This window comes from Colius striatus, chromosome Z, assembly GCF_028858725.1.
Source record: "Colius striatus isolate bColStr4 chromosome Z, bColStr4.1.hap1, whole genome shotgun sequence".
NCBI classification, from domain to species: Eukaryota; Metazoa; Chordata; class Aves; order Coliiformes; family Coliidae; genus Colius; species Colius striatus.
In genome coordinates this window covers 46186077-46307972 of record NC_084790.1, presented here as the reverse complement: position 1 = coordinate 46307972, position 121896 = coordinate 46186077, and the positions used below count along the sequence as shown (strand labels likewise).

The 121896-nt window shown below is 38.6% G+C and overlaps 1 protein-coding gene across 1 annotated transcript; it reads right to left on the bottom strand.

Moving 5' to 3' along the window:
* Positions 1-1518: 1518 nt before the first annotated feature.
* RNF180 (ring finger protein 180) lies at positions 1519-80270 on the bottom strand. The gene is made up of 8 exons (XM_062019175.1): positions 80208-80270; positions 77770-77898; positions 77058-77193; positions 73115-73210; positions 69156-70097; positions 28536-28761; positions 24390-24515; positions 1519-1718 (listed from the first exon to the last, which is right to left on the bottom strand). Exons 3-8 carry the CDS (start codon positions 77157-77159, stop codon positions 1519-1521), a joined length of 1692 nt encoding a protein of 563 aa, XP_061875159.1. The 5' UTR covers positions 77160-77193; positions 77770-77898; positions 80208-80270.
* Positions 80271-121896: the final 41626 nt, after the last annotated feature.

Below are 121896 nucleotides of genomic sequence, written 5' to 3'. Positions count from 1 at the left end.
AATTATTTAGTCCAATTAGTGTAGCTAAGACTTGTAATGTTAAACTCTACACACATATACTCAAAGAGATTATTTTACGCAGCCTGTAAAACCCCTAAATATTAGTAACTGATTTACTGCTGTTTTTCAGATTAAGTGAAAGTTTCTGATCCTGATCATTGTATAGCTTGTAAGAGACTGACCATCCTGGCCCTGCTCCAGTAAAGAAGCACACACACATGCTTAATAAAACCTCCTGAATTCATTCCATTCCATCACAATTGGCAGATGGCACCTTCCACAACACATTTCTCCTTGCTCTCTGTGAGCACAGGGGAGTACACCACCTACTGAAAAACCACAGGTCTCCCACACAAATCCTGATACCAGAGGGACTACATACATATACTCACATACTCTTCTAGATCAAACCACAGTGCACTTTGCAGGGCCATGCTTTGTCTTGTACTTCCTGAAAAGCAAGCTTTTGAACTACCTTCTACCATTCCTCAGCACCTCCCTCCTGCAATAATTTCTAATATTCCTTTTATAATTTAACAGATGCTCTTCTACTTTCACTGTCAAGTACTTTGTAAAGCAGCAAGTATGGAATGATTGCTGAACTAGCTGCAGTTTGGTGCTGTAACTCAGCAATCTATATATAGAATAACTGTAAAGTGCTTTAGAATTGCTTCATATGAAAGGTGCAAATAAATACTGTGTCCTCTTACATGATCTCCCACACAGAGTCATGGTAAGCCCACACTTGAGAGTAAATGGTCCCTTTAGGAATGTGCAGAACCTGGGGCTGTTAGATGGTTCCTTCTGATTGCTATTTGCTGAGAACATAAACTATCAGCACACTGTGTGTGCAGTATCATTTATCTTTTTGGTTAATAGACTCGAAATTTCAGACACTGTATACAACACATCTCCACAGCAGAATATGGACAAGTCTATCAACTCTCAAAATTTTCCAGGATTTGGATTATACCATTGAAACAGTGCTGATGAAAGTCTACATAAAGCATGGTGCAGCAATGCAGTGCTTATAATCTCCTTTTCCCAAAATTATCCGACTATAAATGGGAAGCATCTTTATTGCTTTTACATATCAGGAATTGAAGCACAAATGACTGAGAGAAGTGTGTCAACACAGAGCTGAACCTCAAAACTGATGAATCACATTCTGTTGTACAAAGAACTACTCTAAGAACAAACAATATTTTATATTTCTACAGAATAATTATTTTCTAATGATCTATCGGGAAAATCCTGTTCCCACCAAAATCAAAGCAAAACTCCTACTGAATGAAGCACGACTTGGATTTCACGTTACTTTTTGAACGAAATTCAAGTACTTTATCACACATAGCAGAAGTATCAAACAACCTCACAGCATGCTTGATGTAGCCTGTTACAATTCTGAATGATAAAAATGCAATATCAAACAAACATTTTTCTGTCTTCGTTTTTTCTCCTATTCAAGTTATTATGGTTCGCATGACTGCTGTTTTCCTCACCTTTGTTTACTACAGACTAAAAAGGGAAAAAGAAATAACAAAGAAAACAGAACACAATAAATCCTATTACCCAGTTGACTGAATAAATGTAGATTATCACCATGTCCATATCAAACCGCCATCCACGGCTGTCATCCTCAAAGTCCATGTAGTCCATCCTGTGAGCAGCATGTGGAAAATGCCTCCTTGTTACCGTACCTGAGCGTCTTTGAAAACCTGCCAAAAAACGGACTAGGTGATAAAAATCTATAAAAGCAAATGGTTTGTGTAAAAACAGATCCCTCCTTTCCCCAGTTATTTACAAGACAAATGGAAGCAGGAAATCTCACACCTCACTGCTAAGTTTCCTCACTTTGTTGGACAAGCAGTTCTCTGTGGACTTGATTTTGAAAGATTAAAAAACTAACTCTGTCTTCCATGTCTGGAGAACAGTACATTTATATGAATTTGGAACTCTCTTCTGTATTTAGTAATGCTATCTGCTTATGCTATCTAGACCTACGAATAACTTTCTTCTGGTACCTTCTTTCAACTGAATTTCATCTGGTAATACAGAAGCGAAAGGCTCCATATAATGTAATTAATCTCTCGAGTAATTAATTTCTGGATTCCCTACTACTACTCATCTGAACTCTTCAGTAATTGAGGCACATCCTTATGTGCACACACACAACTGAACAGTGCAAATACATTTGAATTCTATTTTTCAACACTGTTCTAAATGAATCCTGACTGATTCAGTATTCTGTCTCTATATGATACATCCTACGTTAAAGTTGAACTTGTAAATTACTTTTTGTATGCTGGTAATGCCTTAAAAATATACAGGGAGATGCAAACAAAGCCTTTCAAGTGGAATTAAAATTCTGTGACTCCAAGAACGACCTTAGTGTGGTGTCTTGACAAAAGATTCTTCCTCTTTGTTCTTTCCTTGACTACCTAGTAAAAGAGCTACTACCGGAGCACAGTTCATGCATACATCAAGATATGAGGTTAAACTGTCCACGCAGCTGTGTGAGACTGCAAGTTGTAGCACAGGAGAAAGGCTGGGAGCTGCATGGCAAAGCCAGAAGATCTGTCCCATCTAATGAAGTATAAGGAGGGACTGCAGTTGTACTGGTCTGGATTTCCATTGCATTTTCCGGTAACTCTTAATCTTTGTGAAGCATTCCTTTTTTTCTGAAAACAGGTCTTTGCTGAGCTGCCCAGACTCTTCTCCTCCACACTGACATCATGGCTTTTGAAGTCTCAAGGCAGGCAGGAAATGTCACCTTTAGTGTGCACCACTGCACACAAGTGTGCCTCAGTCTGTGTTTCTCTGTTTTAATCTACTACTGTCCAGCTTATTTAAGCCTCCTTGAAGTTACTCAGTCTCCTGTTTATGACTAACGTAAATAATTGTGTATAATTGGTATTCATAAGCCTGTAATTTTCATTTTAACATTCTCAGACCTTATTTGACGGAATTGATCAAACATATTTTTTAAAAGCATCCTAATACAGAACTTTGCTTGAATCTCAATAATTTTTCTTTTCAGTGGTGCATATGGACTGTTTCTTTGTATTTCTTTTTTTTCTGAATTTTTCCCAGAGCTTTTACAGCACAATTGTTTCTCTGCTTTTTTCCAAAGAAAAGGGTTTTCTCTCCTTGAGATTCTTTTAAGGTACTTCATCAAAGATCTTTTGACTCCAAACTACAAAAGTAAAATGGTCCTCCTGTATTTGTTTAATAACTGCTTTATTTAGAAAGTTCACTAGACTACTAAAACACAGGAATTCTTCCTTTGGTGAACCACTTATGGTTAGACATCATGCAGTCATTGCATTTCCTATTTTTCCTTTGTTTTCTTTGTTTAATAATTTTGTCTTAATGACAATTTGGATCAGTTTGTTATTTCCAGATATTAAGTTTCTAGAACTATATACACCAGAATCTCTAACATTATTTATCTTCTTTTGGCAAGTAAACATGAAATCTTCATGCTAGTTAAGAGAGTGATGATGGTTTAGGATGGTTTTCAGTGAATTCAAGTGGGCTAAGATTTGACTTACAGCTAAATACGCTATATTGACTCTAAAAATAATTAAGAATCCCAGAGTTTTAATTTACAGTTTTAGATAATCATATTTTATAAAAGTGCATGAGCTAAACATCTGCATAAAGATGCTGAAGATTTGTTTAAAGTATGGTATGCACCATGCACCTCCTTATGGGTTATGTTATGTCCTTCAGTTTATGCTAATTAAAATAATTTTAATTTTTATCAGTATCTGGTTACTAAAAATAAACCTACTAAATCAGTAGTGAAATCCTGAAAAATGTTAGTCATCTTTAAACGTCTTTTTGCCAAGAAATAATTTACTTGAAAAATTCTCATTTAACAACTTGCCTCAATTTCAAGTCTGTATTTTTTGTTATTGCTTTTATAATACCTTAAAAACTTAATTGTCAAATAGAAACCTGTATGTATGCTGTTATGTTCTACTTTTAAAATTTAACTTGCAAATAGCGTTACATTTTATCACTAACATTGCTATATCGTTCACTTTGCCTTTAACACATGAATTTTCGTGTACATTATCCTCTCTGGAGGGTCTTAGTCAAGACTGCTACCTGTGCTTTCTTTTTATTTATTTCTATACTTAATTTCTATGCAAATACTTAGTTTCTATACAAATAGCTGACTTCGGATCAACAGGGATAATCATTGAATAATGCAAAGATGTCACTACAGTAATTTTGACTTAGTAGTCCTTGCCTTCTAGAGGATTTGGAAAAATACTCTCTTTGATATATATGTCTGTGCAATTCACCTTAAGGAAATCTGCATTAAGTTTATCACAGATTAGAATCTGTAATGTAATGATTCTACATTCAAGAGCAGCACTTTCAGCATAAGAAATTGGCTATTCTCTAATTGCTCTTCCCACAGAAAACCACTGAAAAGCAGTTGATGTTGTATACAATGATATGTTAACAATCAAGAACTGCTTACTATACAACATGTGTAATCTCTGTGCCTTCCCTGAGCATGCATAAAACTATTGAGAACTGACAGCCAGTTATATGGCATAGACTTCAAATGTGTTGCTGAAATAGCATCCTTTTTATCATCTATAAATTGATTAAGCTTCAGATGAAGATGTCAACAGTGTAACTATTGTGTAAACTGAATACTAGGACTTAACAGAGACTAACAATGAACAAGAACTGTTTCTTTCCCCTGAAGTAAATTACCAAATAAACTCATGTACAGGACTGAAATCAAGGGTCAGATTCAGAAACTCTGAATGATCATACACAAAGGTTACTGCAGACTCTATGATACATACTATGACTAGTGCCTTTAGTATAAATTCTGACATGAAAAATATCTTCAGACGTCTGTCTCTACAGCTAGAGTGGAAACAAGCCTTGTCCCTGCATTGGATATCTGGTAGATAAAAACTGAGAGCTGTAGAGTTCCTCAAAAACCCTGCAGCAGGATAGAGTAGGGGTCTGAATTACAAAACAGAAGAGCTGAGGGAGTTTCAAATCACTTCTAATGTATCTGCTCCTTTTAAAAAAAGAAATAATAACCTATTTGAGGAGTACAGTCTCTAAATAATTTCTATATAGATATGTATTTGTTATTTAGCTTTTTTGTATGTGCCTGTGTAGATATGCTCTGAAAAAGAACTTCCAGTCAGATCACATGAAAATGCATGCACAGTGCCAGCAGAATCTGGTAGACTGTTAGCGGTAACTTGTTATTAGATAACAAAAACAATGTTGTGTGCAAATCACACTTTATACCCACCAAGGCATGGAAATCAAAAAAAGATTTTCACCAGAGCATCAGTAGCCACATCTGTTGCATGTATCCCTGTCACAGTTTTTGCAGTCTCCTGTTGAGGTACTAGCAATGCTCCAAAGTAAGACTAGAAACAATTTAAAATATGCTCCTAATTTTATAAATTGCCTGACCTCATTTTGCTATGACTACAGAATATAAGACATGAGATGTAAAATTTTACTCTAAAAATGTGCCCATATGAATAATATGTGTGCTATAATAACCATTTACATTATAAGTGCTCATGCAAAATCGAATTACCTAAGAACACCTGTAATCAGATGTACCACAGTCATTTTGATGCTGACTCTTCTTCCTGATTATGAGCTGAGGTACGTAGATAGAAGTACTGAAAGATTGTAAGAAAAAAGGCAAGTCCAGACTGACATCTTCCCATATATGCGCCTGCAGCAACCAGCATCTTAGAAAGTGGTCTGGAAGCTGTGCCCAACACAATGTGTTAAGATGGCATGGATAGGATTTTATTTCCTTACATGTGTCTGTGTGTACATTTGAACTAGATCACATATTGCCTCCACCAACTGTGCTTTGTGTTCCTCAGAGAAGCAGTCTTAGAACAAACAAATTCACATTTTTTTCTGGTGAAACTAAACCAGAAGAGGAGCTCCAAGAGCTCTCACATGTTCAGCAATGTGTTTCAACCACTGCACATTCAGCCCTTGGGACTAGAAGTTAGCTGCCCCCATTCTCTCAAATGTGGATATCTGGCCCTCACCTCCAATTGTTTTGTCTTATCTGTTATGGCTGATACAAATGCTAATGCAAGAATGTGTCTGAGAGACAGCAACCTTTCCTAAAACCTTTTTATCACATTCATCATTTTACAGACCTCCTGTATCTGTCTCCTGTAATATCCTTTCCAAGCAAAAAAAATTATTAAATTTCTTTGTGCTGAAAAGCTTGCACACTTCAGATCATTCTTTCCACATTATACTTCACCCTGCTTTATCATTCTTTGAGATGATGTAACCTAAAATTGTATGCAAAATTAGGGTTGTGGAATCACCACAAATCTAGATGACATAATGTTTTCCATTTTGTTATGATCCTAATAATTCCTGCTTACCTTTGGACAATGGCTGTGATTTGAATGTTTTCAGAAAAGTAATCACAGTATTACTCAGATCTCTTTTCTTAAGTAGCAATCACTAATTTGCAGCTCATCTTGGTGAATATTACAGATTACATAGCCTCTGTGGGCAACCGCTGCATTGCTTGACTATCCTCACAGTGCAAGTGTTTTTCTTACTTGCAGTTTGAGCCTCTCATATCCATTATCACCCATCCTCCTGCTATGCACCACTGTTAACAGCTGTCTGTACTCTCGATGGCCTTGTAGGTATGGTAAAGCTGCCTGGAGATCTTCCCTAAATCCTACCCTACTCCAGTCTGAGCAAACCAGTTCCTCTGCTTCTCCTCACAGGTCGGGGTCTCCAGGCCCTGAGCATCCTGATGTCCCTCTGCTACACCTTCTGCAATTTACTGATGTCTTTCCTGTATTGGAGGTGGGCAGTTTGGGGATGTGTGGGGAGGCTGATTGGCAAAATTGCAGTATTTCAGATGTGTTTACCGAATAGAGAAGGATAAAAACTTCCCTCATTTACTGTTGTTCATACATCATGCTCCTGTTCATAGAGGTGGACATATTCCTGTGCGATCTGATCTAGGCTGACCTGCTTCTGCAGGGGAGTTGGACTAGATAATCTCTAAAGGTCCCTTCCAACCCTACCGTTCTATGATTCTTTTCTGCCAGGGCGCACACACACAGGAAGCTCATGTGCAGCTTGCTTTTTATCAGGATGCCATGGTTCTGGTTTCCAGAGAGCTACTCCCCAGGCTGTCAGTGCACAATCTGTCTCATTGCCAGGGGGTCTTCTTTCACAGGTTGCACGACTCAGCATTTGTCTTTGTTCAGTTTCACAAGGTTCATTTCAGTGCCTTCTTAGTCTATCAACCTGTTCTGCAATTTGCTGTCCTCTGCAGACCTGATGAGAGTGCATTCTGTAGCCTCCTTGAGGCTGCTGATGATCAAGAGAACCGTTAGCTGTCAAGTTCATATTTACTATCATCACTGAACTGAGTAACTTAGTATCACCAACAAACCTTATCCACTGGGTATGTATCATGTCTCCAAATTACATATGAATGCTGCAGAATTCCAACACCAATCCAATATAGTTTGCTAGGTGCTTTCTAACATCATACTTTCCACCTTGTACCTTTGTTTGGTTTTCTTCTTATGTGCCCTGCTGAAAGGGATTTTATTTGTGGAAGCACCTCCCTTACTGCTTTAGCCCATTTCTCCAGCCTGTCTTTACTCCTCTGAATAGTAGCCCTGACATTCAGTCTACCAACTGTAGTCATCTGCAGACCTGATGACAGCATGGAGTACTGGGACAAAATTTCCCAGTATTCTGTGCTTTTTTTCAGATGTTTCAGCTCCAAACACCAACTGTCTTGGAAGTCAAAATCTTCTGTTTATTTAGACAGCCCTCAAATTCCAAACTCGTCTTGCCTCAGGATGTACACCGGAACATCCAGCTTTCCTAAGGCCAGGCTGGATATGGCTTTGAGCAACGTGGTCTAATGAAAACTGTCCCTGCCCATGGCAGGGGGTTGAAACTAGATGAACTTTAAGGTCACTTCCAACACAAACTATTCTGTGATTCTATCATATACTAAAACTTCTACCATCACTTTTCATGGTCTTTCTCAAGACAATGTCCAATTACTTTTCCAAACCTCTCTTGCTATCCTATTCCTACCTTCCTCTCCCTTTCTCTTTGCTCTTTTTGAATATTTCTCTGCTCTTGCCCTTCTGATTTCACCAATGAACTCTCACTGGTTGCCATCAGATTAAATCCCTATGTGACTAAACTAACATGGTAGCTTAAACATCTCTCCATTCCCTTTCCATCCCCAAAATCCAAGTGTTATTTTCTGCTAGCAGTTGGGCTTTACAAAACCAGGATGTAAAGTGTACTTAAGCTGTACATAATCCTTATCTGAAACTATTCTTATATTGACTATGGCACCTGTTTTATTATCTATAGAACTTCTGCAGGGCTTCTAGTTTAAATGTTGAAATTTGCAAGAGTCCCAGAAAGTAAATTGTGTGTAAGCAGTTACTGGTACATGCATAAAAGGTGACGTCCTGAACTCCCTGTGCGTACAATACAGATTTCTTCTGTACATGAACAAATCAGCAGCATGTAATTTAGTGCGGAATACACAAGAATTGCTTTTCAAGATGTCAAAGAATGTTGTCTGCAAAAGAGTCTAGAAAAGCATTACTGTGATTACTGTGAAGACTTGAAAAAGCCATGCCCTGAAGCCTTTCATAGAATCATAGAATGGTAGAGGTTGAAAGGGACCTTTAGAGATCCTAACCCCCTGTCGAAGCAGGTCCACCTAGATGAGGTTGCATAGGAACAGGTCCAGGTAGGTTTTGAAGATCTCCAAGGAAGTAGACTCTACACCCTCCCTGGGCAGCCTGTGCCAGGGCTCCCTCACCTGAATAGTAAAATAGGTTTTTCTTATGTTTAAATGGAACTTTTTGTGCTCCAGTTTCATCCCATTACCCCTTGTCCTGTTGCCAGATACAACAGAAAAAAGGGATGCCTCAACCTCCTGACATCCACCATCTATATACTTGTAAATATCAATGAGATCCCCTCTCAGTCTCCTCTAGATTAAACAGCCCCAACTCTCAAGCTGGTTGAGATCCTGCTGAATGGTAGCACAGCCTTCTGCTGAATCAGTGAGTCCTCCCAGTTCAGAGAGAGTTGGGCAGAGAGGAATCTCATGAGGTTCAACAACAACAAATGCAGAGTCCTGCATCTGGAAAGGAACAGCAGTACAGCAGCAGTAAAGGCTGGGGGTTGACCTGCTGGGGAGCAGCTCTGCAGAGAGAGGGAGGTTCTTCTCTCCCTCTACTCTGCCTTGGTGAGGCCTCATCTGGAGTCCTGTGTCGAGTTCTGGGCTCCTCAGCTCAAGAGGGACAGGGAACTTCTGGAGAGAGTACAGCACAGGGCCACCAAGATGATCAGGGGACTGGAACATCTTCCTTACAAGGAAAGGCTGTGGGAACTGGGGCTGTTTAGTCTGGAGAAGAGGAGACTGAGGGGGAATCTTATTAATATTTACAAATATCTAAATGGTGAGTGTCAGGAGGCTGGGACATCCCTTTCTTCTATTGTATCTAGCAACAGGACAAGGGGTAATTGTCCGCCTGGACATGTTCCTATGCGACCTGATCTAGGTGGGCCTGCTTCTGCAGGGGGAGTTGGACTAGATGATCTCTAAAGGTCCCTTCCAACCCCAACCATTATGTGATTCTATGATTTGACATAATAAAAGAATGTAATGGTAAAGACAGATCTATGCAGAAATCCCAAAATGTGCTAATGTCACTAAATGACACACATTTCATCTGTTCAAGTGAAAAGCTTATAAAACCTGCAGTCCTACAGAATCAACCATCAGCCAAATAACGCTTCTTGCCAATCAGTATCAACATAACTATTGGCACTTAAATCTAAGAATCGTGTTTACACTCTTAAAACTTTACCAATCCTATATGTATCCATGAAAAGAACGTATACAAATGAAGCAGAAATCACTTAGCAATTCAAATGGGAAAAACCTTCAAATACCAAAAAGTTATTTTAGCAGTTACAAATATTTATTTCACAGCTCTCTAGCCTTCCATCTTATTTTCAAGATTATAAATATGGCTATCTATTTTTTATTTTTCTACAGCGATATGTAACTAAAATAAGACCAAGATTTAAGGTTATACTACATATCAACACAAAAAAAAGCTGTAGTGGAATTCAGCGTTTATTTAATTATTGTAATTAACACCTCTCAGATCTTCAGGACAGAGAAGCAGCAGCTTCTCATTTGAAATTTCCTTCCTCTGTGAAATACTGTGAATTTCATTCAATCAAAGTTACTTTACACTTGACAAAGAGATGGATCTGACAGCTTTACTCTGGATAGGAAATGAAGATGATTTTTTTTTTCCAGTCAACCATAGCTCATTCAACCATAGCTCATTCGATTTCAGTGAGGATTATATTTAATTGAAGTTTTTTGCATGTTCCTATGATCAGTTTGAATTCTAAGACATAAATATAGTGCCCCTGCCACAAATGAACAATGGCATTCTGAATATTAAGTAAATATCTAAATAAAAATGTGTGAAGGCAGTAAATAACCAAAGGAAGGAAGGAAGTAAACAACCAAATAAAGGAAGGAAGTAAATAACCAAATAAAAATGTGTGAACTTCTTGCTGTTTTGTAAACTAATAATTCAGCTTTAACCAATTAAAACATAAACCATAAAGCTAGCTAGTATGTCTTATCAAAGGATCATGTTACTGGAAAGGAAAACAAATGAAAGCTTTAAAAAGTAACGACAAAATTCATAAAGCCACATTAAATGCATGCATACACATTTTATATAGAGTATTTTGCATAAGTAACACTTTTGCTAATTCATTAAATATGAAATCTATCTAGCAATTCTATGAGAACTGTCCAACAACCGCTGTGCCCAGTCGCTCTCATAAATTCCAAGCAAAACTAGAATAACTCGTATTTTCTGTCTTGGGCTGTTCTTTTCCCTGGAAATAAGTGAATCAAGAAGCAAGAGGACTGTGGGAGGACCAAATAAGTTAGAAAACATACTCTGTCAAACATCTGTGATTATTCTATAATTATCAATACTTAAAAATACAAGCTAACCGACTAGTTCAAATGCTGGGACACATACTAAATCATGAGTAATTAATCTCACATTTCCCAGTGCAAAATCATTTGACTGTGGAAGCCATGGCAGAATTTTATTAGTCTGAAAATAGACTTTTCTTTAAGTAACCAAGTTAATTATTTGTTTGCTTTTCCTTTCTTTCCTAAAACCCCAACACATTAAGTACAAATTAGGCAACACATCATATAGCAGCTTTTAAAAATGATTTAAGCAAAGCCTACTTGTCTACTTTAAAACTACTTTATTTCAAAATTCAATTAAGAGTGATGAAATAAAAATAATATACAGATGAAATTGGAATGCATATCCTTGTAATTCGAATGCATATCCAGAGGGGTTGGTTCTGGGGCCAGTCTGTTCAACATCAATGACCTGGACAAGGGGACAAAGTGACCTCAACAAGTTGGTTGATGACTCCAAACTGGGAGGACTGGCTGATTCCCCAGAAGGCTGTGCTGCCATTCAGCGGGATCTCGACCAGCTTGAGAGTTGGGCAGAGAGGAACCTCATGAGGTTCAACAAGGACAAGTGCAGAGTCCTGTATCTGGGAAGGAACAACCCCATGCACCAGTACAGGCTGGGGGTCGAACTGCTGAAGAGCAGCCCTGCAGAGAGAGACCTGGGAGTCCTGGTTGACAATAAACTAACCATGAGCCAGCAATGTGCCCTCGTGGCCAAGAAGGCCAATGGCATCCTGGGATGCATCAAGAAGAGTGTGGCCAGCAGGTCAAATGAGGTTCTTCTCCTCCTCTACTCTGCCCTGGTGAGGCCTCATCTGGAGTCCTGTGTGCAGTTCTGGGCTCCTCAGCTCAAGAGGGACAGAGAACTTCTGGAGAGAGTCCAGCGCAGGGCCACCAAGACGATCAGGGGACTGGAGCACCTTTCATGTGAGAAAAGGCTGTGGGAACTGGGGCTGTTTAGTCTGGAGAAGAGGAGATTGAGGGGGCATTTCATTAATACTTACATATTTTTAAAAGGGGCATGTCAGGAGGATAGGGCAACACTTTTTGTATTGTATGTAGTGATGGGACAATGGGTAACAGAAAGAAGTCGGAACAGAAAAAAATTCCACTTAAGGAAAAACTATTTTACTGTTTAGGTGAGGGAGCCCTGGCACAGGCTGCCCAGGGAGGGTGTGGAGTCTCCTTCTCTGGAGGGTTTCAAGATCCACGTGGATGCATTCCTGTGTGACCTGATCTAGGTGAACCTGCTTCTGCAGGGGAGTTGGACTGGTTGATCTCTAAGGATCACTTCCTAACCCCACCATTCTGTGATTCTGTGATTCTTTAAAGTTTTCTACATGTGTAATGATGACATTACAGTTGTGTCATGGTTTGACATGCCAGCCTTTTCTGGTAAGGGGGAAGGGGCTGTAAAGATGGGTCCTGTAAGTAGCTGCTCGAAATTCTCCACAGCTCTGAGCCAGAGCCACTTCTGGGGCTGAGCCAAATAGACGCCTCCATGATCACTTTTTAAGAAGAAGCCGGAAGAGGGGGCTTCTTCCTCCTTCTTCTTCCTGTTTCTTCCTTCTTCTGTCCCTTCTTCTTCTCCAGCTGGTGGTGGTGCAAGGAGTAGGAAGAGTGGGAGAAACAACCATGCTGACTCCAAGGTCAGTGATGAAAGAGAGGAGGAGGTGTGCTGGAGCAGAGACTCCCCTGCATTCTACAGAGAGAACTGGTGAAGCAGTAATTTGTTTGCATTTCTTTAAAGATCCTGCATCAGCGGTAGAGACTCATTTTGATAATGACCGCATACCAGGGGCAGAGACTCATTTTGCTAAAGCTGGCCCCAGACCAGGGGCAGCAACTCATTCTGCTAAGAACCCTGAGCCAAAGGCAGTGACTCACTTCATTAAAGGTCCCGTGCCAGGGATAGTGACTATAGACACAGGAGGCCATGTCCTGTGGGAGGGACCCAATCACTTCACTACAGACCCGGAGCCAGGGGCAGTGATTTTCTTCATTAAAACTATAGCCAGAGGAGACCATGTCCCAAGGGAGTGACCCAATGTTCACAAAAGCTGTAACTGTGGGGAGGAACCCACAAGAAAGCAGCTCACTAAAATTATGCCCAGAAGAGGCAGTATCCCAAGGGAGTATCTGGAGAAACTACAACTGTGGGGAAGAATCCATGACAGAGATGTTCATTAAGGACTGTGTCCCGTGTGAGGGACTCTGTATCGGCAGAAGCCGCAGCTGCTGGGAACAACCCACACCAGAGAAGTTCATTAAGGATTGTGTCCCGGGGGAGGAACCCTGTATTGGAGCAGTGGAAGAATGCAAGGAGTCATCCTCCTCTGAGAAGAGAAAAGTGGCAGAGCCCATCTGTGAGAGACTGACCACATCCCCCATCCCCCATTCCCTGCCCCCCTGAGCCGTTGAGGGGGGAGGAGGCAGAGATATCAGAAGCAGTGAGCTGGGCCCGGGAAGAAAGGAGGGATGGGGGAGGGAGATCTTAAAGTGCTGGTTGTAATTTTCTCATCATCCTACTCCCTTTTTGCTTTTATTCCATTCTGTTTCTTGTAGAATAAACTTTCCTACTTTCCTCTCTAAGTCGAGTACTGGAGTCTGTTTTGCCCAGAACCATAATTGGCAGCGAGCCCTCCCTGCCTTTGTCTTAATCCACAACAAACTTGGTTATCTTTTCATTCCCATTTTGCTGGGGCCTCTGCCATCCTAACAAGGGTGGGGGTGAGTGGGGGCATCGAGTGAGAGAGTGTCGTGGTGCTTCTGTGCTAGTAGGGCCAAACCATAACTAGCTTTAATTTTCATACATTTGTCTTTAAAAAGAAAATTTATAATCTCTTTTGGTCACATTTGCATATGGATAATCTGTCTTAACATTGAATTTCATTTGTGGACACCTTCCTTGCAATGACAGTCCAGATAATGAAAACTTGGGAATCTCAAACAGCACCCTCAAGTATTTAACTTTCTGTGGCATACGCACTAACAATCTATATTAAAAAAAAAAAAAATAAAATGTATTCAGAATATTTTGACTCTGTAATTTTTTTCTTTCATCTGCTTTTCATTTCTCTTCCACTGGCTCTTCACTAAATCTCTTACTCATTTTACAACCGTCTAGATCTTTATTCACTAACACTCTCTGCTGTTGTTCCAACTTTTTATCACTGAACACTTCTAAAAACCACATTGCAAGTTTAGTTTTCCTTTACATTTGTTATCTGCCCAGCTGATCAAACATTGTATTTCAGCTGTCAGCAACTCCTACTAAATTATCATCAAAAGAGTCATCAGTCTTTTGTATCATATTGTTGTACTGGCATCACTTCCCTCTAGTTTCATTCTTCCTGACAACTCCCCCCTAACTACTTATATTCCTTCAGGCTCCATTTGTTTGGATTGCTACCATACAAAATATGCAGAGGCAAAAGCTATTGATCTGTATAGGTGGGCTTAATATAACAGATCAAGATAACTGAAAAAGTATAATATAGCATTAAAAAGGATCTCATATCAATGCAATTCTCTAATGAGAATGGTACTTGGCATACTGCTCAATTCTCTTTAGAGGTTTATTTCTTGACTTGCATGACTCCTACATTTTGTTTAAAAAGTAATTTAATGCTAAAGATCATTTAACAAAAACTTTACAGTTTTGTTAGATGCTGTTGCCCACAATCCTTTCAGTGCTTAAGGCTTACGCCAATTTTAGTGGATCATTGGAGAACAGTAAACTTTTTCATTGAAAGTAAAGTAATGAATTGGCTCTACTTGTCTTAAGACTGGGTCAGTCTGACAGCAAAGGTTAGAGAGAATATACAATGGGCATGCCAGGGCCTCCCCAGACTACTCTGTAAGACAAGGCTATGTGTATCTACCTTCATATATATTCAAAACAAAACTAAAATTTCACAAAAAAAAAGTTACTTCAAAGTTTATCAAGAAGGAAGCTACTTAAAACTAAAAAAAGTATGTTTACAAACTGTTAAAAAATCATTCCTCTAATCCTTCATTAACTGTATAAAGGTAGTTTTCTCTGACTTTTCCTGATGACATTCCAAAAATCTGTCTTTATCTACTCAGCTAAGTTAATCATCAAAAGTCTCCTGACTTTATGCTGCTCTTTGTTCATCTCTTGCTACTAATCTAATAAAAATGTGATCACTTTTTCATGCTTATTAATGTCATGGTTTCACATGACAGTTGTTTCTGGTAATGGGGAAAGGGCTGTAAAGATGGCTTCTGTAAGAAGTTGCTTGAAACTCTCCTCCGGTCTGAGCCACACTCACTTCTGGGGCTGAGCCAGTTAGATGCCTCCTCAATCTCCTTTTAAGAAGGAGAATAGGAGGGTTCTTCCTGTTTCTTCTGCATCTTCTTTGGGAAGAGAGAGAGAAGCAACCATGTGGACTCCAAGGTCAGTGAGGAAAGAGAGGAGGAAGTGTGGTGGAGCAGAGACTCCCCTGCATTCTGTGGAGAGAACTGGTGAAGCTGAAGTTTGTTTGCACTTCATTAAAGACTCTGCATCAGGGACAGTGACTATGGCTGGAGGAGGCTGTGTCCCATGGGAATGATCCCATATTCACAGAAGCTGTAACTGTGGGGAGGAACACACAACAAAGAAGCTCATTAAAATTATGCCCAGAAGAGCCCATGTCCTGTATCTCCAGGAGTTGCAACTGTGGGGAAGAATCCACGCCAGAGATGTTCATTAAGGACTGTGTCCTGGGAGAGGGACCCTGTATCAGAGCAGGGGAAGAATGCGAGGAGTCCTCATCTGAGAAGAGAGAAGCGTCAGAGCCCATCTGTGAGAGACTGACCACATCCTCCATTCCCTGCCTGCCTGAGCCGTTGAGGGGGGAAGGAGGTAAAGACATCAAGAGCAGGGAGCTGGAAGAAAGGAGGGATGGAGGAGGGCGATGTTAAAGTGCTGGCAGTAATTTTCTCATCATCCTACTCCCTTTTTGCTTTTTGTTCTGTTGTTTCTTGTAGGTAGTAGAATAAACTTTCCTACTTTCCTCTTTAAGTTGAGTACTGGAGTCTCTTTTGCCTGGAACTGTAATTGGCAGCGATCCACAACATCCTTGGTTATCATTTTTCCTCTGATCTTGCTGGGGTCTCTGCCATCCTAACAAGGGTGGGGGTGAATGGGGGGCACTGTCGTGGTGCTTCATTGCTGGCTGGGCAAAATCATGACAATTACTTCCACAAGTCACCTCAAGTGCTTTCATGCTTCCTCTTTTGTCCAGCACACTCAAATTTCAGATTTTATTTTCAATTTTAAGGGTTTCCAAAACTCTGACTTGCCTCAAAAAAGGGTTGCCTATTTGTAATTATGACATGCAAGTAAGATATTCCTTCAGAAATCATAGCAGTTTTCTGCCCAGTAAGTGCTCTAGGATAAACTGAACTCATGTTCATGTCCAAATTTTGAAGCAGTGTGAATCTACCTGTGTCACTGATACAGATACATGAAACAGCTGTCATGAGCATGTTAGGTAGCAGAAATGATGTCTGTATTTGTCCTGCTATCTTCTGTAGTATCTCATTGATTATGATGAAGCCAGCTGTTACTTCTACAATCTATTCTCAGCGAAAAATTCTTTGTTACTCTTATAGTAAATGGGATTTCTATGAAGCCTTGGATCAAAGGGCTGAACATCAGGCAAACTTAACTTTCAAGGTAAGATGTTTTTACTGCAAAGCTGAGATTCTTCAGGGGCTATTTCAGTAGAAACTGCTCTCTTATGCAGTGCATTTCAGTGTTAAGTGGATTAGGGCAATGTTCTGGGGAAATGTCTGACACAACCTTTATGAAACATAACTAATTCACAGCTAAGTGGGAACATAACCAATTTCACTGGAGGTTGCTAGGATTTATCTTTTTGCTACTTTATTTGGCACAACTGGCAAGAATCATTCCCCATTTCCACTGAATGCAAAGAAAGACACTTGCTAATTCCTGCCAGTGATGAAGACATCTGTTCACAAATTGTCATAACCTGAACTAGTCTCAGCAAAATCTTGCACAAAATATAAAAAAATTAAGATCAAGAAATATTTTATGCTCCAAATAATAGCAGCCCATTCACTTCTGCCATGCCTCTCATGATCTTAATCGCCTCTGTTATCCAAATAGACTCTGTGTTGAAAGGTCATGACTTCAAAAACAGTAATTCAAAGTTTACCTATGGTGATTTAACTAGGATTATGGTTTGTTCTCAATTGACTTTAGAGGGCAAATAATAAATATTTCTCTAATCTCACTTGATAAATACATAAAATCCTTTTACAATGCCTAAATTAAATTTGTAACAGAAAACACCATTGTCATAAAATTGTACAATATCTCACAAAAACAAGCATATAAAGAGTAGATTAAACATCTTCCTATCCTGCCATTCTTTCTCTGACAAGATCAAATAATGACAAATTGCTAAATGAGGAGGAAAGACCACAAGAACAGGGCAAGTAACATATCCCCAGTATTCGGTCTCAGCTCCCAAGGCCTTGCAGTTCAACGATCTCAGCAGGCAAATGTGGAGTCTTTTGAGTTCAACACACTTTACTCTTTTTTTCTTACAAGAATCTGCCATTACTTGAACCAGTGCTCTAGGCTAATGATAGTTTTATTTAATGTCTTGTAGTTCTTTTATTATGAAACAGTGAATAATAGCAGCCCATTCACTTCTGCCACGCCTCTCATGATCTTAATTGCCTCTATTATCCTCTCTATTTAGTCATCTTATTTTGGCTGAAGTATGCTTGCCTATTTACAGAGTCCTCATCAGGTCATAATTTAAAACTGTCATTCTTACTTATCTTCTTTGTACCCTTTCAGTTTCCTACATTCTTTTGCAATGAAATGAAAACATTTTTATTATCCTGAATATTTCAGTACTGCAAGCAAATCTTATCACCTCTGTTTCTAGCAACAAATATGTTGGACAGTACAAACTGTACCCTATACCCGTCTGCAACCAGGTTCTAATGTCCCTCCAGTGAGAAAAATGAGTAATTTATTTCCATCTTTTAAATAGTTATTAATAGATGAATGGATTTTCCCTCTTATCTTGAACACAGCTACATTTTTTTCAAGCATCTTCAGAAAACAATCTTCTTGACTTTTGGAATTTGTATGCTGCAGTATGAAAAGCACAATACATTTAACTCTCTTACAAGTTCATTTGAGTCACTCTGGTACAGTTGTGGGGTCGTGGTTGCGTAAGAAGTCTAAAATGTTCTTAGTTTGTCTTACTGGTCGGTATGGACAGTTGGTTCCCTAAGCAGAACTACAGATGCCAATCTAATATCCATTCAGGGACAAGTCAAGAAATATATGGGGAAAGGATACAGTATGCTTTTTGGCATGGTCATTCTATCACAAGTCTTAGTGTTGCATAATTATAGCTATGAATATTCACGGCACTGTAGTTTTACATTAAGAAGGTTGAATGGAAACATGTTATCCTGATGACATCTACAGATTAGCTAGAATTTGATTCCGTTTAATGCACTAATGAAACAGTAAAGTCATCTGAGTAGATATAATTCTGAGATATAATTCTCTCCTACACAGGCTAACTCTGGATGTAGTCTTTACAGCTCAAAAAAGGCTATGAAATATCTTTTCCAATGGGACTGTGGCTCTGAAGAAGTCTCTAATGAGCAGCCTCTGAAAAACAGCTTAAAAGATAAACAAGGCCATGATAATGCTTTTTACTAACACTGTTGGCAAAACAGCAGAGACAGACAGTGGCAGTGCTAACAGAGCTGAAGCTTAAGACATCTTGGTGGCACCTGTGTACCCTAAAGTTCCCCTTCAAGTTTTTTTTCCCTACAGATTTACTTCTGCTAAGTAGATGCTAGTCAGAGCACATCTGTTCCACAAAATCCAAGTGGGATCTTGGAATCCAGAAATCAGTCTTATGTTTCTTACCAATGACCTATCACAGCTGAAAGGACCTAGGAGGCAGGAAAATGTGTTAAGTGTTAAAGTCCAAGTGCTGAAAAATCAGCAAAATGACAAAGTTGCCATCAGTACAGCTGATCTGAGACATACTCAACCAGCAGTGCTTGGATTCTTGTTTTTTTCTGTCTTAGTGTACTATAAGCACAACAGATGCTCAAAGACAACAATTCCCAGTAATGTGTGTCTCTATGAGGCAGAAAATTCACTTATTGTGAAGATTTGTTGACTGTAAATGTATCTTGTGAGAAATACTTACGTGCAAATTAACTTTTTGTGATTCCACAAGCTATACTGAAGAATCTTATTGTTCCTGGCTAAAAAAGGAATGCCTTCTGGTGAAGAAGCATTGCATAGTGTCATAACTGCAGTATTGAGTAGTATCACAAAGGAACAATTAACTTAAAAACTGTTGATAGAAAAAAATGCAGTAAGGAAAGATAAAATAATAGAATCTGGGAAAAATAGGGATTATTCGGAGAGACTTCTTATAGTCCAGCATTACTCTTATTGCTCAAATCAATGCTGCACCTTTTATTTTCAGCAACACCTATCTTGTTTCTCTTCTCCATAAATCACAGTATCAGTAACTTGAAAGCCAGTAACATTTTTTTCTTCTTTTTAAACAGAGAAGTACAAACTTAAAATGTAGTGGAGGTAATTTTATATCTGTAAATTTTTATAACAGTTAACATCCTTCCTTTACTCTCTACCTAACTGAAATCACAACAAGAACCTTGAATCAAGAAACTAGATTTTAAGTGTATACCACAATTTTATAGACAGAAAAATGTATCAACATTTTTCAAATGTATCAACAGGTATTATTAAAAATTTTCACAATGTTTCTTTTCAAAGAAATATGTGGGAAATTGTGCACCATTTATGTGACCTACTGAGGTGATGGGAATTTCCACCAGTGTTAGCAGGCATTGAAAATACTGTATCTTGCAATCCTTGGCTGATGCAAGTATCAATAGTGTTTTATTAAGTCACTAAACAGATGAGATCAGTAAAGAACTAGCACAGATTTCATTGTATGCAACATCAGGGGATTTTTTTTTTCTAAGCCTTTTTAAGCCTTTGAAAAAACAGGTAAAAAGCATTACTTTATTTCTAAATAGGTTTCCCCCCCTTTCAATTTAATCATCATAACTTAAATAAAAACACTAGCATAAAAACAGTTGGAAGGAATTTCCTATTAGCGAAGGAATAGTTGAAACAGCCACCAAAGGCAGTAATTCAAAGGTTTCACAATCATCCTCTCTCATTCTGAACAGCTAGCTATAGACTTATCTCCTGGCATATCTACAGTCTTTCTCTATATACAGGCAGCCAGCAACCTTTTACAGCATTACCATCACTACCTTGACTACTCCATCCTGTATCTCTGGTCTCTTCAATGCATTTCTTTCACAGATTCACATAAAAGTTTTTAAAATAACCCTTTTAGGCCCTCTGCATGAACTGTCTCAGTCTTGTGTTTGGTTTTTTTTTTAATTCTTGCACTTGACTACATCAAAGTCACTGTTAAATTACTGTATTTTCAATTTAATTGAACTTTATTACATCTTCAGCCCACATTTCTGGTTCAAATTAACTTCAGAGACTTACTCTTAATTTGTGAACTTTCTGTGATGAAGCAGTGTTTATAGAATGCAACTCCAATTCAATGGCATGCAAAGGCTACATTAGGATGTTACTAAACTATAAATTACATGATAAGCAGATCCAATTGAGCACATGGTTATTTAACTATCATAGTCAAACTACACTATCTATTTTTAAATCTACTTAAGGAAAACACTATTTGAGATGCCGTTTGTATTATGCAATTACATTTTTAAAAAGTTAACAATGCTCAAAACAGTAACTAATGTATTATCTTTGTTTATCTCATATAAAACATATGACGTTTTGGAGGAATATTTAAAATTAGCTTGTTAACTTTCACACACAGTAAAAATCTGAATAGTAAAACAAGATTGGTTTCCATTCCTGAATAGCACTTCTATTTTATCTTTAAGCTACCTTTGATCAAACAAAGGGTAACATATACAGGTTAATGCCATATGTAATGTTTACGAAACATATACAGGCATTCCATTAATGACTTTGAATCACACAATGGTGTAAAAAAATACAGTACAGTATAAAGACAAACTACTCCGGAGCACTTTTCATTACCCTGAAAACATGGAAGTGCTACAGTTTCTTGCTTTTTGTAGACAAACTCAAAAGTTACAGATATTTGGGTTTGTTTTTTTTCTTTAGTTAGATAATTTTACATTCCTTGTGGAAATTCTCATATGAAAGAATACTCATATATTGAGTGAGTATACTCACATATTGATCTGTTTTGCTCAGTGAATCAGTTAAGGAAAAGCAGAAGGAAAAAGAAATTTATTTTATCTAGCAGTCCTACAATGCTGAGAATGTCTAAATTAGTTAAAGCTGATAAACCTTATATATAGTCTTCTCAACAGTAATTTTTCTCTCCTTGCATCCAAATCTAATTCTGGGATCTGATTTTATCAGGTCTAGCATGTAAAGCGAGTAGTTCACTGTTCAGCTTTTATCCAGAGTATTAAAATAATATTCTGGAAGAGGTTTTGTCATATGGAAACTGGTAATCACATAAAGTCTGAAAAGAGCTGCTACATTTTCAGTGAGCACTGAACCTTTGGATACAATCTGAATGAAAGAGCATTTGCACTTCTAACAGGGCCATAGAATTTTTTCTTTGACCATGCAGAATTATCTTACAAAGAGGTAATTACTCTCACATTCAAACCTGCATGTTTTCATTGCTTTTAGAGCATGGTAATCACACCCTTTGTCACCCATCTCTCTACTCCTGTACCCACTCTGTTCTTCCTATTGTTCATATTTTGCCTCCTGCAATTCTAACATTTTATTAAGCTGTTATTGTTCTAATTCAACAAAAATTATTCTAAGTAGCCTCTTTTCCCCTGCTGTTCTCAGTGAAGGGGTTTGCATTTGTGGAGGTATCTATTATGGTGTTAGAAGCCATTTGCTGACAGTATTCTCAGTCTTCTATGCTTTTGAAGTCCCTGGGAGTTCCCTGAGGCAGGAAATAGAAGCAAGGTTAAGAAAAGTAAACATGGATCTTTAGATGCTGCCAAGCACAATACAGATGTAAGCCCAAAAAAGCAGTCAATGAGGAAAATATTATATACTTGTGTTTGGAACTGACACAAACCCTGCAGTAGCATTTATTCAAATAAGAAGTCAGAAGAGAGAGGCATAGCGGCAATGCTAGACTAAGTAAGACTAAATGTCAGACAGCTACATGGTTTGGGTTTCCTAATAACTAGATCTAACTGTATTCACATTTGGTGTGGGACTTTCGTGCTTTTCTCTGGACACATGTCAATCCAGCATTCTGAATTACCTTTGTGGAATAGCATGCCCAATTTTCAGGTAGCACACACAGTATCAGAGCCGTGAATTATGAATTATGTAACATACATAAAGTAATGCATTATTATAAACCAATAAGCTCAGCACCAGTGTCCCTTCTACATTAACTGCTGTTACAGAAAAAAAAAAATCTTTGTTTTTCTTGCCAACAGCTTCCTCTCTAGTGCCAAAGATGATCTACTAGTCCTCAGACTTTTCAGGTCTGTTCATTTATGACAGCTAAGTGCACTCCTCATTACTTTCAGTATCAAAGTAAGGTCTTGTGTGACACTTTGCCACAGGTTTGTGTGGAACCATTTTTTGCTTGATAACAGGGGGGGGGCTGCAGTGCTGGTCCCAGTAAGCAGTTCTCGAAACATCCCCTGGCTCTGAGGTGGACCCACCTCCAGCTCAGCCAGGCCAATCTGGTGCCTCTGCCATCACTATTTAAGAAGGGAAATCTGAGCTGGAAGACGAGATGGAGGTGACCGTGCAGACCCCATAAGCAAGAGATAGAGAGAGGAAGGAAGAGTGCTGGACTGGAGACTCCTCTGAAAGCCGGGATGAGAATACAAGCTATGCCCCTGCAACCCATGGAGGGTAATGGCAGGACTGAGAGCCACCAGCAACTCCGGGTGAGTGTGCCCGGATGGGTGAGAGACTGTGTGAGGAGATGGCCATGGCACAGGCTGTGCTGGAGAGCCTGCGCGCCGTTGACACACACACAGGAGGTGAGGAGGAGCTGCAGCTCTCAGGATTAATGCACATCAGAGCAGCCCATGCAGGGCTGCCCAGCCTCTGAGGGACTCTGTGCTGGAGGAGCCCATCTGCCTTAAGGAGAAACAAGTGGCAAGAGCCATCAGGAACAGACTGATTGAAACCCCCGTTTCCTGCCCCCCTGAGCCGTTCAGTGGGGGAAGAGATAAAGACACTGGGATTGGGGCTCTGAACCCAGGAAGAGAGGAGGGGTGGGGAGACAGTGGTCTTAAAGGGCTGGCTGTGCTCTTCATCATTGTACCACTCTGTGTTGTTTTCTGTTATGTTTTGAAGTTCATTATGTTTTGGTTGCTGTTGGATTAAATTTATTTATCTTTTCTTCCCCAAGATAAGTAATCTTGTCTGGTTTGCCTGTGACCATAAGTGGCAACTGAGCCCTCCTATATTGTTTGAAAAAGAGTATCTGCTAACAAGGCTCAGCACTACAGAAAGTAACCAAGTAAAAGCACGGAAGGCTGGTGAAGAAAGACTAATAGACTGAAACCAAGCAAACGTGGGTAAACAGTGAGTCTCACATTTCAGTAGTCTAACTTAAATCTTTTTCAGTTACTAACCAGTTAATACCAAGAAAATATTTAAGTGTTGAAGAACCAACAAAAGGATTAAGCTTTCTTCATATAATGAGGAAAAAAAGGTAAAACATCCACAGCCTTTTCTCCATTTTGTATGCAAAAAATTGCAATTGTAAAAACATGTAATACAGAATAATATACATATATTGTATTAGTCCAACTTTTTCATATCATTTCTTTCAGAAAAAAATTATGCTGATTTTTTTTGAGAACTAGAACACTCAGAATTATTAACTGTTTCCCAGAGCAAATTTTTTATTCGGCTATGCAGAGTTTTTTCCAAACACGAAACAGAGCTATCATGATAACATCCACAAAACTAAAGATTTAAGAATAAATAAAAAGAAACACACACAAATAGTATTTTCACAATTTGCAGTTTATCTCTAGATTGCAAGCACTGTGTCTGAGTCGCCCAGAAATATTTAACCCAGCTCTACTTTAATAATCATCCATCTCTGATTTCCTATGGCATGTATTAGCTAGAGACTTATTTGCAAACACTATATGAAAGACTGACTGAAGTTTACAGAAAAATTTAAAAACTCACCTTCAAAAACTCTGAAGGCTGTCTTGCAGCTTGGTAGAGGCCATTTTGCAGAATTTGATTTTTGAAAATTTTCTTTTAATTTCAAATATTCCGTAGGGAAAAAAGACCTGGTAGAGTTGTTCAGTTCTACAATAATTAATGGAAAATAATGTATTAATCAATACTGTAAATACAGCATTAATTTACATATGTCCACACTACAAAATAAAAAGCCATTATCTACTGTGTAATCCTTTTTCTGATTACAACAGAAATTGTTTTAAAATAATATAAGTCCAAGCATTTCCAGACATATCAGGCTGGTTAGATTCTGTTCCTCTGAAAAAAAGCATTTAGGAAAGATAATGTCAAATTCTAGCAAAATGAAGTATATAATAAATCAGGCTATTTAATTTACAAAACTATGATGACCTATATGAATGAAAATGACATATATCAAACTGACTGTGGTATTAACTCTTGGTTCATACTGGCTTTTGTTAAACACCACTCATTATCAGCAACGCAGGGAAAAGTGATGAGTCTGAAAAAACTGTTGGAGAGTTTACATTTTGGATTAACTTGAATTAAGAATAAATGTGTAGAATGGTTAATTACACACCACAGGATTTGACCTAGTTTACTAATATGAAGAAATCTTTAGCCTCTTAGGATGTAATTTGGCCCCCAAATCCCCATTTTGGCCCCTCAAATCACCATGGCTCCAGACAGATACTCATCATAGCAGTCACTACCATAATTCCTTCTGGTCCTTAAAAGATAGTAAAGGCCCTTCACAGATCTTTGAAGAGGCTTATGTATTATTACTTTACGTGGTTCATTGCAATTGTACATACATTTCCAATAATCAATATTTTATTATCAAATATTTTTCTCTGGCAAATGTGAGAATGAGAAGGCTTTTTTGAACGTGCTCCAGAAAAAACAAAAAAATCTGAATGACCTTTGTAGAATCCTTTTCTATATAAAGAAGAAAGGCATCAGCATATTTGAAGTACAAAAAATATGATCATCTTATTCTAAAAATTGTCCTGTATTTCACCACGTCAGAATGTGTGTGGAATGAGATCACACAACACATCGACAGTAAAGAAATCTCCAACCCCTTTCATCTCATTATGTGAGAAGAGTGCTACTGCACCCATAAAGCTTTGTCACTGAAGGGAAAGAGGCCATTTGCTCTCCTAAAAGCAAAAGGAACAAGCCGTGAGTTTCCCACTATGGTTTTTTATTTTTATATACGAGTTTTATATTCTATAGAACATATTTAGATTAAGTATAAGCTAAAAAGTGAACTTTTGAATGTATCCTTAGATTTTTTTTTCTGGGATATCCTTGTAAAATACAATTCAGTTATACAAAAGGAAACCTGCATAAAGTATCCAGAATACAGCAGTGAAGGAATAAAACATTCCAGCTGTAGTAGTAGGGAAATATGTAAAGAATTCTTTGTTGGCTTTATAAACCTACACCACCAGTGACTTCAACATAAGTTTTTAAAAGGCTTAATAAATCTGAGTAAAAAAAAAAAAAATTACTACCTTTTAAATTGGCCTGGCACCATCTGTTTTCCTTAATGTGTTGATTCTACTAACTTCTCTAAGGATATGATATCATCAGCAATATTTCTTGGTTGATTTAAAAGGTGCTTAGTATGTTATGCACTGAAAATTACAAAATATCTTCTATAATATAGATATAATAAAGTAATGTAAGTCTAGCGAACCTACTTTGAATTTTTTCTTTGAATCGTAGAATGGTAGGGGCTGTTTAGTCTAGAAAAGAGGAGATTGAGGGGGGATCTTATTAATATTTATAAATATCTAAATGGTGAGTGTCAGGAGGTTGGGACATCCCTTTCTTCTATGGTATTTAGCAACAGGACAAGAGGTAATGGGATGAAGCTGGAACACAAAAAGTTCCACTTAAACATAAGAAAAAATTATTTTACTGTTCAGGTGAGGGAGCCCTGGCACAGGCTGCCCAGGGAAGGTGTGGAGTCTCCTTCCTTGGAGGACTTCAAGACCCACCTGGACACGTTCCTATGCGACCTGATCTACATGGATCTGCTGCAGGGGGGTTGGACTAGATGATCTCTAAAGGCCCCTTCCAACCCTACCATTCTATGAGTCTATGATATATAGTTATATACTATATAGCAATTTTAAAGAGCTACTGTCAAGGCCATATGGATTTCTCTCATTTGATGTTAATATTAAATACATATTTTATACTATTAGGGCTCTCTATTTACAGTAGACTCTATTTACATATTTATGACACTACAGTTACACTTCAGCCAAACGAACTCTTTTTCTCAAAAAACCTACATACTTTAAAAATATTTTCACTGAATGGGTTGGGTTGGAAGAGACCTCTCAAGGTCAACTAGTCCAACCTACCCTGCTCTAGCAAGGTCAGTCAGCTACAGTAGGTTACCCATGGAGTGTATCAGGTTTGGTTATCTGCAGAAATGGAGACCTCACTGCCCCTCTGGGCAATCTATTTCAGCACCCTTCCAGAAAAGTTTTTGCTGTGTTGAGAAGGAATTTAATGTGTTTCAGTTTGTGCCTACTGCCTCTTGTCATGTTAGTGGATGCCACTGAGAAGTGTCTTGCTCCCTTTTCTTCATTCCTGCCCATCAGGTTTTTATATACATTGTATGTCAGTTACTCAAAGGCTACAAAGAATCCTAGTAATACTTTACTCAAATGACAGTACTTTAAATGTGTTGAAAAATTTGCAAACACTCTCCCTAGAGTGTTTCACTGCAGCAAGTCTGTAAAAAGTTTTTTTAAAAAAATTACATAGCCCTAAAACAACTAAAAGTAATTATTGGTGAAACACACTTCATCTGTATGTCAAATCCAAAGAGCATCAAACATTAAACAAATGAAATGAGAACAGCTTGAAACCTCTATACATCAGCCAGGCACGGTGCTGAGAGTGCTCAGGCTGCACCATTCAATCCATTTTCTCTGCTGCAGTGCTGACACAGACAGTCCCAATCCCTAGCCACCAGCAGCTACCCAGTGAATCATCCTGGGGCAATTAGTTTCTCTAAAAAATGCCACCTTCTCAGCCAAATGAGTTCCTGTTTGGCGTAGTCAGTTCTTTGATCTGGTCTGCCACCAAGTTATACAAAGTTGTGTCTCTGCAGAGGAAGAGTCTGTGCACAATCAGAAACAGAAGCTAGGCAGCTCTGTTATCAATGTGAAATCATACCTTAATCTGCATCCTCAACCTGTTATCATCACTGCACTCTTAAAGAGAACTGCTGTAATATCTCTGCAATATGCAGAAATAAACACTCTTGCATGCTCGAGTCATTTACATTATTCTGTGACCTGTCTATACAGAGTTCTAAGTGCTGTAAAGGCCTAGTTCAGATACAATAGTGCAACTTTATCAATGGTGCTTGAATTTGCTTTTTTTAAGATCCAGACATAAAAACCTGACACATGCTACTACAGGTATCCCATATACAACACTACTCACCCTCTTCTATCTCTGTACTTGTTCTGATGTCAAATTCTCCACCCCTTACCCACCCTATTTTCCTACTGCTAAAAGTCAGGAATGCTAAAGATGAAGGTATAATAGGGTAGGAAGGGAGAACTCAAAAACATGATTAGTTAGGAGGGTTCTATAGTTCTGCCAGCCTTTATGTTCATTTGTAGCTAAATTAATACCAGAAACCCAAGAAAACAGTATTTTTGTGCTAAGTTATTAATTTAAAAAATGCTTTTCTGGTAGGATATTTTCTGAAAGAGCCCATTATGTTTGGAGCCTGTGATTACTTAGCAAGAGGAAACCAAAGAAATGTAAATATCAGAACCTTACTTAAAAAAGCAAAGTGTTTTAAAACATGCATTCAGAGTTGCTTCTTGCCACTGGAGAAAGTCTTTGTGGAATAGTTCTACGAAGAGTCACATGCAAAGAAAAACTCACAGTGAATTAAGATCACTAAATTTTCTGGATGTGGCCTATAGCATACTATTCTTTCCTTCTTTTCTTCTTTTTATGATTATATGTGGTTAGCAGGGTTTTACTATAGTTTTAACTACATATTTATTTAGGCCAGAAATACAGGGAGGAAAGCTACAAATATTCTCACATATAGCAAAAAAACTTTAAATTTTATACCTGTTTGGAAAAAGACTCTGGCAATTGTAGTGCGACACAGTGGACATGGAGTACTGGCTGGATTGTCTTTAGCAAGCATCCTTAGGCAAGGTTCACAAAAGATGTGGTGGCATGGATAGCACATGTAAGGATTGAAATAAACATCCAGGCATACTGCACAGAGATAGCTTTCTTTATCTCTGCTGAGTTCACGCTCATCCTCTGTATGCAGGTTATCATTTACAGTCTGCAAGAATAAAAAGAAAAAGAAAATACCTTTTCACAGCTCAGCTCACGACTATTTTGGGCAAAACGACTAGGCAGGAAGCTGACTTTATGAAATGCTTAAGGAGTTGGTACACACTGCTGAAATTCTTAATACAACTTATTTCTAATGAGATGATGAAATACACTGATAAGACAGGAACGTCACAACAAGCACTCTGTGGGAAAAAAAAACCCAAAAATCATGAGACTGTAGAAGAAGGAAATAACAAAACAAAAAAGGCTGAGTAAAACTGTACTATGATCAGTTTTATTTTAAAAGGAATTTTAACAATTTATTTATAACTTTATTTGTAACCAAAACACTCGGTTGCTTTACCAAGAAAGGCAAAACAAAGCAAAAAGCTCTAAAAAGAACATGTGGGTTGTCCTGCCTTTGAAAGGTAATTTGTGAAGGGCATGTTTCCACAAGAAGAATGACTCACAGTTTGGAGACAGTTTGGCTTTAGTACTATGTCCAAATGTAAGCTCTCATGCAACTCTAAGTGTCAGTAGTGTATGGCTCTTGAAGCCCTTAGCTCAGCACTTATTACTCTAGCTTGATCTTCTCCATACCAGACTTGAGATGGGCCCAGAAAACTTCAATGGGTACTGAAATTTACTGCAGAGGCAACTAGGCAATACTGACAATCATCTATAGAACCTAGTCATAGACAGTAATAATTGGAACTATTCTTGCTCTATGCTGTAGCAGAGTGTTAGAGCAGCACTGTATTATTACTAATCAATAACACTGTTTAACCCAAACTGCCTCTACGTTTACAGCACAGGCAACCTGCACCAGAAGAGAAGGACAAAAGATAGTTTAGAGAGAATTACAGCTAGGTAATTTAGAATGAAGGAAGCCACATAATACTGTTTATTTGACAAAAAGTGGAAAATGATTTGGCACAGAAAGTGAGGAAAGTAGTCTGAGCTTAATACATGACAGAGATGACTTCAGCAGAAATTAGGAAACACTAATATATTGTGAAAATAACAACCTCCTCCAACCCAGATAATGTGGATATGGTATTGCTGGGTTAACAGTTGGACTCGATGATCTTAAAGGTCTTTTTTAAAGTCTGATTCTATTATTATATGTAATGACAAAATCATAATTAATCCTAGAAAATCAAAAGATGAGGTGGGGTGGAGAGGGGAAGCTTTTGCTGGCAGTTTTTGTATGAGCACTGATGGAAAAGGAAACATACAGTTTGTATAGAGGAGCTGCCTGTCTCACTAGCCGCAAGTTAAACATCTTGCATGAGCTACTTATGTAGCTAATTATGAGTGAACTACAAGCAACATGGCTGAGGACTCAAGGGTAATGCTTGGTTCTGAGATATATTTGTAATCACAGTGAGATTCACAGACAGAGGAATCTCAGAGCCAACTGCAGTTAGAAAGAAGAAAACAATTATTCTATTGTGCAAACTAGACTCTGGTTACAAGTAATTTGGTTAGCAGAACAGAGGAAGAGCTGTCTTCTCTACAGCTTTGTGCCCCCTCTCAAATCAACTGTCTAGGCAGCATCATTTAGTACTGCAAAGCTAAAATCAGAGAATGTTCCCTATGCAAGAAGCTAATGCATAATAATTTAAACAGGCATTATTTTTTTGTCTGCAATTAAGAAGTGCCTATATGTTCCATAGAGACAGAGCTTTAGAGTTTGAGCACTTTCAAGCATAAATCAGAAAGCTGTACTTGTAGAATTGCAGTACATGTAAAATTGCAAATGGTCACGTAGACACCAAGGACAGAGATGGGAGTAAAAAGATTGCCAAATATTAACAAGAAAACCTTGAAAGTAGAACTATTACTCCTAAGAAAGAAAATAAATGTAAGAGCCTTCAACAGCTTCCATCTTTGCAAGTCACAGGGTAACTGCTAATACTGACTGTACCACCTGACGTTAAGCCCTGATATTTCATGGGTTGGATGGCAGAAGGATGTTAACAACAGCAACAAAAGGCCTGTAACAGAGGATAAATTTCCAATTGGAAAGCCTATAAAGAATGTTAACTAACAAGCAGTCTAACATAGTTTGACTGGACTAAATAACATGATATTTAATGTAAGATTTAGCTGTAATTATATGAAAGACCTAGAACTAATGGACGTAGATACTAACAAGATTCTCTGTGCATGCCACCAGTAAAAGAAGGTTCAGACTAAAATCTGAGCGTATGGTAGGAACAGTGGTGAAACTAAATAAAACACAAATAATATTTCCCCTAAGATGGCAAACTATGAAAAAATTGCAAAACCCTTCACTTTAAACCGATCAATTTAGAATGCTTTGTAAGGTCAAAATTGTCCACAGTAAAAGGAAATCAATGCCAAGAAAAAAATCTGTTCTATATTTCACAGGATTATCGTGCAAAAATAACTGCCTGAAATAAAACTTAAATACAAAATACATAAAACTGTATTTCATAGAAATATTAAGCCAAAAAAGATTAATGATCAAAGGTGGAATTTTTTCAAAGGCCTTAAAGTAAACATATAATTTTCCATATAATTAACTTTAAGAACAAATAATGAAAGCCTAAAAATACCTGTGTATGCTTTGTCAATGCAAACACAACCCCAAGTTAATTAGTAGTTGACTTACTATTAGTGCATAATAATTATGCCTATAAATTTCCATAAAGGGTGTGGAGTCTCGTTCTCTGGAGGTTTTCAAACCCGCCCGGATGCATTCCTGTGTGACCTGATCTAGGTGGACCTGCTTGAGTATGGGGGTTGGACTAAGTCGGACTAGTTCCTTCCAATCCCTACCATTCTGTGTTTCTGTGAGAAATGAGCTGTATAGTCTCACATGTGGTCTGTGAAGCAGCACAATGCAGTGTAGTATGGAGGACTAGCACTGTGAGATGCTGGCCTGGGTAGTAATGTGCACTGTGAAGCATCTGGGCATTAAATAGCAGAAGATGATGCAGCAAATTTTGCCAAAGTGATTGAGAGTCCCATGGAATGGAGTCTGAGAAAAACTGGTGGATGCATTATTAGTGTGTAACCCACCAATTACATCAAAAAATTCTCTTAAAATGAGAAATGTTACTCATTCTTGTCATAAACCTGTGGAGATCCCATTCCAGACTGCTCTTATAATGTGACAGTGACGACATGTTCCAGTGGAGAATGATAATCTTGTTCAGTAATTCTTTCCTAAAAGATACTGACACATGTGTGGATCAGAATACATCTTCCGTCAGATAGTACATTGACTGGTTAGGAGGGGAAAAGTTTTTTCTGTCTTTGCATGTTTAATGTAAAGGCAAATAAAGCTATAGTCTCTTTGTGGAGGCAACTCCTTCACTGTTCTTCTGGATAAACAGTACTTCTAACAGAACCTCAAAAGGGAAGCAGTGGTGTGTAAGACTCAAGAATCCACATTTTCACCCTTACATACCAGGAAGAAGAGCCGACTTGCTGCATGTTTGCATATATTACATTTGGAAAGCATGCTGTAGGCATTTTCTGCTTCTCAGTAAAGTGTTCCATGCTACTCGTCAGCTGTATATAAAAAAAATCTGAAATGATCTGCATCTGTAAAATAGACTTTAAGCCTTCAGTTATAGTGTAATCTGAATATTCTCCAGGTTTGAAAAAGTTTGAGAGAAACAACATAGATCCTCTTGAGTACAGAAACGGATCAAAAAGAAATAATTACTTCATGATTGCTACTGGAAAAGAAATTTAAAATAATAAAAATTAGTGGATTCTGCCCAATTTTTAACAGAAATGCTGTTTATAGAAGTGCCATATCTATCCATCTATCCCCAAGGGCTTTTGAACTCATTAGCCAACTCTAACCATATCTTGTGCAAGGGTTGTGACCTCAGGTATATCGGCTTCCTGAAAATTTCTTAAAAATTGGTAGCTAGATTGAGTAGAGAGAAGTGAGTGCCATCACTGTGGGAAAGTCTACAGGTCCCTTCTTGCTCTGAACAGAATTTATTTAGCTATTTACTGCAGACTAAATTGTTGACTGTTAATGGAGTTTCAAAAGCAAACTCATAAAACAAATTCAAGTCTGATTTTAAAATGTAGGAAAAACCCTACCAAAAACCTTTACTAGCTAAACTAGTAGAAGTTCTTATAATTCAGGCCACGAGGTCCAGGGTTTGTATGGCTTTGAGCACATGGCCATCTTGTGACATGCCTGACAAACCTAAGCTTGAAACATATAATAGGGCAGAGGTGCCAATGCCCATGGCTTAAATGTTTGTACAAGTAATTTAGTCTGAACTCTCTGTAGTCTAAATTTTTCCCCATACAACATTTCAGAAAAATCCTGACACCCGCCCTTTAAATATTTGTAACAACAAGGACATCCCTCAGTCTTCTATTCTCCAAGCTAATGAAATGCAGCTCCCTCAGCCTTTCATCATAAGGGAGATGCTCCACTCCCTTAATAATCTTTGTGGCCCTGTGCTGAACTCTCCAGCAGCTCCTTGTCTTTCTTGAACTGAGTGGCCCAGAACTGGACACAATATTCCAGATGCGGTCTCACTAGGACAGAGGAGAGGGGGAGGAGAACCTCTTTCTAACTTCTATCAATCTCAGTTTGTTTATATCTTTATGTAATTATGGGTACAATAGTATTACTACAATCTTTTCTTAATCATGAATGATCTCATGGTGAAGAACAAAGCGAAGTTAAATTTCTTATGCAGTTAAATGTTTACAGAATTATTATAGTTGAGAAAACTAAATATCAGATTTGTAATGTTTACTGTATCCAAACATTACACAGACTAGAAACAGAACTAGGTCAGCAACACTATGAATTTATTATACTCCTGCATAAGATAATTATACAACCTATTATTTTAGTATCTGAGCAGTTCACAAGTGCAACTTATCACAACTTGCTTGGTTAGCTGATTTTTTTTTTCTCTAATTTGCATTAAAATTTCTCGTACTTAACTACTGCAACTTTCCGCTATTTCCAACTTACTCAGCTATGATAAACTCATTAGATTCTGCACAGTGCTGTTTGGACTTGACTAGGTGACTGCCTTTGCACAGATCACCAATGAATAGAAGATAGAATAGAAGATCCAAGTCTTCTAGCCACAAATTAAAATACATGGATAATGTACAGAGAGGATGCTAGAGAGTAAAACAGTAAGCTGACAGCGCAGAGATGTTCACAAAGAGCAAATGACGCTTGTTAGTTATGAACCTCGATGTGTAAGCTGGCACTAGTACTATTTTCTTTTGTTCAGCTGCACTAAGACAGTTTGTAGAAAGGATCAAAAGTGCCGACAAAGCTGCTCTTAGTCAACAGTCTTTGTTAATTGCTCTGAGATCTGTACCCTTCTCAATACACATTGTGCTGTGTACTATAAAATATAAGTCTTTTAATATGCTGGCTTGGGAAAGTTAGCTTGAAGATATTGTTGAAGCATAAAGAGATATGAAAAGAAACAATATTTTTGGTTCCAGTTTTCCCAAACACTTTGAATAGCTGGAACTAGTAGCTGAACAATATTTATGCAGGTAACACAGGGCCTCGTTTCAGTGCTTTCATCAGAAATGCTGTGACCAGAAGGGCCAGGGAAGTGATTATGCCCCTGTACTCAGTACTGTGAAGTCACACCTCAAGTACTGTGTTCAGTTTTAGGCCCCTCACTACAAGAAGGACATTAAGCTGTTGGAGCATGTCCAGAGATAGGCAATGAAGCTGGTGAAGGGCTGGGAGAACAGGTCTTATGAGAAGCGTCTGAAGGAGCTGGGGATGTTTAGCCTTGAGAAGGGAAGGCTGAGAGAGACATGATCACTCTTTACAACTACCTGAAAGAAGATTGCAGCAAGGTGGGGTTTATTCTCTTCCCAAAGTAATGAATGACAGGACAAGAGGAAACGACCTCAAGTTGTGCTGGACGAGGTTTAGATTAGACATTAGGAAGAGTTTTTTCACTAGAACTTTTTCACTGAGAGGATTGTTGGACACTGGATCAGGCTGCCCAGGGATGCGGTGGAGTCACCATCCCTGAAGATATTTAAAAGACACATAGATGAGGTGCTGAGGAACATGTTCAGTGGTGGGCTAGGCAGTGTGAGGTTAGTGGTTGGACTTGATGATCTTAACAGTCTTCTCCAACCAAAATGATTCTAAGATTCCTTTGTCTAGTAAGCAAGAAGTGTCCAAAGCCAAGGAATTCTGCATTTCATTTAACCCATGTGATGTTGCCCTTTTCACAAGGGAATTCACACCATCAGCAGAGCAAAGGCCTTCCTAATGGAACATGTAGGGAAATGGAAAACCTGCCAATTATATGGAGACTTGTAAGGCCAAAAAATTCAAATATTGAATGCCAGGATACCTTTCTAACCACAGGGTAAATGTGGATATAGAAAGTGATTGAAAGAATATGTTTGTGCTTGTCCAAAAGGACTGCTTTTAAGGGCTGTCCTGAAGTTCTGCACAGGTTGTTACTGAGATCTGTTCTAGAGTAACATACCCAAGTTTGAACATCTACAATTTAAAATTGACATTGCAAACCAGAGAGAAAACAAGAAGATCATATAAAAAGCCTAAAATACATCCTAGAATGGAATACAAATGAATTCAATCAACCTGATTTTTTAAAATCTACCATAAAAAGAAGTAATAAGATGCCGCATCTTAGAGATCCAACTAATATTTCAAACTGAAAATAAGACATAAAGTAAGAACAATAACAATTTACATGGATTATCAGTGTGATAAGCTTTCTATCACTTTCAGACTACATATGCAGACTGTTTTTTTCAAAACAGCTAATCTCATGACCTGTAAGTTAATGGAGCAGGTGTAAGACACTGAGCGCAAAGCCTATGAGAGGTTATCAATGTACAGCTATTGCAGCCCAGCCGCAGACAGATTTAACTAAGAGCTAGTACTAGTACTGAAATTGTTGGATTAATTCAGAACTCTAAGGAACATAAATCACATCCTCGTACATGGGCACTTCACTGGAGTCTAAGTAGGTTCAGCCTCCATTTCTCTTCTCTGGAGAAGTAATTGTATGAAGAAAAAGACAATCTGACAATATGACTTTCACAGACTTAACACTATCACAAAGAAACAATAAAAACATGACTCACTCAGAATCAATTAGAAGTTTTGCAAGGTATATTTATTTAACCTGATTGCTCAGGGAACCACGACCTTTTCACACACTTTATGAATTACCAAATAATGGACATTATTTAGACCACTTTTTAAACTTCCAATTAGAGATTCATTGAAAATTACAGTATTGTTATAAACTCAATATCCTGTTAATGACAAATATTATTTAATACTACTTAAATTGTTCACATGATTCATTTTAAGTAATAGGATAATTTGAGAACATAACTAGAGTACCTTAAGAAAAATTTAAAAAGATGCCTTAATATATACCAAGATAACCTGTTTGTCTCACTGAAACTCAGCAGATCTTTAATCTTATTTCTGTTAGGAGATAAAGGCTTTTTTTAAAAAAAAAAAAAGTGAAAAACAAAGTTCAGAAAAACACATAAAGGATCTAATATATTTTCTTTTCATTCTTGTAATTCTTGTTCTTGTAATTCTAATTCTTGTTCACAGAATTAGAATAATGGCTATTTTACTGTATTATTGATTCATCCTGATTTTTTACACATCCTCCTCGCTTTTTTTTTTTCCTGAGAATCTTATACATTTCAGTTTCTTTTTATGATGAATTTGAAGTTATTCAAGCATCTTTTGTTATGCAGTTTGGTTAATCTCTGCAGTTCTGTCTATGGAGTAATTGAGCCTTTAAGATTTTGAAATATACACCTAAACTGGCAGCTCTAGACATTATCACCCTCTTGGAAATTTCTCTTTACTTTTTGTTTAAGGAACATCTGGAAACAGAGCTTTTATGAACATCTCTTGAAGTCATGGCAGATACTTCCCTGACTTTTCATAAAGTATTATTCCTGTTAAAATAATTATCAAGATGATTTCAGAGATAGGCCACTCGGATAAATACTACTCAAAGTACATGAACCACAATCATTTTAATACTTTAGTATATAATATATATTATATATATAACTCTTAAATATACTTAACCCTTAAATATATAACTCTTATAACCTTAAATATTTAAATCCTTAATATATAACCCTCAAACTAATACTTAGGAAATATCTTCTACTAGTACTAAACTAGTACTTAAAAAGTATCATGTTACAAGCCTATCCTCATTTTGATTTTGCATTTAATAAAACACAGACACTGTTTATTCAGGTATTTATGAGATTGATATAAGCATTACAGTTAGGTTGGCAAATGAAGCTTCAGGCCAAAAATATGCAGAGCATGTAGGCACAGCTATTAGTGTTTCTATAGCTAACAATTAAGATAATATTAATAATCATCAGTCTTTATTGTAACCAGTATTTCAAACAATGAGGTAAAGAATTGATACGCAAAGACTCACAGAAACTTCCATCAATTTCTGAGAGCCTTGATGCAATGCCCAAAAAACAGATAAAAGGTTGTGTTGGCCCTTCTAGGGTGAATTCCATGCAGAGAAAACATTTTGGTTTTTTACAAACTACTTTTTTTTACAGAGGTTGTAGGCAAAAAGGAGAATAGTGTTCCTCCTTTTGGTATTGCAGATCTCCCTTGCATTTTGGAAACTGAAATGATGTAGAACTGGCAGTAACATATATGCTAACCATACTGCTGAGGTGTACATATGTATTTGGACTGAAAGGTTAAATTATAGTCCTGAAGAAGTAAACAAGCTGCAAGCACAAAGATTGTCTCCTGTTAGTTACATCAAAGCAGTTGCTATCTACATTTGAAGAGTCCTCCTCTCTAGTGCAATGAGTGTATAAATGATCTCTAGTACAACCTAGTAGATGGTAAAAAGACAAGAGACCTGTCAATTCCAATAAATAATGAGCTACAGAATCAATAAAGTGTTTCTGTTGAAATGTTACTTTCACCTGTAAAAACAGCATATATTTTAATTCCAACAAAGAGATTTGCAGCACTGAAATAACAGACAATTGTATGGATTTATTTTTCCATTCTGTTTCTAGGCTTTGTGTGAATGTATATACTGTTACTTTGTTAGGGAAAATAACTCATAACAAAATGTCTGTAAAAGAATATTAGGAACAGTGATGGTATACTTTGGCAGCTTGACATAAATACAGTCATAGAATATCAAACAAACCATCTGAAATTCTTGTCGTTCAGCAAATTATGGTGATGCGTGACACAATCTGAGGTAATAGCAGAACTCTTATTGTCAAAATAGGTCTCTTCCAAAGCACTAGAGAGTAGAAAGTGGAGTAGACAATATGGGCAGAGATGGAGGTCCACTCCTGTTCTAAAACGCTATTCAGCATTTACAGATGGTTTATAATTCAATGTAACTCCACTTCTGGAATATAGCTTTATCAAGAACATCAATTTGTAGATTTTAAGTCTCCTACCAAAGACTCACTGTTACTGGAATTTACCAGCTTCAAGTTACAGTTCTTTCTTCTCATCCAGGAACTACATAGATTTCTCTGCTAAACTGTTACCAAAAGATAAACACAATCAGAGTTACAGAGAGTTTCTGGCTGCTAGATATAGTTACAGAAAAAGTTACTACTGTTTTGGACAGAAGGACAGGTTTGTGAATTCAACTCTTATCAAATGTTTCTTCAACAATGTCTTTAAATGCATTTAATGCATATTCTTTAGTAGTACCATGTAAGGATGACCTTCCTTTCAGATATTAATTGTGGCTACATGATGATTCAAATTTTATTAATACAATAATAACACAGATTTCCAACATGGGCTGGGGCAGAAGTGAGAAAGTTCTTGCCTTTTACTCATCAGACAGGAGACACTTAGGTAAGAACCATCACAACTATCATCCAAAAGAAGTTTTTGACTCAGATAAATTAACTGTGCCTCTATCTGTATTCACCTGGATGCATGTTACGGTTTGGCCAACCCTGACCTTTCAGCTGGGCATCTGTTGAATGTGACATCCTTCTGTCTGGGCTGGCTGCTCACAATGCCTTTTTCCTTAGGCTGAGACATGCCTCCCTCTCACCCTCAAATCAAGATACAAATAGGGCATCATAGCTTTATGAATCTGCAACTATTCTCTGTTTCCACAATCACGGCATGCCTTGTGACATATTATAGTAAAAGAAGGATTCACCTAGTGAGATGAATTATTTTAAAATAAGTTGCCCTAAAATTAAGAACCTAAAACTATATTTAGGCAATTAAATTATTGTCCTAGTTTTCAAAAGTTTCCCTATCTAGACAGAGCAACTGGGTGATGATCTTGCTCAGAACAATCAGGCCACCTATTTAAAGTCTCTTGGCCAAGTTACTTAAACTTGATTTAATTATTAGTTACATAAATAGACTGCATCTCTAAACAGTGTTTAAACTCCAACATTCATTTACACTGAAGGAAAATAAAGACAAGTAAAGGGTTTCAAAGTATATATCTGCTTGGCACAGGGGAAAGTAATGAGATTTCATTATTTTTGCTTAATTTTTATACCTAGTAAAATCAAATCACTACTGAATAATCCTAATTTAATAAAAATTGAGTCTTTGAATTATCTTCTTGTGCAGTTTCAGGACTACTTGAAAAAAATGATGTTTGCTTTTTCCTTAAAATGCAAACAAACAGAACACTCAAATACTGTAAACACATGGGCATACTTAAAAAAAGTCAGGAAAAAATATGTTGTATTTTCCATTACTACAAATTTGTAAGAAGTTCAAATCTGTTTGATGTCCTGCAGAACTAGAATTACCTTTATGGAGATATCCCCTAGGTTGTAGATGACACCTTGAAAAGGAAAAATGATTTAAGGTTAAGACTTTAGGAGTCACCAACAAGAAGTAAGATCTTTTTCTCTGCTTTGATTACACAGTCACTTTGACTTAGTAAAACTTGCAGTTCATAATCCATCTGTAGTAGATATTGCAATGCAAAATTAAAAAAAACCATCAAAATATGAAAGTGTTTAATATGGTTTCATCTAGCAATAGGAAAAAAAAAGTCTCTTTTGTTTCCTCTTTTCATGCAGCCTTTGGAAATTGAAAAATTCCAAATCTGTGCTGTTAAAAAAAACATCTAGATGGGCCTGTAACAAAACACAACACAGTGATTAGCCAATCTCTTCTCAACTCTTACTCTTGATGTTATTTTGTCAGAAAATTTATCAGTAACTTTACCATAAATTATAGCTCTGTGATGGCAGCTGTCAGCAATAAGCACTACATTTTTTCCTTGCTATTTTATTCAGTCATATTCAAAGTCACATAAACTGTGTAAAGGTTTGTTTTCCTCAAATTTAACCATTAGATACCTCAGTCTGAAAATGCTGAACATGGATTGCTCCACAGGGAACAGCTGTCAGTATACCGATACCTAAACAAATCCTCTTTCCAGATATTTGATTTAAGTTGCTGTTATCCAAATCTTTTCTGTCTGATAAACAGAAGAGAAATGACTGGTTTTTAATTTCTTGTTATAATTGAAAAATCTTATATGCACAGATGTCTGTTTTTGTAATAATTAGTAATTTCATAAACCATTTCATAAATACTTCCTTTCATAGGTATTAGAATGTTCAGGCTTTATTTCATGCAAGAATTTTCTCTGTTCTATAAACAGCATATTGCATCCCACTTCATTTTTTTCCACAAGTTCTTTATGAAGATTGTAAGACCACTTTAAATTTTAGAGTGGCAGCATTTCTCATGAGCTTTCCTACAAAAGCCTTGAGGGGTCTGAATAACTATCTCTCATGATTTAAATCTTTTCTCTCCACTATAGTTTAATCCTTCAGATTTTCCTTCTATGAAGTCTCTCACAAAGCTTCTCAAAAATCAAATAGGAAATCCCCCCCCCCCCCCCGCCCAAGAGAAAAACAGGAGTTTAAAGCTTTTCTTTGGAGCAACACAACACTGAAATAGAAAAATCAAGCTGAACATCTGCTGTTTCCTGTTTCTCTGCCTGGATTAAAAAAGCAGGATCCAACTATTAAAGTTAGTGCAAGACACTCACTAACATAAAGACATAAGAATTACTGTGCTGAAGTCTATAAATGACTATAAATTGGATTAGTAGGAAAAATAAAGCAACCCCAAAGTAACTCATAACAGTGTAAAAGAGCATACAGATAAGAAAAATTACAGATTTACCCTTGACCATCACTTCTCAAACACCATTTCCTTTGCAATAACTTATTTAAAACATAAATCTTACAAAGAGTCTAGGTGGTACAGAAATTGAAGCTTTCTGAATTTTAAGCAGCAGACTGATGACAAGATCTTCAGACAAGCCCTGCCAGCTGTCCTCTTCTCTTACAGAAGCCTCTTCACCTGTTAGCAGTGGGCTAGGCATAATATGTAGCACCTCTTTAACTGGCATATATTTGTTATATAGTTTTCTTCATTATACATATGCAACTCTGCTAATTATTATTAGTTTCTATTTATATAGCACATTGCTATGAAACTAGACTTTTGGATTAAAAAAATCAAAGGAACAGCAATGCTTTCTCTCCTACTTGCACTGCTGATGAAATTTTATTAGCAAAGGAAATAAGCACTTGACTGCACTTGCACAGGAATTCAACATTTCTCTTGTCCTTGTGTAACAGGAATATAGCTAAGTAGATGACACAGAAGCAGCACAAAAAGTTTTGCAAAGAATATGCTAGATGAGGAGATAACAAAACCTGTCTTCTGCTCAGCATTTCAGGGTACTCTGATATAGGCAATACTTCAGGGGTAGAATTAGGTTTTTCCTTGCTTTGAATACCTTCGACAACAATCTTCCAAAAGAAGCCTTGCTGCCAGTTATCAAGCTGTTATCTGTTCTTTGTAACATTACAGTTTCACTCTTGACAAGATCCACTGCTACAAGCTGATGTCAACTGAAAATAATTCATCTTCTATGACTCAGAGGGCACAGGACAAGGAACCTCCCTCAATACAGGCTCCAAAGCTGCTCTTTTCAGGGGGGATGTGAGATGCAAAGACAAGGGAAGGGCTACCACAGAGCACTTCTGCTGCAATGCTCAATAGAAAAAAAGACTACTTTTTTGTTGACTTGCTCTAATGAAATTAATCCATATTCTGCTTAACTGTGTAAGTCAGTGGAAACAAATGTTTATTTCTCAGAAAATGTCCCTATCAATCACTTGTGATGCTCCTACCATGGGTGTTCTTTCACTCAAGTGTGTATTGTGTCTTTCTCCTAACACATACATACTGCACACTAACCTGAAATTTATCTTTCCATTATTAGTAAAATGTAAACCAGCAATACATTTCATTAATGGAAGGATCTGTACAGAAACGCTTTTTGTGTTTTCAGTTGCACTTACAAATTATTCTTTTGATAAAATAATGTCTTTATAAGAAGAAAATGTGCTTTTTCTATAGTAGATGGTAACAGGACAAGGGGTAATGGGATGAAGCTGGAACAGAAAAAGTTCCACTTAAACATAAGAAAAAACTATTTCCCTGTTCAGGTGAGGGAGCAGTGGCACAGGCTGCCCAGAGGGGTTGTGGAGTCTCTTTCCTTGGAGGTCTTCAAGACCTGCTTGGACATGTTCCTATGCGACCTGATCTAGGTGAACCTGCTTCTGCAGGGGCGTTGGACTAGATGATCTCTAAAGGTCCCTTCCAACCCCTACCACTCTATGATTCTAAGTCCTATGAATTGATTACACTATCACAGAAGCTTTATTACAGTATTTTAAGCACTTCATCTCCAGAAACTCAAGCTACTCCAACATATTTTTTTACAATTGAGGAATTCCAATATCTTGGTAATTTTATGTGGCACAGACATTTGACCTATGCTCATCTCCAAATAGAGCTCCAACTAACTTTCTTTCTTCCAACTTTGCTTACATGTACAAGTAATTAAAATGATAAAAGTTCCTTACAAAAAGAACAAAAATACTTTGGTAAATGACAGTCAGTAATTCAAGATGACCTAGAAGAAGGTTAGAAAAACCTCAATGGACAAATTTAGTCCTAAAATAGTGACAATTTATCTAGCTAATTAAATGCCATGAAAACCTTCAATAGCTTTTGTTGAAGGTACCATTCAGACTGTTAGGTTAGTTACCTTGAAAGTTCTTTACTAGGATGCTCAGGTGATCCCATTTAACTTACTGACCTCCCTAAGAGTTTCAGAAAACTATGATCAATCAGAACATGCAAGGAACCAAATTTTCTAATTAAGAATAATGAAAGCAACAAATTGGTCAGCACAGCTGTAGTGTCTGAAGCAGCTAAAAAAAAGAGTAAGAAGGAAATACTCAAATATGATTTTAGCACACCAAGAAAATATAGTCACTACAAAATAACAATAAATAGGATTTGAAAACAATGCTCATAATTCTGGCTGCAACATTCAGCATATAGATGCAGAAAATTAAAGCAAATTAGTTTTATATTCAATTAGTCAATTAACCAGTATCTAGAGAATTCTCTAGTCAAACAGAACCAGCAGGCAAAGAAAGACTAAATAAATAAATAAATAAAAAATCTGACTTGGAATAATGGAATAAGCTTCACTCTGCTTTTTTTGTTACTGAATTTATCGGTACCGCCTTAGTGCTTTTTAGGGTCAATCAGAAGAACCATACACAGATGTTAGGACAACCTCTCATAGGAAGAATCCACTTCAAAGCCATTTTACACAGGAACATTTTGATAGTTTGGAAGCAAAGCCAATGTCTATCGGAGTTCTTCTGTAATTGCAAAAGCCTGCTGGGCCCTGTCTTTTAAGACCCAAGAGGTTATAAAGAAAATAAATTAATAGGACAGAACTTATTTTATTGAAAAACTGACATGAAATACAGGATAAGACTACAAGAAACAAACCAATTTAACTCTACCAGATAGCAAGTATAAATTTATAAAGCACAAAGACTTCTGTTACCAATGCATTTTAAAGTCACAGTACTTTTGTGACTTTGGTGAACAACAGGGTGAAACCAATGTTGTATTAAAGTCAACTGGATAGGTCTAAGATCTTGCTCTGTAGCATTAGATAAGAAGACTAAGAAAGCTTGGACTTTACTATAGCAGTATAGCACACATTCATTTAGAATTACTACACAAAAGATATTTATAAATGTACAAGTTGTAGCTACTGATTTTATTACATAGGCAGAGACACAGAGTAAGTCTTTGCAGTTATTTATCTTTCAACAAAAGCAATGTTACCATATTAGCTGTGATCCATAGATGCAGGCAAGATTCTTGTTAAAGGGTTGAAATTTTTCAAAAAGTAGTCTGGGAAAAAATATCTTAATCATCTTCTCAAATCTAAAATAGACCTCAAGCTTTTGAATTTATCTGAGCCCTGGCACATTTTACTGCAAAAGTTTAACTGCTCATGCAGCAAAATCACCATATACATTGATTAAAAGTCTCAAGGTATCTGGATTTAAATAGTGAGTACACTGCCCTATACTTCATGCATTTGACCCAACTTAGGTATATGAAAAATGAATACAAGATATAACTACGGTAGCGAAGACACAGTGCAATTCACCACCAGCAGACAAGGTATCTCACAAATTTCACTGCTGACAGCCTCAAAATCTTTGCAAGACTGACACTAAAAAGGTATGAAATAAAATTAATTATGTAGAAATGTAAACAAAACTGGAACACACAGCTTACAACGTTTTCATGTGAACAACAGTTCAAATGATACACAAGGAACAACAGAACATCAGAACAGGTTACTTCAGACTCACTGCTCTAAACCATGCAAAATGAACTGCAAATTATTTTTGTGGAAAAGCACTGCATTCTAGTTTGATATCAGAATATACATCCCCTTTTTGAAAAATTCAGTAAGTTTCTAACACTTCCCACTAATATTCACATATTGAAGATGGTTTTATTTTTATTTATCTATACTGATATTAAGAAAGGACACTACTTCCTACTTTGCCTCTAGCAAAACAGCGGGGGCAAAGAAAGGAGAAACTATCAAAATCATCTTACTAGACTTCAGCAGATGACAGATCTTGCACAAGAGAATCCCACACAATTCAGGACTGTCAAGCAAGATCTCAGAAACTTTCTGATGTTAGCTAGTAATTTTAATTTCCTCAATGTAGGCAGTATCCTGTGTCCTAATTTAGCAGAACAATGTCCTTTCTAATGAGGAAACAACCGGCGAAGACAAAAGACCCAATACAGTGAAGCACACAAACTGAATCAAAACCATTTAGCTTGATTGTGCTGTGTTGGTTGCCTCCTTAATGTAGGCATGTAGCTGATAAACTGTGATCATTTTTAGATGTATTATTTATGTCAGTTCTTCAGGCAAAAGCAGGGCATATTTGGAACAGCAAAGCTCACTTTTATATTGTTCAAAGACCTGCCTATCTTAAAAAGAACAAAACTTGTTAGGCTATGTACTTTTCATTCGATGGCTTTCCAAACACATTCAATGAGAGGCTAGGCATTTATTTTGGGCCTTAAAGGACACAAGCTAAAGCCCTCAAGCAGAAGATGTGACACAAAATCTTAGTGAAGGGTATGACCAACACAAATACTTAAGAGTGCATATGACAAATTCACATCCTCTAGCACCCAACATTTTGTTCCTAAAAAGAAGCTCTTAGCCCTCATTCTGCAGACAAACCTTCAGAAGTAATACAATTTAACTGGTGGAGACAACCTGAAAGAAGAACTCAGTGATGCGAACTCTGCCCTTCTTAAGCCTGAGTGCATTCTTAGCTCTGAAGTCCATCACTGTCAACTTTAGTCATGTAACCATGGATCATTTAGTGGATACATGGGGTATGAACTGGCAGTGAAACAAACTCAGCTGGAAATGGGAGATGCTGCTGGGAAAAAAGTACAGAGAAAAGCATGAAGGTGTATTTAAAAAAACCTACTGATGACAGAAGCAAGAAAACTTCACGGCAGTCCATATGCAGCTGTACTTTGTATTTGGGGCCAAAACAGTGCCAGTGTGTTGGCTGTTGATGAACAGCCCTTGCATAGTGTCAATGCTTCCTTTCCCCTTTCCACTGCGCGTAGGCTTGAGGCTGAGAGTGGATATAACCCAGAGAGCTTACCCACAGCACAGGATGTCACACTCTGCAATATATTCTCAAGCAGATGAGAAGGAAGGTGAGATGTCTGCCAGTATGACATTTCTCTGTGCAAGCAACCATTATGTGTGCTGAGGCCTCGCTTCTGAGAAAGCGGCTGAACATCTACCTGCTGATAGGAAGCAGTGAATAAATTCCTCTTTTTGCTTTGCTTGTGCACACAGCTTTCACTTTCCCTATTAAACTGTCACTATCTTGATCCATTAGTCTTCTCACTTTCCTTCTATTGCCCACTCACTCTGGGGATGAGAGGAGTGAGATACTGGGTGTTTTACTGCTGGCTGCGGTCTGCTCACCACAGACCAGAAAGTACTGAGCAGATATTACTAAATACGTGCTTATTCTTCCAAAGATTATCTCATCAGCGATAAAGAAGCACATAGATCACTATATAGCTTTCTTTAAAAAAAGAAAAAAGTAAGAAAAAAATCCCAAGTAACCTGTTGCATAATAAAGTATATAACAAAACATTATAAATTTTGCTCTGTATACTATAGTGACACACATAACTTTTTAATAGTTTTTCATTCTACAATCACAGTGCATTCACACTGCCCCTTACATTACCGTCTGTAAACTTTGAGTTTCAACACCTATTTTTTAAATACCAGAAGAGAACGCTTCATATTAAGTGCTTTAAAATATTATTTAAAAAGGTCTTCTAAGAAGACCAACTTATACTAAAATGTAACAAAACCCAGTTAGATCTTACTTCTATAATTTTTGTACAACATGTCATCATAAGCCCTCCCTAAACACTGTTCTTAATTCAGTATCTCATAAGCATAATCATTCACCACTTAAAATGACAAGGAATTGTGAAAGCTATTCTTTTGTACAATATTTGCACAGCTGCAGTGAAAAGCTACGGAATTAAACTGTACTTCTATATTCATGGAAAGGCAGACAAGTGACATACTATATGGAAATTTTTTTAAGTGGTAGGAAGCAGTATCTGTCAACTGAGTATAAATAATACTTTATTATTTCCAAGTATTTATAAAATAATATTTGGAGTAGTTGAAACTTTACATCAATTCAGAATTAGTTTGCTAAACAAAAACAAAGTTCACATTACATCACACTTGACATAGCGTGTGCTTCTATTTCAAAACATGCAAGCTTACTAGGTAAGACTTCATATAGTCAATACAAAATGCCAGCATAATGCCAACAGACAACTTTCACATTAACTTTTCAAAATATTAGACAGTGTGGAAGAAAACTGAAAAATTAAATTAATTTGCAAAATCAAAGTATTACTTTTACTACTAGTTCTGAAAGGGTCACAGCACCTGACACTGTCCCACACAACATCCTTGCCTCTAAAATTGAGAGACTTGTATTTGACAGATGGGCCACCTGTAGATAAGGAACTGGCTGGATGACTGCACTCAAAAGAGTTGCAGTGAACAGCTCAATGTCCAGATGGAAACATGAATGGGGTGATGAATGGGGTCCCTCAGGGTCCATACTGGGACCAGTATTATTCCATGTCTTTGTTGGGGCCATGGACAGTGGGATTGTGTGCACTCTCAGCAAGTTCACCAAACATCAAGCTGTGTGATACATTGACATGCTGGGGAGCAAGGGACACCTTCCAGAGGGACCTTGATAGGTAGAGGTGGGTCCATTTGAACCTCATGAAGTTCAATGAGGTTGAAGCACTCCAAAACAGGGATGTAGGCTGGGTGATGAGTGCTTTGAGAGCAGCCCTGAAGAAAAGGACTTGGGGATTTAAGTTGAGAAGAAGCTCAACATGACCCGTCAATGTGCACTTGCAGCCCAGAAAGCCAACTGTGTTGCAGGCTGCTCCAAAAGCAGTTGTTCTGGTTTAGCAAGGAGCAGCTTTTGGCTTAATAACAGGGGGAGCAGGTTGCAGTGAAGATCTGGTAAAGAGTTTTTGGACTCTCCCCTGGCTCCTGGGTTCACACCCACCTCCGGCCCGGCTGGGCCAATCTGGCGCCTCTGCCAGCACTATTTAGGGGACGGGAATTTGAAGTGCTGGCAGGAGGTGTAAGAGTGATACAAGATGGAGGCGACCACGCGGACCCTTCAGCCAGAGAAGGAGGAAGGAAGGAGAAGCAATAGACCAGAGACTCCTCTGCAAGCCGTGGCGAGAATGCAGCTGTACCCCTGCAACCTATGGAGATCCATGGCAGGACTGAGAGTTACCAGCAACTCCGTGTGAGTGAGCCCGGACGGGTGAGGGACTGTGTGGGGAAACGGCCATGGCCCAGGCCGTGCTGGAGAGCCTGCAGGCCGCAGAGCAGCCCCACACGAGAGGCAGAGAGGAGCTGCAGCCTTTGGGATAAGTGCGCGTCGGAGCAGCCCGTGCAGGGCTGCCGTGTGTGTGAGTTACCCCATGGACTTGCAGGGAGGACTGGTGTGGAGTTCACCCGTCCTGAGGAGGGACAAACGGCAGAAGCTATCAGGAATATACTGACTGAAACCCCCACTCCCTGTGCCCTGGGCCGTTCAGGGGGGAGGAGATAAAAACCCCAGGATCAGGGCTCTGAGCCCGGGAAGAGGGGAGGTGTGGCAAGAAGGTGTTCTTAAAAAGGCTGGTCGGCCTCTTCATTGTTGTACTACTCTGTTGTTTTATTTTGGTTATGTTTTGGGTTTTAAGGTTATGCTTTAGTTGGTGTTGCATTACATTATTTCCTGTTTTCTTCCCCAAACCGAGTAGCCTGGTCTGTTTTGTCCTGATCCTTTAGCGGCAATTAAGCTCTCCCTGCCCTTGGGCAATTCTCAGCCTCTTCGGTACTTGAGGCTAATCGTGGTCTTTTGTTTCCTGATGGGCCTAAACCAGGACAGCAGTGTGGCCAGCAGATGGAGGGAGGGGATTCTGCCCCTCTACTCCACTCTCATGAGACCTCATTTGTAGCGCTGTGTACAGCTCTGGGATCCCCAAAATGAGAATCATACAGAGCTGCTGGAGTGGGTCCAGAGGAGGGACACAAAAATGATCAGAGGGCTGAAGCACCTCTGCTACGAGGACAGGTTTAGACAGTTGGGGTTGCTCAGCCTGGAGAAGGTTCCAGGGAGAGCTTATAGCAGCACTCCAGTACGTAAAGGGAACCTACAGGAAAGCTGGAGAGGGATTTTTTACATGGGCGTGTAGTGACAGGACATAGGGAAATGGTTTTAAGTGCAGAGAGAGTAGATTTACGTTAGATGTGAGGAAGAAATGATGTAGAGCTTTATACTAACATGTGCTAATAAACCTTACACTAACTTATCGCAATAGTATAAAGCTTATTTTTCAGACAGGACAAAATTCACACAAGCTGTAAAAGGTCACGCTTATCTCCTCACACAATACCTCCGGGGTCCTCCAACTTCCTTGAGGGCAGAAACCGGTTCTGCGAGGGGCCAAGCGATATCTGAAGATCAGGGGTGAGAAAGCCTCGGGACTTATCAGCCTTCATCTCCCAAGCCTCAAAGACCATCACCGGCCATCACCGGGAGACGTCACGCAAATGAAAGGAAGAAAAGACCTAATTTACATGTGAAATCAGGGACAGGTTGTGTCTTTGTCTAGGCGGATAATGTCATCGTAAGATTTTGTAACTTTGTAACAAATATAAGTCAAGCAAGTTGCCGAGTCGGGTGCGCACCTTTGTGGTGGAGCACGTTTGTGGTGGAGCGTGTGCCTGGCGCCGAATAAACATACCTTCCTTATAACTCTTCGAGTTATAGAGTTTGATTCCGCAAGTCAGAAATTCTTCACTGTGACAGTGGTGAGGCACAGGAACATGATGCTCAGAGAAGTCGTGGCTGATCCATCCCTGGAAGTGTTCAAGGCCAGGCTGGATGGGACTTGGAGCAACCTGGGCTAGTGGAAGGTGTCCCTGCTTATGACAGGGGATTGGAACTAGATGGTCTTTAAGGTCTCCTCCAACCCAAACTACACTGTGATTCTATTATTCTACAAAATGATACTGTATCTTACATATGTGACAACTACTTAGAAGCACTGCATTCTAAGTAAATGTATCAATTATGCCTGAATTAACTTACAGGTGGAGGAACATACAGAAATCAAGAATAGCTAACAAAAACCCTCCCAAAACTGTGGTATATGGGAAAAGGGAGAATGATACATCTTCCTTTATACAACTTCAGGTTTTGAATCCCATCATTCATAGTCTTAGACATGCAATATCTACCCATACTTTCATGGCATAAAGATCACATTGGTGTGTTGTAGCATATCTGACCTGATAAAGGAGACATCCAAGACCTGATTACACTATCAAAACTGCAAGGGCACCATCTAGGCCTGATACAGAGCTATCATTGATCTGCAGGATGGACATAACTAGTGTGTTTTGAGGGGACTGTGCTCTAAGCAGTGACAAGACCAGAGCCACCAGGGTTCAGGTCAGAGCATGACTCCTTGGCCCTCTTTCACCAATTACAAATGTACCCAGTATGTCTGAGTGCCTGACCTAGATCTGTCCAAAGCAGTGCAGAGTGGAAATATGATCTGCAGTGGCTAAAAGACCTTATAATGATACAAAACAGGACTAAACAACATTCTGAATCACCAAGCCCTGTATTCTAAGATTGTGAATACAAGAAGGTGGTCCACAGACCGCCCTCACCCTAGTCCAGCATCCAAGAACAAGTTTTAGATTTGTATCAAAAGGCAAATGCAAAATCAACAACCTAGCAAACTCAGAGGAAGAAAGTCAATGACAAATATATTGGGAAGAAAATTATGTGCTTGTCCAGAGATCTATACTACCTACCTGCTCTCACCACATCAACTTATATGAAAAATTTATTCCCTGCACCAAATCCAGCTATTAGGTTACTCTTCAGAATGCAAAGATGACCCAGCAACCCAGAACTTGAAAAAAATAATGCAAAACATCCTGCCTAACTTATCTTTAGCTGTGGTAGACTTTCAATGCTTGGTGACTTTCTAAGTGCCTCAAGTGTTCTACAAACAAAAACTCAAATCCAATAGTAAAAAAAATAAATTTTTCCTACCTCTGCCATGGTAAAGATGATACTTTGAAAAGAAAGGATCTCAAACATTGCCTTTGACAAAAGGTTTCTTCACAATATAACTTTGATTTTAACTCTTCACAAAAAGAAAATTTTGTGTTCACAAGAAAAGCACATAATCTGACAGTCTGAATGATATGCTTTTGCAGGTCTGTACTTCAAAAGGACGATCTTCCAGAAGTTTAAAAGGTGTACACACTAGCCTGAAACAGATGCTTGTGTCTCATTTTTCTCCTTACACTCATTTACAGAATAGATACTGCCATTCAGCTCTTCAATTGTACATAATATTACAGGTCAAGATCCTGAACTTTATAATGGAAAAAAAATCCTCAAATATTAATTTCACCAAACGTGTAGCTGTTAACATTACAAATCCCATAGAAGTCCCTTGTAATAAATATAGTTCCTTGTGACTGATCTGGAATTATTTTCCAAATCCAAAGGCTATTGTCACTTTTAAAACAATTTTCTCTTATTTCAGTTACAAATTTAAACATTTTTTACAGGGCATCAAGACATTCTAGCCAAAAATCCAGGAAAAGTTTCCACATAATACAGTAATTACCTCTGTTCTTCCAGGTTGGAGCTTATTTGTTTTAACCTCAATTTTCATTATGAAAAGACAAATCTAAGTTACCAACAGAAACTACATTTATAGACAGCAACTATTAAGTATTAATTCATTTTACTAATGTACTGGTTTTGTATGGTAGTGTTTTGGTAGCACAGGAAGGGCTGTGGGGGAACTCCTGTCAGAAGCTGCCAGAAGCTTTGCTGGTTCCAAGTTGGAACCATGTCCAGGAAAGGCTGAGCCAATGAGCAATGGTGGTACCCCTATGATAATATATTCAAGAAGGGAAAACCTGCAGCAAAGAGTGGATGGGAGAGAAACAACTGATACCCAGGTCAGTGAAGAAGGAGGGGAGGAGGTGTGCCAGAGCAGAGACTCCACCCCTGCACCCCGTGGTGAGGTGGTAGCTGTTTGTCTGCAACACATGGAGAGCAATGGTGCAGCTGAGATCTGCCGGCACCTTGTGAAGGACCTCACACTGGAGCAGGTGGCCAAACTCAAAGAAGGCTATGACTCCATGGGAAGCTGATCAATCCATTCCTGAAGGAAAGTAGCCTGTGGAAAGGACTCACACAGGAGTGGTTTATGAAGAACTGTAGCCATAGGAAGTACTCATGTTGGAGAGGTTCATGGAGGACTGTTGGAGCAGAGGGAGAGTGCAAGGAGTCCTCCTCCCATACGGAAGAAGGAGTGGCAGAAATAAAGTGTGATGAACTGACCACAACGCCCATTCCCCATCTGCCCATGCTGCTGTGGGTGAGAAGGCAAAGAAACCATAAGCAAAGTTGAGCCTGTGAAGAAGGGAGGGATGGGGTAAAGTGTTTTACGATTTGGTTTTATTATCCTACTGTGATTTGACTGGTAACAGATTAAATTGATTTTGTTTTTTCCCAGTTCAAGTTCTGTTGCTTGTGAACATAACTGGTGAGTAACCATCACTGTCCTTGTCTCAACCTACAGGCATTTTGGCATGTTTTCTCCTCCACATCCCATCACGGGAAGGAGTGAGCGAGTAGCCATGTGGTGCTTTGTTGGTGAAAGGGGTTAAACAAAGATACCACTCCTGACAATTATTTTTGCCAATTAGTTAAAGCTTCAAACAAAATTATTTATTCCAAAGCAATTTGTAACAGTTAGCAAATAATTAATCTCTTAAAGCTTGAAATCTATTTCCTGAACTAGAACTTCTGATTTTTATAAAATATTTTCACAGAACTGTCCTTTTGTCAAGTATACATTTTTACTTTCAGGTTATGTTTTGTTTTCAAGCGTACTAATTTATGCATAGTCAACATTAAAAATTCATGTTTTAAAATGCAGATAACAACTCTGTGAAAGCATACATCATCCTCTACAATATAATACACATAAAACTATCGTACCTGTGAAATGAAACTATATTAATAATTACTACTGCTACACAAATACCACAATCAATGCTCAGCTTTTAAGCCAACTGAGAAAAAAGACTTCGTAAGACTCTGATCTTTCAAATCAGAGATGATTTGTGGTTTGCACTAGGCATATACTTACATATATATATATAAGGAAATTCTTGCAATTGGGAAAGATGGTCATATATGAAAAGGAGAATATGACAAATGTTATGCAAAACAAACTATCATTGCTTCTTGAAATTTAACCATTTGTAACACTGGAAATACCTTGTGAAAAACTACTACCTACTGCCTCCTTCCATTCTGATATGGACTAACCTTGCATTCTGCAGAGGCAGTTATTTCTGGGACATCTGTCTGAGTTGTGATTAACTGTCATCAATGAAAAGACAACTGTCTCTCTGCACAAACATTTATATCTAACAGGTCTCATAGGACAGATGCAGAGTCACATGAAAGCTGATCTTAAGCTTTCAGCACCAGTTACATAAATGAGCAGTTTAGCCACTTTCATATGGTGTGAAGGAGTAAATTTAGCACATCAGAGACACTTCTGTGTAATGTTTTTTCAGATACTTCTATACGAAAACCCAAGAGAAAGGAATATACTGTGAAGATACCAGAACTACCCTGGGTAGATTCTGATTGATTCATACTAAAGCTCTCAGATGGTACTGTATCATGCTCTTTGTTGATAGTGCAAATCATAGAATCAACTTTTACATAGTCCTCAGGGCATTCATAGTAATTGTCCCACGATCCTGAAGAAGAAAGCAAAGAAACTCAGAAACGTCTGCAGAATTCTGCTTGGTCCCCAGGATAGGCATTAGATCAGCAGTGGCCAGGCTAGATCCTGAATGACGATTTAACAATCAAAATGCCTTTTCAGCATGGTTTAGGAATCCATTTTACTTGTTTTTTTAAAATAATTTCCATTCCTTGAAATACCCCAAGATTCCTACTCTTCTAGATGAAGTACCTACACTATGCTCAGTATTCTCAAAGAAAAACCTCTGATGGGAAATGTGACATTCTCATTTTGCATCAGATCAGACTTAAATTAGAATACCTAATCTGTTTTATCTCACAACCCATGGTCTGTCAGTACTTCTATTCTCATCATTGCATATCTTTTTTCTCCCATAAGTCTCTAAAAACTTTCTCTCACCGCAGCCTCCCTGAACTGTCTAACCATTAGTTTGCATAGCACCTATTTCAACCACAGTGAGTAAAGAATGCACTATCTACTTTTGTTAACAAAATTCACTCGGTCATGTGCTTTTGGTCATGAAAGGTGTTGAACACTTAATTTCATTTTTCCAGTTTTTACTCTTTACTTCAGCTGATCTTCACCCTTCTAGCTGATGGGGTCTCTTCCATTGAATCATTGCTGAAAGTAAACTGCATGCCCTTGAGGCACGAATTACTGAATTTACCTATTCTGAAAAGCATCTAACACTTCTGAAGCTCTCTGAAAAAAATGAAGATAATAGGACACTATACCTCCTAAAGTTTTAATTGAAAGCACTACGAATCACTTCTACAGAGGAGCTATACACTAAACAAAATGTCGCTTACAAACCAAATGGTTTATCATTAACTTAGCAATATTTAAAACAAGCTGTACAGCGGTTTTACGAGGGACTCTTACAGTTCTTACACTCTTAAGCACTATAACTGTGCATTTAGTGTGACTGTACACTGTACACTAGTATATTTCTACATTTAACTTCATTTATATCCCTACAGAATGTGATATTCTTTATTCCAATTTGTGATTAGCATAAGCAAGCTCCTGTACCTCGAGAAGTAGCATATTTCTGGACTTAAATCTATGACGATGGCTATTGTTCAGATATAGAGCAGTCTTTTCCACAACAATACTACCATAGAAATAATCTGGAAGGCTTTGGAAGGAACGTCTAATACACTGTGATGAATTTAAGCTAAATCAAGTCTTCCTCACGGAAAAAAATGAATCAGGTGCAAGAATTAGCCTTAATATACCAGCAAACCTTTAACTTTCAATTGTGTAATTATACAATTTTCAGTTGTCTAATGATGCCATATATTTGGCCTCATTACAGTTTGGCCAGAGCAACATTGTATTGCAACTCGATAGCACTGAAGTAAGTCTGCTGTATACCTTTTGCCAATTTATCAGTGCACTTATATAGTAGACTGTGTTTCAGAAATCTATTATTCCTGAGAAAAAAAACAACATCTGGAAAAATACTCTCATTGCTTGATAGAATACAAGAATATAGCATCCTACTATGTCATGTAATTGCTGTTAATGAGGCAGTGCAATAACTAAAGCTATGCGAGTATTTCCAGAATACATTCTCTTTTTCAGAGCATGCTCTTTAATTTTCAGAAACTCTGACATGGCATTAAAAATTTTCTACAGAGATAACATGCCACTGACTGAAGCTCTCTAAAACCTATAAGAACTTTTTTTTTTTTTTGCTAAAAAATGATAAAAATATACTAACTTCTGTAATTTCAGGTTAGTTTAAAAAATGATAGTAATTTGTTGCTATGCCCATTTTTTTTAACCCAAGAATATGCTCAGTGCCTTACTCAAAGACATTTGTAAATTAACTAGATGGGTAGGCTACTCTCAGGGCCTAAGTGCTCTGTAAAATGATAGCTGTCACTTTCTTCTCATTATGGAAGTGGAACAGATAGCTGTATCATGGTTTGACATGATAGCCTTTTCTGGTAAGGGGGAAGGGGCTGTAAAGATGGCTCCTGTAAGAAGTTGCTCGCAACTCTCCCCAGCTCTAAGCCAGAGCCACTTCTGGGGCTGAGCCAATTAGGCACCTCCGTGATCACTTTTTAAGAAGAAGCTGGAAGAGGAGGTTTCTTCCTCCATTTTTTTCCTTCTTCTGCCCTCTTCTTTTTCTTCTGGCTGGTGGTGGTGCAAGGAGTAGGAACACTGAGAGAAACAACCATGCGGACTCCAAGGTCAGTGATGAAAGAGAGGAGGAGGTGTGCTGCAGCAGAGACTCCCCTGCATTCTATGGAGAGAACTGGTGAAGCTGAGATTTATTTTCATTTCTCTAAAGACCCCGCATCGGTGGTAGAGACTCATTTTGCTAAAGCTGGCCCCAGTCCAGGGACAGTGACTATGGCCAGAGGCGGCCGTGTCCCATTGGAGGGATCCAATCACTTCACTGCAGACCCCGAGCCAGGGTCAGTGATTTTCTTCTTTAAACCTATGGCTGGAAGAGGCTGTGTCCCAAAGGAGGGACCCTGTATCACTATGGCTGGAGCAGGCCGTGTCCCGAGGAAGGGACCCAATATCCACAGCTGTAACTGTGGGGAGGAACCCTCGACAAAGCAGCTCATTAAACTTACGCCCAGAAGAGGCCTTGTCCCGAGAGAGGGACCCTGTAACTGCAGAAACTGCAGCCATGGTGAAGAATCCATGCCAGAGATATTTACCAAGGAGTGTGTCCTGGGGGAGGAACCCCGTGTTGGAGCAGGGGAAGAATGCCAGGAGTTGTCCTCATCTCAGAAGACAGAAGTGGCAGAGCCCATCTGTGAGAGACTGACCACAGCCCACATTTCCTTCCCTCCTGAGCCACTGAGGGGGGAGGAGGTAGAGATACCGGGAGCAGTGAGCTGGGCCCGGGAAGAAAGGAGGGATGGGGGAGGGACATCTTAAAGTGCTGATTGTCATTTTCTCATCATCCTACTCTCTTTTTGCTTTTATTCCTTTCTGTTTCTTGTAGAATAAACTTTCCTACTTTCCTCTCTAAGTCGAGTACTGGAGTCTGTTTCGCCCAGAACCATAATTGGCAGCGAGCCTTCTGGCCCTTGTCTTAATCCACAACAACCTTGCTTATCTTTTTACTCCCATTTCGCTGGGGCCTCTGCCATTGGAATGAGGGTGGGGGTGAATGGGGGCACGGAGAGGGAGATTGCCGTGGTGCTGCTGTGCTAGCTGGGCCAAACCACAACAAGCTGGAACTGAGGTCTCAGATTTTCCCACTCAGAATGAAACAAACAAACAAACAAATAAATAAGAATCGACGTATGCTTCTTTCCACAATACTGGTCCTTCTCATCTCAGCCCCACCCCTCTCAATATTTTAAGATTTTGGTATCAAATAGGAGAACATCTCCTACTGGAGCTTCTTTTTTCAATAATGTTTCAGATTATGCTGCTGAAAAAGTAATTTTCCTCAAAAAAACATCCTCAGCCCAGTAACTTCTACAGCAGCATAGAAATGTTACAGAGCCACAATACAAACTCCTTGACTATACCAGAAAGCAATGTATCAGTGGACATCCTAGGTTAGAACAATTCATGATTTAAGTATGGATTACCAAATATATTAAATATGTAAGGCTACAAATGCTGCAAAGAAAATACATAAAGCCATCTTAAAAATGTATGAAGATAAAAAGATGGATCTGTTTTTATATTCACATTACAGAGTCAGAGTATCAATATACTGCGATTATGCACTAGCCCTCAATTCCATTCGCAGCAAATCACTTCTGGATAATGTCTCCTACATTTCCACTGAGAATAATTGCATTGTTATAGCCATCATGAGAAACATCCATCAAGTGAAGATGATTTGCTGAAATGAATCGGTAAGACTGCAGATGACCAAAATTCAAACATGGGCACATTTTCTAGCAGGATTGTTAGGATATGAAAATAATTAATAGTTAGCAAAAATAGTAAGTATAAAGCCATGCTTTTGTGTTATAGCTTAGCTGTCTATCAGCTAACATTTTTTTAATGCTGACCATTCAGTTACAACTATACTCTTATGGTAGCTGCAATAATCTACAGCATGAGCAGATGTGGCAGACAAAATAATACAGAACCTTTTGTTTTTCTTGTCTCTCTGAGTCAAGGCACTGTGTAGTCAGGTAACCAGGCAGTTGTGGCCAGAATTGTATGGGGATACCTCTTCATCCAATCTAACATGAAACCACTGCCTATGCTACCTACTCATATTATTATTTAAAAAATTAACTGGATACTGGTGTAATTCAGCACTGCCATGTGGTTCTGCCTATGTTGGTATTTTGAATAAAGAACTGTACAAATTGTCGTGAAAGTCATTCATAAAACGATGTTTCAACAGCAGATCACTGACAGTGAGTCGTCTAACTTCCTTGCTGCTTTTGCTTGGCAACAGCAAAAGATAATTCTTGAAAAGTTTTGGTTCAGTCACAAATCCACTGTGCCAGTCCACCATTTTGACAGGCTGCCATGGCACAGGCAGCAGGCAGGCTAAACAACCGTGCTAGTAGGAAGTTCACGGGATGGCACAAGTTTCTGGACAGTACATGTATCATGTCTTTTGCTCTACCTTGTGTCAAACACCTGGCTTGGTTGGTAAACTTGTCAAAAGGACTATCCTGTAAAGTAGCAGTACTTTGAACTCCCTAGTCCACTACCAGAAGAACATCCCATAGAAGATGCATTTTGTACCAACAGGCTTTGTATCGGGAAAAGTGAGCTACTGGCATTGACAAGAATTCCTTAAAGGATGTTCTTGGAAAAATAATGGAAATGGCCACAATTTGTTTTTTATTGTCTCAACTTACCTCTTTCCTAAAAGTGGAAACATGGTGACAAGTGAATAAAAGACCATCTCCACTCTGTGTTCCACATACTCCCACAAGTTCCTGGCCTCTTTCTCCAACATCTAAAGATAACTGTAAGCAGAGAGACACTACTCTTTGTCTCTATTTTCTACTTCTAAGACTTCACTTGTTTTTATGTAAGAAGTCGTAGCCTCTGGAGAGTATGCTCGACTTCACTACCCTTTCTTCTTTATACTCCAGCTTCAAAACAGAGCACAGTAGAAGCAGAGAAAGTACATTAATTTGCACTCCAGTTTCACTACCTTTTGCTCTTTTTCTTCCGCTTCAACCTGCAGTCCTATCCAACACAGCAGGAGCATGACAAGAGACGGCTGAGGAAAAAAAGTTTTATTTCCTCTACTTTCTTGGGCTAAACTGTCTCAATCTTGGACTCAAGATTCAGAGTTTGATAGTGAACCTCCAGGTAGCTCTATGACAGGTCTCTTGCCTCCCCACACACAAAGGACCCCTTACAAACTAGTATCTGGGGCACAAAGGAGTGCAGAAGGTGAGATGTGAACTACATTTGGGCTGTAGTTTACTAATTGAGGGGCCTTGCTGCAGAGGTTGTAATACCCATGGCACTAAAATTTACCATTTTATATGACAATGATAAATTTTAATGCACATACCATACATCATCTATATGGCTTAGAAAAGACTGACAAACATTACTTACAGCATCTGTTTAAAAGTCTAAGAACTGTTTTCTTCTATGGTGCTCAAAACCCTAATTTCTGCCTTCTTTCCTTGAACAATTGAACTCTACTTGCAATAAAGAATGGCAAAAAGCAAACTACATGCAAAAATACAGTTAAGTCTGTTCCCACAAAACACACAAACACCTATATTTCAAAATGACGAAGACCGACGGAAGACAAGTAGGAAAAAAACCCTTGTCTAATGTGCAAATAAGAAACTAAAGATAAGATGATGAGAGAATGCATCAGACTTAAAAAAACCCAACTGCAGTGGCCAAAAGCCTCTTAATATAGTATGCATGGAAGCACAAAAAGACACAAACTGCTCCCAAAAGCACAGAGAAAAGATTAGACAACTTAGAACAGAGAGATACTCTGAATCTCATCTAAGCAGATCACTGGATTTCTTGAGATTCAAAATCCTGAATAAAAAGAGAAAAATAGTATCTTTGTAGTTGAAGTTGATGAAATAGTGGTATAGATGAAGTGAAACAGATAATTCATTTAATGTGCTGCTAGAGATAAAACTCGGTAAGATCTTCTATTGCTGTTGCTCAAGACAGGTTTTATAGAACTCCAATCTAGAAAACACATGGAGAACAACTGAGACCCCATCTCAGCATCTGGCTGAGCAACCACCTCCTACTGTGGCTCTCCATTAAAAAGTGAGATTATATGTTATTAATAGTGGATCATTTTCATCACATTCTGTCTTCATGTGGAGGGTCATATATTGTACTCTTCAGTATGTTTCTGAAATTCAGTACTGCTCACACTTTTGTATAAAAATAGCTTCAGTGCACTAGTTAATGCTATAGTTATGCTTAATAGGAATTGAGATGCTTCTAGAACAAAAGAAATCCAAGACAGACATCCATACAGTGGCTGATGCCATTCCAAATACAGATATACTCCATAGATTAACAGATTTCAATCCAGAAAGTTTCACCTAGTAGCAATATTAATGTATTACATATATCCTCCTAAAACAGGTTACTTCCAGAAAACAGATTACTCTGCTGTGCTGCAGAGGGAAACAAAACCAACTATAAAACTGGTGTTCCATTTTCCAATTTTGTAGTTCCCTGTAGAAGAGTATTTGATCATCTAGAAATCTATTTCTGCTTAGCGTTTTTCTAATGTCTAAAATAAAAATTCAGAGTGCTAGTATGCCAAAATCAGTATTCCCCCTTACTGTAACATTCTCATTTCAGTCTTGATTTTCCAACAAATTCAAGGAGAATACTACTTAACAGTGCAAACTGTGTTACTATCCAGCCATGAGGGCAAAAGGCCTGCCTCTATCTAATCTTCAAACAGTCTCTTTACATATGTTCTGATACAAGCTTGCCTGTTTTGTACCAAGTCAGACTGAGAACTGGAAAACGCCTGGAAAAATGCAAATAATAAAAACCATGAACAATTGTCCATATGTAATGCTTGACCTTTCTCTTTGGTGTTCCAGAATCCTGCATTTACAATGTGGTCAATAAACAAGTAGTTTTCTAAACCATGGGAAATGTGCCAACGGCTGCTAATAGGAAAGAATACACAATTATTATATATTAATATATATAATAATATAGAAATAATATATACAATATATTACATATAAATTATATATAATATATACTATAACATATAAATAATATATATATTAATTAGTAGTACCAGATTAGGTAAGTCTCTGTGGTCTTAACAAGTTTAATAAATTAAGCATATTTGGCATGCATGAAGCTTAAGGAACATAAGCAAATTAATCTGACTGAAGAACAGCATGTCCTATCTATGCAGCTCCTGAATATTCCAGTGCTGGTAGGTCTGCTACCATCAGGCCTGGTTTGTACAGATTTTAGGTTTATGACTGGTATTTTCTCCTTTTGCAAATTTCATGTACAGCATTTCTCACATTAGAGCACTTAAGAATTCCTGTGTTTACCTACCTTCCTGAAATTTTCTGTCTATGACCAATTATCTGAAGAGAAAACTTAACATACCATAAATTGCATCTGAAATGAACAAAGAAAAACTGGAGAAACTGGCTGCCCATGGCTTGGATGGACCTACTTGGTCCTACTTGGATGAGTGGAAAACTGGATGGACAGCCAGGCCCAGAGAGTCATGGTGAATGGAGTAGTTGGCTTTATTCAACTGGAGAACAGAATGCTCAAAAATAATCTACTTCTTACAGTCCAGGGAGCCCAGTGACTATAACTCCATTTTGTATGGTCACTGTTTAATTTTTTTTTCTTCCCTCACCATGTCTGCAGTCAAGACGTATTTCATGTTTCAATGAACATTCCGTGCTCTGTTTCTTATGAATTTAATAGCTTTCTATGAGTTATTTCTATGTGTTATTTTCAAATGGATTGATTTACATGAAAACTAGTATGACAAGAGTAACAGTGGAGTAAGCACACAGGTGGAGTTTTATTTTTCCCATAAAGTACATTTCATTCCAGCAAAGTATATTTCAGAGTTGCACTGTAATCCTCACTCTCTTCTTTTTGACACATACTAATTTTAATCCACAAATGGAAGCTGAGATATTCTAAATTAGATCTATTTGAATCTTATAAGTTTACATCTAAAACCAGATTTTTCTTATGTTAGTTTCTTTGTTAGCCATTTTTAAATTTTCTACACAGGTTTTACCAAATCATGAATGAAAAGCTTTGCAGTTATGTAAGTAGTAGAGAACCACCTTTCTTGACCAGTTCTTCCTCTCAGTTTTCCTTAGCTAAGATCACATTTTTTATTCAAGCTACCAGATAATTACTTAAAATTTCCTTCAGAATCTCTATTAGTGCACTTAGGCAAAAAGTCTAAATCACAGAACTCAAAATGGCTTTTAAAAGCTTTTGAATAAAACACCAATGAAGAAGATAATGCCATTAAAGGTTGGGAGAAGCATCAAATTATTTAATTCTTTGAGTAAGAGTTCATAATGTCAAACATTTATTTGATTCTACATAATTTTACTAATTATACAAAATTTACAGTAAAAAGAGTGCAAGCTCTCCTGTCTGTAGGAGAATACGAGATAACTAAAATATGAAAATAACATTATATTTTTCGACTCTCTGTGCTACAAAAAGGTTATTATTTGATTAACCTTTTGTCAGACTCTTGGATTTCTTTAAAAAAGGCTATGAGGAGGAAGTCTTAATAATGAAGATTGATATGTTTCTTTCTCACTGATAGCATTTTCAAAAATGAGATTATTACTGAATCATAATGTTTCTTTCCCTTCTCCATGTTTCTTATGTTTATATGTTTTCTTGTTCATACTTCAGCCTCCAGTCTTTAGAAACAACATACTGACTTTCCTAATGCTGAAATGAGAGGTGAAATAATTTTAATTAGAAATTTAATTGCAAATTACTAGTAACTGGAACTGGGAGATTATTAGTATCTTCACAAAAAACAGATATTATCTAGAAAGAAAATACAAAAGAATCACCATACATTCCATCCCTGATGTTTCTAAACTGTATTAAACATAACACATGTTTTTAGCTAAGTCATATATATAGGAAATCTTTCTGTTCTGGTGTGTAATCATTTTAATTTAAGTGTTGACACAGTATATCAGAAAAAATGCTGTACCAAATAAAATCTTGGTAATAGCTAGCTTTGAAAATATATCGTCACAGCCTTTCAGCCATTAGTGTGTTAGACTGCAACACAGGACACTTGTGTTTTATTTAACTTACTGGTATAAGCTTGTACTTTGGATGTGAAAAAGACATTAATACACTAAAAGACTGCAAACCTCTTCAGCTGTAAAAGTATATGCTATCTTTTCTTATAATCAATCCTGTAACCATGGTTGTACCATATAACATCTTTTCATTGACTTTGCAGTACTATATAAAATACTTAATTTCACTAACTTGCTAGTGTAATTTTTCCATTTCCTGCTAGAATCACTGACTGCTTATCAACTTCAGAAACAGTATGCTTATGTGAATTCTATTCTGTTGTATTTTGTGACACCTTTTTGACCCTCACAGTCATTTCTACTTCTCTGTGACTGCCTGTAGTTTTATTTCATATAATTGAAGAACTGTAAAGAAAAAAAAAATCAGATAGCATTATTTTCTCCCAAATGCAGACATAGGGAAAGAAAAGGCTTCAAAATCTCTGATTTTTCACTGCTCTGCATTCTACTTAAATCTCCATGCAAGCAGCGCTTAATTTGCTCAGTTTACATGTATTCAGAGTTTAGTGTGACAAAAATTAACAAGAAATAGAAAACTTACTTAAATTCTTAGTCACTGAATCAGTAATGATTTGTAAAAGTGAAGGACTACAGGCCTGGGGCACAGAATTCTATAAAATTTAAAACAATACATTATTTCCATATGTGAAGTCTCATCTTAAATGCTCATTACTATGTATTTGATGTGGCCCTTCTTGAGAGACACTGTAAATCTCATAAACACGAAAGCACTCTTATATTCTTGTTGACATCATTGCTGAACTTTGATTTTTACGTGCTACAAGTCATTTTATATAACTGCAATTTAGTCTGCTCTTCACTCTGTCTGAGTAACAAGAACACATGCTGAAACTATGGGATGCACTTAACTGCACACCATAACCCACCTCCATGAATGAGTTATTGTCTTTCTTAGCTGATGCACATTAAATCTCATAAATTTTTATGATCTAAGTTTTCTGTGGGCATCTAGAAAACATGAAAGAATAGTTTCTAATACTTACAGTTTATACAAGAAAAAAGCATATGGTATTTCTATAGGTCTAGGCTGTTCAACAGTATTTTCTGGGAATAGTAACCAATATAACTTTGGACACAGCAGCAATGATCCATATGTTATTTATCTAAAAACCCTACTTTTTTTTGGGCCGACAGTCAACAATAAATATTTTGCTCACTTCACTGGGCTTAGTTTCCTTCCTGTGTTGCTTTTATCCAGGAAGACATGATGCCTGAGCTGTTGATCCTTAGGGCTGTAGTGCTGCTAGTACAATGTGACTATTTCAGGTAAAGGAGGCTGCATTTGGAGACTGTATATCTCTCTTCAGAAAAAAGACACATTACCAAGTATGCTGGAAAAGCACAAAAAGGTCAGTGAAAGCCATTTCTCCTTCTTAGCATACTAATCATCAGCAGTGGCCTGACACATGAAGCAGTAGATGATCCCATCTTTCGCAAGATGGGCACTTAATGCACAACAGCTCATGGACTTCTGCTATGCTGAGATTACTCTATAGTATCTGTACATTCTGAAAGTATTTTACAGACAAGCAACTTATTCATATGTATTGCACTTAAATGACAGAATATATTCACAGCACAGCCAGCTATTTTGGCCTCTGGTAAAGCTGTATGATGACAGTGTAACTACACTGTATTCCAGTCTACATATTCCGGCTTCAAGAGGAACTTAAAAAAAATTAGAGTATATACAGATACACTGAGACAATCCCGACACATTGTGTTTAGCCAGTAGCTCCCTAAGTAATTTTCCCATGTTTCCAGCAGATGAGTGGAATGTTAAGTAGTTTACAGTACAATCCAAGACAGAAGGTAAGTACAGTTTCTTCCTGAGAAATCCCTGGCAAATTTGCAAGGCTGTTTATCCCACTGGATAATTTTTAACACCAAATTGTGTTAAAGAGATATCAAACTGTAGAAGAGATTAAGTCAGACAATGCCCTCAAAATCTGTAATTGCAAATAACAGAATAAGAAGACTGCAGCTAAAAGGAAATAAACTCTGAAGAGTTAGTCTTTAAAGGCTTGCAACAGTAGCTCCAGATGCACCTCAGAAACCTGTGGGCTTGCATTCTATTTCCCTCAGATACAATTTCCACAGAAAACACCACTGCAGTTTATCAAAGGTAAGCCATCTATGTGGGCATGAATCCATCATTCTTAATACCTTCCTGTTAATCCAGTCTATAATTAGTGACAAAATTAATATTGTAATTACAAAAATCATCCTGTAGTAACAATAGTTGCAGTCAAAGCAAAAGCAAAGATAGACAAGCTTTGGCTCAGAAACTCCTTGTACCTGAGACTTCTTCCTTACTTAGAACCATATAGGCCTGAAATGCAGTATTGCCACTGCTAGGAGCAGCTACAAGCTTTGAACCAAGCTATAGAGCCCTCAGGGCTGAGACTGACCATGTCTGCTTTGGCTGAACTTCCGTTGCCTTGCTTGCCAATTGGTTTTACTTAGTTTAGCTGTTACAGTACTTTCTCTAAAGAACCAGATGTCTGTGGTTAATTTTTTTTACTTTTGTTACTTTCATATGGTACTACCACTGACTACATGTAGAATGAGATATTTACAAGTCTCATATAATAATGTAGTGCGAAGCTACTCAAGTAGCTTGTAGGGTTAAGAAAAAAAAACCAACCACCTTTAAACATGAACATCACTCCTGTGAAGCACTCCAGATACCAGCAAGATGTAGTAACACCTCCCACTTCCAGACTCCAAGGTCTGCTGCCAGCCTGCAGGCCCCAAAATGCAGTGCATGGAGGTAACTGCAGGAACCAGGAAGGACCAAGTGAGAGGGCGTAACAATCTCAAAGGCAGTATTTTATATATTTTTATATCTCTTTTTTATCTTTAACAATTACATTTGGACTAATAATAACCACATTCTTAAGATTTCAGTTATATGAAGAATAAATTCTTGGCTTTATACACACAAAGTATTTATTTTCTCACAAACAAAATGTAACACTGCAGACTTGCTGCTCAATGGCTCTTCAATCATTAATGCTATGGCACCATCAGTGCAATACTATTATTTAAGAAAGAGTAAATGATAATGTAGTGTTTTGGGGCCACATTTTTGGTAGAGAGATGGCTACAGGGGTGGCTTCTTAAAACAAAGATTTGATAGAAGCTTCTGCTGTAGCTGACAGGGCTAATGTCAGTCCACTCTAAGATGGACCTGTAGCTGACCCTGGCCTGGCCAATTAATAACTGAGGAAACACCTCTGTGAATAGCATATATGAAAAGGAGAAGAAGTTGCTGAGCTGTTGCTACACTGCAGCAGCAACAGGGAGTGAGAATGTGAAAACACCTCCACAGACACCAAGGTCAGTGGAGAAGGAGGGGGAGGAGGGTGCTTAGGTCCTGAAAGAAAGACTGCCCTGTGACCTGAGATGCCATGGTGAGGCAGCTGTGCCTCTGCAGTCCCTGGAGACCACAAGGAACCAGAGTCCCACTCACAGCCTGTAGGGTACCTCACGCTGGAGCGGGTGAATGCCTGAAGGAGGCCGCGACTCTGTGGGAAGCTCACCCTGGAGCAAGTTCCTGGCAGAACCTGGGAGCCCATGAGGAGAGAGGAACACACACCAGAGGTTTGCTGTCAGGACTTGTGATGTGAGGGACTTGGGCTGGAGCAGTCTGTCCCTGAAGGACTGTTCCCCCCATGGATGACCTAAAATGGGGCAGGGTGTGAGGAGCTGCCCCTGTGGGAGGCCCCATGCCAGAGCAGTTTGTGAGCCCACGGGAAGGATCCATGTTGGAAAAGTTCGTGAAGCACTGTGTCCCATAGGAGGGACCCCACAGTGTAGCAGTGGGAAGTGTGATGAGGCCTCCCCCTGAGAAGTAGCAGCAAAGTCCATCTGTAATGAACTGACTGCAACCCTCATCCCCTGCGCCACTGGGGGGGTAAGGAAGGAGAGTCCTGGGAAGAGGGAGAGATGGGAGGAGGTGTTTTTAAGATTTGGTTTTATTTTTCATCTCCCTGTTCTGATTGTTCATTAATAAATCAAACTTTTTTTGACCCAAGTTGAGTCTGTTTTGCCTGTGATGCTAATTGCTGAGTGGTCTCCCTGTCCCCTATCTCAACTCACAAGCTACTCGTTATATTTCTCTCTCCCCTGCCCAGTTTAGGAGGGGGAGCAACAGAACGACTTGGTGGGCACCTGGGCACCTGGCCAGGGCTAAACCCTCAACAGATAAATGTATCAGCATTCTGTCCTCTTTATCTTGTTTTAATTTTAAGTCAACCAGTTAAGTACAGGACTTAAAAACTGTTATTTTCAGAACTTATCCAGAGCAGGAGTGGTTTTGAACACTGAAAGCAGAGTTTCCACCTTCCACAAATGGGAAAGGTTTACATTAATATTTCATTTTCATTTCTCTCATAGTCACTCAAGGAAGTGAATGAGAAAGCTGGTGTAGATACAGAATGAGCTGAATCGAGTCAAGACACTCACTTGCTATAGCATACCTTCACCGTTTGTCAGACATTGCAAGTGACTATTATTTCATATTAAATCCACTACTTTTTGGTACAGATGTCAGGGTATGGGATTAGGACTGCCCCTTTCCTCCTGTGTTTCCTCTTTCCTTACTTTACACAATTTCTCCAAGGCTGCATATTTCCCTAACAAAGCTCACAAGTGAGGCCTTGTAGTTACTGCTTGCCTCCTCCAGCTTTACTCCAGTAACATGATTCCATGTTACTTCCCGCTTTACTCTGGTACCAACATGAGGTAACACTCTTAGCCTTCCAACAGCCAGCTGAGGAATCCAAAAGCAGTCTGAACAAAACTCTTGGTATGAGTTTAAAGAAAGAGGGACTGAAATCCAAGCCCATAAACACACTATGAAACACCTGAAGGATTTACAGTTTAAATACAAACATGACTGTGCAGGAGAAAGAATTATACACCAGTGTACACATGAAAAAAGCACAGATTAAGTGAACTAAGTCATAAGTTAAACCTTTGAAGCACAGTGACTTCACTACAAGACTGAGAATATCAGAATATCAGTATGGACATGAAAACTCACAGCTGCAGGGCAAGACAACATCTAATTGTATGGATAAACAATGCAGTAGCTCATCCACCTGTTTACTCTGATTTTAGATTAACACTGGGAGCATGAAAACACTCACTTCATGGAAACTGATCACTAGTCACCTTCCTAATACAAAATTCCCATGTTTTAAAAAAAGATACAGAAGAACTAGTCATACATCTAGTTATAAAACAAAGTAAAAAGGACAACATTTTTTCCCAGTGGATCAGGGTAATTTCTTAGAAGATACTCCAAGTTTTGAAGCTGGCTACATAGTCTTTCTCTACGTAAAAACATTGTGAAGAGAAATTAAATAAAATTGGAGGAGCCAGAAATGTTTTTTTAATCTGAGATCCTTCAGAAAATTATTACAAGCTTCACACATTAGCAAGTAATTCAAACATATGAAAAGATATACATGAATGGAAACTGGTAACAGAAATATTTAATCTTCTTAGCTACAGTAACATTAACAAGAATAATTAATATTGGCACTTGCTAGACATATTGTTAGAGTATGATAATAACTACTTACCAGAAGTCTAAAATTTGCCCATGAACACAAACACATGCACACTCAAAATGCAAGTATCCTCCTCACAAGCCCTAAAAGCTTTCCCTTGTAGAGCAGAGAGGAAGTGTGGGTCTCTCTGCTGTTAGCAGGCCAGCTCAGTTGTACACTGATAACACAGCCAGGAGCTCAGAGAATTGCTCCTATTTACAATCCAAGGTTTATATAATAAATAATAAAATAATAAAAGTGCATTCTGCCACACCACAATGTTTATGGACACATCTTGGCTTACTGCAAGACAGAAAAAACATTTGACAGATAAAGTTATCGCAACAAACTAAACTTAGAGAAGCAGCCTATGCATTTACAAAGACATTCCACAATCTGAACAGGTCTGTTCTCTTGGACTGCTCTCCAGAAAATCTTTAATAATGAAAAATTGAGATGCATGGTATCTTTACCAGAGACAGCTTAGAAAAGGGTCACCTCATATGAAGGTTCTGCTGCACAAAAAAAGAGTCAGAATAACTTATAAAAACAAGTCAAACTTTACTCCCGAAAAGCAACATAATAAATTTTAAACACCTACCTGTTTCTGCAGCCACCTTTCTTGCCTTTTTTGTTTTCTCCTCAAGCTTTTCAATTTGTTTCTTTCTCTCTTATTCAGTTTCTGGTTGAAGGAAATACTTGCAGGTTGCACAAGACCAACAGGTGTGATGTATCGCTCCTCTTCTACAGCACGTGTAGGTGAAGAAAGGCTCATCACAAAAGGTGACCCATCTGCAACAGCACTTCCAGAAGATTGTCCAGTAGCTTCAAAATCACATTCACTTTCTGTTTCTCCATGTAGTAATGTGGTAATGGAAATAATTTGAAATCTTTTTTGTAATTTGTCAATGCTGGAACTATATAGGTCCCAAGAAGAACTACCATCTTTCCTACTGGACTCTAACTGCACGCCACTTTGTGTGTAAACAGAAGGATTTTCATTTTGGTTGTGGTGAACTCTTTTCATACTGCAACTCTCATATAACACAGATGACAAAACAAGTCTCTCTCTGATATTTAAATCCAAACTATGGGATCTTCTGTGAAAAGGTTTTATAGTGCATGCATCATTCATAGGATAGGAAGCACAAAGATTTTTGTTTTGACTTAAGGGACACTTTTTACCTTTCATCTCAAATCTGGGAGCTCTTATTTCTAGACAAAGTGCTTCTGTTAATCTTCCAGTACCATTATTATTTCTGTTCACATATGAAAGCCCTTGATTTTTGACTTGCAAAGTTGCAGTTGCCACTTCATGGTAGGTATCCTTGCTAAAACCAGACTGAATTTTGAAGAGAGGTGAGTGTTTTCCTGATGATTTTGCCAATTTAACTGAGAAAGCTGGCTGATAGTCAGTTTGACTTCTGCAAAAATGTATATTTACTAACTGTCCACAAGAACATTTTGTGTTGCAAACAAAGTTAAAGCCCCCTAAGCAGGCCTCACAGAATGGACAGTGCAGTTTTCCAATTGTCCACTGTGCCTATTGACAAGAAAAGAAAAAACAAAAAAACCAAAAAAAACCCCATTATTAAGAAATTATTACTAGAGTTACTTTTTTATCATACAAGGGTTTTACCGTTTTTCAAAGACAATAAAAGCCACTTCATAGCAGAAGGAAAATCTGAGATAGTGTTTTGGTTAAAACTCTGCTTGTTGCAGTGGTAACTAATTCTAGAAATCTCAAAATGCATGGGTTTTGAAATTTTGAAATATGTTTAAAATTTGTCCATAGACAAGATACTAATGAAAACTGTAGATCCTTCAAAGCAGTGAAATCAATTTACCATGTTAATCTGGAATTGGCAAGCGTAGTTTCTCACCTGAGTCTTCCAAGGGCTGACACATTTCTTGCATACTAAGTACTGTGAAAGGAGATTTCTTACAAAGACAATGTATTTTTTTACTTTGCTTATCCCACTTGAAAGCTTGAAATGGTACTTGTATTTTGTTGTATGTAGCATTACAACACAATCTGTGTGCAGATACGATGACAAATCCTTAATACTCTATACATTAACATTTTCATTATTTGTAATTCTGTGAATTTAATTTCAATTCTAGAAGCCTTTTTTTTCAAAAGAAAATACATATCAAAGATCTGTGAACTCCTCCATATTTGTAAACTACTACTATTTTCAGTAAATATATTCATCTGCCAGCAGAAACACTTTTGAGGATTAAAGTTATGCAAGTGTTGGTAGGATTAGAGCCCTGATGAGAAACTACATTATTAACTCCAGTCACACATTACTCACTAGCATGCCTAAAGTGAAGTTGAGTCATGACTACAGAAGCTATCCAACATTTCTATTGCTTTCAGTTTCAAATGTCTTTTCAAGGTAGTTTGGAAAGATGATTCCATGACTGATGCTTGTTTGACTGAAAGTTTCAGAAAGTTGCAGTCAAACCAATTCTGAAGTTTTAGAAAAACAACTCAAACAAACTTGTCTGGGAAAAAAAAAAAAAAGTTTTTTATTTGTACACAATGCTAGAAAAAGTTCTAAAAAATAATACCTCTTTGACAAACACTCCTGCCTTGTGGGTTAAAGCCTCAACATCTTTTAAAGTATCAAAGACGTGTCTTTCATTGCATCTATTTAAATTGCATCTGTTTAAATCCAAACATTTTTAAGTTAGAGAAAAAAAAAATATCTCAGTTTACATTTGCCAAAGTCTTTCAAATCCCTGAAAATTCCTGGAAGATTCACAGTCTCTCACTGTTTATAAGGCTGACCAATGTGTGCCTATGCTATTCTCAAAGAATTAAGCTGGTTTAGAGATTTACTGTTAAGTCTCCCACACTCCATTTCCCAGATGTCTCGAGTTAGGTATTGAAATTCACAAAAAAACACCTTCTAGTGCCTTCAGTCTTTCTGGCCTTCAGATACCATGAAATAGTAACCTGGATCTCCAAATGGAGAGGAGGAGTGACTCATGGAGGTTAGGGAAGAAGGCTAGGAGCCTGACAGAAATGGGAATGCAAGAGACGGTAGGAAATAAAAAGGGTGTCTCAATGTCCTATGCGCACAGAGACTGAGGTGCAGTATAAGGGAGTTCAGGACTGATTTAGCATGAATTTGGCAACGGACTGTGGAAGCACTGACTCAGTAAAAGAAGTAACAGCCTACTAGTGGAGGAGGTGGTAGGGGGGAAATCAGCGAGACCTGAAAAGAAGCTGAAGGTACAGAGACTTAATGATGAACTGCATGTAGAGGAAAAACTTGGAAGGGTTTGCCATTGAAGCTAAACCAAGTGATACGGGATGGAGGAAAGAAAATGCAGGTCAACAAAGCTCACCAGAAACAGTAACTAGATATTTATAACTACTGAAGATTATCTACACACTAATATGTGCATGATGCCCAATGAGATTGGTTAAGCACAGGGACAGATGGCAAAAAAGAACTGGCTGGGAAACAGTGGGTTTTTATAGCCTGCAAATAGACTTTGTGCTTATGTAAAATGATTTAGCCTTTGATTCAGGAGTCATACAGGAGAAAATAACACATGATCACAAAATTATTCAGAGCCTGGGAGGATCTGGGGATAAGTCAGAATTTTTTTAAAAACTCTCGCATTTATCCATAAACCCATAAGATATTTCCCAAGAAGTCAGAAGTGAATGAGGCAAGTGTTCACAGGATATTAAAACACAAAATGAGTACTAAGATACTGAAGGTGTTCATGGAGAACTGCATTCTCTGCCTCTGCCACCAGAGGTGCATTTCTTCCCTGAAATCTGAGCAAATAAATTAGGCCTTTCCACAGCGGTCTTGGGGTTTTATTATTTCCCAGGTCCCAAATCTGACTCTCTAGGCCTCAAGTGCAGAAGGCTATACGTACACAGCAAAGCAAAGAAGTAAGATGAAACAAATTTTCTCAATTTTTGAATGCTTAGTTTTAGAGTCATAACTTTTTTTCTGTGTGTATCATTTTAAGGGAGTATTTGCTTAGACCAGAAGTTACTTGCAATATAGTAAAATTTAGGCCACTGAAGTTTAAGCAGAAAGAAATGTAAACAGCATTTGCCTCTACAAATCAAAGACTGTTCAGAGAAAAACTGTAGGGCAAAAGAAATACATTGTTTCTGTTTATTCTGTCTGAGAAACAACATTAACTTTTAGATCTAAAATAACTGAAAGAAAATTCTCAACAGAAGCAATTAGTACAACAGGGAACTTATGAGACAGTTTGGAATTTCAAATGGGTGTCCAAAACTCAAAAGCAGTGACACTGGCTTGTGGTCAGACCTTTTCATTTGCAGGAAGGTTAACTACTTCCTATTCATATGAAGTAACAGCACATTAAACGTAAAAGGCATCACATCACATTCCAACAACTGATCTCTCAACAATCCCCCAGTTCAGTTAAGAGAAAAATTCCCTCAGTTAGGCCACTATAATACAGTCAAACTTCGGCAGAACAGTGCCTTTGAAATTTGTTTCCCTTACTTATTTCCCATTTTGAATGACAAAGAGAAAAGCAAAAAAGATCTACCTTTTCAATGACACATTTCACCCACTCTGGAATGGTTTCTAAGTTCACGTGCCACAGGTTGCAAGACTCCTGAGTGGCAGCTGCAGGTTGTGGTATCTGTTAAAAAAGAATTACTATATTTCTATTCAACATTCATGTAAGATATTTTTTTAGTATAACCAGAAGTCAGTTTCCCAAATTCAGTAAGTATTTTATTAACAAATCATAACATTCAAATATATTAGTGCATTCTTTAAGCCAAGAATCAGGTAGATGCTGTCAATAGTTCTCCATTGCTGAATCTAAGGACATTGGACAGACTCCACTGGTGAGATGGAGGTGTATGGAGGTGGTTTTGTTTTGTTAACAAGAATAGAAAGTGTGCAACTGTTGATCCTCCAAGTATATCCAGAAAGTGATTTCAGAAGCTCTATCAGCTGTCACAATTTTCCAGTAAAGATGGGAAAAAAAAAGTTCTAATTTATACTGTGGTCAGTACTGCAGAAATGTATCACAAATAGTTTTAACTTCATTTTCTAATTCTTGTTAGAATAGCTAATAGTGAAACTCTTAGCAAGTTTTGACCCAGTGAGGAGAAAACAAAATCTAAAAAACTGTAACATTTCACTAACTGATACTCAAATAAACACCATTACCTAACTGCCTTTTTAGCATAGCAGTGATACAAGTGTGATTAAACCTTTTGATATGATTTAGAATGTCAGTAAAGTTATAAAGATGGCTAAAAATATAAGGAAACTCTGGTGAGTGTTAAAAGTCCTAAAATCAGTTGTTTAAAATTATGAATATGGAAAATCACTGACTCTTATGTTATGAAACTCATGGTGATAAAAGTTTCATTCTGTTGAAATTTGACAGTGGGGCTATACATGGAAGACAGAAGCTTTTAGACATTTTCCAAGTAACAACTGCAGACAGATAGATCGGTTTACCACGTTTATGCTGTTGTGTTCCTTCTGTCTGTTCAGAGCACCTGTATTTCAACTTAAATATAACTGGGATTTCAAGTGTGTCTTTATGCTGCATTCATCACTTCAGTATTTGAAGATCTAAGATTTTTCTCTGGTATGTATATTTCAGCTGTGTCTTTGACTGGGGTCTGAAATTCATCAGCGCGAGTTGACATACATCATAGTACAATCTTTGTCTCCCAGCGTCTCGGGAAGCAGTGTTAGATTACATGTTTTTATCTGCTATCTACCTAATTAGGGACAGAATTACTTCAGTCTTGTGCACAATGATGGTGGATCTCTACTATCAATTAAAAGCACCACTATAGGGCATGGACAAACATACCTCATTCTTTTTCCTACATTTCTTCCATGAAAGAAGTTGAACTGTACACATATACACACAAACACACTTCAAACCATGCACAAAATAGAAGCTGCTTGAGTATAAAGCATGAAAAATATTCCAGAATCAAAAGCTTTAAAAGCAGAGTGATTAAAATTTGGTTTATTAATAATACTGTTTATATCAGGATCTTAAACAAATAGTAATACTGTTTTTACCTCTATTGACTATATCCTCTAGTGATAAAAAGAATATTGTTGCATTTCTAGTGCATTAAGAAATAAGACTAAACCTTCTATTTGCTTTTTCACTTTGGTTCACAGTCATGGGATCAAAGGACAGTCTTGGCATATTTGGAAACACTCTGTCATTGGCTCATTCTGTGATTACTCTTCTGCTTATTTTAATATAGAAGATGTAAATTATTAAGTTGTAATTTAGCCTGGCAGGGCACCCCCCGTCCCTCAGGACAAGCTAAACTTAACTATTTTTGTGCATAGACTAACGTCTGTTTTTTTCAAAATGAGGAGCAGAAGTTTCTGATGTAGGAATATTTGAAACACAGTTAACTACTGCAGTACAAATTAGTATCAGTATTTCAGAAAATCACAGAATCATAGAATGATTTAGGACAACCCAAGTCCCCTGCCATGGGTGGAGACACCTTCCACGACATTAGGTTGCTCAAAGCCTTATCCAACCTGGCCTCACTTTAGAGATGTCTTGCTAATATCTAAACTAAATCCACTCTCCTGCAGTTTAAAAACATTACTGTACAATGTCCTTATAAAAAGTCCTTCCCAGCTTTCCCAGATTCCCTTTAGGAATCTGAAGTCTCCTATATAGTCTCCCCAGAGCCTTCTCCAAGCTGAACAATCTCAAATCTCTCAGACTGTCTTCAGAGGAGAGGTGCTTCATCCCCTTGACTATCTTCATGGACTTTCTCTGGACCTGTTCCAACAGGTCCAAGTTTTTATGGGTGCTTGAGGGCCCCAGAGTTGAATACAGTACTGCAGGTGGGGTCTCATGCAACTGCAGCAGAGGGACAGAATCCCCTCCCTTGATGCATTCTATACTGCTTTTGATGGTTGACCTCCTGGGCTGCAAGTGCACATTGCTGGGTCATATTCAGCTTTTAATCCACAAACACCCGTTAAGTCCTTCACCACAGGGCCGCTTTCAATGCACTCAGCACCATGTAATTGTTTTTGGAATTACCCCAACACATTTGCAGGACCTTGCACTTGGCGTTATTGAACTTTATGAGGTTTGCACAGATTAGGGTCTCTCTGGATGGCATCCCTTCCCCTCAGTATGTTGCCCGTACCACACAGCTTGGTTCATCAGCAAACCTGCTGAGGGTGCACTCCATCCCACAGTTTATGTGGCCACCAAAGATGTCAAACTGTGCCAGTCCCAATACTGACCCTTGAAGAACATCACTCATCACTGCTCTCCACTTGGACATGGAACCATTGATTACAGCTCTTTGACAGCAACCATCCAGCCAAACATCCACCACCTTTCAAATCCATGTCTATTCAATTTAGAGACAAATTTGCTGTGCAGGACAGTGTCAAATGCTTTGCACAAGTCCAGAGAGATGGTGTCAGCCACTCTTCCCTTAACCACTAACATCATAACCCCATTGTAGAAGGCCATTCATCAGGTGTGATTTGTCCTTTGTGAAGTCACATTGGCCGTCACCAATCACCTCCTTATTTTCCATGTCCTTTAGCACATTTTCCAGGAGAATCTGCTCCATGATGTTCCCTGGCATAGAGGTGAGATCAACTTGCCTGTAGTTCCCTGGGTCTTCCTTCTCTCCTTTTAAAAAAAATGGGGGTTATGCTTCCGCTTTCCCAGTCAGTAGGAACTGCACCAGGCCTCTACACAACTTCTCAGATATGATAGATAGTGGCTAAGCAACTTCAGCTGACAGTTCAACTTCATCTGACAGTTCCCTCAAGACACACGGATGTATCTCATCAGGTCATGCGGTTTTGTGTACCTTCAGGTTCCTTAGATGGTCTCGAACCTGATCTTCTACAGTGGGTGGTTCTTCACTCTCCTAGTCCCTGTCTTTGCATTCTGTGACTTGGGCAGCGTGACTAGGGCATTTGATGGTGAAAACTGAGACAAAAAGGTTATTGAGTATCTCAGTCTTCTCCACGTCCTGGGTAACCATGTTTCTTGTTTGCTTTCACAGAGGGACTACATTTTCCCTACTCTTCCTTTATCACCAATGAACCTACAGAAGTTCTTGCTGCTCTTGTCCCTGTAAGACTTAATTCTATCAGGGCTTTAGCTTAAAATACACCTCTGAAATAACGAGTTCTCTGTTAAGGGATACTAAAAAAAAATAGTAAATGCATTAAAACAGTCAAAACCAGAACTCATTTTATATGAAAAAGGTAACACTACATACACAAGCTAGTAGTCAAATATATAATGAATATTAGCCTTAATGTCATAGAACATCAAGATGACAACTGCATACTTGGCTTCACTACTACTTCTATTACTCTCTATGGAATCATCCACATTTTAGTACTCAACAGGCAATTAATTATTACTGAGGACAAGTCTTTTTTAAAAATGAAGGCATTGAAAAAATTTACAAATTCTCTGCAGAGGCTCTGCTTACTTTGGATGCTTCATTTCCATGACATTTTGCAAGGCAAACAGAATTTGCTATATATTTTCTACATCTCCAGCAACACAGAACATCAGACTCCTGGTTACTCATTTCAGCTTGTGATTCTTCAGCTCTGTATGTCGACCTGTAAAGACCACAAAATACATAATTCATACACCTGTTGAAATGACACGTGCTTTTCTCTTGTGACTCAGAGTCTATCACTACTCTCTTCACTACAGAGGAGACTAATACTTTACCTACAAATGTTACCTTGTATTGCGTGCCATCTAGACATTTTAAATAGCAAGTTAAAAAGGGGTTTTTACTTCCAAGTTACATACTGAACTAGGAAACAACAACAACAAAACAAATGAAATAAATCAGCTTCCTCAACGTTTAGACAAAACTCAAGAGAAATCTAGTTTTCTCAGAATACATCCATAGAAATAACTCACTGCTATCCTACACATTAAATATGCACTCACACACAGATACACAATGCCATATATCAAAAACGAATGCTGACACAAAACCACAGACGACTGACTGTTTTTTTGACATGCCCCTTGAGGCTTGGTCCCTGAAATTATTTTGTACAGGAGGATCAGCATTACTGATGCAACAGAGCTTTTCAACAAGCAGAACTGATCTCCTTGTGAAACAGAGACTTAAATTAAGACAATCAGAGGATATGACAAATATTTTTGTCTCTTCGCACCTTTCTGTGTTCTAATGTCTTCTAGTCTTCTCTAATCTGTTTCCAAAGCCTTCCCTTTTTGCCATGCTTTCTCCAAAGGCCCTCCAATCCTTCTTTATACCTGTTTCTGTTTTTAGCCCTCTGTGCTAGCTACATGAAAAAAAAAAGAAAATCTTTTACATCTACATACTCAACTCAAGCACATGTTGCTTTTAATAAGCAGATGTATGCTAAGTATAGGAAGCTAAATTAAGGCAAAAATTCTTGCAACATCACAATACATTTTTGTTAAGATTTAATTAATGTACTTAACATTATTTAAGATAGATAAGCAAAAGATCACAGAAGAGACACTTAGAAAAAAGGCAGAATTTACATGGGAAACCTGTTTTGCTTGTGACAAAAAATGTGATGATTCAAATGATGATTCAAAACTTAAGCAGATTCTCTCTCAAGTATTTATTAACGTTGCTATGTCAGTGCTGCTTCTTTCTGTGTGAAACATTTCAGAAGTGGAACATATAAAAACGCTGAACATCTCTTTTTAAAAAAAATTCATTACAGAAAAAAGTAAATTTAGGCTCTGAGAGATTTTTATAAGCAGTGTGTATCACTTTGCTATGATAAATGCAGCATTAGACTTCATAGGGTATTTAAAGAATTTAACCAGCTCTAGCAGCGCGACTGGACTAGATGATATCCAGAGGTCCCTTCCAATCCGTACCATTCTGTGATTCTGTGAAAGAATTATTACTAGTTAGGAATTTTGACTCAAACACCTTAAAGTTGTTCCAATTAATTTGTACTTTAGAATTTCATTACGCATTTCTAGCATGAATTTAGTCTTACAACAGCTCAGTGAGAACCTTGAATCTAAGAGCAACCAGGAGAGACTAGAAGACTTTTTGCACAAGGCTAGCTCAGATATGTTTTTCAGACACAGACATCTACTAAACTACATTATTGAAACACATCACAGCTAGACATGCAAATCTTTCACATCCTATATGCTGTATCTGTGTATTCAATTAGTATATATTTAAGTCTCTACATATATTCTGTTCCCCTTCTGCTAATTGTTACAGGAAAAGCTGCTTTGCTCTTTGTTGAACAACTGCTTCATTTGAGACTACTGATGCTTACTGGAGCAGGGTATAAAACAAACGGTGATAGAGCTCTGAACCAACAGATAAAGGACTGATGAATAAATGCACGTGCTATATTTAAAAGATAAGGTTCAAGTCATGCAAACACATTCTGTCCAAGGATCACTGGCATTTGAAGTGATGTAAACATTTCTCTCACTTGAAGAGTATCCAGTAAGCAAGCACTGGTTTAATGCAAAATAAAAGCTGGGGTTTTTTTGTTCACACACTTTAAAAGTTCAATCCTGGTTCTGCATATACCTCTGTTTTAAAAACACAATTTCATATGAGAAATTAATGCATAACATATAATATATGAAATAACTTGCATGGTTTTGTGTAACCACAAATAATGTCATGGAAAAAACATCCCAAAGCAAAAATAACTTTTTAAGGCTATATTACAACAAACTAAAGTGTTCTTCTGACCTAGCTGAATTTAAAAGAAAAAATCCTGTGGCTCTGTTAAAATTCTGCATGTTATGTGCCCTTTGCAGTTCTTACAGAGAACAGAAGAAATGCTACAAACACACACCAACACATTGCAGAGGTTTTTACATAGAAAATAGCAAATGACATGTTTCTGGTTTGTCACATATACATTCATTTTTACTTTGATTTAACTTCAAGTGGAACTCAAAAGCATACAAACACATGATGAAGGGTTATAGTTAAACGCATTTTAACAATTATGTTCTGGATATATTTCAGTAAGTTATTCTTTGTCTTGTTTTGCACCTGAAACTATTAAAAGCCATCTTGTTCTCACCTTGCTTTCTGTTTCAGCAAAAATTAACAACATAAAAGACTGCAACTTGTCACTCAGAGACCCAATAGATTCAGTTATGGTGGGACTTTCCAGCTTGGCACTGTGGCTCTGCTGCTTTCAGATCAGCTGTTTTGTTTGCCTCCAAAATCGCATGTAGACATACCCAAGTGTTAAAAAGTCTAAGCTCCTCCCTGGCTCGTGTCTTAAGACCTTCAAACACTTTTCCGTGATTCTGTCCCAGAAACGCCAGAAGCTGAGGGTTCTAAGACTTCCTTCCCAAGACAGAATATCACTACTGAAAACTACTCATCTAACCTTCTCTTACAGACTTTTACAGAGACTACAGAGTCTTCCCAAACTACTTACTCACATCTTCTATCACTTTAACTTTTCCCCTAATATCTAACCACAATTTTCTTGCAATTTCCCTTCTGTGCTGTGAATAGAGAAGAAAAAGCCCCAAACCAAACAGCTCCTTTCCTTCCATGCAAGAACATTTTACAACCTTAAATATTTATCACATATTAACTTCCCTTCAAACTTACCTAAATAAATAAATCCAGTTCTTTGCCTCTTTGCTCACGGATTCCACTTTTTGATCTTCAGCTGTCACTGCTGTTTTGTGAAGCCTTTCAAATGGGTCAGCTATACTTTCCTTTCTGGCAATGTCTCTCACTAGTATGAAGTTCTCTTTGTTATTTGTATCTAAGCTTCTTACACAATCCAAATTGTACAATGTAGTAAGCTTTGGTCATTTTCTCTTAAAAAAACAATTGCTAGAAACCATTGAGTAAAATCCCAAGAAAAAAAATTATCAAATGTTCAAAGTGAAAAACTAAATAGAAAAATCTGAATTTCTATTGCAAACCTGGTCTGGAATTTATTTTCAAATCGTCCCCAAACTTGTAAGAAAATAAGTACAGCAGGACAAGTGATTCTCAATATATATGTGACAAGTCACATATGATGGCTTCAGAACACAGTAGCCATAAAGATTATAATAATAATTAGGTTGCAGCAAGAAACTAGGGCACAGAAATGTGAGTGTTAGTTGCTGGAAGTCTTGAAAAAACATTACATGAGTGTTTGCTTTGAAGGAGGATGACAGAGTGAAGCTAGATGAGGTATTCTAAACTAAGTGTCCATACCAGAAGGTCCTGCTTCCAGAAAAGTAGGAACTGACCTTTCACTGGACAGAGAAACAATCATATGAAGCATTCAGGTACACATAAAAACCTGCTGCAAGCTTTTGATCTCCGATGTTATTTCTGTTGAAAGATGCACTTCTGAAGGCATACTTAACCATTGCTTCTCAATAAAGTACCTCTTAGATGAGAAAACAAAAAAGAAAATTTCAAGAACTGTTTCCAAACTGACAGATATGCAAAGCAGCAAGATGCTGAAGAGCTGTGCCACCTGTTCCTGTGCCAGCTCCTGTTCTATTATCGACTGTTCAGCTAATTCAGCTATTGTGTGATTAGCTTCCCTATCATGGATCCGTGGCTGACGAGGGTGGCCAGTGTGTGATATTCGTTCTTTTGTACCACGAGTAGCCCCACATAATTAAGAAGTAGAACATAAAAAACATGGGAAATGTTGCTCACAGAGTATTGATAAAAATCCCACCGCGTGCCGCTGAAGTCAACAGGTCTACCAGACACAGGAGTGTTCAAACCGCTTTGACAGGGAACAGACCTAACACGTCGATGAAAAACCACGGATCGGCAAGTAATCTCTCGCATGAAATCCTGCAGACCAGTACCGCCCGTCTCATGCCCCTGCGGTTACAAACACCAGCTGCTGCACAAAATAAAGGGCTAAACAAGCAAGAAAAGGGTGTCTACGTCCCAGTGGAACACGAGCACTTCCCTGACAGCAACTCAGCATGCTGCCAGCCCTGTCACAACAGCTGCTCCGCCGGAGCCTGGGCCCCTCTCCTGCCCGCCCAAGGCCCCACTGCAGGGCAGCAGCGGCGGTGCGAGACGGCTCGACTGCTGGGTACTGACCGCCTATCTCCCGCGCCGCCGGCTGGGCGCCAGCGGGACGCGGAGGGCCCGGCAGCCACTCCCGGAGCGGCGCAGAGAGGGCTGGGCCGGCGTCCGCGCAGAGCAGCGGGCTCCCACAGCGCCTCGGGTGCTGACAGCCGGCGGTGGCACCGCTAAGTTAACTCTGAGGAGAAATCGGCGCTGTCGCCGCCGCGCTTCGGCGCCCCCTCAGGCAGGCGCCGGGCTTGCCCAGGGACGGGCTGCCCCACCGCCCCCAAGCCCAGGCAGGTGTCTGCACCTCAGGGCTCACCCCGCGCCCGCAACGTCCGCTGCCCGGCGGCCCTCCGCCTGGCTCGGCCCCACAGGCGGCGGCGGCGGCGGCGGCGGCGGCGGCGGCGGCGGCGGCGGCGGCGGCGGCGGCGGCGGCGGCGGCGGCGGCGGCGCGTCTCTCCGCGCCCGTGTCCGCGCCCCCGCTCGGCTTACCGGGCCACGCTGCGCGAGGCTCAAAAGGAGGCGACGCCGCCGCTGGGGCGAGCAGGCGGGCGGGGAAGGGGCTGCGCAGCAGCAGCTGCTCCTGCGAACGGGAAGAGACGGGAGACAAACGGCAGCGGAAAGCGCTCCGCTAGTGCGGCGCCTACACAGCCTGTCCAGCCGCGGGAGTCAGGCTGAGCCAGGCCAGGCCTCTAGGGCGGCTGCCGCGTCCCTCGTCCCCGCGGGAGGCTGGGTCCCTCGCTGGCTGCGGGGCCGGCCCTGCTGCCGCCGGGGAACAGGGCAGCTGCCGCACCGAGGCTTGAGGGTGGCACGTCCTCTCGTCTGCTGACTGGCAGAGATGGAGCCGGGGTGGGGTCAGCCCCGGCGGCGAGCTGTGGCAGCGATGGAGAGGCGCGGTAGGGAATTACGGGGAACCGAATGGAAACTTTTAATTAAAATTGGGTTAAGATAATATGTTCCTCCACGCCCAAGGAACAAGCCCAGACCCAGAGAGCTTACTGTCAAAGAGTGGAGCCAGGGGTATCAGAAGGAGTGGCAAGTGCCAGCAAGCAGTGACATACTGGGCAGGCTGTTATCGGTAGCTGCTGACTTTTCGTAGGCAGTGAGGGCACAGAGGAAGCTTTAAGTGAAATATTTTGGGAGGAGGAAGGATGTTAAGTTGTGCATCTTCGTAGGAAATTGCTGCAAATCATGCAGAGCTGCACGGGAGAAAAGGCAAGTGTACTGCTCTGAAAACTGGTCAACGGAGCAAAGAGCAGCATCATGGGCCCATCACTGGTGAGCGCCTATACCTCTGTAGTGAATAAAAGCTAGGAAACTAGGTGGGATGTGTTTCCACCTTCACACTGTTTTGGCTTTTTGTGATGATACTCTGACTTGATCAGGAGCTGGCATGTGCTCGTAGTTGACAACCTGCTAATAATAGTTGCTCTGCTTCCAACACAGGCAGGGACCAGAGTTACTAGAGCAATGTGAGTGAAAGAAAAGCTGGAAGATGGCTGAAGAAAAACATTTAGAGTCTGCCCACTTTTTGGCCTGTGGAGGTGGTTTGAAACACTGAAAGCTCCATTTCACTCTTTATCCAGCATTTACAATAAACTAGTTTCTGTGATTTTTCTTGTATAACAGTGCACATTCCCTGTAAGTCAAGGTTTTGTTATCAGGTATCTATTTTGGACAATGTAGGACTTGCTGTGAGATTTAGGCTCTCATGGGTGCAGAAGTGCACTGCCACCATTTTTTTTCCTTTCAGTGTTCTCATTTACCTGTTTTTTTAATCTTTTTTCATTTTTTCCTCTTTTCTACCCTGTTATTATTCCAACAGATTGCTTTGTAGCAAAATTGCTTAGTCTATTTTTTTTTTTTATTTTTTTCTTGAGTGAGAGTATAGGTTTATTCAGTTTCTGCTGTGTAGCATCGTATCCCTGTGAAAAGATTTCAAACAATAGCATGATACAAATGTTTTAAATGACAATATAAGGACATTCAGTCAGGAAGCCTTAGGTTTTTCAGCAATTACATCTAACTAAAATTACTGTATATTGTTTGTGCTTAAACATCACTAGATGTTTAAGAAAAAAATATTTTACTGTGAGGGTGAGGGAGCCCTAGCACAGATTGCCCAGGGAGGCTGTGGAGTCTCCTTCCTTGAAGATCTTAAAGACTCGCCTGGACACATTCCTATGTGACCTGATCTAGGTGAGCCTGCTTCTGCAGGGTAATTGGACTAGATGATCTCTAAAGGTCTCTTCCAACCCCTACCATTCTATGATTCTATGATTCTGTGTGGTGGGGTTTTGAAGTAATTTTGAGTGTGGTACAATATGCTCAAAGTTAAACTGAAAAGGCTACTTAGAAAAAAGCACTATTTATCAATCATGAAGAGTTGCAGGTTATAAGACATTTTCTAGCAAACTGAATTGGTAAAGACATACAGAAACAAACAAAATAGGGAGAAGAATGGAGGAGATAAAATACAGTTTAAAATAACTAGCTGCCATATTATGGCTTCCCTTTCTGATGTAAAAGAATATTGAATCTATTAGGGGAAAGAGTTTATAGTCTTTCAAAAACTTGTAATCTCATTTGCTTTCATGTAAGTAAGATGCAGGATTGAACCGTTTGAATTTAATGGCATCTCATTCTTAAGGTGAAATAACAGTGAAGATGTCACTGAAAGAAATAAAAGACACTGTACAGCTCATGTCATAGCAACAGCAAATAGAATGAGAAAAAAAGAAAACCTGGCCATTGCCTATAAGATTACTTTTTCAGAATTTTGTTCAGCTTATTTGATTTTATGCTGGAAGGGCAATATGGCATTCAGCTCTATGGTTAGCTGTACTTGCAGAGAGCTTTTTGTCTGTCACAGGATCAGGACAGGGGAGCTGGCCTGTGCAAGGTTAAGAGTGGGTAAAGTGATCACTAAGAAGGTTGATGGATATTTCTTGTGCTGTTGCTTTGGAATACGTGACAGCCTGCTGCAAAAGTTAATTGCAAGGCAGAATGTATATGAAGTGTTTCTTAATTGGGGTGGCCTCTTGAAGTCTACGGTGAGCAGTCCAGGGATCTGGACTGTGTGCCAAACTGACACACAGTAAATCAGAAAGCCAGAGGTTATTTTTTACTTTTTATTCTGAGACAAGGATATTGCAGGAAGGTTATACTGAAGGCTGTGTACAGTGTATCAGTGAACGCTGGGACCCCCTGGTGGTGTAGTGATTTGTGCATAGATGGTAGCACATACTATTTTCATGTCCATAGCACATGGATGGTATATCCCGTTCACAGATGCTCTATGAACACTTCTGACAAGTGGTGTTGTATTCCCATAGCCACAGAAGAGATGTGTAATTTTCTTTGTCAGTAGTGTTGAGGAGCTGGAAAAATATATACTTAGCTGCCTAGGAAAATGAATGACCCGATTTTTATTCCTGTAGAGTTCCTTTTCTTACTAAAAATGCATCTCCTCCAACAGAAGAAATGTCATTTTCTCCTAATGTTCAATACTGCACTAATGAATACCCTAGGAATTAACCCGGTTTCATAATTTCTGGGCCTTTGACCCGTTAGTCTATCCCCATCGGCTGGGATCATCTCCATGACCTGAATATGTATTATTTGATCATCTGTGCTGGAGGAAAGTATCTTAGAAAGTGACCAGAGAGGGAGCATTAGTGGAAAGAATGAAAAAATGGAAGCTATTGGGTAGAACTCTGCGGACTTGTTACTGAACACAGGGTGAAGTGTTGTCATTACCTGTTTTTTTTTCCTAAGAAGCTTGACTACTTTAACAGTATTGTAGTAGGAGAAGCCCAATGGGCCACACTGGCTTGTTTCACCTTACACTGTAGGATTCGTTTTTGGAAAATCTTTGGTAACGCTAGGCATTACGATAACTATAAAGGATAACATTTCTCTTTGTGGAGATTATGATATGTTTGCATTTTCCTGTCCTTTCAAAAATACACCCTGATTTTGAATTTAACTTACCATTGAAGAGCTTTTACTACTACAAAGCACTTGTAAAAACATGACATTTCTTCCTGTTTTCCCTGTTAACATAATGTTTTATGTTTGCAGTTAAGGTTTCAAATCTGGTTTATGAAGCTCATCATATTCCTCTAAGAAATCTAAAGCCTATAGAGAACATCCATCAGTTGACAAATCCTTGGCTTTCCCTTTGTTTCTTTTTGAAGAACAATCAGATTAGTCTAAAATTACTGGATATGGTCATAGGCTGTATCAGAGCTAGAGAAAACATTTTTAAAGTCGCTTTGGAGTAGATCTAATAAAGTTAATATAATTTTCTTATCTTGCGGTTGCTTGTTCCATCAAATGGAATCCAGAACTGTGTTAAACACAGGGATTCTCAATGTGCTTCAGAGTCCTGCTGGTCAAGGAATCCTGCCATCTTGAGTTAGGATAAAAGAAAATGACGTAAAGAAGACGTGTTCTGCAAATAAGTACAGTCAGTGAAGTTTATTGTATGTGTTCTGTTTATCATCTGTTGAGAACTAGATCCTGGAAGTGAAAATACTCACACAGAAGTGAATATACTCACACAGAAAGGAGACCTAAGGTCACTTCTCTCTGCAACTTGCTTATTGGCCTTGCATTTCTCATAATGTGGGAGGACATACTGGTTAGCCAGCTAAAGCTAAAAGCACATATTCTTTTTCTCCATGGTGGCTCAGCTTTGATGCATTTATCATCTGTAGGACTGTAAGGGACGGGAGAAAACATACTATTGCCCAAAGAATTGTAAAACTTAATCAGAAAGGGAAATTCGGGGATCTTCAAGGACCAGCTTAAGTGTTTTACACTAAGCAGGTGTGTAGAAATACATTAACAACCCTTTGAAGAGAATTTTGCACTATTTTATGTTTAGTTTGGGTAAATAATGACGTTACAGTTAACCCAGTCATTGTAAACTTTGATGAGGGCTTTTGATGAAGTAAATTCCATTTAAGCCGACTAAATGGAAAGATAAACAAAATAAGTCTTTGAGTCAAGTGCTTAACTTGAGGAATGAGCTTAGGTAAGTTAAAAAATCTGCAGTGATAATTCAACTGGTCTGTACTGCTCAGGAATTTGAATGGAGAAGATATCTGAAATGGAAATAAAATTTATTTAAAATGACAAGATTTTCTTTCCGAGCAAGGAAGAGACCTTTCAGAAACAATGCTAGACCTAAATATATAGTGACTTAAATAAGTTTTTCAGAAATACACAAACACCTACAAGGAATAGAAAAGAATAGAAAAGAATTTAAAAGTACCAATCGGCAAATAAAGTTACTTATTATAATGCAGGGCAAGAATAAAAACTGTTTAAATTAAAGCTGAATTACAACTTGCAAAGAGTATCAAGAAAGAACTTTACAACCTTGGCGAATAGAGAAGGGGAAACTGAATGAGATTCAGGTAAGTAATGTGCAAGGTTATGCACTTGGAGATTGCTCACAAGAATTTCTGATACGAGTTGAGGACTCATCAAGTGGAGGAAATTACGGGAAGAATTATTGGAGTATACTAATTACAGAATCATGGAATATAAAGGGTTGGAAGTGACCTCAAAAGATCATTTAGTCCAACCTCCCTGCCAGAGAAGAAACACCTACAGTAGGTCACACAGAAACTTGTCCAGGTAGATTTGGAATGTCACCAGAGAAGGAGACTCCAAAACCCATCTGGGCAGCCTGTTCCAGTGCTCTGTCACCCTCATACTGAAGAAATACTTCCTTGCATTTCTTTGGAACCTCTTATATTCCAGCTTATAGCCATTGTCCCTTGTCCTATCACTGGATATCACTGAGAACAACCTGGCTCCATCCTCCTGACACCAGTCCTTTATGTATTTGTAAACATTAATGAGGGCACCTCTCAGTCTCCTCCAAGATAACGAGCCCCAGCTCCCTCAGCCTTTCATCAGAAGGGAGATGCTCCACTTCCTTCATCATCTTGGTGGCCCTGCGCTGAACTCTCTCCAGCAGCTTCCTGTCCTTCTGGAACTGAGGGGCCCAGAACTGGACACGGTGTTCCAGATGCAGTCTCATGAGGGCAGAGTGGAGGGGGAGGAGAACATCTCTCATCCTACTGCCCACACGCCTTCTAATACCCAGGATGCCAATGGCCGCCTTGGCCATGAGGAAATGTTGCTGGCTCATAGTCATCCTGCTGTCCACAAAGACCCCTGGATCCCTTTCCCCTACACTGCTCTCTAAGAGTTCATTCCCCAACCTGTACAGGTACATGGGGTTATTCTTTCCCAGATGCAAGACTCTACACTTGCCCTTGTTGAATTTCATTAGGTTTCTCCCTGCCCAACACTCCAGCCTATCCAGGTCTGGTTGAATGGCAGCACGGCCTTCTGCTGTGTCAGCTACTCCCCCCAGTTTGTTATCATCAGCAAACTTGCTGACAGTGCCCTCTGTGCCCTCAGCAAGGTCATTAATGAATATATTGAACAGCACTGGCCCCAGCACTGACTCCTGAGGGACTCCACTAGACACAGGCCTCCAACTAGACCCTTCCCCATTGATCACAACTCTGTGCCTTCTTCCCTTCAATCAGTTCACAAGCCACCTCACTACCTGATCATCCAGCCCACACTTTCTCAGTTTTGCTGTGAGGATGCTATGGGAGATGGTGTCAAATGCTTTACTGAAATCCAGATAAACCGCATCCACAGGACTACCACCATCTATCCACCTGGTTACATCTTCATAAAAGGTTATCAGGTTGGTCAAACATGACATCCCCCTGGTAAAGCCATGCTGACTGTGCCCCTCAGTTCCAGAAGGACAGGGAGCTGCTGGAGAGAGTCCAACACAGGGCCACAAAGATGATTAAGAGAGTGGAGCATCTCCTTTATGATGAAAGACTGAGGGAGCTGGGGCTCTTTAGCTTGAAGAAGAGGAGACTGAGGGGTGATCTCATTAATGATTACAAATATGTAAAGGGCAGGTGTCAGGAGGATGGAGCCAGGCTTTTCTCAGTGGTGTCCAATGATAGGACATGGGGCAATGGGTATAAACTGGAACATAAGAGGTTCCAAAGATACACAAAGAAGTATTTCTTCAGTATGAGGGTGACAGAGCACTGGAACAGGCTGCCCAGATGGGTTGTGGAGTCTCTAATGACATTCCAAATCTACCTGGACGAGTTTCTGTGTGACCTACTGTAGGTGGTCCTTCTCTGGCAGGGAGGTTGGACTAGATGATCTTTTGAGGTTCCTACCCGCCCTTGAGATTCTGTGATGCTGTGATTCTGTGATGACGCCTTGTGTAACCTAGAAGATATATGTAATAAAAGTAGGTATGAATTGGCCATTAAGAAATTCAGGGTGCATATTTGAAAGTTGAAGTTGCTCCACCAAGGAGATTAATGGAAGAGCTTCCTAACAAAAGTATTAGAAACACAGGCTATCTGGCAGATGAAGTATAGCTGTATAGCATAAAGCTTACAGCAGTTAGTCGTGGGACTTGAAGATCTGAAAGGTTTTTTACAGTCCTCTGTTACTACATTCTTGCTTTTTTTGTTTTTGTTTTTTTGAGGGGTTTTTTGTGTTTTTTTTCCCCCCAGTTTGATTTTTTTATTTGTTTTTCTTTTGTGGGTTTGGTTTTTTTTTAATCTTGCATTTCCAGGGAGAAGGAGATTATCCATGATAATTTGCTACCTCATGACTCGGTGTGTTTCTATGCACCTAGTCCTGATTTTGCTGTTCCATAAGAGGCACTGCCTTGTCAGTTGTTAATACATATGTAAAATTTTTCTCAGAAATGTAAAAATATATTTTATATTCTTCAGAAGGGATATAAAAGAATTTGATTTTCGTCAATGCTGCTGTGATTCAAACAATCTCAACAGCTCTGCACAGCAACTTCTATTTGGTGAAATTTTGTCTTTCATAAGACTCCAGCATCATCTGCTGTTTTATTATTGTCTAAATTAAATCTTTGCAAGTACTGTTTTTGTTGCATAATTTGTGAGAAATTACTAGAAAGATCAGTTTAGCTCTTTCAGTAGAACTTGGTAGAAAGCAGTGAAAGTTTCTTCTGGTCATTAGTACCTGCATGCAACAGGCTTGTTCTCAGGCTCAAATACAAATTAATTATCCTGTTAAACTGAAAATTGTTTTTGCTTTATAGGATCAATAAATCTGTTAGCTTTTAAACTGTGGTTTTGTGGTTTTTTTTAATAAATGTATGTATGCCTGATATATTTAATCTTACACCTTACAAATATTTAGAGAGGAAGTAGAGAGACTAAGCAACTTGTCTGATACCTGAAGAAAACAATACAGTCTGTTTTTCATTTTAGAAGACATCATAGTTTAAGGTATCTTATGTGTCTTGAGAACAGATCAAAATAATAATTTTATAAGATCTGTTTAAGTCGACCCATTTGAGATATTTTTGCATAAATAATGGTATACACAGATTTTGCAGTTTTATTAAATTCTTAAAAAAAAATCTGTTAATGACATTCTGAACTCTAGCCTGTTAAATTGCTGGAATTTATCATCTGAAAAATGTGGTATATAACAAATCAATGGGCAATAAATTACTCTCTAAGTTACTTCAGTGTCAGCTTCTTTATGTACATGGTCCAGTTTAAGTGACATAGTTAAAGCATTCAATTATGAAAAACTTACACGTCTTACACTCAGAGGATGATACCATCACTCAGATATCCATTTCATGAGGACATAAATAATTTTGAAGTAATTACTAGCTTTACATTTTTGAAAATTATGTTATTTATATTTCCCAATTTCTGAGTTGAGAATTGTGCTCTGACAAATGCTATGTTCTGCTTGATATTTGAAAGGTGATGGCATAACAAAGACAACACAGAGGACTCTGAAGCTTTATTTTTCTAATGTGATACTGTGTTCAATTACTCTTTTGTTGTAATGAAAGAACTTTCTACACTAATTTCTGATTTTACATAATATTTTTACTATTACTGAAATATGATGCCTGTGAATTCTGACAGATCTCACGGAGATCCAAAATTGTCTTCTTATCATGTAGTCATGTAAAGTATTTAATGGAATAAGATGCTACATAAACCAGTGTTTTAACTTTGGTTATTGTTACCAGATGCTATATAAATGATGTGTAACCTCACAGTTTTTGCCATGGAGACCTTTCAGTAATCCTTAAATGTAAACTTCAGTTTATCCCAACAAATGAATCTCTTAAGGCTGTGGGCCCAGAGTTTCTGAGCAGGACACCAGGCTGAAACGTTTAGAAAATGTAGTTCATAATGTAGATGTTATAAACAGCAGGAATTTGAAGAGCTGCTTGTCAGTGGAAAGCTAGTTTTCTGAATTTCTTTCATGATTTTGATACAAGACTTGATTGGGATACTCACACATATGTCTTCAGTGGTACTTAAAATACTCATGTATTTATGATACTGGAATATATGTCATGGCCCTCTGGAGGAACAGCAGGAGGCCAGATTCAGTACCTGAGGGCATCTCAATTGGCTCAAATAGCTTGTTTACTGGCAGCTGAATGGAACCCTGATATTCCATTGAAGTGTATCTGAGATGCCCAGAAAGTAGTTGTTCTTATTTGTCCCAAGTATTTGAGTGACAAGGTATTATGATATTGAATATTAAGGGTGACAATTAGGGAAAGAAAGCCAGAGAAAACCTATATAAGCATCAATTTCCTTTAGTGAACAACTCTGCAAATCTCTGAAATTGAGATCTGTGCTTCTGCCATATCCAGGTCTTTTGTTTTTTTGGCAAAATGTGCTTTTTCTTTTGAGCTTCCTAATATAGCTTCTCAGGCAGTAAAAATTACTGATGAGTTCTTCTCATCTGTTGTGCTTCAGCTATGTCATCTCTAGACTGAACTTCTGCTTGCAATCAAACATACTCAAACCATAGAAGACTGACTAGTTTCTAAGTTCGAGGACTGGGGGAATTATCACATTTTTATCAACCTCCATGTACCTTATAGTGTTTGTTGTCTAGCCTTATGCATGAACTGAAAATACAGAAGCATCACATTGTACTTAGCACTTTTTGACACACACTGCTCTGCAGTTCTGTAAGATCTTACTAGGTAGATAGTACAGGAGTCAGATCTAAACCTAGAATTTTAGATTTTCTTAAATACAAGAATTCCTTCAAGAAAGGCCACTTTATGTTTCATTTTTTGAAAAATGTAAAAAATTTGAAATGGTTAATTTGAGATTCCCTATGCTAGTTGTTGGGACTTGTCTTATCCTTAGACTTTGCAAGGAAATACCTCACTGTAATAAAGCTACCTTAGAATTCTTTGCCTCTCTGTAATTGATGTAAAAAAAAGGTTGTGATAGTCTTGTCTGTCGCAGTAAGGGAGTCTCATATTCCTACCGAGTGTACCTCCAAACAGGGTCTGAAGGCATAACTGTCCAAAATGGAAGTATTTTCATTCCTACACATGCTTCAGCCTGGGAGGCCATGCCTCTGGCAACACCAGATGCCCCAGAAGTCATTGAAAGCAGCAGTTGTGGGATGTGCTGGCCCCCAAGGGGACTTGGAAGCACTTGTTAGTAATCTAATTATAAAAGAAGAAAATTAAACTATGAAAAATGCAGGAAAATTCTTAGAGTGTGATTAACAATGCAGCTGGTGTTGCTATCCCAATCCATAATGCTTTCTTCTCCTCCTACTGCTGTGTGCACCTTCCCCCTCACTGCCTATTGCAATTCAAGGTCAATGGAGCCTGTCTGGTGGGAGGTACTACAGCCATGCAGCCCTTTAGCAGGTCCAGCCTGTGCCCCATTGTTCATTAGCCTGGATCTGGCCTCCTTCTAGCTTCCCTTTCTGCCCTGATGTCTTAAGACCCTGCTTTCCTGCCAGTGTTTGCTGTTCACTGTGACCTCAGTATAGCTGCAAACAAGACCACCTTCTTTATAGAAATACCTCATTAGTTGAATCACAAAACTTAAATGATGCTGAGGCTATGAACTTAGCTTAGTGTCAGAATTTCTAATGTGTAGCAAGCCACTGAAAAAATAATGGCTGTTAATAGCGGGGAAAAAATCTGCAGATAAAAATCATTCCACAGAAAATAATGAGAAATCATGCAGCACACTGTTCTGTAGGATAACACTTGTGTGCAGTTAAGTTTTATTTCTATCTGCTTTCACTCCCCTGACTGCTGTTTGCTTTGCCAAATCCAGGCTTAAAATGTTCACAGCATCCTGATGTTAAACAGCTTTCATTAGCCCAGTAGAGTTGACTGTTCACATGCATTATTTATGTTCCATACTGTGATAAATGTGTTTTCCTGTCAGTCTCTCAGGACACAGGTACTGTTGAATAAACTTCAAATAAATCGTACTCAGTCATAATGGTTTAAACATAAGACTTTCCAAATATGAAAAAAAAGTCAGGATTTATACCGGGCTGATCAAGTTGATATTTGAAACTGTTCAGCAGAATCTTTAAAAGGGATGAGGCCAGAAAACTGAGGCAGACTGAATTTCAAGAAACCTTTCCTGTCACTCCCTATTCTCTATAAAACTTGACCTAATTACCATGATTACCATAAAATAAATCTAAAAAATGGAAAAGTGGAAGAAAAGGAAAAGAAGGAAAGGGGAGGGCAAAGGAAAGGGAAAGGAGGAGAGGATGGAAAAAGGAAGAAGAAAACAATCCTTACCATCTCTATGTGTGGTAGCACATTCTCACATCCTGGCACATAAAATGTTTTTGTATATGTTCTGTATGGGGACAGGGAACTTTTCTTTTTAAACTTTTAAATATGGAAACTGCTACAGAGAAATGAACCTTAGTACAATACAAACACCGGGCAGCTTAGCTTTCCTAACACATTTCTCAAGCCTTATTAACTGAGAGATGCTCATTATTTAGAAAACAGTCTTGGTTTTTACATTTGCATTTTCTAGTGGGAAAAAAAAGAGGATTTGAACTCAGAGCTTTCTTTAATGAAAGCCCCTATTTCTAATTTTTCTTCCCCCCCCGCCCCCCCCAGTTATCAGCCAAAGACCTTACTGACTTCTACCATGAAGAAGTCAGGTAGACTCTGTTAGAATATCTGGTAACAATGGATGAGGAAGGTGCCGAGACAGGCAACAAATTTTTACCTCAGTCTTCACTCTTCTCACGCCTCTCAGACAATTGACTGCAAGACAGGGGCTACTGGAACAAAGTTCCAGTAAGAGAAAATCAGGTTTGTGACCACCTGAGGAACCTGGACATACATATATCTGTCGACCTTTATGAGATGCATCCCAGAGTCCTGAGAGAATTTCCTGATGTAGCTGCCAAGCCACTCTCCATGATATTTGAAAAGTCATGGCAGTCATTACCTGGAGACTGGAAAAAGGAAAATGTTGCATCCATTTTTTAAAAGGGCAGAATGAGTACCCTGGGAACTACTAAACCTCTAGGCCTGAGAAGATCGTGGAACAGACCATTCTAGAAGCTACACTGGGGCACTTGGAGTACAGGGAGGTGGTTTGAGAGAGCCAGCATGGCTTCACCAAGGGCAAATCCTGCCTGAACAACCTAGTGACCTTCTGTGATGGAATGACTACATCACCAGACAAGCAAAATGACACAGATAACACCTATCTGGACTTCTGTAAGGTCCTTCTGTCAAAATTGGAGAGATAGAGATTTGATGGTTAGGTTTGATGGATGATAAATTGACTGGATAGTCACAGCCAGAGGGTAGTGGTCAATGGCTCAATGTCCAGATGGAGATCAGTGGTGGATGGTGTCCCTTAGGGATCCATAATGGGACCAGTACTGTTTGATATCTTCATCATTGACATAGATAGTGGGATTCAGTGCACCCTCAGCAAGTTTTCTGACAACACCAAGCTGAGTGGCGTGGCTGACAACTGAGAGATGGAATACCATCCAGACAGATTTCAGGTGGGCCCATGGCAACATCAGGAGGTTCAACAGGGCCAAATGCAAGATCCTGCACCTGGTTTGGGGCAATCTGTGCTATCAATACAGGCTGAGGAACAAGGGGATGAGTGGTGATATTAGAGGATGAAAAGCTGGACATGAGCTGGCAATGAGGCCAGAAAGCCATCTGTATCCTGGGCACCAAAAACAACATGGCCAGCAGGTTAAGGGAAGGAGTTCTTTCTCCTGCTCTGCTTTGGTGAGTAGATGCTGGTTGAGATATAGCAAAAATAACATGAAGCACAAAATCTTCAGAACATAATCTTTTCATTCAACATGATCTGTACATTTTATAACATAATAATACATGCAGCTCTTACTTCCTACCTTACACTCAGATGTTCCACTTGCATTACTCAAACTGAAAAACCTCTGGCCAAGTTTAGTGATTTTTTTCTGGGTATATCTTCAGGAACACGTGTGACACAGACTGGATCTGTGACTCTTAAATGATGCTACTATGTCACGGTAGCAATGCAATATACAGTTGGCATGTAATGATAATTTTATAGTAAATGGCAGTTTTCAAACAGTGCTTTGTCCTTTGGTCCATGATATCACTGTTTCACAATGTGCCAAGTACTTGCTGCAGCCTATCTTTCTGCTGCAGGGATCTAATATTGTGATTGTGTACCTTTCAGGTTTTTGTTTTGATGCATTTTTTTTTCACATTAGGTAAGATGATTAGTAATGATATATGAAAAACAGTGTTTGTTGATTTATGTATTAACAGTGTTGTACTTTACAAAAGAGTCTGTGATTTGTCATGGTAAATACAGCTATGCAAAATAATTGACAATTAATATGCAATATAAATGCTACGAATTATAAGAAGCTGTTCTTTAATTTTAATGAGTATTACATTTTTTTTATACTTTCACAAAAATATTTAATTCTTCTTACCCATTGTAAGTTGAGATCAAGTGGTAAGAACTGATGGTGCTTTGCAAAGATATTTATTTTGTTTCATTAGTCTCTGTCCAGTTCATGGGTTATAGAAATAGAAATATTGCCATTTTACCATCCTTTAAAGCAGAATTCTTAAAAGTGTAATTCTGCATTGATAATAAAAAAGGAAGTGTTTTCATATTGAAAACAGGGATTAATTTAAAACATTGGGGAAAATGGTCTCTTTAAAACATGTATACAGATGGCTAAAAGCATCTAAAGAGTGCCAAAAAGTCCATTGTGCTCTGCATGTTTGCACAGTGGGCAATGTGCCATGGAGGAACTGAATGGTGGGTCAAAGAATCACATTCCCCACTTGGAGTATTGTGTATGTCAGTTTGGCAGTGAGTGCTGTTTGGGCTAGTGCTTGGAGAGCTCCAGAACAGGTGGAGAGATTTGTGGACTGGAGTTCTCCCTGCTAAGCATACAGTTTTCTGCCCTTCAGTTTTCTGTTCCTGATTAGTCACCAGGTGTCAGCAACACATTTGTCACTGCTGTGGATGCTAATGAAGAATCCTGGAACACAGGCATCTCCTGAAGCAAGCTACCTATGGTGCAGCATTAAAGTGCCACATCACTGACCAAAAGAGCTAGATATACTATTTCTGCATGTAGGGGAAGGCACAACTGCATGTCGTCAACATACTTACCACCATCACCATACACAGTCAGGATCCTATGCTACACAGGACACATATTTCTCACACTGTCTCTTAGAAAGCATATGCTTGGGGAGCCACAGACTCCAGCTCTAGATATCCGCCTTTGTTGGTTTGTTGGGGTTTTTAAAAAATTTTTCATATTTCTCCTAACTGCATTTTTATGCAATTTTGGATACCTGCATAGCCTGTGTAATTTTATTTTTCTGTAGTAATACTTCAAAAACATTTTCTTTGTCCTCCTTGCAATCTTTTGTATCTCTTATCTTGCCAAAGTACTAATATTTCTAATATTCTACTAATATCTATTTCTTATACCAATATGTACCCTTTTCTTAATTGCATCCAGTTTGAGGTGGGTTTTTTTGGCACTGATTTTCTTCTTTTATTGGTTTACCGAGTATCTCTTATTTCCATCAAATCTCTCTCTCTCAATTTTCTGAGCTCTATAGAAACAGAGAGGTGATATCTCTTGTCACTATAAAAATTCATATGAGATTATATAAAGCAAGAAAATATCTACTGTGCTTCCGTACAGTGGGCCAGCAAAGAGATAGGAAAAGATAAAACCATAGATTAGATCCGTCGCATAAATGTTGGGTTGAGATTACGAGCTGTAAAAGCAAGAGGCTGGAATGACCAGCAGAGGGAGAGATTTCCACAGTCATTACCTCTCTGATAAGGATGCCCATCCCCAAAGAGTGCCGGCCCAGAGGCACAAGCACAAAGCTTGTGAGAAGTGTACCAAAAAAAGATAGCTAAAGTGAAAGTGTAAACTAACTACACAGAAAAGCATTATTTTGAAACAGCTGCAGTTCTCATTTAATTAGCAAAAAGTTTGAGGAGTTAAGAATGCTAAAATCATAGTTGGCTGACTAGAAGTGTGAGACATCGCTGAGGAAATCATTTGAATTAATTGTGGTGATATTTATCTTCATGATTGTTACAAATCAAGTATTGATGAAGTGAGATTAAGTATTTAATAGGGAAATTTATTTCATTACTGCAATATGTTATTTGTCGTATCGGTTCATTAGAGTGTGAACTGAAGTAATCCATCTTTTTGCTGAACTGCTTATTAGTTAACAAAATTTCACCACTAACTGTGAAAATTATAAAATGAATGATAAAAACTTGCAACTCATAAAAGCTGACTGCCCTGGTTTTGACTGGAATAAAGATGTTTTTTCTTTCTGTTAGCTGGTCCAGTGCTGTGTTTTGAATTTAAGATGAAAATAATGTTTATAACACACTGATCATTGAATCATAGAATCCTTACAGTTGGAAAAGATCTTTAAGATCACCAAGTCCAAACACTAACTTTACACTGCCAATCCCATCACTAAACTAAGCTATACCCCTCAGCAGCTCATCTATGTGACTTTCAAATATCTCTAGGGATCACCTCCCTGGGCAGCCCGTTTCAATGCTTAAGAACCCTCTCAGTGAAAAGGTTCTTCCTATTGTCTAATCTAAACCTCCCCTGGTGTAACTTAAACTGATTTTCTTGTGTTCTGTCATTCATTACTGGAAAGAAGAGACTGACCCCCACCTCATTACAACTATCTGGTCCTCTTCTCCAGGCTAAACATCCTCAGCTCCCTCAGTTGCTCCTCATAAGACTTATTCTCTAGACCCATCACCAGCTTTGTTTCACATCTCTGGACATACTCCAGCACCTCAACGTCCTTCTTGTAGGAAGGAGCCTAGAACTGGACACAGTATTCAATGTGTGGCCTCACCAATGCTGAGTACAGGGGGACAATTACTTCCCAGGTGGTCCTTCTGGCCACGTTATTTTTAATACAGGCCAGAATGCCACTGGCCACCTTGGCCACCTGGGCACACGGCTGGCTCATGTTCAGCAGAACAGAAGAAGTACAGAAGAAGGTAGGAGGGCACACAGCCAGGACATCTGACTCAAATGAGCAAGAGGAGAATTCCATACCATATGATGTCATGGCCAGTATATAAACTGAGGGGAGGTTGCTGGTGGACAGTGTAGCTTTAGGTATTGGCTGGGCAACAGTCAGCAGATGGTGACTAACTGTATTGCACATCCCTTGTTTTATACTTTCTATTATTCACCCCCCTCCCCCTGCTTTTGACTTTATTAAGCTGTTTTTATCTCAACCCACAAGTTTTACTTTTTTGTGTTCATTCTCTCCCCCATCTCCCTGGGAATACGTGGGGAGAGGTTAAACCATGACACTGACCTATGCAATGAGTAAATATTTCACTCATAGTGCCTGGAACATTATGAAACTCATTTTGATCAGTATGTTCTGATCAAGTAACAAGGTAAAAATATGTAGATGTTTTTACAGAATGTTCTTAATGATTCTAAAGATTTTCCTGAAGTACATTTCTGGGAATGAATGGAAAGGCAAATTGACATATCGGTGAACCATTAGCATTTTGCAAGCACTCATTGATCTCTAGGTGTAATGAGCTCTTAAGGTATGGACTGTGCTGAACTATTTAGCTAGTTGTTTCTCTCAATTTTCACTTGAAACAGAGAATGATGAATAGAAATGAGATACAGACAAAGTAAACAGACCTAAGTAACAGCCCAGCAATTAAACTGGACCAAACCAGCTTGCTATTACATTTTATATCCTTCTTTCCTTTCACAATTTGTTGAAATTAATTTTCAGCTCTATTAAAAATAGAGGTGCTGGGTAACTGCCCTCTTGTGCCTCTAAATTTGAAATAAAATTAACAGGCTTGATTATTATGAGCTAAATATAATTCTCAAACTAATTATGGGGAGGTGATAGGATTAAAAAAAAGCCAGTGTTACGAACAATACCATTTAATGTGCCTTGTTAATGATTCAAATAACATTTTAATTTATGGATTGGCCAACCACACCCAGCAGAGTTCTGGGTAAGTAATCCAATCTGTGATACATACACATGGGTTGAAACTTGAGTCAAGTCAAGAGGCTTGTTGTTCTTGATCCTTAGATTTACCTAGACTGTTGTCATCAGGTTGAGTAGTGAAAGGATATTTCTCTGTCAAATCACTTTGTTTTTATAACATTTCCTCAATGTATCAAAAGTGTATTATAAACTGTGCATAAATTACTCATGGAATATTTCTAGAATATTCTTTCTAGAATACATGGAATTATTTCCAGAATTCCATTCAAATAATTTGGAACCACCCAGCAAATCCATCTGAAAATTGTCAACATTGCTTAATTACTTATTCTATATTTGTTCAGCATGGCTTTTGGTCATTAGGAGCTGCTTTAAGGATATATAGTAGTAATATTTAAAGGGAGAATACACAACCATCTTGCTTACCATAATTAATTGCAAATTATTATAGTAATTTCATTTTAGATACAGCTGAGGGAGGAAAGCTTATTGTGCGTGATGCCATATTCAGACAGAATGATTCTCCTAAAAATCCATCTCAAACTGGAAACCAATGAGCAAAATCATACAGGTATTGTCTAATAAAACAGAAGCATTGAACTGAGTGATGGACACCTTTGACTTATTTTATTAGTCTGTTGCAGTCTGAAATTAGGGCTCAGAATTAAAAGTTTGATAACATCAGCCAAGTTTAAGTTCTCCTCAGAAAGGGAGGTGAAACAAGGTAATATTTTCATCTTAATTTATTTTCTTGACTGGAATACTTGTAATTCAGATATGAACAGAAAATTAAAATTTCAAGAGATGGAGGAGATTGAACATGTTACCAGTGAAAAACATTAAAACTTGAATATTAAAGGCTGGCAAAGACTGCACAGACTGACACTCTCAAAAGGACACAAAGATTAACATAAAGATTTCTACTTTACAATATTCAGTCTGGTCAACATTTAACACACACCAGAACAAACCTAAATATTGATAGTGAGATGATTGGTGAGTGACCCACTAGCTTTTTGGGGATCTAGCTGCTGTGATTATTTTGATATGGAATTAAGGAAGACAATTCTTGTGAATTGTTTATATAGATATAGGGTTTGAAATGTATAATATATTAAGTATGTGGACGAGTATTTCTGACTGACTGTTGGAAAGTGTTTTGCCAGCAAGTGTCGTTTTTAGGGCTTTTTTAAAAAAATTGAGACAGTTCCTTCTATTTAGGGGGAACAGGTTTCTAGGGAGGATTAATAGCTTACCTTAGATTGACTGATGTAATCAGAAAAAACCCAAGCAGCATTTCAGAAGACTGACCTTCCTTAAAAAGAGATATCATCATACTGCAGATAACATCCCATTATTATGACATACATAGCTTAAGTATTTGTGAGAATAAGACTGAGATTGAGACCTTGTTCAGATATGTTGCTGTACTTACTTGCTTCATCTTCAACCACAGTTGCGTTTTCATCAATAATAGGACCTTTCACTGATTTTGGGCCATCAAAAAGCATCTTCTACATATGCCATCCCAAGAGTAATTAACTTAGATAATTGTCCAATGAAATCCCTTATTTTACGTGATATATACCAATGACAATCTGTTTGTATATGTTAACTCACTCAATGACAGAATGACAGAATCACAGAAGCACAGAAGCACAGAATGGTAGGGCTTGGAAGAGACCTTTAGAGATCATCTAGTCCAGTCTTCCTGCTAAAAATAGATCCTGGGTCAAGTCACACAGGAACATGTCCAGGTGAGTCTTGAAAACCTCCACAGAAGGAGACTCCATTGTCTCACTATCAAACTCTCACAAAAATATCCTCTGAAATCCAGAGTTCAGCTGGTATTATTTGTATTCCGGAGATTTTTTTTTTTTCCAAGGAAAAATAATGCATGGCAGAAGAGACTCATAATGTAAATTTACTAAAAAGCATTAATTCAGCTTTTTGTATGTTTTCAAAAGGACATCAGGTTTGTGACAGAACATTCAAAATGAGTGGTACATTGTGTTTTATTTCAGATTTTTCTGGGAGTTAGTAATCTGTAATTTGGTAGAGAGTTTTGTCAAGCTTAAAAAGAGATTGGAACCTACCAAAAGAGAGATACATAGTGCTTATAGTTAGATCTTCCCAAGAGCAACTACTACTAGTAAAAATATTTTCCTCCAGTAGATGTGTTATTTCCCCATTACTCTTCCCAAAAGAGGTCTGGCACTCATTGTTCTAGACATTCACCTAAATTATCCTAGGTGCGCTTGTTACTGTTTCTGTAACTAGCTGTCAACTCACTACCAATAGTAGTTACCTTGAAAAGAATTTGCAGTATCTTAGAAAATTGAAGGTGGATGTTACTACTTGTTTTGTATGTTGACTTGTATGTCAGCTTACAAACTGTACTTGTCACCCTGGACTGCTGTTAATAGGAGTGTCATGTGTTAGCAATGTATTTGCCAAAGTAATACAGTAATTGTGTAGTTTCTAAAAGATCTAAAGGAGCAATGTTTAAGAAAGTGAGGTACAATATTCGAGACAAATAATGAATGTATGAATATATGCTTAATAAACATTTGCACATGCAGATATCAGTTAACTAAAAATCTTACATTCCGATGCAAAGATGTGATAGGGGTTGATGCTAAAGTTTCTCATTTTTATAACTGGTTCAGAAAGTCATTTGTACCCTCTCCTAGATCAGGTAGGATCTTTCCATCATTATACTCTCCAAGTCTTACTAGGGTGCTTTTCTACAGGTTATTCAGGATTATGACTCCCTGTAAGCTATAGATATATACCAAGCCTAGACTGAGAATCAAGAGCTGTGCACTTGAAGCAGTATTGGGTTAAGCACTGGTATTTATCAGGCTAAACTTCTACTGAGCTGTGTGACTGTGCCTAGACTGCCAAAGGTCGCTGAGCTGGGTTCGTTAAAGTTAGTGTGGTGATTGCTAGCACTGATGCTGAATGGTGCTGAGTATAAGCAGACCTGTATACTCAAGGTTTTCTCAAACATCATTGCAGTAGGCTTTCACTGTGAAGCGTGTTTTCCATTTCTATTGTAATTTGTTTAGAAGTTACCTTGATTTACAAAGTGTCTTGGTAGAAGATAACTGAACTTTAGGTGAGGCCTTGTGTTTCTGACTGATTTTTGTCAGAATTTACCCTTGTGGCATGGCAAATGTTTTCAGGTGTTGTACTTCAAAAATAAAAGAAACTTGAAGAATAATCCTTACTTTTACGCCTCTTGGAATCTAGTGTATCTCTTTATTTTAAGCATGAACTGTAAGGTGCATCAGTAATGGATGCTCCAAGTGGGGTTTACTGACTCTTATTGGCTCTGCTGGGTTTCATGTGTAAAGTATACACAGATTTGAGGGGGCTGCTATCGCTCTCTTGAGCGTCTCTGCCATAGCTTTAGTATTTGCGCCACACTAAACAGATAGAACAAATGAATACAGAACTCTTTGATTCTTAGCTATCCTAGGCTATCCAGTAGTCACAGATTTTTCCCTGAATAGAAAAAGACCATCTTGAGACAGCAGTAATGTGCAATGATCCTGTTTCAGAGTTCTTGCAATGAACCTCTTACAGATTATTGATGGGGTAAAAAAAATCAAAAACCAGACCCTTGAAAAGCTAGATTCCCCTTTTCCTCAATCAAATTAAACCAAAGGAAAACCAGGAACAAATATTTTTTTTATGAGTCAGTCTAGGGCACTTTGTAGGTCAACACAAGTAGAACTACAACCATAGTTGCTTTTTAAGGACTAGATGTTGGCCATCCTTTTGCTCATTATAAAGGTATGCAGGACAACACTGAACCAGATAAACAGAGCCTCTTCTCAATCTTCTAAAACTGATACTGAAATCACAGATCTCTTCTAGGCTGCTTTTATTGCAAAAGTATTTCTAACTTTCAGTGAGATACACAAATTCTCTTTGTTATTCTGCAAACCTAGTGACAGGCTCTTACTTCTTCAGGGACATAAAGGTACTTTTGACTTCATCTTTAACTGAATGTCTTTACCTTTTGGCTACTCCTCTCCCATCTGTTGAAATCTACTTGAAGAAAGACAGAAAAGAAGAGATGAGGGGATGGAGGAAGGAGTAATGGTAATGCAGCTTGTAATGAAAAGACATAGAGGAGACACCTGTCTAGCACTTCATAGTTGCCAGCTGCCTTATAGATTTGAGTGTGCAGCTAAATGCTAAGTGTAATGCTAATTAATGTTAATATGCCATGAATATTCTTAAAAGTTTATGATGGCCTTTGACCCCTTCTTTGGAGAATTCAAATCCCAGAGTACAACATATAAAAAAATCAGACAATTAAATTAATTTCATAATTTCTTTCATATAATTTTAACTTTGATCTGGTACAACCTTTACATTAAGGATGAGTGCACTGTTTGTTGCTCTTTTAGAACCTGACTTGGATTCATTACACTAAGCCCTAATCCTTCTTGCGTTAAAATAGAGTTATGTCAGTGATCAAAACAGAAGGATGGTAACACAGAAGCAGCACATATGGTAATAAATACCATGAAAAGAACACAGACTGTAGCATAAATCTACCATCTGCTCCAAGATTTATAGACTCTCTTTTTGCTTACTAGATGACAAACAGATAGATTACACATCCTGTTAGCCCACACTGAAAGGGATTTTTCCACTGTCTAGTAATAAAATTAGATGGTCTGAAATTTGCCTTGTTGCTAGACTTTCCCATGTGAACCTCCTCAGTATATGGAAGAAGTCTAAGGTGTTAGCTCTAGAAAACAAAAAGAGGTGTTACTCAAGAGTCATTGTAAAGAACTAGTGGTTTCTCAAAGCATGGTGAAAAGGAGAGGCAAAACTTTATCCTAATAAGGCAAAAAATTTCTAAACCCATATTTACAATTAAGAAAGACAACAGAATGAGAGTACAGCCCTGTCTTCATCTAATCTTTCATCTTTTGTGGCTATCTTTTGCAAGTCGGATGTCTGCACAGTGAGGCCCTTTTGTTCCAGTTGTTACTCAGCAATGTAACTTGGTTGCTTCTATGTATAAGTGAGTTTTGCCACTGTGCAAAAAGAGGTAAATTCAGGGCTGTGTACTTTCCAAAACTTCAGTTAAAAGTCTTCACTGTTGGGCTGCACTTTCTTACAGCACAGCAAAACAGGAAGGAAGCTATTTTCCACCTCCTCAGAAGTGGCAGTGATTTGCTTGCCTTTGACAGGAGTCTGTTCTATGCCCAAGTATTTGCTGCCAGGACTACTGGAAACATGTGGAAAAATGACAGTTTCTGTAAAACAAACATGAATCAGTATCTCCAAGGTTTAACTCTTCTGTTTATTCCCCTGCTGTTACCGATTAACTGGAGGACAGGGGTCCCTAATGAAGAGCAAGTACAACAGTATAACGTCTATACTGTCTCCAATTCTAGAACTTAGAAGAACTGTGCTCTTAGTGAGATGTAACACCTTCAAGACCGAATGATTCGTCATCCTCTTCGAATGTCCCTTCAGATTAATTTTTCACCTCTGAATATAAAATAATTGATAGTATTGGTATTTCAAATGTCTACATTTGACTCCAGAGTTAAGACTTCAGACATTTATGAGGCACTCCAATGTTTTTTCTCTGCACACTTGTTCCACATAACTGCTCTGCATTCTCATTTGGATCACACATAGAATTCAAGCATAGAGACACAGCTGCAGCTAAAGGAAGTAGAATCTGAAAAGCCTGATCTGCAAACCATACAAAATGAAAGCAAATCCTAACAGAAATATTTTACACTCAGAAAACAACGGAAAATTTGTTCACCTTCAGTAAGAAAACAAATAATCAAAATGATTTGGAAAAGAGAAAGAGTGAAGATTTAGGTACTAGGTAAAATTTTAAAAGATATTTAAGATATTTAAGTGCATATCATAGAATCATAGAATGGTAGGGGTTGGAAGGGACCTTTAGAGATCATCTAGTCCAACCCCCCTGCAGAAGCAGGTCCACCTAGATCAGGTCACATAGGAACATGCCCAGATGGGTCTTGAAGACCTCCAAGGAAAGAGACTCCACAACCCCTCTGGGCAGCCGGTGCCACTGCTCTGTCACCCTCACAGTGAAAGAGTTTTTTTCTTACGTTTAAGTGGAACCTTTTGTGTTCCAGCTTCATCCCATTATGCCTTGTCCTGTTACTATCTACTATAGAAAAGAGGGATGTCCCAACCTCCTGACACCCACCATTTAGATATTTATAAATGTTAATAAGATCAGCCCTCAGTCTCCTCTTCTCCAGACTAAACAGCCCCAGTTCCCGCAGTCTTTCCTCATATGAAAGATGTTCTATACCCTTGATCATCTTGGTGGCCCTGCGCTGGACTCTCTCCAGCACTTCCCTCTCCCTCTTGAGCTGAGGAGCCCAGAACTGGACACAGGACTCCAGATGAGGCCTCACCAGGGCAGAGTAGAGGGGGAGAAGAACCTCGACCTGCTGGCCACACTCTTCTTGATGCATCACAGGATGTCATTGGCCTTCTTGGCCACAAGGGCACATTGCTGGCTCATGGTTAGTTTATTATCAATCAGGACTCCCAGGTCTCTCTCTGCAGAGCTGCTCTTCAGCAGTTCAACCCCCAGCCTGTCCTGGTGCATGGGGTTGTTCCTTCCCAGATGCAGGACTCTGCACTTGTCCTTGTTGAACCTCATGAGGTTCCTCTCTGCCCAACTCTCAAGCCGGTCAAAATCCCACCGAATGACAGCACAGCCTTCTGGGGAATGAGCCAGTCCTCCCAGTTTGGTGTCATCAGGGAACTTGCTGAGGGTACACTCTGTCCCCTCATCCAGGTCGTTGATGTTGAACAAGACTGGCCCCAGAACCCATCCCTGTGGAACTCCACTGGCCACAGGCCTCCAACTCAATTCTGTGCCATTGATCACCACCCTCTGGGCTCTGTTACTCAGCCAGCTCTCGATCCACCTCATTGTCCACTCATCCAAGCCACACTGCCTGAGCTTTCTGATGAGGATGTTGTGGGAGACAGTGTCAGAAGCCTTGCTGAAGTCAAGGTAGATGACATCCACTGCTCTCCCCTCATCTAGCCAGCTGGTTATGCACTCAGAGAAGGCTATCAGGTTGGTCAAACAGGATTTCCCCTTGGTGAAGCCATGTTGATTCCCCCTGATAACCATCTTATCCTTCATATGTTCAATGATAACAACGTATAGACCATTATCTATTTGGTTGAACTGGATTTCTGTAACATTTTACTTTATCTTTCTTTCAGTGTTTTCTCATTGTTTGAGAAACCTTGTACAAATCCCAAAATGAAAGTATCTGAAGTAAGACAGTATTTTTTTGTGTGTGTTGTTCTGCCTCATGTAAGCTTTCAGCTAGAAAGCTCATTTATTCTACTTTTTCTTTTTTTGTAATTCTCAGGCTGATATGAAACTAGGGTGCACTCTAGAAGTAATAAAAAATTTCCATTCTGAGTGAATCTTTTTCATCTCTGAGATACTTATTTTTTTTTAAATGGAGCTTTAGCAGTAATTCCTCAAATGGTTTTAGCTTTTAGATACGCAGCAGGGCATGGATCATAAAAATACACTTAAGTCAGTTAGCCTTCTTAATATCTTAGTATCTTAAATAGGTCAGTTAGCTTATCTTAATATAAAAGTAATTTTCTTTTGGTCAGAATTTCTTTGAGACTTCAGGATGCTTCAAACTGGGCTTTTTTCTTCTTCTGCCTTCTGCAAATTCTGTGGAAATTCTGGAGAAGTTTTTCTGCATCAGAAACTGTCTGGCTTTATGGAACTCTTAACAAGTGTGAATAGGAATGCTAGAAAAAATCTTGACACTGTATACCATGTAGCTACTATTACTATTACACAGAAATGGTAGGGAGTTGCTCATGCAAGGGTTGATATTGTATATATCACTTCCTTGTAGAGAAAAAAAGAGAGCAATTCCTTTTTTCTTTCACCGAGTAATTACCTAACACATTCTCTGTTTTAATGATTGTTATTCTTTTGGGGGAAGTAGATGTAGCCATTACACTTTGTATTCACAGACAGCATCACTGTTTAGATTATACCAATGCCTAACTAAGCAAACTATCTCAAACACTAACAGCAAAAGAACCTCACTGTTATCATCAACCTTTTTTTGAAACCTACTAGTAAACTGAACAGCACAAGGGAACACTCCTGAGCACTGAAGTTCAGTTGTACATGCTGTGACATTCTTAGCGTAGTTCTAGTATATTCCAGTTCCACTATTCCAGTTTCCAAGCTCAGTTTGTGATATACTAGAGACCATCTCTGCTAGAAGGTTTGTATATAGTCATGCTGCTTTAGAGGCTAACATAATTTAGTAGTGTGGGAGTGAGTTGTTCCCTCCTGGTTGGTGTCAGCAAATGGTATGCAGGGACACTGAAACAAACTTACCTTTTGTCAAGTAATGTAAGACAGACTGCATTTTGTGATGAAGGCTAGTAACAACCTCACTTTGTAAGGGTCTCTTGTTCCCCCTTTCAGAGTGGCAGTCTAGAATTACTTTGTCTACTTGACATCTGGCTGAGGACTCTAACACCACCTGATACGTGGATCTGCTTACCTCCTTAGCTCAAATCTCAACCAGAAGTGACAATGGTCTCCGTAACAACACCTTTGCATTCTAATGCACAAAAAAAGTTGCCAGTTCTCCGTCACTGGGCTTACTAATGTGAAAGCATTGATCCTGCTTCTTAAAATGTATTTGTGAATGCCTTTTCTTACTCAAGCTAGGCAATGAAAAACAAGCTTAAAGAGCAAACACACATTGAAGTTCAAAGAACCATGTATCTTATTGCAGAAAACTTCAGTAGGTGTTATCATAGAATCATAGAATGGCAGAGGTTGGAAGGGACCTTTAGAGACCATCTAGTCCTGCAGAAGCAGGTCCACCTAGATCAGGTCACATAGGAACACATCCAGGCGGGTCTTGGAAGGAGACTCCACAACCTCCCAGGGCAGCTTGTGCCAGCGCTCCCTCACCCTCACAGTGAAATAGTTTTTTCTTATGTTTAAGTGGAACTTTTTGTGTTCCAGCTTCATCCCATTACTCCTTGACCTGTTGCTAGATACTATAGAAAAAAGGGATGTCCCAACCTCCTGACACCCACCATTTAGATATTGGTAAATATTAATGAGATCCACCCCTCAATCTCCTCTTCTCTAGACTAAACATTCCCAGTTCCTGCAGCCTTTCCTCATAAGGAAGATGTTCCAGTCCCCGGGTCATCTTGGTGGCCCTGCACTGGACTCTCTCCAGAAGTTCTGTGTCCCTCATGAGCTGAGGAGCCCAGAACTGGACACAGGACTCCAGATGAAGCCTCACCAGGGCAGAGTAGAGGGGGAGAAGAACCTCCCTCGACCTGCTGGCCACACTCTACTTGATGCATCCCAGGATTCCATTGGCCCTCTTGGCCACGAGGGCACATTGCTGGCTCATGGTCAGTTTATTATCAATCAGGACTCCCAGGTCTCTCTCTGCAGCGCTGCTCTTCAGCAGTTCAACCCGCAGCCTGTACTGGTGCATGGGGTTGTTCCTTCCCAGATACAGGACTCTGCACTTGTCCTTGTTGAACCTCATGAGGTTCCTCTCCACCCAACTCTCAAGCCGGTCAAAATCCCACCGAATGGCAGCACAGCCTTCTGGGGAATCAGCCAGTCCTCCCAGTTTGGTGTCGTCAGTGAACTTGCTGAGGGCACACTCTGTCCCCTCATCTATGTCATTGTTCAACATCTTCATCAACGACCTGGATGAGGTGTTATGACATGAGAGGAATCTCAAAGACTTAAACCAGGCACAATATAAGCTCTGAATGTCACTCTAAAACAAGTGTTGGCTTGCATTGTGTGTACCCATACAGTTTAGGCCAACTCATAGAGAAGCTAAAAGCACAGAATACTCTGACTTAAGGTACTCTAAGAAGATAATTTAACTTTACTTGAAAACAATTGCTAATATAGTGATATAGCTGCATAAAAATAATTAACCCCAATGCTCAAGGGCAATTTCCTACTTGTTAAAATATCAAAGAAAATCTTGAACATGTAGAAGCAATATATTTGTTAATCAAACCTGTTGAAATTACGTAGAATCTGCAGAAGTCTGAGATATATAGTCGCACATGTCATGTCTTCACCAGTAATGGAAATGGAGCTCCTTCAAGACCAATTGAACCTATTTTGCCTCAAAATGTCAATGGCACTAAAGTACTGGCTGAAGTCTTGAATTTCATATCATAATTACTAATTGTTAAGATGTTCGTTATCCATTATCCTCATATTTTCCTACATTCTGGAGGAATCACATTCTTCCTTCTGGATAAAACAGTATTCTTCTTGTCACATACCACATCTGTGGTGCTGCAGCTTCTAGATGAAAGAACCAAAAAGCCAAATAATGAAGGTACAGAATCAAAGTTTATTACCACAAATGTGGGAAGATCTGTATTTCTGAAAAAATATTTCTTACTCTTGTCTGGAAAACCATTTTGAAGACTGATGATTTCAAGGATTATCTGTTTGAGGATTTCAGTTTCAAAGTTCTGTTTCCTTCTTTCTAAGGGTCATTAATATAAAGTATAAATAAATCTTGAATGATGATTGCATACTAGTGTAATGTCTGTTTTATTGCTCTTTCTTCTCAAGTAAAGTGTGCTGGATAGCTCTGGAGCGACGTGCAGGAAGCTCACAGATCACCAAAGGGTCAAAATATTTGTAAGAATCCTCTGACTAAGAACTTTAAGATTGAATGCACAGAAAAGACATTGGGTGAGGAAAGGGAATGCAACATGTAGTCACAAATGCCAATTTCTAGATATGATTGTGTGAATTGCGAAGTATAGTAAGGTAGCAAGTTTGTCTCACTGTTGCTTTTCACTGAACTCTTGACAGCTGAGCTTGGTCATTATGGCTTTTCTGTGACTGACATCCAGGGGAGTCAGGCTGTATATATAGTCTAGAAGTCTAATAAAAAGAAAAGTGAATGTATTTCCTTACTTTTTAAAGTAAGAAAACATTAGCTTAGCATAATTCCAATACTTGTGTACTCTGCTGTCATACAGAGCAGCAACAAAAGTAGGCCTTTAACAACAGTAGTATTTTGATGACTGTCTTGGAGCTGAGCTATGACTTTATATGCAAATTCTGATATATTTTTATTTCTGGTTTCCAGAATGAACCTTTCCTGTGGTTAAATTAAAGCACACAAAACAAGCTGAGCAACAATCAGGCAAAACATACAGGCTTGTCTTTGAACTGTCGTATCTAACAACTCAGTTGAAGGTCAAGCTTACTAATGAAGTCACAGGTAAAAAAGAAATCTCTTACCAGTTTGCTTACAGTCCCATTGTGTTGGCATTGAAAAACTCTTTTTGTTATTGTCTTTAAGACTATATGTGTGAGGACCAGAGTTCATATTTTCCAAATGTTTCATCAATGTTGCTAATTTCTGACAAAGTAACTATGAAGGACATAGGAAAATAGTGTCATCTATAGGTGACTGAGATGGCAAAAATGGCAACCATCCAAAATGAAAAATAGTGTGAGAAACTATCAACAATCTGTGATTTTATATCAGTTAATATAAATGCTTCTCTGTTTCAATTCCAAACTTATATTTAATATAAAAAGCAAGATATGATTGCTTCATTGTTAAACATGTCAGATTTCTCTTCTTCACCCTCATCTGATGGAGTTTCCTACTTTTGCAGATTCCATGTAGTCTCATGGTAATGAACTGAAGAGAGTGAAGTATGCAGCTCTTTTGGACTTTGAATATAATTCATTTCTCCTAGATGAGCTGAAGAATTTGACTCCATGTTTTCTTTTGTATCATTTACCATGTATCATTAAAATATAAAATAGATGTAAGTATAGTAAGTATAATTATTATTAAATTAATATTTATGATTCAGTGCATGAAAATTCTTTTTCAGTAGTGGTTTATTTCTCACAGACTCACAGAACTGTGTAACTGCAGAGCAACTGAGTTTGGAAAGGATCTCTAGAAGTCAGCTTGTCCAACCCTACATCTCAATCAGGGTCACCTAGAACTGGTTGCCCTGGATCATGTGCAGATAGCTTTTGAATAGAATCATAGCATCATTTGGATTGGAAAAGACTCTTAAGAAATTTGGGCCCAACTGTAAACATAACACTACCAAGTCTACCACTAAACTATGTACTTAACTATGTACTAAACTATGTGCACTTAAGAGCCATATTTACGTGTCTTTTAAATGCCTCCAGGGATGATGACCCAACCACTTCAATGGACAGCCTGTTCCAAAGCTTGACAGTTTTTTCAGTGAAGAATATTTTCCTAATATCGAATCTAAACCTCCCCTGGTGCAATTTGAGGCCACTTGCTCTTGTTCTGTCACTTGTTACTTGGCAGAAGAAAACTACCTCCACCTCACTATAATCTCCTTTCAGTTCACTGTGGAGTATGATTATGTCTTCTCCCCTCAGCCTTCTTTTCTTGAGACTTGAACAAGCCCAGTTCCCTCAGTTGCTCTTCATATGACTGGTTCTCTAAATCCTTCACTATCTCCATTGCTCTTCTTTGGATACACTCCAGCACCTCAGCGTGTTTCTTGTAGTGAGGGCCCTAAAACTGAACAAATACTCAGGGTGTAAGCGCTCAGCAGCATTCACAGTAAAAAAAGGAATAAATCCTGATGTATGCTAGTGGACCTCGTAATAACAAATTGAAGGTTGGGGGGCAATCTTGGCTGTAGTGACTATGAGATAGTGGAGTTCAAGATCCTGAGTGGATGATGTTGGACAGAAAGCAGTATTGTGACCCTGGACTTCAGCTGAGCTGACTTTGGCCTCTTCAAAGATCTGCTTGGAGAAATCTCATGTGCTAAGATTCTAAAAAGTAAGGATGCCCAGGAAAGCTTGGTAATCTTCAAGCACCACTTCCTCCAAGTCCAAGGTCACTATATTCCCATGAGTTAAAAAATAGGCAAAGTAGGTAAGAAGCCTACATGGATGAACAAGATGCTTAAGAAACAACTCAAATGGAAGAAGGAAGTCTATGGAATGTGAAAAAAGGGCCTAGTTGCTTGGCAAGAGTACAGGAAAGCCATCAGCATATGTAGGGATGAAACAAGAGGGCTAAAGCCCTTTTGGAATTAAGGGCTTCTTTAGGTACACACACAGCAAAAGGAAGGTTAGGGAGAATGTGAGCCCACTGCTGAAAGCAGTAACCATCTTGGTGATGAAGGATGCAGAGAAATTGAATGCCTTCTTTGCTTCAGTCTACTTCTAAGTGCAGCCCTCAGGAAGTCCAGTTCTTCCCTTGTTTGAGGAGGATTGGAATAGACATTTGGGTGAGTATGCCCAGATAGGTAGGAGACTGTGTGAGGTGGCTATGGCACAGGCTGTGCTAGAGAGCCTGCAGGCCCCAGAGACACACTTGAGAAGCGGGGAGGAGCTGCAGCCCTCAGGATGAACGCACATCAGAGTGGCCTTGGCCTCTGAAGGACCCTGCAGAGGAGCAGGGAGGACCAGTGAGGAGCCCATCAGCCTTGAGGAGAGACAAGGGGCAGGAACCATTCGGAAAAGACTTATTGAAACCCCCCATTCTCTTCCCTGTCTGAGCCGTTCATGGGGGGAGGAGGTAAAGACACCAGGATAAGGGCTCTGAGCCCAGGAAGAGAGGAGAGGTGGGGAGAAGGTGGTCTTCAAGAGCTGTTTGTAGTCTTCATCATTGTACCATGCTGTGTTTTTTTCTGTTTGTTATAACTTTGGTTTTTAGGTTTTTGGTGGGTGGTTGATTAATTAATTTATGTTTTTTTCCCTAAGTTGAGTGGTCTTGTCTGTTTTACCTGGGACCATAAGTTGCTATTGAGCCCTCCCTGTCCTTAGGGCATTCCAAAGGTCCTTGGTACTTATGCCTGATTGTGGTCCTTTGCTCCTAGATGGACCTAAAACACAAAACATTTATAAAAATATCATGGTTATTTCTCTATAAAATCTGTTTATTTTCTACTTTTTTTTTTTTTTTTTTTTTACCTTTTATCTATATGTGCAGATAAAATTAGGATTAGAAAATCAAAATCTATTCTTTGCTTCCAGATTCAGCAAAGGTGTAGCTCTGATAGGCCACATTTGACTGATATGGAGTTAAATCCTTCTTTCTCCTCTATAGCTGAGCAGCTCTGTTGCACTAATAGGCACAGGAGAGACTTACTAGACTTCTTTATGTCAGATTTTCTTCTACTTCAGTGAACACGACCCTGTACAAGGAGGGCAGAATGTAGATCTCAGACTAATAAAATTGGATTGTACACATCAGACACTGAAAGAGACATGCTCTTTTATTAGTTTTGAAACAATACAAAATGGTAAAAGACTGCAGTCTGTGGTGCATTACAGCAATTTTCTTCCAGCATATTTCTGCAAAGCTGCCCTGAAAGAAGATAGCTTTCAAAGGTTTTGGTTGTGTTGATACCATGGCCCACCACGCCATTGCATGGAGCCTATTTAAGGCACTGAGGACTGATCATCAAAACATCAAAAAGTGATGCCAGTGCTGGATACAATAGGATGGATAGAGGACACAATAAGCTGCATGAAGACACTTTCTTTAATCCCTATATGTATAAAAAGAGGAAAAAAGATCCCTAACTGATTTGAGGAGAAGGAGACAAAAAATAGTTTTATGGTGTTTATAGGTCACCTAAAGTAAAGAACATGTCTTGTGGGAATAGGAGACATGTTAGAACACAATCAAACTGCTCCTATATAGAATCCAAACTACAGATAATGTTAATTTTTACATAATATTTATTTCTTTTCTTTGTTTTTTCTTCTTACTTTTAAAATGAAATAACATGCCTTAATCTCATAGGTTGCTATTTTGACAGTCCTATGCTTAAGCCTCACTTAATTAACAGCTATAAATAAATACCCGAATTAAGAGATGACCTGTAGTGAATATTGGAAACAATGATGAATATTTACATCATTTGTCCCTCTGGCAAGATATATCATCAAAATAAAAATTTCCTGAATTTGTCTCTCCCACTAAAATGACAATGAAATTATACTGGAAGATTGTTGTGCCATCTGAATAGATGTTTTCACTCATGACAAATTTTTGAGAGATTATCCTCTCTTTCATGTATTAACCTGTTCTACTCAATAAAATTTGCTGGAATAGATTCTGATAGAATTTCCTCTGGTACTAAACTAGTCATACTGTCTATGTTCTTTTCGAGAAGATGCAAGAGATGCCCAGGAGAGGTAGACATCATGCAAAGTTCTGCAGTTGGGAATATTTCTTAATTCCACACACAGTGGATTTTTCACATATGGGAGAGCATTTAGCACTAGATTTTCCTGGCTGGGTGTATCATTAGACGTGATGTACAAGAAGCTGACTCCTAAAGATTATAAACTATACAATTTGCCTATAAAAACATGGACCTATCCTGCCAACTTGCTTATACAATATCAAAGAGTCTTGTCAATACACCTGCATATGTATTTCAGGTTCCTTCTTGCCTACCCCTTCAAACCATTGTGTCATGGTTTCTTAGCTCAAATTGCAGCAGTCTTGATTCTTCCACTGTTTGGTACTTGTGTGCTGAGCAGGAGACAGCCTTTACAAACTGAGATCCCTTTGGCTTTCCCACAAAAATGTTGCAGTACTGTAAGCTGCTTCAGCTTACATAGAGTAATTCAAAGGCCTAACAAAAACATGCTTGACCTATTCTAATTATTTAACTAAATTAACTTCAGCCAGTAAGTTGCCTGTGCAAAGCAGACATAAACAAGTGATGAACTAATTTAAGTGCCTCTGCAAATAAGAGCCTTTTTATAGTTTGATGAGCAGTAGGGAAAACTGAAAGTGCTTGTCTTCAGATGCTCAGAAAACAGGATGCCAGTAAACATGATTTTTACTTTGGCTTTAGAAATGCAATCTTATTTGGGCTACTTCGCAGCAGTTCACGAGAGTAAAATATTTTCCTAATGAAAAGTGTTGTCCCTGTTATTTTGCTATATGATACCTAAAGATTAGATGATTCTGTTTAAAGTTCGTAGTTAAAATTAACATTTACTGTGCTGATATCATATGGTGTATTCTGATAAACCGTATTATGCACAGTTGGTTTTGAAATTTATGGATTATATCTACCTTAAGGTGAAATTGGGATATTTTGTTTGGGTTTTTTTTAATATATTCACATTTTTAATGAATGTCTTTAAAATACTAGTTTTAAAATCTAGCACAGGCATAGTAAATTTTAAAAGTATTAGGTAGCTGAGATAAACTCTTACATCAAGAATGTGAGTCCAGAATTTCTTTTGACAAAATCTAATATCTTAGTTTAGAATTTTCCTTTAAAAAGTGACAGATTTAAGAAGATAAGCCAGCACCCTAATAAAGAAGCACAACCACTGACTGTTGTGCTCTAAGGTGGTTGTTTCACGATTACTTTAATCTGACCTAAATGCTCTTTGTTTTTCTACCTATAACCACTTGTTCCTACTCCCTTTCTTGAGCAGATCTCAACGTTGAAGTGAGTGAGCTGGGCCTGGGAAGTGATCCAGCTGGAAACAGCAAAACAAATAACTTAAAATATTAATTTTCTGCTGGATCAGTTTGCTGTTCTGATTCATCAAGTGACCAAACTAATGTTCATGTGTACTGTGAATGTGCTGATGGGGGATAGTTATATGGATGATGTAAATTACCTCACTCAGTAGCAATCTCCATTTATGTTTGGATTAAAGTAATATGCAACCACATTGTACCTGTAACCAGAAATTGTCTTAGCCAGCAACACTGTCTTGGTACTGTCTTAAACAAATCCATCTGCATTATATACAGTCATGGGAAGGTTTTCACAGAATGGTAACACTGCATTGCAGTTGTCTCCCAGACAGGGAGAGAGAAAATAAAACAAAAGGATCATGGGTTGATATAAGGATGTAAGGACAGGGAGAGATCTTTCATTAATTACCTTCATGGGCAAAACAGATTCAATTTGGGGAAATCAGTTTAATTTATTACCAGTCATAAGATAATGAAAAATAAAACCAAATCTTAAAACACCTTCCAATAATCTCTGCCTTCATCCTAGGTTTAACTTTCCTCCTGAATTCTCTGCTTCCCTCCCCCTAAGCACTACAGGGGGACTGAAACTGAGCATTGAGATCAGTTCAGTACACTCTGTCTCTGCTGCTCCTTCCTTCTCAGGACAAAGACTCTTCACACTCTTCCTCTGCTCCAGAATAGCGTCTCTCTCCAATTTGTGAGGGAGATCCTCGTGATCTCCTCCAATGTGAGTCCTTCACATGGGCTACAGTTCTTCACAAACTGCTCCAGAGTGAGGTGTGCCCCTTCAGGAACAGACTGCTCCAGTGTCGGTCCCCATCGGGTCACAAGTCCTGACACCTAACCTGCTCCAGGATGGGAACCTGTCTCCATAGGTCCTGCAACCACATCCACCTGCTCTGGCATGGGCCCTCCCTAGGGCTGCAAGTGGATCTTAGCTCCCCTATGGCTGCAAGGGCAGGGCCTGCCTCAGCACGGGCTGCACCATGCACTGCAGCAGAAACTCTGCTCCAGCACCTGCAGGACCACCTCCTCCTTATTCACTGGTCAGGGTGTCTGCAGAGTTGTTGCTGTCACATAGTTTCACTGCTCACACTGGCTGCAGATGGGTTTTTTTCCATCACTGATGCATTATCCAGGTGCATTTAAAATCCTCCTATTTCAGTTTTGCAAAAGTTTCTATCAAGTTAACTTATGCTAATATCAGATTCTATTAGCTATTCGTTTCAGAAGCAACATTTATGGGGAAAATATTAACAAAATTTGATGGAAAATGATTATGCCACAGAGGTTTTTGATAATCATTCAAGAGCATACAATTATTTGAATAAAATGCTTTTGGAGGCATTCTTCCTTGAGTACAAATCATAGCTTGTCTGATTTCTGCATTCTGATTTTCTAATTTCTTCCTTGATTTCTTCACTTCTTCATTCCATAGGACTTTTCTGAGGAGGTTGTTATTACTCTAAGCACCTCCTGGCATCACAAATCATAGGACTCCAAATAGTGAAGAACATTTTTCTTACCAGAGATAAGAATATGTTGGATCTAAAAGACTGCAGCTTTAGGCAAGCTTAATGCCAAGGTCAAGGCTTTTATTTTCTCTTTTTCTCAAGCCAACCCAAAACTTTCTTTGAGACATTGTGGACTCTGTCTGTATTTTTTCTCTAGATAGTCAGGTTATAGATACACAGAAAACTCTCCTCGTACAGAACTGTGGTATGGTATGTTTGGGCCACCTTTTGTGCCACTTTCTATATTGTTGGGCTTTATGAGAAAGAAAATGAACTAATAACCTTTGATGAAATAAATTCATTTAGATTTACCAAAGTGTAACTTTTGGATTTTGAAAGTAGTAAAGTGTAGTATGTGTTTAAAACAGAAGCAGCAGGGAAAAGTTTCCGCAGCTGTAGTAGCAAAGCAGAAGGAGATCAAAAGAAAGATCTGCTTTCAAAGGACAGACCAATTTTACTCTGATTGTTATGTTATGATTCTCTGTCAGTGAAGAGCATCAAAGTGATTAGGTTATACGAAATAGAGGTAAAGAGAACATCAAAGCACAATAGTGATGAATTTCAATCAAATAAAGGAAAAATGTACAGAATCACATCTCTGTTAATGCATATGAGAGTTCTGTAATGATGGAAAAGTTTACTCAGCTGCAATCTAAAGAGATAAGATTTGGTATTGTGGATACAGATAAAAGTGTGAAAATAAACAATATTTTCTTTGTTAGGACTATAAGCAAATCCTACTTTGAGCAGAAAGTACTTATTTTCACTGCTGGGAACTGTGTGCAGAGAAAATAAAACTATTCCTTTTTTTTACTGTCCTTTTAATATTTATCAATATTTAAATGTCCAGGTTTCAGTGCTACTTACTGTGTTTTCTGTCTGCTCTTTCAGACTCCAGGAAAATATTTCTTGTACATATTCCACTGACATCTCTGTCCTTCTTCATGCCAGATCCTTGCCCTTTTATGTACTTGTGTCATTAAAATTTTCTTGTTATTGTTTGCTGATGATACAGAATCTACCTAGTTCAATGGCAAATGTTGAGATGGAGGTCTCTTGACTGAAGGAAAAATAGACCCTGAAGTTCTCATGGAAAGAGTAGAGGGCATTTGTTAGTTATGACTACTGAACACGTAATCTAAACAGTTTCTACTGTTCTTTAGTTATTTCTGTTCCCTAAGGAATTTTCATTTTCTTCAATGATATTGTTATTCCCATCAGAGTGAAAACTGAGCTGATCCATGAGTGATCAGGTGAGTTTGCTTCAGAGATGGCAGGGCTACCAAGGAGCAAGGCAGCAGGGTTAAAGCAGTAAGCTTCTCATTTTGCTGTGACAACACACATCTCACAATGCCTGAAGGAAGTAAGCTGTGGCAACTGGCTCATATGTACTACACATTTCTGCTATATGGAGCCATTAGATTAGGACTTTATTTAGCAGTGGATTTGATGAAAATTCCACATATATATGTGAATGTCTTCTGCAAGAAATGTTTGCACCCAAGTTTCACCTCAGCTCCAAGATAGGCCAGTTGGTGAAAGCTTAAAACATTACTTGTCTCTCTCCAAGGACTTCTGGGTTCTGCTGATGCTAAAAGGACAAAGACATCTTTTTATACCTTTGTGGGTGTTTTCCTTTATGCTACGTAAATCATACATGCACAGTGTAGCAGGGAAGAATATAAGACTTGTGCTCAAGTATTACACATGTAAACATATAATCTTAACTACTTTATACACATAGACCTCTATTATATAGAACCTCTTTCTCTTCTTGGGGAAAGTATAACATATGTAGAAATGGAGCACAGAACAACTTGGAGAAGTATAAGTGTTTATATTGTTTAAAGTGCTAGAACAATCAATTTTGTGAGCATCAATGGGATAACAATGAATGTTAAAATATCCAATGTAGATTTGTCGAGATCAAATAGTAAAAGTCAACATAATTTCCTCTTCTGATAGGACAACCAGTCTAGTAAATAAAGAAGATGCAGGTTATATGATATACTAACTTCATTAAGACTTTTGTCACTGTCCTGCATGACATTTTCAATTGCAAGCTAAGGGAATACATTGCAGATAAAGTAGTCATCCCATGAGGAAACACAAACATGGTTCTCAATAATGTGCTCTTCACCTGGGAAGTTGTTTCAGGAGTAATCCATAAGTGTGTCTTGGGCATCCTTCTATTCAGGAATTTCATTAATACCCTGGATGGTGAGATAAAGAACATATTAAGAAAGTCTGCAAATATCCTTGGACGACAGCAAGTTTTAAATACTTTGGAGGAAAGATAGAGGACTGGAATTTAGAGTGTTCTTATTAGACAACGAGTCCAAACTCAATAGAGCTCTCCTTTTGTTAATCATATCTGCAAAACACATGCAAATGATGTTCTCCTTTATTTGTATATAGTCCATTTTTAAAGGTTAGCTCTTTCTTTAAATTCATGGCAGGAGTGTACAGACACTAGGGGAAAATATCTTCATAAACATTCAGAGACAGAGGAAGTGTACATATTCTCTGAGGAATATGGGTAAGATTTTCATAACTCATTGAGTAACTGATGCAATTATAAGGTATTTTTACTTAACCCAGAGAAAAAAACGAGAGCAGAGAAATGAAACTGTGGCAAACATTTAGGAACAAGCAATCAAGCACAGTCACATATGAGATAGATGGGGAAAATTCACATTATTGGTTCTCTGAGGGGAAATGTTAATGGAACACGATGAGAGGTGAACAAAACGGAGAGAGTCTATTATTACAGAACTACAGTGAAAAAGGAAATTTAAAAGAACAGCTAATGTCATATTGTACACACCAGGCCATATTGTTAATACTATGGAGAAGATCCATAAACACCTCACCAAGCTGTCTAAGTTAGTAACACCAGTTTGTACATATAGAAAATCATTCATCACATCTATATGAGATATTCCTGATACTGTTCCCAACACTCTTTTTGTTTGTGTTTTTTCTCAGTGAAAAGGACTCCCAAAATGGACTGTGAACTTTTCCCAGGTGTGGTTGGTATTGCCAGCTGTTGTATCTATTCGTGCTCCCCCAGTGAAGCTGTATTAGTGTTTTAGAAATACATCAGTGGAGACTCAGGCATTCCTGACCATCTGATGTTTCCTGTGAAATGAAGGAGTTCAGTCTGCAGTGGTCTTTCATGAGGTGTCACTGAAGAGTTTTACATTATAATAGAGGGGGATGGCGGTATGCTTTTAATATATCTAAATTTTGTCTTGTTTTGTTTTTTAGGCTGAAGAGACGAGATACTGATGGAACCTTATATACTTTCTTTATTATAAATCATTACATTGGTGGAATCCTTGAGGACTGTGAAGGGAGTGATTTGACACCCAGGAAAACTGAATGTCCAGAAACCTGCCTTGAGCCACTGTGCAATGGACTTCTTTCATGAATAACGAAATAGTTATCAGAGAATACAAAGAATCTGTTATTTAAATTAGTACTAAGAGAGGGTAAAAATTGGAGCAGAACATTGTTCTGCTTATACAATCCCCAATTCAAAGAAAGGGAGCACTTTAGTACACTTAATCTGTACTTAAGGAGACAAAGGAGTGGATATTGGAAGTATATATATATATATATATAGCAGAAGAGGTGGTAATTGATTTCACCACTACTCTACTGTCCTAAACTCTGTATGATGGAAATTTTTCCCAGAATTTGCTGGAAATTCACAGCAGACATCGGAGTTTAAAAAATAGTGAGATAATTGTACCACTGACAACTCTTTGGTGTCTGTTGTTTAAATCTGTAACACTCCAGAGTGAGGCCATGTTTTCACAGCCATTAATATCAAATCAGCACATTACTGAATCACTTATTTATAAGAAATGGCTCCAAACCAAGCATGCGGTTTATGGCTTTGTTTATGTTTCTTTAGCTGGATCACACTGTGAAATTCATGGCTTGTTTTATGTCAAAAGCCAGATACAGGAGGTCTGATGATACATCTCTCATGGTACAAAGTCAGCCCATCAAAACATGTGTGAAAATGTCTCAAGCTGCAATGAATTTGTACTGGAACAGTGCTTTTGTGTCAGGAGATGGTAGTGACCTAGATCTGATACTGAGGGCCCTAAAGCCACACTCTGCGTGCCATGGAACTGCAGACTGATGGCATAGTTGCAGTTATTTTCCCAAGTATATCCAACTGGTATAAAACAAGCTTGCCTTTGTTTTGCTTGTGGATGCATGTTTGTATTTCTATATTACAGTTTGTCATCACCTCACTTTTGTTAGTGCCAGAATGTATGAGCTGTGCTGTTTCCTGGCCCATAGTAAGGAATTTTCACCCAAAATATTGTTACTTGTTCATTGTTTTTCTCAGCTAGGTGATCTCACCGCTTCAGAGAGCTTCAGTTTTCAGTGGTACTCCACTAAGATGTGCAAAAGCGATTGAGGAGTGATGCCATGTGGAACAGGTAGTAAGAGAAAGGAGTCACTTAGGTTACCTTGGCCACTTAGGGAAATGTGCACAGAACATAGCCCACAATAAAACTAGGAGTGTCTTAGAGACAAAAGAAAAATGTTTCACCTGGGAGGAGGGGGAAAAGACATATACGGTAGCTAAAATCATAATGGAAAGAAAAAAAAGTAAGGGGTGGTGTAACATACTACTGAGTCTGACTGCAATGAAATCTGTGGCTTTGTCC

Bases quoted from the DNA above. Each gene is read 5' to 3' on its own strand.
- RNF180 (XM_062019175.1), bottom strand. From the start codon at position 77,159: ATGAGTAACCAGGAGTCTGATGTTCTGTGTTGCTGGAGATGTAGAAAA. The intron at 73,211-77,057 runs GTAAGCAGAGCC...CTTTTTTAACAG, and splicing joins ATGGAAATGAAGCATCCAAA to ATACCACAACCTGCAGCTGC. The intron at 1,719-24,389 runs GTGAGTTTTTAA...GTTTTTTGGCAG, and splicing joins AGCCTTCAGAGTTTTTGAAG to GTTTTCAAAGACGCTCAGGT.